The 144,179-nt window shown below is 38.2% G+C and overlaps 2 protein-coding genes across 6 annotated transcripts; one reads left to right on the top strand and one right to left on the bottom strand.

Moving 5' to 3' along the window:
• Positions 1-56,173: 56,173 nt before the first annotated feature.
• Positions 56,174-56,644, bottom strand: LOC133071882 (elongin-C-like). Its single transcript, XM_061164728.1, has 2 exons — positions 56,572-56,644; positions 56,174-56,424 (listed from the first exon to the last, which is right to left on the bottom strand). The coding sequence occupies exons 1-2, from the start codon at positions 56,597-56,599 to the stop codon at positions 56,174-56,176; spliced, it is 279 nt and encodes a 92-aa protein (XP_061020711.1). The 5' UTR covers positions 56,600-56,644.
• Positions 56,645-62,522: 5,878 nt separating this feature from the next.
• On the top strand, positions 62,523-142,678 carry SEC24B (SEC24 homolog B, COPII coat complex component). Of its 5 annotated transcripts, XM_061164228.1 has the most exons (25): positions 62,525-62,879; positions 76,877-77,152; positions 77,447-77,620; positions 89,312-89,485; positions 97,802-97,906; positions 110,939-111,019; positions 113,776-113,993; positions 120,602-120,786; positions 123,707-123,809; positions 125,472-125,598; positions 126,777-126,886; positions 127,717-127,829; positions 130,560-130,678; positions 131,050-131,105; positions 131,349-131,555; positions 133,488-133,611; positions 134,042-134,200; positions 134,697-134,870; positions 135,463-135,573; positions 136,214-136,389; positions 137,004-137,141; positions 138,099-138,203; positions 138,969-139,061; positions 141,437-141,540; positions 141,781-142,678. In XM_061164228.1, the coding sequence occupies exons 1-25, from the start codon at positions 62,753-62,755 to the stop codon at positions 141,893-141,895; spliced, it is 3,474 nt and encodes a 1,157-aa protein (XP_061020211.1). In that variant the 5' UTR covers positions 62,525-62,752; the 3' UTR covers positions 141,896-142,678. The 5 variants fall into 5 exon arrangements, with proteins under 5 accessions (XP_061020208.1, XP_061020207.1, XP_061020210.1 ...); XM_061164225.1 differs by having other exon boundaries at positions 62,523-62,879; positions 76,877-77,620; positions 120,605-120,786; XM_061164224.1 differs by having other exon boundaries at positions 62,524-62,879; positions 76,877-77,620.
• The last annotated feature ends 1,501 nt before the right edge of the window (positions 142,679-144,179 follow it).

Here is a 144,179-nt window from a genome sequence, read left to right as displayed (position 1 = left end):
TTTTTGCTGACTGTGTAGAGCTTCTCCATCTTTGGCTGCAAAGAATATAATCAATCTGATTTTGGTGTTGACCATCTGGTGATGTCCATATGTAGAGTCTTCTCTTGTGTTGTTTGAAGAGGGTGTTTGCTATGACCAGTGAATTCTCTTGGCAGAACTCTATTAGCCTTTGCCCTGCTTCATTCTGTACTCCAAGGCCAAATTTTCCTGTTACTCCAGGTGTTTCTTGACTTCCTACTTTTGCATTCCAGTTCCCTATAATGAAAAGGACATCTTTTTGGGTGTTAATTCTAAAGGGTCTTGTAGGTCTTCATAGAACCATTCAACTTCAGCTTCTTCAGCATTACTGGTCGGGGCATAGACTTGGATAACTGTGATATTGAATGCTTTGCCTTGGAAATGAACAGAGATCATTCTGTCATTTTTGAGACTGCATCCAAATACTGCATTTCGGACTCTTCTGTTGACTATGATGACTACTCCATTTCTTCTAAGGGATTCTTGCCCACAGTTGTAGATATAATGGTCATCTGAGTTAAATTCACCTATTCCAATCCATTTTAGTTTGCTGATTCCTGAAATGTCGACATTCACTCGTATCATCTCCTGTTTGATCACTTCCAATTTGCCTTGATTCATGGACCTAACATTCCAGGTTCCTACGCAATATTGCTCTTTACAGCATCGTACCTTGCTTTCATCACCAGTCACATCCACAACTGGGTGTTGTTTTTGCTTTGGCTCCGTCTCTTCATTATTTCTGGAGTTATTTCTCCACTAATCTCCAGTAGCATATTGGGCACCTCCCAACCTGGAGAGTTTCTATTTCAGTGTCCTATCTTTTTGCATTTTCATACTGTTCATGGGGTTCTCAAGGCAGGAATACTGATCACAATCTAACCAATCTAATCACTTGGACCACAGCCTTGTCTAAGTCAATGAAACGATGAGCCATGCCTGGAGGGCCGCCCTAGACGGACAGGCCATGGTGGAGAGTTCTTACAAAATGTGGTCCACTGGAGAAGTAATCTATAAGAGAGTGAAAGCAAATCACCTTAGTTCCTATAAGACCAAAATTTACTTTTAAAGTTTCCCCAATAGTAATAGCAAAATCTTACATGGTACTTACTTGACACCAGCCTCTGTTCTACAGTTTACACATAAATGAACTCACAGATACAATTAATATGTCCATTTGACAAATGAGATTACTGAAATACAACAAGGTAAGTAACTCACCTAGAATTGCTGAACAGTGGAATCGGGATTTGAACCTAGGCAGTTATGCTTCTAGGTCCGTTTTACTATGTCCTTAATCTTTATTCTAAGCTTCCAGGAAACAGAGCTACTGCAAGTGTCGGTCCATGGAATATTTGCCACTGATCCACGATGAGGTGAGGCACTCGTATAGAGTGTAAGGACTAGGTCACTAAACACCATCCAGCTCAGCTGACTTTTTTTGTTTCAGTCGGTTTCCTGGATGAAAAAAAGCAGTGCACCTAATTTATGGACTTGATCAAGCTGTTAATCTCACCTCTAACCAGTAACAAACAGTTCATGGATGAGTGAAAGTCTGGAAATTACCCTTTGAGTAGCACAATTCTAGAAGATTTCCTTCTCTGGATGCAGAAGAGAGAAGGGTAGATATTTTTGAGCAACAAAGCCATATTTAGCTTTGTCCAGTGCTTTTTGATCCCGACAACAACCCTTTGAGGTGGGCGGTGATCAACAAGCTGAAGCAGAGACTCAGGAGCTATTGAAATGTCTAAGGTCCATCTAACAACTACTAAGGGGAACAGTCAGGGTTAGAACTCAGATCTGACCAGGACCCATGCCAGGTGGGACTAAGAAAAAGGAAGAGAGCAAGTCCAAGACTCTGGAAATTTGTGAAGTAGGAAAATTTGGGGGTTGGTTCTCTAAGTTTCCCATTCTTGCTTCAGCAGCATCCTTCCACCCCTCTCTTACCCATTCACCCTCCAGAGATGTCCTCTTTTGACACGTGTAGTCAGAAATGTCTCCTTGAGTTCCTCTCAAATTAAGCTAGATGATTTGTTTCATCAAGCTCCTTCCTGCCTGAGCAATGATGAGTTTTCCTGTAAGTCTGATTAACATGTGCCTGATTACAAATAAGGGCAAAGAACCATGGGATGTGAGCTTAATCCCACTGCATTCACATTGGGAACACAATTTTACATTTAGGAAATAACAATGCTTCCTCCTATCCATCTCCAAGGCGCCTTCGGCATAGTTGTTTCTCTTTCCTGGGCTGGTGAAGCTGTCTGATGCTGTCTCACCCTGACACTGCCTTGGGTGCCTAAGGAAGCCACCAGGTAAAGGGCAGGGGAATCACAATATTCACAAGTTATAAAGGCAACCTTTTACCTGAAGAATCTTATTCCAGAGAGTTGGTCATCCAAGTCTGCATAAACTTTCATGATAAAGAAAGACTCACTTTGAACAGTAGAACATTAATTAATGTTCTGTATTAATTAATGTTCTGTGTTAATTAATGAACTGTATTAATTCAGTATAGCTCCAATGGTTACAAAGGTCTTTCTTAACATTAGGCTAAAATCTGCTTTTCTGTATTGTTTCCATTGCAAGCTTTAGTTCTGTCCTTCTACAGCAATAAAAAGATTTCACCTTTCCACCTCATCCCTTCACACACTGGAAAAAGTCAGGTCCTCAGAAATGTTCTCTTTTCTGAGGAAAATACTAGCTCCTTCAGCCTTCTGTCCAACGGCATGGTTTCTGGAATCCAGTCACTCTGCTGTAGATACACTCTGGCTCTAATGAGTGGTTAAAAATATGGATTCTGAAGTCAGTTGCTTGAGTCTGAATCCTGGTTCTACCAGCTCTTAACTGTGTGAATGGGGCAATTGGCTTAACCTTTCTATGTCCGTTTTTATTTTTCATTGACAAAACAGGCTCATACTTTATCACGCTGCTGTGAATAGGAGGTATAATCATGTATATAAAGCATATAGTAAGTGCTCCAAATTTTAACTCTTACCATTATTCCAGAGCACAATGGAACGACACATTCCCTGGGGAAAAGGGAGGAAAGGAGGAAGGAAGGGAGGGGAAAAGAGAGAAGGGGGAGGGGGAGAGACTATTTTCTACCTTGTTTGTGACCAGGAGTCCATGCTACTGTTCAGGCCAATAAGATAAAAGCAGAAGTTTTGAATCCCTGATATTTATGTATGGAAAACACGTTTCTCTTCACCACTTCTTCAGGCATGCAAATGGATGTGATGCCGGAGGCCATGAGATGGCTAATATCAGGAGGAAAGCCACATGTCAAGGAGGGTAAAGAGCAAAACTGGAGGAGCCTGGTATGTCATAGTGTGGAGCTGCGACTCCAGCCCTGAATGCCTGCCTCCAGACTTCTTGCTGCCTGAAGACCACAAGCCCTTTTTTGGGCTAAGTCACTAATGCAGACTTCCTGTTCTGTGCAGCAGAAGTTATACACAAATAGGTGGATAGAACCTGGCAAGCTGCCAGCCACCACAGCAGCCCTAGGAACCCGCTACTCTCTCTGTCTCTCCCCCTTTCCAATTGCTACATGGTCTGTTTCTCATGTTTTTTTGTTTTTTTTTTTCTGGTGAACATTTATTTATTTATATTATTTGCTCTAACTACCTGGTTCCTAATCTAAAAACTATATCTATTCTCTAAGCCAAACCTGCTACTCACTAGTCATTTCTACTCTCATAACTTCAGTTTACCTACAATCCAGCATGAACTTTCTAGCACATCTTTATATCATAAATTTCAGCTTTCAGTTTCCATGCTAATATTCTTATCCTTCATGATTCCAAGTTCTGGAAAGAAAGAGTACAATTGTCTTTTTTTGTTTAGGCCACAGGCCAAGCTACTGATTGGCCACCTGTGGGTCTGGTGTCCAACTCCAACCCAGCCAGCTATGGTTTGGAGGGTGGATCGGTTTAGGAATATGTAGGATATCGGCCCTCAAAGATGCTTCTCGGCAAGGACTATGGGAAGTCTGGGATGGCAAGCAATAGGATGAACCTTTGATCTCATTCAGAAATCTCAGTCACTTCTGCAGGCCAAATACAATTAAAGTCTCATTTTTAATTATTCAAATTTCAGAAAATACAACCTAATAAACTATGGCTGGGAAATTCCAGGGCTTGAGTCCTAATCCCAGTCTTTCTGTTAACGCACTATGTGAAAGTTTGAAGATCTCTTTGTGCCTTACTTTCTTCATCTGTAGAAATAGGGAGCTCATATCTATTATCTCTCAAGGTTGCAGAGAAGAACAATAAAATTGATTTGCAAAGTGTTTTATTGCCATAAAGTGCTATGTTGAAAATGTCCTGTATTTAAATAGCCTGATTTGTTGCAGTGGGTGATAAGGAGAGCTATTTTTAAAATACATTTTAAATAAATACATGCTTAATCTCAGTTTTCTTTCTGTTGGTTACTTTTCTGAAAGTCATTAAAATCAAGGAAGAATGGTTTGAGATGCTAATTAAAAGCTTTAATCACACTAATTTTTTTCCTAGCCAAAAGATAAAATTCCAGCCCTATAGCTTTATTTTCTTCCCTTTGGTGATTTTATTCACCAAACATGTAGGTACAGCTATGTCTTAAGTTATATACTTAAGTGTGTAGAATTAAAATTAATGGTAGACAGACAGAGAAAACAAACCTGTGGTTACCAAATGGGAAAGCAGAGAAGGGATAAATTAGGATTTGGGGATTAACATATACACACTATTATATATAAAATGGATGGCCAACAGGGGCCTGCTGTGTAGCACAAGCAACTATACTCAAAATTGTGAAATAACCTATAAGGGAAAAAAAATCTCAAAAAGAATAGATCAATAGATGTATAATTGAATCACTTTGCTGTACATCTGAAACTAACACAACATTGTATATCAACTGTGCTTCAATTTTTTAAAAAATCAGTGGGTAGAGGCAGTACTTTTGAGAGTTGACTATGCTTATCTCTTCCCGACTCCACATCTCTTCTCGGCTCCATTTTCAGAGATGTCATGTAGACACCTTGAAATTGGCCATAGTGGGAGTATTTACATGACAGAAATCAGTAAATCCTGTAATTGATGTCTTTCCTTTTCCTATTCCAGAGAGCCAGTTGTTAAACATTTCCTAGCACACCACTGGAATTGATGTACTTAGAACGAAACACACACACAGATACAAATACACATCACTGTCATCAACACCACCACCAAGATAGGCCTGATAAGCATCAAACAGGGAGATTAGTTTTTTCAAAGGCTATAGTGTTTCTTCTTTTAAAAACTTTTTCAGAGGTATCTGTAGGAACACTCTGAATACTGTCTGCAAGTGGATCCAGATGGTTTCTTAACCTACAGCAATAACTTCCAAACACTAACACGCCATCAAGATCAACCAGAGGGCTTATGAGAAATTGCTGTGTCAACTCTTAAGATTCTGATTCAGTAGCTCTGGGATGGACCCTATAATTTACATTTTTAACAAGTTCCCAAATGATGTCAATGCTATTGAGTTAAAAATATATGCAGTAGTATAAAACACAAGAATAAATAGGAAGATTAGAGAATGGCACTGGTAACTATGGGTTGGATCAGTGCAAATTTAGTAAAACATACATAATGAGGGTAATGTGTTTGGAGACTATGAAAAAAGCCAGTTCAGGATGCTGAATACCCAAGAAATGTCATTTTTTCTAGGCCTGTTCACAGTAATTGAGGTTATTAGCATTTGCTCGCGACAGACCTAAAATGTCGTGAATTTGGAGTCGGGGTTCTCTCCGTACCAGGTACCAGAAGATCACTTTGTTTCATTGGGCCTTGGTTTCCTTACCAGTTAAAACTGAGAATTTAATTCCATGTTCAAATTTCTGTGTTAATCAGCTTTAGAATGAAAAAGAATTCATCACAATTTCCTTAATGAGTGAAGAACTGTTGTAAAATCATAATCACAACAATACAACAGGAAATAAGAAAACAGGATCTTGTTCCCCAAAGATATAGACAAACAGGGCCTAGAGCAAAGCAAATCAATTGTATTTCTTGCAGCCAAAGATGGAAAAGCTCTATACATGCAGTAAAAGCAACACTGGGAGATGACTGTGGCTCAGATCATGAACTCCTTATTGACAAATTCAGACTTAAACTGAAGAAAGTAGGGAAAACCACTAGACCATTCAGGTATGATCTGAATCAAATCCCTTATGACTATACATAAGTGGAAGTGACAAATAGATTCAAGGGATTAGATCTGATAGACAGAGTGCCTGAAGAACTATGGACAGAGGTTCATGGCATTGTACAGGAGGCAGTGACCAAGACCATCCCTAAGAAAAAGAAATGCAAAAAGGCAAAATGGTTGTCTGAGAAGACCTTACAAATAGCTTAGAAAAGAAGAGAAGCTAAAGGCAAAGGAGGAAAGGAAAGATACACCCATTTGTATGCAGAGTTCCAAAGAATAGCAAGGAGAGACAAGAAAGCCTTCCTCAGTGATCAATGCAAAGAAATAGAGGAAAGCAACAGAATGGGAAAGACTAGAAATCTCTTCAAGAAAATTAGAGATACCAAGGGAAAATTTCATGCAAAGATGGGCACAATAAAGGACAGAAAGAGTATGGACCCAACAGAAACAGAAGATATTAAGAGGTGGCAAGAATACACAGAACTATACAAGAGATCTTCATGACCCAGATAACCACAACAGTGTGATCACTCACCTAGAGCCAGATATCCTGGAATGTGAAGTCAAGTGGGCCTTAGGAAGCATCACTATGAACAAAGCTAGTGGAGGTGATGGAATTCCAGCTGAGTTATTTCAAATCCTAAGAGATGATGCTGTGAAAGTGCTGCACTCAATATGCCAGCAAATTTGGAAAACACAGTAGTAGACACAGGACTGGAAAATGTCAGCTTATTTTTCATTCCAATCCCAAAGAAAGGCAATGCCAAAGAATGTTCAAACTACCACACAATTGCAGTCATCTCACATGCTAGCAGAGTAATGCTTAAAATTCTCCTGAATATTCATTGCAAGGACTGATGCTGAAGCTGAAACTCCAATACTTAGGCAATCTGATGGGAAGAATTGACTCATTGGAAAAGACCCTGATGCTGGAAAAGATTGAAGGCAGGAGGAGAAGGGGACGACAGAGGACGACATGGTTGGATGGCACCACCGACTCAATGGACATGAGTTTGAGTAAGCTCTGGGAGTTAGTGATGGACAGGGAAGGCTGGCATGTTATAGTCTATGGGATCACAAAGAGTCGGACATGACTGAGCGACTCAACTGAACAGCAAAGCCAGCTTTCAGAGACAAGTGGAATCTGGAAACTAGGTGGTCCTTTAGAATCCAATGTAGCTTTTATAAGTCAGTTACCTTGCCACCATCTCATCAGCAGGTTTCTGGTATGTCCATTCTAGAGTCCCAGCATTACCATGACTTTGCCAATCTCTGTCTCTGCTTAACTCCATCTTAACTTCGTCTTCCACTGTCACACGGGCATGACTCTCTCCCTTCTGTGGCTTTTGCATTTCTGTGTGACATACCCATTATGTACCTCCTAGCTTTGGCCACCATTTCTTCCTTGCCATCTCTATAAGCATTGCTTTCAGAGACTAGTAAAGGACTGAATTTAGATCTGCTTTGTTCACAGCTTTACACAATGCCTAGAGTAGTAGTTGGCACATTTTAGAGTCTCAATAAATATTTTTTGAAAGAATGAGTAAATGAATGAATGGCTACCTAATTTAGGCCAATTCACACACTGGCCCAGTGCTAATCTATCTATATTTGTAGCCAAGGAGGTTGCATGGTATAAAACATGACCAATTATGTGTAAAAAAGTTGAAAATCTTTTCTCAGCAGGAGTCTGTGGACTGGCCCTCAGAACATGACTCTTCATCTCTGGACATTGACCTACGGAAGTTCCTTACCCTGTCTGGCTCTAGCAAAGGAAAGAAAAATTGGATTGGTTAAGGGGTATTGGGGGATTACCAGCAGTTAATATAATTACCGTTCCCAGTTTTCTAGGATCACCTAAATGCTTCCACCAATTAATCACTCTGTAGAACTCTGTGGGCCAAATCTCAGAGTTATCCCACTGGGAGAGCAAAAAATGGGGTATTTATGCACATATTCCCATCAGTTATGATGCGATTTGGGGGTGAGGGGGAAGGAGGCATCAGTTCTCTGGCATATCCAGCCCACCAACACTACCACAGAAATCCTTCAGGCTATTAAAGTTCAGCCATCGGAGTTACTATAGTGATAAGGCAGAGAAGAAATGAGCCAGCCACTGACAGTGTCGTTACAGACTCTCTCCCACCTTACAGTCATGACTGAGAATTTCACTGCCCTCAGAATACCAGAATTCCATCAGTAAGCATAATTCTCTTTTGTTCTTTAATTCTCTAACCCTTAACAGCTATATCCAGCAACAGTTCCATAATGCACAATCCCCTTCCGCCAGAAATTATAGTAGAAGTATAGCTACCAACTATCCATACTCCACTACAAATTCCAAAAATAGAAAATAGAAGTCATTACAGTAATTGCCATACACTAATGCAATTTTCTGCTGACTTGCTCTCCACCCAAACTCCCCCGACCCTCACCCTCATGCACCATAAGCTCATTGAGAGAAAGGCCTCTTTGTTACTCATTCTTAAATCCCCTAAAAGTGTATTGGGCAGGTAGTTGGCACTCAAATGTTCCTTCAATGAATTAACTAAATTGACAAGCTTAGTTTAGATCCATGGAATCACAAAGTTTAGCCTCAGAATCCTCCACATACTATTCTTGCCCTTTAGTTCCAATACAGCATGTTCACTGCATGATTGGAACTGACTACTTTGCCCAATTCAGTCATCATTTTCTGATACTTGAGAACATTGCTACTTCTCTGTCAAAGCTGTGCTGTATACTTTATGAATTAGGAACTATGAAACTGTGGTGCTACACTTACCACTTTTTGAGGAGAGGAAAATTACTAAAAAGATTTCTATTTCCTGAACACCCACTAGTAACACTGTGAGTGCCCTTGGCACTGGGGTAGCCCCTCTGTTACTAAAGGCACCCAGTACTCTATAAGCAAGAGAGCTTCTTTCGTTTTGTCTTTTATGTTTACAGTTCTCTATTTGTTTGTGTTCTTTCTGGTTCTCATTCAATCATAAACTCCCCAAGAATTTATGACTTAAAGTGTGTCTTCTGCTTCTTTTGTAGAGTGCACATAAAGAAACATGAACAAACCTTGACTGATGGATTGAATTGCCCTGTAAGTAGGTGGAACAACCCTAAGCAAGCATTAATAGCTAGAGTTTCTTCAGACCTGAAAGTAGTCAGTGTCTAAAATAGGCTGCTCTGACCACATCAGTGCTCAGAAATGACTAAACATTTCATTCCTGCAACCACTGAGTTTGTTTGTTTGTTTTTTAAAGTCATCTCTGAAAGCCAGTACTAAACATATTGTGACTTTAATCTTTCATTTCTATGACCCACTGGTATATAATCAACACTAACCAACAGATGACATAAGAGGATTCATTCTCAAGGTAGGCATCCAGCTGGAAAATATAACTGATTTTTGTTGGCTTCTAAGTGAGGTTTCAGTGGAGACTTCTGCACTCCAGTTCCTGGAATACCACTCTCTTTGCTTCTCAGGCCTTCTTTTGGTTCCTCTGAGTAAAAGCAAAAGTGACGTGTGGAGCAGAATAAAAATTAGGAACTTCAACTATATAAGAATAACTCCTGCTCTGTGATCCCATAGGGTCAGGAGCTAGGCGGAAGGATGCAGTTTTCAGCGGCTCTGTTTGGTCCCTGCAGCCTGTCATGCGTCCCAGCTGGGCCCTGATGGGCAGGCGTCACTGTTCACTATGTGGCAGGCAGCTGTTCCCTTCCAGCTCTCCCCTCCCTCTTCCACCTAGAGCCCCAGCCCCGTGGGACAGCAGGCACTTCCAGAAACGGCTGCCCAGTGTGAGCCAGGGGTCTTTGAAAGGAAATCAATATCAGACCAGGGCTGATCATCAGAGGGTCTCCCAAGGGGCAGATTAAAAAAAAGCAGGCAGAAAACAAAATTGGCTACTCTGTAAGACTACAAGAAAGAAAGCTTACTATGAAAGTGTTAGCTGCTCAGTCATGCCCAACTCTTTGCGACCCCGCCAGGCTCCCCTGTCCATGGAATTCTCCAGGAGAGAATACTGGAGTGGCTTGCTCTTCCCTTCTCCAAAAAGCTTACTCTATGCCAACAAAACTCTACTAGTGCTTTTTTATCATATTTGATAGTCTAGTTTCAGCTGTTACAGCTGTCCCTTCACCTGCGGGGCTCTTTTTGAAATAGAGATGCCAGGAGAGGGAAGCTCGTGCAGCTCAGAGCTGCCTGCACCAGCACCAGAGTCACACCTGGGGACTGAGACGCTGTTGTGTCTGCCGCATGCCTGCCACCTGGAAAATGTCCAGTCCCCCGTATCAGGTTCAGCCTTCTCATCACCGCATTTTTATTGAATATTTTAACATTGTTTACAAAAATAAATTGAGGTGGCCTGAAATAAAGTACACAAACACACGTGTGTTCGTATGTTGTATATTCTTTAGTAGCCTGTGTATATACGTTTATGCACCATTAGAGTAAAGAATAAAAATTAATGCCAATGCAGGGGACACGGGGGTTTGACCTCTGGTCTGGGAAGATTCCATACGCCATGCCACAACTACTGAAGCCCAAGTAATGCAACTCCTGAGCCTCTGTGCCACAACCACTGAAGTCTGGAGTCTGTGCTCCACAAGAGACGCCTCTGCAATGAGAAGAACCCACACAACACAGCGGCTCCACAGCTAGAGACAGCCCACATGCAGCAGGGAAGACCCACAGCAGCCAAAAATTAATGAACCATTGTACATTTATGAAATAAAAGACTGCCTTTCTTTCTATAGATATAGATTTTCTAACAGAGTATTCTGGTTTCCTTTTATTTTTATATTCTGTGCCTGGAAGACAATGATAAAAATGAAGTGGAAAGGATTGTGAAACTAAGACTACAAAAATTTACCTCTTTCGTTAGAATGACTTATTTTATCATTTTGAATAATAAAAGGGCCTGGTTGGCCGACTGTCAGACGGTAGACGGAATGCTGGACCTGCCGTCTCCCCTGTTCCTTCCAAATTAGCTGTTTTATAATCTTCACATGCTAGGGAAATGGCTTTTAAAATGTTTTTCCAGGAAAATTGTCAGATTCAAAAGTACTGATTCATACAGATAATTGGTAATACTTGGTGTCTGTTCTGTTCAAACGGAAAGATAAGAGTGGGGAGGAGCACCTCTGTGGACTAGAAAGGATAGAAATCGATTCAGGAGGCCAGCGAGTCTGTGTCAGCTTCAAATTTGCAATACCGTTATTATACTGTTGAGTTGCCATTTCTATTATAGGTCCCATTTTCAGACCTTTGTAATTCACGCCTAACGACATTACCAACTTAAACAGGAAGGAAATATTCATACGAAAGACTGTGACATTTATTTGACCAATTTGCTTTAGAGATGAGAAAACAGAAAAACAAAAAGCACAGAAATACTTTAAAATTTCAAGAAATCTCTTTTCTGTGTCTAGTTTCTTTAACTTACTATGGACTCTTGGGTCTTTTTTTTTTTTTTTCACCGACCCTCACGATATTAGCTCCCCACCAGGGATTGAACTCTGGGTCAAGGTAGTGAAAGTGTCAAGTCTGAATCACTCTACAGTCTGAATTCCTGGGTCACCTTTTCAATTAAATAAGGAATTCATAAATACAGCAATGGTCACCCAAAGGAAACAGAAAAAGCCCTAGCATAAGGGACCCCCCTCAAAACATTTTTGTGCTGGAGAAACCTGGTGAAAATTAAAATCTGGAGTAGCTTTGAAGAATGAAAGAAGTTGTGGGGTTTTTTTTAATGGAGGAGTGTAATACTGTTGCTAACTGCTAACCCCAAACCTGGGGCAAAGCAAGTTTAAAGAATAATTGTACAGACTGTTTATGACAGTCTTAAATTATTTTTAGCACCAGCTGGTAGGATCAGCTTCCACACCCTCTAGTGATGCTCCTTAATACCTACTCAGGGCACAGCACTTGGGCAATTACCCAGCTGAAAATAATCACAATTGAGACCTTCCACCATGAGACACATTTCTGTCATCCTTAAGAGTAAGTACTTACAGCACCAGAGAGTCAGATAATCAGTATTATCTCTTCCATTACGCAGATGAGGAATGAAGCTCATACTGTACAGGCTTTGAAACTCCATTTGGCTAATTAGAGTTCATGGTCTTCCCACTAAGGGCTTCCCCCGGTGGCTCGGTGGTAAAGAATCCGCCTGCAATGCAGGAGCCGCAGGAGACTCAGGTTCAACCCTGGGGTGGGAAGATCCCCTGGAGGAGAAAATGGCAACCTACTCCAGTATTCTTGCCTGGGAAACCCCATGGACAGAGGAGCCCAGCAGGTTACAGTCCATGGGATGGCAAAGAGACAGACCCAACTGAACACACACACGCACTCTTCCCACTGCACTAGTCTGACTTTCAACCATTTCTCCCTGGTGAGGGGAAAGCTCTGCATACAATTTTTGTCACTAACAAGTAGAATGGATCTGCATTCCTCTGGAGTACTTTGTTCTTAAGTTAGAACAATTAATGGAGAAACTCTGTTTTCTTAAGACCAATAACTAAAATATAAAAGTTTACACATCAGAAATTAACGTATCAAAACAGTTGTTCATTTGGCTATGGAAACATTTCTAGTGGCAGAATGAATGTCTTGAGATACAAAATAGCTGCCAATTTTAGTAATGCTTTTTAAGTGGTAGCCCTTAAAATGAGAAATTTCCTGGTAAAGTTTCATTTGTTTAATAAAGAGATGCATACACTGAAAATTGGATTACCACCAAATCACAAATGGGATTCAAGACGACAATTACAGTGAAGCATAATTTCGATCACTTGGGGCAGAATGAAAAAGCGCACTGGGCAAGGAATCAGGATGATGTGGGATCTGATCTTGGCTTTCCACTGACTACCATAGTCAAATTTCTTAAGCTCAGCGAATCTGAAGTTCTTGTTCTATAAAACACACTAAATAATATCTAGCTCCAATGAGCTATAAATTTCTATGATATATTCAACATAACCACTTGCTATTTAGAAGTTTTGGTTAGAGACCACCTCTGAACAGTACTATTTTTTAAAAAATGATTTGAAGGGTTCATCACTGATACTTTGATTACATCCACATGTTCCAGCATTTTCCAATAATGCTGCATTGTCTGGCTTAAATTGATGGGCATTCTCTCTCACGTGTAGTCTCTCTAGAGCTACCTATAAGGTAGAATGGAAACCACTTCAGAGATAATGAGCAGACTGACAAGGCTATCTGTGAAGACCCTGTCACTGCTCTCTCTCTCCATTCCCCACATACTCACCAGTTTAATTGAAGAACATTCTATAAAACACCTGGCTTCTATTCTCCAAAAGTAACGAGACTGATGAAAAAGAAAGGTTGATGAAACTGTTGCAGATTAAAGGAGAGTAAAGAGATTTGACAATTAAATAACAGTGTATGCACCCTGATTGGATCCTAGACTAGGGAAAAAGGATACAATTGACTTAACTGCTAAAATTTGAACAGGGACTATAGATTAGATAATAATATAAAATCAATAATAAATTTTCTGAGTTTGTGACTGCAGTTTCAATTATGTAAGAGAATTCTTTGTGCTTAGCAAAACACACTCAAGTTTTTAAGGATAAAGAGGCATAATACCTCTAACACACTCTCAGATGGTTCAGAGAAAAAAATATGAATATATTTTTATACATATATAATATATAGAGTGCATATATCTATACAGACATATGTATCTATAAAGACATACATGTGTTATATGTACGTATGTATGTAGGTATAGAGATTAGTATGAAAACAAATGGAAGACTTCCTTGGTGGTCCAGAGGTTAAGAGTCCACGTGTCAATGCAGGGAACAAGGGTTTGATCCCTACTCTGGGAAGATCTCAAATGACACGGGGCAACTGATCCCCTGTGCCACAATTACTAAGCCTACACATGCAACTATTGAAGGCCTCACACTCTAGAGTCATGCTCCGCAACAAGATAAGCCACCGCGATGAGAAGCCTACACGCCACAACTAGAGAGTAAGGTGTTAGTCCTTCAGTTGGGTTCAACTCTTTGCAACCCCATGGACTGTAACCCGCCAGGCTCCTCTGTCCACGAGATTTCCAGGCAAGAATACAGGAATGGGTTGCCATTCTCTTCTCCAGGGAACATTCCCAACCCAGGGATCGAACCCTGGTCTTCTGTATTGTAGGTAGATTCTTTACTGTCTGAACCATTCAAAAAAATAAAATAATTAGCCTCACTTAAAATTTTATTGCTTTCTCTAGTTGTTGCCCTTAAGACCCAGCACAGCCAAAAACAAATAACTAAATAGTCTTTAAAATAAGATTAATTTTTAAATGGGACATATACAAATAGCAAATCATTCTGAAAACTAATACAATACTGTATATCAATTATACTTCAATTAAAAAAAAGAGAGAAAATTTTAAGGAAATGGGACAAAATATAAACCACTGGTAAATCTGAGCAATAGGCATTTGATAGTTCCTCATACTATTCTTGTAACTTTTCTGTAAGTTTGAAATTATTTTAAAACAAAGTTACCCACCCCAAAAAAATGCTCAGAACAAACGTTTTATAAAATATGCTCTTAACCACTTTATGAGTAAAGATCTATTATTTCATATACCAAACCAAGGCATCATCCAACACATATCCTGTCTTCAGTGAGTGATATCTGTCAACCCTGTCAAGGATTCCATGAGCAATTAAAATCACAAAACAAATCTGAGTTGGGGTTCTGTTACACAGCCAGAGAAGCCTGACTATTAACCTTATTATGATATTATCACCTTCATCCCTATGATAAGATACCAATACTTTTGCCCTAAAATCCTATCATGTAAATGTGATCAAAGTAGAGTAACAGAACAGTTGGGCTTCCCTGGCCATCCAATGGTTGAGACTCCATGCTTCTAATGGAGGGGGTGTAGTTTTGATTCCTGTTTGGGGAACTAGGATTCAGCATGCCGAGAGGACAAACAAAGAAATAAAATAATAAGCTGTCAAAGCAGCGAATTAATGTCCTGTAATTAAAAAAAAAAAAAAGGTAGAGTAGGGCTTCCCTGGTGGCTCAGTGGTAAAGAACCCGCCTGCCAACGCAGGAGAGACTGGTTCAATCCCTGGGCAGGGAGGATCCCGCATGCCACAAAGCAACTCAGCCCATGTGCCACAGATGCTGAGCCTGTGTGCTGCAACTGCTGAAGCCAGAATGCTCTAGAGCCTGTGCTCTGCAACCAGAGAAGGCACCACAATGAGAACCCACACACCGACAGAGTATCCAAAGCTCATTGAAGCTAGATAAAAGCCCACGCAGCAATTAAGACCCAACACAGCCAGAAATAAATAAACAAATAAAATTTTTTAATGTAGAGTAACAAATAATGTCTGTATTTCCCTCCACAGTAGGATATTGCTTTACTTATTTTTAAATTGAGGCCACTTTTTAAATTTCCTCAAGTATTTTCTTTATTTATCCACTGCAGCATTGAAAAACTAAAACTAATTGGACTTAGTAAAGCATTCTCCATCTATTTTGCGGATAATTTTATGAAAAAAGTATTCAAAGATTTCTATCTCTAGAAAGGACTTTACATTTTTTTTTAAAAGAAATGTGTTTGCTAGGTATAGATGTTACACTAACTTAAAAAAGTCTGGTTAAAAAAAAAATGAAAAGGAAGTTAAATACAATTTAGCTTGGAAAAACAACGCAAATAAGTTATTTTGGAGAGCAGGAAATAAAGACATTCATTTCTCAATCCTGAAAACTCAGCAGTGTTTTGATCCTTAAGTAAGATGGATAATTTAATGTGTAGCTAAGTTGAAAAAAATGAAAAAGAAAAAATCAATATATATAATATTGAGATATATATTATGATCAATATATAATACATTTTATAGACAAATGACTTAAAAAAAATTCCCCAGAACCCATTTTTTACATTTCTCATGAGGTTTTGGAATTTATACTGCAAAAGCATAAAGGGAATATATGTGAGTTAGGACGTCATCAAATCAATGATATAGGAATGCAGGTCATGGGGTGACTCCATCACCAGTTTTCTCAAACCCCACATTGCCTATTTAACTATGAAAACTCTCGTGCTCAGGCTCATTTTTCCTTCCTGGAGTAATATTTCAAGTCATTTATACAGGATATTTTAGTATAAGATATACCTTAAAAGGAGCTTCTCCGGTGACTCAGTGGTAATGCAGGAGACACGGAAGACACAGGTTCAATCCTTGGGTCAAGAAGTTCCTCTAGAGAAGGAAATGGCAATCCACTCCAGTATTCTTGCCTGGAAAGTTCCATGGACATAGGAACCTGGCAGACTACAGTCTATGAGGCCGCAAAGAGTTGGACATGACTGAACACACACGCATACACAACTATTTAGTTAGTCTCTCTGCACCTCCGTTTTCACATTACTAAAGCTTGAATATTAATAATACCTGATTGATAAAGTTGTAATAAGGATTAAATGCAATAAACTTAGTAAAACACTTAGAAAGTAATTGAATATAGAATGGATAAACAACAAAGTCTTACTGTAAAGCACAGAGAACTATATTCAATATCCTGCAATAAACCATAATGGAAAAGATGTGAAAAAGATTATATATATATATATATATATATGAATGAGTCACTTTGCTATATAGTAGAAATTAACAAAACATTGTAAATCAACTATACATCAATAACATTTTTTTAAAAAGACAGTAATTGAAATCACGTGTCTCACAGAGAAATTTGTACACCCATGTTCATAGCAGCACTGTTCACAATAGCCAAAAAATGTAGAAGCAATCCAAATGTCTATGGACGGAAGAATGGATAAATAAAATATGATATATACATGGAGTGGTGTATTATTCAGTCTTCACAAGGAAGGAGAGAAGAAGGACTTCCTGGTGGTTAAGACTCCGAGCTTCCACCACTGCCGAGAACACAGGTTCCATCTCTGGTTGGGGAAGTGAGATCTCAGACTGACTGCAGCATGGCAAGAAAAAAAAGGAAGGAGATTCTCACTCATGCTACAGTGAGGCAAAGAACCTTGAGGACATTCTGCCAAATGAAATCAGACACTGCCTGATTTCACTCTCTGAGGTATCAAGAGTCCACAGACTCAGAGAAACAAAGTAGAATGATCCTTGCCAGGGTTGGGGGGAGGGATTAGTGGGTGGCTATTATTTAATGGGTATAGAGTTTCAGTTTTGTAAGATGAAAAAGTTGTAGGGATCAGTTGCACGACAATGTGCGTGTGCTTAGCACTTTTGAACCGTACACTTAAAAAGTTTATGATGGTAAATTTTGTTATATGTATTTCACCACAATTCTTTGCTGGAAAAAAAGTAGAAAAGGAAAAAAGTTTTAATGTAAGATTTTATTTTATCTTAAAAAAAAAAAAACACTTGGAAAGTGCGTGGTATAGAGAGTTTCAAGAGAAAAGGACTACTATTTTCTCTTTATTTTCCTCTTTTTAAAATTTTCTGATTGAGGACCAGGCTCATTTGTATGTTCTGCAATCCCGAATTGTTATTTAGTCAATAAAGGAACAATTCTCTGGGGTCAAATGGAAACAAACAATTGACTTTCTTCTAGGGTTGTTGGGGGTGGGGGAGCCCAGGGTGGGGACAAGCTCTATGAGGAAGGAAGTGCCTGGAATCAGATATCCAAGCAGGGATCAGAAGCACAAGTGGTGAGCCCTCTGTGGAAGAGCACTAAAGGCTGGCAGCCAACCAGTTAGCTGTTTATGTAAATGAAGGAGAGCTACTTCAGCTCCTGGTCCTCGCTCCAGCAGAGGGTCACTGCAAGCTCTCTACAGGCCATAAAAGGAGACTAAGAGGTGGTCAGCTCAAGCCCAAGGAGAATAAATAATATCCATCCGACCGATGGCATTTGAACCTCCCGTCAACTGCTCTGACAGCAGGGGACCTGAGGGATGCTGAGTGATATAAAAGGACACAAAGTCGAAAGAGCACCATAAAGTAATCTAATCACCAGGGAAGGGGCTATAAATTTCCAATACCTTGGAGTAAGCTTAACAAGAAATATACTTGCCGGCATAAAGACACACACAAAATTTTACTGGGGAATATGAAAGTAGTGGTAAATGAATGGAGTAAAATGTGTTCTCAGATGAGAAAAATTAATGTTGCAAAATCTCAAATCTCCTACATTTCATTTATAAATTTAATGTAATTAGATTTAAATGTGCAAGTCCAGAACTATGCAGCAAAAGAATAAAGAATGGATATACAACTCTTAAGCAAAAATAACTAGACGATATGTTTCCAGCCTGATACTAGACAGACAGTTTAAATGAAGCAGACCCTAAATTCTGTGATATATCCAAGAATTTAGAATTAGTGAAGCACTTTGGTGCTCAGTACAGAACAAGTAGATTTTTAATGAATGGCCACTTAAAAATTGTATTAACTATGGGAAAATATAATTAGATTCTTTACCTAACACCATATACTAACCTATATTTGCATTTTTCCATACAGTTTGAATCATATATTGTGAAAATGAAATCAATGTATTACATAGATAAAAAAGCAGAAAAAGATTTTTTTAAAGAACTTAAATGATTAATATAACTTTGAAATAGTCTTCAAACTCATTGCAATTTAGAACATGAAAAATTAAAATAATGAGATACGAGTGTAACCCATAAAATTGGAATTTAGAAAATGATTGCACAAGTGCCAATGAGAGTTCAAGAAAAGGGGCCTATCCATTCACTGCAGGTGAGAATGTAAATTGGTATAATCTTTCAAAGGGCAATTTGGCAATATTCTTCCAAAGTGTTGAAAAAAAATGTTCAGGCCTTTTTCACCCAGCTTTTACCTCCAGAATACAATAAGAAATAATGAGGACATCAATATCTAGAAATATCATGAACTATGTAAACTGAAAATATGAAATAAGTTTTTACTGCAAAACACCAAGAAATGTTGGATTAAAAATGAACTTACTTTTTTAAATGTTGGAGGGGGAAATAAAATAAATATGTTTATGAGCTAAAATTTTGGCAGCCCCAGAGGGGTTTATTAATATCAACAAAAGAGGGGGTCTTGTAGTGTAGGAAATAGATTCAAATAATCCAAAGTTCAAGTCTTATAAAAGAGACATAGGGAAAAGACTTATTCCCAAACCTTTCTTCAAACCACTCCCCAGAAGCAAATCTGCACTTGTACAGACTTATGTGTATTGTGGCAAAACGTATTTGTAGACTGATTTTTAATCCATATGGCAGCACACTATAACACACTGTTCTGTACCTTTTTCTTTTCACTTCAGATAAATAAGATTTTCTCATTTCAACATATAAAGAGCTTTCTCTTTCTTTGTTTACCAATACACAGTACTCCATTCAACAGTTGAACTATAATTATGTAACCAATCTCCTATGCACAGGCATTTAGACTTTTACCAGTCTTTAACAACAAATAAAAATTTAATTAATAACATTGAAGGTAGGTCATTTTGGACTTACACAAGTGTAACTGTAGGAAAAATTCCAAGTGGAATAACTACAGGGAAGGATACAGCAGTTAAATACATATTATCAAAGTATCCTTCTTACATGTTAGAGCAGTCCATACACTTACTGTCTATGTGGAAGACTGCTTGCTTCCCCAAACTCATGTCAACATAGTGTTGTATGAAATTGGTGGCTATCCGCCCAGTTAGGAATGCAAAAACAGTGTCAGTGGTACTTTAATTTGAATTTTTCTCAGTGAGGTTGAGTATCGTCTCTGTTTAAGGTCCAATATATTATCTTTTTCATGAACTGCTCATATCATTTACTCACTTTTCAGCTGTGTTTTCTTGTTTTCTAGTTGATTTGGTGCAGATTTTATATTAAGGCAATTAGCCCTTTTTTATGATTTTTAAGTATTCTTTTAATTTTCATTTGTCTTCTGATTCTTTCAACAACTTTCTTGAGATAGAATTGACTTACAATAAACTGCTTATATTTAAAGCATACTACTTGGAACTTCCCTGGTGGTCCAATGGTTAAGACTCTGCACTTCCAATGCAAGGGGCATGGGTTTGATCCCTGGTCAGGGAATTAAGATTGCATATGCTGTGTGGCCCAAAAAATGCAAACTTAGAAAAGCAAAGTGTACAACTTGAAAAGTTTTGAAAACATTTACTGAGCTACAGTTGACATGTAATAAAGTGTACACATTAAACTGTACAGTTTAATAAAATTTTACCTATTTTCAGCAGTAAAGAATCTGCCTTTGAATGCAGGAGATGAAGGTTCTGTCTCTGGGTCTGGAAGATCTCCTGGGGAAGGAAATGGCAATCCACTGCAGTATTCTTGCCTGGAGAATCCCGTGGACAGAGGAGACGGATGGGTTATGGTCCATGGGGTCACAAAGAAAGGGACACGACTGAGCATGCACAAACCACCACCATGCACCTAGGAAATTATCACCACAATCAAGACAATGGTCTATAATCCCTCCCTCTTGTTCCTCTCAGCGTCCCATTCTATCCCTCAGACAACAACAGATCTGCTCTCTGCTCATGTGGATTGGTTTGCATTTTCCATAGTTTTATGTAAACGGTAACATCCAGTATATAGTCTTTTTCTTGCCTGCTGCTACTGCTGCTAAGTCGCTTCAGTCATGTCTGACTCTGTGCGACCCCATAGACAGCAGCCCACCAGGCTCCACTGTCCCTGGGATTCTCCAGGCAAGAACACTGGAGTGGGGTGCCATTTCCTCCTCCAATGCATGAAAGTGAAAAGTGAAAGTGAAGATGTTCAGTCATGTCCGACTCTTAGCGACCCCATAGACAGCAGCCTACCAGGCTCCTCCATCCATGGGATTCTCCCTGCAAGAGAACTGGAGTGGGTTGCCATTGTCTTCTCCATTTTCTTGCCTAGCTTCTTTCACTCTGCATGAGATTCATCTGTGTTATATGTGTCAATAGTTAATTTTTTTATTGCTGAGTAGTAGTCCACAATCATCCCCAAATCATCCCAGGTGATTTATAAATGGTTTCAGAAAAGATGCATAGAAAGAATATGAAAAAGTAAATCGAGCAAAATGTAAACAATTGATGAAACTGGGCAAAGACTAGATGGGAGTTCATTGAATCATTTTTTAAAAAGGAAAAAAAGCTTTACTGAGATCAAATTCACACACTGTATAACTTACCCTTTTAAAGTATACAATTCAACATTTTTTAGATAATTCCCTGGAGGTCCAGTGGTTAGGTCTTTGCACTTTCACAGGCTCCAAGGATTAGAACAAGGGCATATTTGGGAGGGTCATCATTTAACACAGCACAGTATCTATTCACTGCTCATTTTAAAATTGTTATTTGTCTTTTTACTATTGAGCTTTGTTCTTTATATTATATATTATAGAATTAAATGTTATAATACATTCTGAATATAAATCTCTTATCAGATACATGTGTTGCATATATTTTCTACCATTCCATTGTTCTCTTTCCACTTTCTTGGTGGTATCTTTTGAAGCACAAAAGCTTTAAATTTTAATAAAGTTCAATTTACCTACAATTTCTTTTGTTGTTTGTGTGCTGTTTAACCTAAGGCCATGAAAATTAATTCCTACGTTTTCTTCTAAAAGCTTCATCATTTTAGCTCTTACATTTCAGTATTCCATTCTTAGTTACCTTCTATTTTTATTGATGGTGAGAGACAAAAGTCCAATTTTTATTCTTTTCCATGCAGATACACCTAGTTGCACCAACAACATTTGTTGAAAATACTGTTCTTTTCCCACTGAATGGTCTTGGTAACCGTGGCAAAAATCACATGACCATAAAAGTAAGGGTTTATTTCTGGACCCTCAATTCTATTTCACTAATATATATATCTACCCTTATGTCAGTACCATACCATCTTGATTACTTTCACTTCACGGGTAAGTTTTGAAATCAGGAAATATGAGTCCTCCAACACTGTTTCTCTTTTCCAGATTGCCTTGGATATTCAGGTTTCCTTTCCACATGATTTGAAGATCAGCTTGTCAACTTTTGAAAAAAAAAAAAAAAGCTAGGAGTCTCACTGGAATTGTCATAAATCTGTATGAATTTAAGAACAATTTGGGAAATAATGCCATCTTAAAAATGTTGTCTTCCAACCCATGAACATAGGATGTGTTTCTATTTACTTAAATCTTCTTTCTTTCAACAACATTTAGCAATTTCCAGTATACATGACTTGCACTTCTTCCGTTAAAAGTATATTTAAGGATTTTATTATTTTTCATGCTATCATAATTGGAACTATTTCCTTAGTATCATTTTTCAAAATATTTATTTCTAGGATATAGAAATATAATTGATTTCTGTGGGTTGGTCTTATATCCTGAAATTATTTATTTAAGTATAGTAATTTAATTATAATTACATACTTACACTTAAAAATGTTCCTTGCCTCTTGCAATTTCCGGTAACTCTTGGCATTCCTCAACATGTAGCCACATTCTTCTGGTCTCTACCTACATCTTCACATTTCTTTTTCCTCTGTGTCTGTCTTCTCCTCTGTGGGCCTTTTATAAGGATGCATCATTTGATTTAGGTTCTACATGGCTAATTTAGAATGATCTCCTCATCACAACATCTTTAAGTCTACAAAATCTTTTTCCAAATAAAGTATCAGTCATAGATTCTGAGGATAAAAAGTAAACATATCTTTTGTGGGGCCACCTTTCAGCCCCCTACAAGTATCAAGTGATAGTGTTGAGTAAGCAGTGAGTAATATATTTGGAGTCATCATTTTATAGGTGTTTTTAAAGCCATGGAGCTGAATGGCATAACTTAAGAAGAACAAAAAATATCTAAGGACCAAAGTTTGGGGCCCTACATAATTTAAACATCAGAAAAAGGGTAAGAGCTCAACAAAGAAACAGGGAAATACATGCTCTGTGAGGACAGAAAGCTGTCTGTTTTGTTCCTTGATTATTTGCCATTATCTTAAACAGTGCCTGCCATTTGGAAAACACTTCAAAAAAACTCCAGAGACTCCAAAGTATTGCTTTCGATTGGGTGGCCAGCGAGGTAAGGAAAAAACAAAAACATGCTAATACAGTACCCCAGAATTCCAGTGAGAAATGTGGGTTTTCAGGAAGAGGTATTTCCAGCTGTGGAGCTCCTTGTGGACGCATCCTTGTCTCTGCCGGCTGCCCTGCTTCCCGAGGGTCCACTGCAGTCTGTGCAGGTCTTGGGAAGCAAGTAGGTGACCACAGCCTCAGTACAGCATGAAGAGCCAGCTGTTTGTACAACGTGAACAGTGGCCCCTGTAGCTGAGTGGGCCTCTTGCTCTGCACTATATATACATGCTTCTGGAGCCCGATCTGTTCCTGGGCAAAGAGCAGTTTCCCTGCACGGACACCTATCCCCGCGTGAAGGGTGGCCCACATTTATGCCAGGGGCTAGCCCATCTCCAAAACCCTAGTGGTGTATTACCAGAAATACATGGATGGGGCTTCAAGAAGGAAATCAAAGACATACTCATCTGGCAGGACCACATACTCTCTGCTAGTAGCTGACCCCTTCTCTGCAAACCCAAAAAGGTCAGAGGCCTCGGTACACACGGTGGCTACCAGAAGTCTTTTTATCTTTTCTTTTTTATTTTTTGGCTGTGCCACTCTGCATGCAAGATCTTATCTCCCCCACCAGGGATCATACCCATGTTCCCTGCAGTGGAAGCATGGAGTCCAAACCACTGGACCAGGAAATTCCCAGCTACCAGAAGTCTCAGGGAGAAATCAACCACGAGGAAGAGAGCTCACCTTTATATTAAACAAAGGTTGTGGGATTTTTAAGGTTTAAAGAAAACAGGGGCGGGGGCGGGGGGTGCTTTTCCAGGTGAAGGTGATGTAAATACACACATCTAACTTTCTCCCTCCCAAAAGGCCTTGAAAGTATGATAAATGAGTTTTGTTCTAAACATACACGTGTGGGGAAAGCAGCAGAGGAAAAAACAGCAACAAGATTTTGAGAGTTAGAAAGCAGATGGATGTGCGATAACTGAGTTAGCACCCCCAAGAGACTCAAATCCCAAGTTGGCTGCAAGGAAAGTTCAAAATCAACATAATTTGCACCACAGCCTCAAAAAGATCAGAAATTAGCAATGTTAAGAAAAATCTGAAATGGAGTGTGAAGAAGCATTCCTAAATAAGGAGGTGGAGGTAAAAGCTGTTTCAGAAACAGTAAAAATCTCAGGTCACTTACTACAGCCTAGGAAAATGAGCAGGGATGCCATGAGAGCAGATGGCTAGTGAATTGCTGAATGCAGACACCTCTAGTTTTCTTCCCCAACACAACTCCCAGCATGCTGGCAGCCAGACATTTACCCTCCAGAAAAGAAACTGAAACTCCTTTCCATAGACTCTGACCTAAGATCAAGACCTAAAGGCACTGACCTCAGAGTTTCCCCTATACATGACCCACTCAGATTCCTATGCAATGAAATTCACATTGAAAAGTCCTTCCCACAGGCTCAGTGTGAATCAGTTTTTAGTCTCACACTTTCTTGATTATGCCCTGGAGAAGGAAGTGGCAACCCACTCCAGTATTCTTGCCTGGAGAACTCCATGGACAGAGGAGCCTGATGAGCTACAGTCCGTGGGGTCGCAAAGAGTTGGACACGACTGAGCGACTAACACTTCTTGATTATGAGCAGAGAGCCAAGAGATGACAAGCCCAAAGAAGTGTTGCAGGAAGGGGAACCCCTTCCAGGGCCCGAAACTGGGCTCTTATCTGACACTCGGAAATGAATTGTCCAAGGAGACACATGCTGACAAAGCAAGAGATTTTATTGGGAAAGGGCACCTGGGTGGAGAGCAGGAGGGTAAGGGAACCCAGGAGAACTGCTCTGCCGCGTGGCTCACAGTCTTGGGTTTTGTGGTGATGGGATTAGTTTCCGGGTAGTCTTTGGCCAATCATTTTAATTCAGAGTCTTTCCTGGTGGCGCACGCATCGCTCAGCCAAGATGGATGCTAGCGAGAGGGATTCTGGGAAGTGGACGGACAGGCAGTGTCTCCTCCCGACCTTTCCCGAACTCTTCCGGCTGGTGGTGGCTTACTAGTTCCGTATTCCTTATCAGGATCTCCTATCATAAAACAACTCATGCAAATGGTTACTATGGTGCCTGGCCAGGGTGGGCGGTTTCAATCAGTGTGCTTCCCCTAACAGAAGAACATCTCTGCCACAGAAAATGGAAATCAACGTAAGTAAAGAGTGACTTCCCTGGTTGTCCAGTGATGAAGACTTCACCCTCCCAATGCAGGAAGCCCGAGTTCGATCCCAGGTCGGGAAAATATCCCACATGCCACAGAGCACGGTCAGAAAAAAAGTAAAGAGGGAAAAAAGGCAACTATGGAGGAGAGAAAAACTAGATCCAACATGGTCAGCTGTGAACTGATAACTGTGGGAGCAGAAAGATAGCAGGTAAGGATTTATTTGTGCTCATTGTAGATATTAACATTTTCTGTAATGTGGAGTTTTTTTTTTAAAGGAATGGTAAGGAAGATTTGGATTTCTCAGCAGTACTGGAAACAAAAAGAAATGAAGCAATGCCTTCAAAATTTCTAATAATTGAAAATTATTTCCAAACTAGAATTCCATAACTAAACAAACTATAAATCAAGTGCACAAGAAGTGCCCGAATAGATGGACTGGCCTTAATGAATCAATGGCAGTCCACTCATTCTACTAGGAAGTAAGACCGAATATTTAGGTATACACTCAGGTAGGTTGGTATATTTGATAATGGAAATAAGGGCCAGTTCTCTTCTGATTGCTTTACTTTGAGGAGTTCATAGTCTAGTGGGACATTTGGATAGATAAACAGATAGTGTTTATATGTACTAAAATAAAATAGCTAAGTTCTGTTGCACAGCTATGTAGTCTTATGGGACCCCAGCCTTTTGGCTCAGGTAAAGCTTTATGGGGTAGGTGATATCTGAGATGAGTCTTAAGGAATGAATAGTGGTTACCCAGAGAAGAAGGAAGGGAAAAGCATTCAAACTAGAAGGATTGTCATTAACAAAGGCACAAAGGAATAAAACATCATAGTGTGTATAGAATATAGTACATCAAGCACAAGAAAGTATGCAGTAAATACTTTGTGGCATTAAATCACTTGGTATTTTCATGGACTTGGCATATCTAGTGTGACTGGAGGCTAAAGATAAAACCAGAAAGTACTCTGCAACTGTCTGTTATCCAAGTGTTGGGTTTATCATTATGAAACAGCATAGTCAAGAAACAAGGTGCTGAAATCTGTATTCTGAATGAGGTGTGAAGGAGCTGGAAAATAAGAAACAACCAAGATTGTAAGTTCTTTAGCATCTTAAATTCTCCTATGGATGGATGGCAGCACTCACTTTTCAGAATATTCTGATTGATTCACGTGTCAAAAATTATTTTTGAACTAAGATTGTATTTAACCTTGGCTAATATTGCATATGTTTAATATAGCAGTGTTTATCTTTACTGATTCTTTTGCTAGTCCAATCTACAAAAATGTTTAAGAATCCACTTGTACAGACACTTTATATAAAAGAGTTCTTGGGGTGTTTGCAGCCTGGAGGGAGAGGCAGATGCTAAAGAAATTATGCACAATTAAATATACAAATGATATTTTTACATGGCACATGGCTCCTGCCATATGACACAACCAGAATGTTCAAATATTTCAATACCAATCAGGTCAGCTTCAGTCTTAAAAATATTCTTAAGTATGATAGTAATTTTTAGTGCATATTATCAAGGGCTGGGATAGGGATGAAAAAAAATTGGGTCTTTATATGTGCTCATTTTTAATGAAAATACTAACTACTATTTACCTATTCATGTGAAACTCTATATAGTTTTATTCAAGCTGAGTCCAGGCCTATTGGATAGACTTTGAATACTATTAAAATGAAAGAATATACTGCAGGGAAAGTATAAGAACATATAGACCCATTTTCTTTTAAGTTTGAAAAAAGGAGTCTTTGATTCAAATAGAGCTTCTGTTTGATGAATTAATGGGTCACCATAACCAAACAATTGTAAGTCACAATTTAACTGAAAACCAGAAGGATAAAAATAGTGGTGACTAAACATATAATATCCTTCTTTCTTCATCATTGCCTTTGGAAGGTGTGTCTTTCCTGAGCTATGAATCACTGCCCAGACCTTGCAAATTTGTTCCATGCCAGGGAAGTACCAGAGCAGCAGCAATCCTCTCATTGTGGGCGTCCCTGCCCAGGAGCGAAAAGGTGCACAGTCTGCCGCTTGGGTAACTCTCCTTCCCCATAACGTGGAAACTACTGTGAAAAGGAAAATAGTCCAAGTGGTTTCAAACTTAACCTTTCTATAACAACTGTAGTGACTATACTAACAAGAGCATGGCGGCCCACTCCAGTATTCTTGCCTGGAGAATCCCACGGACAGAGGAGCCTGGCGAGATGCAGTCAATAGTGCTGCACAGAGTCGGACATGACTGAGGCAACTAAGCATGCGTGCATACTAATATTTAGTAGAAGGAAGATCTTATTGCCTCTTAGCCTTCTTCAGCTCGTCTGGAGCATTGTCATAACGAGCCACACCACAGGACTTCCCTGCTGGTACAGTGGATAAGAATCCACGTGGCAATGCAGGGGGACACAGGTCTGATCCCTGGTCAGTGAAGATTCCTCATGCAGCGGAGCAACTAGAGAAAGCCCACAGGCCACAACTACTATGCTTGTGTGCTGCAAGCCAGAGCCCCCTAGGGCCTGTGCTCCTCAACAAGAGAAGCCCCCACAATGAGAAGCCGGGGCACCACAAGTAGCAAGGAGCCCTCACTCACCACAACTAGAGCAAAGCCCACTCAGCAGCGAAGATGCAGCACAGCCAAAAACAAGTACGCAAATTATGTGTATATAAAACGAGCCACGTCATGCAACTTCCAACAGCTAATCATAAAAGGTAAATGAAAGTGCAGGTCATTAAACGTACAGTTTACACTTGATGTTTTGGCAACTGTTACTACTCGATAGGAAATGGGATCTTCCCTGGTGGCTCAGACGGTAAAGTGTCTGCCTGCAATGCGGGAGACCTGGGTTCAATCCTTGGGTCGGGAAGATCTCCTGGAGAAGGAAATGCCAACCCACTCCAGTACTCTTGCCTGGAAAATCCCATGGACAGAGGAACCCCGTTGGCTATAGTCCATGGGGTCACAAAGACTCGGACACAACTGAGCGACTTCACTTTTCAGGGCTTCCCTGGTGGCTCAGGTGGTACAGAATCTGCCTGCAACACAGGAGACCTGGGTTTGATCCCTGGGTCGGGAAGATCCCCTGGAGAAGGGCATGGCAACCCACTCCAGTATTCTGGCCTAGAGAATCCCCATGGACAAAGGAGCCTGGTAGACTAGTCCATGGGGTCGCAAAGAGTCAGACATGATTGAGCGACTTTCACTCACTACTCTATAAGCCTAGAAATAAAATGATTACGTCTTGAGTTTTGAACCAGAACCAGAATCGAGGTTTTCTTTCTTTCCAGACTTACTTTGACTGCCACAGAATTTTGCTAGATTTTCAGATTAATAATCATTATATTAACAAAATGTTTTTCAACATTGTTAAAAGTATAGTGTTGTATATAGTCTATGCATGTTCCTTATTTATGATTCTTTGCATTCCCTATAATTTCTATCTTATAGATTCCTTTTAGTTATTTTAGTAAAAAATAAAAATTAAGGTTATTTAAATTAAGAAAATGAAGTTTTTCTTTTTTAGCTATTCTCCTAAGACATTTTACTTTCTGTATATGAAACAAATGTTTCAAATGACAATGTCTCCATAATTACATAAAAATAAGTTAGGTACCATTTATTCTCTTGTCTTCCCAACAGTACTTGCTTAAACAATCATGATAACCAACTTGTGGGTGGAATTATTATTTGTATTTCTTTAAGCTCTCCTGGTTAATTCAGTGTACAACAGCAACACCTACTGGACATTTTTGTACTTCTCAGCTAAGAAACGTCTCTACTTTTCGAAGTAAGAAATTGCTAAGGGATGCAATTGATATGGATATTACTGATGATTTTATATCTCAACATTGCTCTAGTGAGCAAATGTGTGAATGTATAGAGTTCACCTGACATAAACAATGATAATCAATCTCACAATTTTTGAGTATTTAAAGATAAGAGAGAAGTATGTAAAATGTGTGAAGGTACACATATAGTCTGTGCTTCAAATTTAATATGCCATATTAATTATTTCCTAAAACTGACTTTACAGGAGAAGCAGAGCCAATGCCTGAATTGTTGGTAGTAAAAATCTCACTCACATTCCTGTATATCTGTAGAAAGATGCTTAACAGAGCTAATTGATGCTGCTGTGATAAAACCTAGGCACAACGGAGAAAATAATGTATGCTGTCCCAGGAGTTGATATGTAAATACAGTTAACAAGGGGAAAAGCTATGTTAATACCAACATTCTCATTTTCTCTTGCCTCAGTAAAGTTGGATTTGTCAGAATTCAATTAAAATCAGCATGGAAGGGAGGATTTTACACATTCATGGAGAAACATGAATACCTGCCATCCAAATGCAATATAATAATATTGTTCTAATACCCTCACCACTTTTCTCCCCAGAATAATTGAACCTCACTAAGTGCACACAGCTCCCCTGCTATTTTGGATCACTCAGAAAGCCTAGTTGTGTGGAAGAAGCAGCACATTTCTGGCTCCACACTTTGGGGACTTCATCCAGCTTGTTCCTAGCATCAGACACTCTGGAAAGATTATGGACTTAGATTCTGGTGCAGAGTGTGAGGGCACAAAATGGAGTCCTTTGCAAGAGGCAGACAAAGAACAGTGGCATTCCTAGACCATTCATCATGTGATCACTCATTTAATTAATCAGACATTTCTCGGTTAAATTCTATATCCACAAAGCACTGATTTGGGATACTATGGGCTGGATAGAGGGGTCTGCAAGCTAAAGCCAGTGTGAAGACTGTTTTTGCACAACCTGTGAGCTAGAGATGAATTTTGCATTTTCAAAGGTTATTTGAAATAGAAAAAGAAAAATGTGTATTGGGAAAAACTCATTTTTTCCCCTCCTGTGCATCTCCTTCACTCTCATGCTTCTACCTGACTCATAGCACTTCTGACACCAGATATGGGTGTTTTCCCCCCACCACGCAATTCATTGACACCAGCCGATTGTCCTACAATTTAACTCAATTCTGACACTGCCTGCTTGGAGACAGCATCTCATTCCACAGACTAAGGACTCAGTCCCATGTAACTGCCCCTCCCATCAGATGGACCTCAAGTTACCCAGAACTTCTGTCCAAGTTGTTGATAAATCAAGGGTTCTCATAACCCTCTCCTGGAATTTTTTACTTTCCTAGAGTGGGATCACAGAACTTAGGAAACACTTTAGTTCACCAGTATTGAAGGATATGATAAAGGATACAGAGAAATATCAAGTCCTGGGCAGGATCTGGGAGGGTCCCGAGCTCAGAAGCTTTTGTTTCCTTGCAGTTGAAGTGCGTCACTGAAGTGTGTGGATGTGTTCACCAATCTGAAAGCAATTGTAACCCCATATGATTGGGATTTTGTGGCGGTTTCCTCATCTAGGCATGATCAAATATTAATTCTGTGTCTAGCCCCTCTTCTGTCTCTCTGGAGAAGAAGAAGAGGCTGTGAGCTGAAAATTCTAAGATTCTTATCATGGCTTGGTCTTTCTGGTGACCAGTCCCCATCCAAGAATCATCCAGGAATCCACCTAGAATCCTCTCTTTAGAAGGACTTCCCTAGCAGTCCAGTGGTTAAGACTGTGCTCCCAGTGCAGAGGGCACTAGTTTGATCTCTGGTTGAGGAACTAAGATTTCACATGCAGTAGGGCACAGTTAAAAAATAATTGAGCAATTAATTTTTTTAAAAGAGAAAAAATCACCTCATTAGAACAAAAGACACTTCCAACACCAGAAGATTATAAGGTTTTCAGGAGCCCTATGTGAGCAACTGGGGTCAAAGACTAAATATTAAAAGATGTTTCTAGTGTTCTTGGGAAATTGCAAGAGTTTTAGTTGCTTTATGATGAGAAGTAGTAGCAGAAACCTATATATATATATATATATATTCACTATTATTATTATTTATATATATTCACTATATTATATAAATATATAGATTCACTATTGTTTAACAATGTGTGACAGAGATATATGTTGGTTGCAAAGCCTAAAATACTGACTTTCTGAGCTTTTACAGAAAAAAATCTCTTGATGCCTTCTACATAGAGAGATTTAACTCTCATAAAGTCAGAGTCTAGAAAGGAAAAAATAACAACAATAATAAACACAATAACATAATTTTTTGATCTTTTACTATCTCTCAAGTACTGAATTAAGTGTATTACATTCATTATCTCATTTAACCTTCATCAGCAAACCTTTGAGATAGTTATGATTATTGTCAATTTACCAATGAAGAAGTCAGGACTAAAACTGTTTAATTACAAAGATCATAGAGATGACCAGACCTGGGGATTAAAATCTAGGCTGTCTGACCCACAGCAAGTAGTCACTCAGTTCAGATACACAAATAAGAATGATGAAAGGGGGGGATTTTCCTCGCAGTCCAGTGGTTAAGGCTCCTTGCTTCCACTGCAGGGGACACAGGATTGATCCCTGGTCTAGGAAGATCCCACATGCTGTAACTAAACCCTGAGTGCCACAACTACTGAAGCCTGCATGCCTAGAGCTGGTGTACCCCAACAAGAGGGGCCACCACAATGAGAAGGAAGCCTGCTGCAGCTAGAGAGCAGGCCCTGCTCGCTGCAACTAGAGAAAGCCCATACGCGGCAGCAAAGGTCCAGAGTAGCCAAAAATAAAAAAATATTTTAAAATTTAAACTTAAAAAAAAAATGACAAAAGGTAAATAGTTACCTAAATAAACAGAAAAACACAGCACACTGTGGGAAAACAGAGGTGGCAGCTAATGCTTACAGAGGGATGTTCAGGGAAGATTACGGAGACAAGGCAGTTAGGTTTTGCTCTTACCGAGACAAGGCCTTCACCTGAACTCCTTCCCAAGTCACAAAGCAATGTCAGAGGCAAGGCCAATGACCTGGCAACCACAAGCCCTGTTGACTTCCACAGGCCCCTCAGGCCAAATTTGCCTTTTCATGACATCCTCAGTCTAATTTCTGCCCAGCCTCATGCCAACACGCACACACACACACACACACACACACACACACACACACACGTTTTACTGTTTTATTGACTAAAGATCTCAGTTTTAGACTTAGAGAATAGACTTGTGGTTTTCAAGGGGGAGAGGGAGTAGGGGAAGGTTTGACTGGGAGTTTGGGATTAGCAGATCCAAACTATTATATATAGAAAGGGCTTCCCTCATAGCTCAGTTGGGAAAGAATCTGCCTGCAATGCAGGAGACCCTGGATCAATTCCTGGGTCAGGAAGATCTGCTGGAGAAGGGGTAGGCTACCCACTCCGGTATTCTTGGGCTTCCCTGTGGCTCAGCTGGTAAAGAATCTGCCTGCAATGCGAAAGACCTAGGTTCTATCCCTGGGTTGGGAAGATCCCCTGGAGAAGTGAAAGGCTACCCAATATTCTGGCCTAGAGAATTCCATGAACTGTATAATCCATGGGGTTGCAAAGAGTGGGACACGACTGAGTGACTTGCACTCACTCACTCATATATAGAATGGATAAACAACAAGGTCCTACTGTATTGCACAAGGAACTATATTTAGTATCCTGTGATAAACCATAATGGAAAACGGTATGAAAAAGAATGTATATATATGCATAACTGAGTCATTTTGCTGTACAGCAGAAATTAACACAAATTAACAAACTAACTATACTTTCATAAAATACATTTGTAAAAAACAAAATAATAATAATAAAGGTCCTGGTTTTGGTCCTCTTGATACAGTCATTACTTGATATTCATTTTAATGGAATTTCATTTGAATTAAACTTCAGTCTTTTGGAGCTGAATGGGAGGTGGAAGGAACAGTGCTCACGCAGTGTGATTTGCCAGGTCCACAGTCCACAGGAACTGTCCTCCAAATGGGTGGTGACATTTGTACACGGATCTACAGCTCACAGTTTGTGACATGCTGGCCTTGGTTTGGTAGATCTGTCAATTCAGTCACTTAAAAACTTGAGTGGCCATTCAGGAAGGAAAATAAGAGAGAAAAAAATTCAGTCTCTGCCCTACAGCCTCTTCAATAAATGGTGCTGGGAAAACTGGACAGCTACATGTAAAAGAACGAAATCAGAACACTTCCAAACACCACACAAAGATAAGCTCAAAATGGATTGAAGACCTAAATGTAAGACCAGAAATTGTAAAACTCCTAGAGGAAAACATAGGCAGAACACTCAATGACATAAATCAAAGTAAGATCCTCTATGACCCACATCCTAGAGTAATGGAAATAAAAACAAAAGTAAACAAGTGGGACCTAATTAAACTTAAAAGCTTTTGCACAACAAAGGAAACTATAAACAAGGTAAAAAGACAACCCTCAGAATGGGAGAAAATAATAGCAAATAAAACAACTGACAACAGATTAATTTCCAAAATACACAAGCAGTTCATACAACTCAATACCAGAGAAACAAACAGCCCAATCAAAAAGTGGGAAAAAGACCTAAACAGACATTTCTCCAAAGAAGACATACAGATGGCTAACAAACACATGAAAAGATGCTCAATATTGCTCATTATTAGAGAAATGCAAATCAAAACTACAATGAGATATCACCTCACACCGGCCAGAATGGCCTTCATCAAAAAGACTACAAACAATAAATGCTGGAGAGGGTGTGGAGAAAAGGGAACTCTCTTGTACTGTTGGTGGGAATGTAAATTGATACAGCCACTATGGAAGACAGTATGGAGATTTCTTAAAAAACTAGGAATAAAACCACCATATGACCCAGCAATCCCACTCCTAGGCATATGCCCTGAGGAAATCAAAATTGAAAGAGATCACATGTATCCCATTGTTCATTGCAGCACTATTTACAATAGCTAGAACATGGAAGCAACCTAGATGTCCATCGACAGATGAATGGATAAAGAAGTTGTGGTATATATACACAATGGAATATTACTCAGCCATAAAAAGGAACACATTTGAGTCAGTTTTAATGAGGTGGATGAACCTAGAACCTATTATACAGAGTGAAGTGAGTTAGAAAGATAAATACCATATTTTAACACATATATACGGAATCTAGAAAAATGGTACTGAAGAATTTATTTACAGGGCAACAGTGGAGAAACAGACATAGAGAATAGATTTATGGACATGGGGAGAGGGGAAGAGAGGGTGAGCTGTATGGAAAGAGTAACACAGAAACTTATATCACCATGTGTAAAATAGAGAGCCAATGGGAATTTGCTGTACGGCTCAGGAAACTCAAACAGGAGCTCTGTATCAACCTAGAGGGGTGGGATGGGGAGGGAGAGATGGGAGGCAGTTTCAAAAGGGAAGGGATATATGTATACCTATGGCTGATTCATGTTTAGGTTTGACAGAAAACAGTAATATTCTATAAAGCAATTATCATTCAATAAAAAATAAATTAAATTTTTAAAATTCTGTAATACAAAAAATAAAAAGAGGTAATAGAAAATTCAGTCTCAGTCCTAATGAGATGGATGAAGCTGGAGCCCCTTATACAGAGTGAAGTAAGCCAGAAAGATAAAGAACATTACAGCATACTGACACATGTATATGGAATTTAGAAAGGTGATAACGATAACCCTATATGCAGAACAGAAAAAGAGACACAGAAATACAGAACAGACTTTTGAACTTTGTGGGAGAATGTGAGGGTGGGATATTTCAAAAGAACAGCATGTATGCTATCTATGGTGAAACAGATCACCAGCCCAGGTGGGATGCACGAGACAAGTGCTCCGGCCTGGTGCACTGGGAAGACCTAGAGGAATCGGGTGGAGAGGGAGGTGGGAGGGGGGATCGGGATTGGGAATACATGTAAATCCATGGCTGATTCATATCAATGTATGACAAAACCCACTGGAAAAAAAAATAAATAAAAATAATAAAAAAAAAAAATAAAAAATAAAAAAAAAAAAACTCACAACTAAAAAAAAAAAAAAAAAAAAAAACGAAAATTCAGTCTCTGCCCCAAAGAAGCTAAGAGCTTGCTAGGTAGATGAATTATACATACCCAATAAATATGTGTGCATGCTCAGTCATGTCCAACTTTTTGTGACCCCATGGATTGCAGCCTGACAGGCTCCTCTGTCCATGAAACTTTCCAGGCAAGAATACTGGAGTGGTTCCCGTTCCCTACTTCATAGGATCTTCCCGACTGAGGAATCAAACCTTCTTCTCCTGCATCGGCAGGCAAATTCTTTACCACTGAGCAACCTGGGAAGCCCTCAATTTGAATACAGAACGTCTTAATATAAATGCATGTTAATATCATCAGTTGGGCTTCCCTGGTGGCTCAGATGGTAAAGAATCCACCTGAAGTGCAGAAGACCTGGGTTCAATCCCTGGGTCAAGAAGATCCCCTGGAGAAGGGAATGGCAACCCACTCTGGTATTCTTGCCTGGAGAATTCCATGGACAGAGGAGCCTGGCAGGCTCCAGTCCATGGGATCGCACAGAGTCGGACATGACTGGACAACTAACACACACATCATCATCAAATTCTATTTCTTTGACACAGTGGAAGAACAAATATTTTTTGAAGAGCTGAATAGTATGAACAACTGAAGAACTCACTCTCACTCTCCCTCTCCATATCTAACTCGCTTTACTACAACCATCTTGAATAGAAAACTTCTTTGTAAATATACTCCTCACTACCACCACTTCTAAGGTATATCTGGACCTGACTGGAGCACAGCTGTCTCCAAGGTCAGGATATGGTTTGGTAAATCTGGAGGATGAAGCTAAGCATAGAAGGACATTGCTACCCCAAGCTGGTCTGTGGATTCTTAAGGACAAAGGAGAAAGAAGAAAAGGCGGCTGAGAGAAAAAACAAACTTAAACATTAAGCTGAAAGCAGATGGGTGAGGACTCAAGCCCCAGGGAGGCAGCAACATGGAAATCCAAGAGGTGAGAGAAAGCCGTGTGGGCGGGGTGGAGCTGGTGAGCCAGGCCTGTGACCAGCAGTTCCTCGTACATTTGCACAGCGGAGTCTGGCCTCGGTGCCCGGGTGAGGGGAACCCCTTAAAGGTGGGGTCAGACTGGACCACCACAGTCTGCTGACCCCAAGTGCATTGGCGGCTATTACAGGACAATAGTACCAACAAAGCTGAATACATACAAACCGAAAGGATGGCAAATAGTGAAAGAGCAAATAGAATCCAATAGAGTGCATCAGGTCTGTTCTATTCAGGGCGAGTTTTGACTTAGATTTTGAAGCTCCTGTTCCAGGCCTTCTTTGCTATTGTTGACTCATCTGATCCAAATTCCAAGAGCAAGTAATGGCCTCCTCTCCTTTGCCCGATCGTGGCTTTGAATCCCAGGTCTCTGTGCCCTGGATGCATGAGCATCACTGAGCCCACATGGAAGGATTCCAGTGAAGGAAGCAAGAAGGGCTGTTAGAGGAGCGACACTGGGGCCCTGTAGCTAATCACCGGACACTGCTTATTTCACTTTGTGGGTTTACAATGTGGCAGCTGTGCTTCAGTTTCACCTGTAAAGCTAGCTGCAGAGAAATATCATGAATTAAATCAGACCAAAAAAAGACCACAGATTACTTTACCAGTTACCCTCAAGTTGACAGTCTATAGATTACGGCTGAATCTTAAAGTGTTTTGCTGGTCAACTGCATTTTTCTGTAGCTCTTTAGTGTCTTGGCAACCCACTCCAGTACTCTTGCCTGGAAGATCCCACGGACAGAGGAGCGTGGTAGGCTATAGTCCATGGAGTTGCAAAGAGTCGGACACGACTGAGCAACTTCACTTTCACTTTCACTTAAGTGTCTATGGGAAGACCTAAAGCAGGTGATGTTTTCAGTCCAGATCCAGAGTTTAAAACTTACGTCATAGAGTGTAAGCCTACCTACAGTTTTATGAGAATTTCTGTTAAGCTTTTTGGGGATTTGGGCTGTATGTTGTCATCCTTCCTTTTAAAGGAAGGCATTTTTTGATGATGGTATTTCTCATATATATCCTTCCTATTGTCAGCTGCATCCACCCTGTGTTATTTATAAACTGCTGTCAAACTTTCAAAGCGTTTCTGCCTCATAGCACCCTGAACTGATTCCTTCTCCTCTCTCTCTCACGAGGGATGGAGAAATAGATGATCACAACACTTTCAGGGGACCTTGGTAGGTCTATATGATCTAGGAGAGCTTGTGGGGAGAAAGGAGGAATTGGAGAGTAGAGAAACTGAAACCATTCTTGGCAAAACAGCTTTGCACGGGAATCAGTCCATCTGTGTGAAATCTTGGTGCCAGCCTATAAGAAGGGTGGGCAGGTGGTAGAGACACTCAGGGGGGCTCACTGGGGAAGAGTGATGGTTCCTGTAGACCGGGGCAGCAAGAGTTTATCCCGCCTTTTCGAAATGCTACCAAGAGACTTTTTTGTCAATGAATGTGCCCTTGGACCACTGAAAGGGACAAACAAATTTACACATATGCCTTCAGGTGAAAAGAATTTAAAAAAAGATTTCCTCTCCCCTGTACCTAGGAGAGATCTTCCTCCATATCTCAGTGGTAAAGAATCTGCCTGCAATGCAGGAGACTCAGGTTGGATTCCTGGGTGGGGAAGATCCCTGGAGAAGGGCATGGCAACCCACTCCAGTATTCTTTCCTGGAGAATGCCCATGGACAGAGGAGCCTGGTGGGCTACAGTCCTTAGAGTCACAAAGAGTTGAACACAACTGAAGTGACTTAGCACGCACACACACATGTACCTGGGAGATCTGGGTTCTAGTTCTCATTTTACTGACAACTAGTTGTGTGGCCCAGAATAAAATCATTTAGCATCTACAACTTCTAGCTATGTTTTGTGAATAAAGGGAAGATCTGGGTAAATAATCTCCCTCAGCCTAACATTTCCCGGGCCTACGATCCATTACGTGTCTGGTAGCCTCAACAGGAGCCAAAGTCTGGTGCAGCATTTCCTCTAATGCATCTGTTGTCTAGTCCTGTCTACAACTGGGCCAAGTCCCGTAGTTTGTGGGATTAACACGAGGCACAAAATAACTGTGTGTCATCAGAAACAAAGAGTTTGGAAAGGACATTTCACCTAACGAAATTAAATATCACTGCTTAAAAATAATAAAAGGCTATAGAAAGAAAATATCAACGCCATCACAAATCAACATCTGAGGAACAGCCCTAGAAAACATCTGGAAAATAGCATTGCGTTAACAAACCACTAGATAAAATGTTTGATTTCCTAGTCGCTGATGTTACTAACTGCAAAAGCAGTTAAAAGGCCTTATGAGGAATAATATCTTGGCAGTGGATGAAGAGCAAGAAACCCAGCTGTTTGCACTTGCTGTGTAACAAGTGCCAATGTACATAGTGTAATCCACATGGTCTGCTGAGGATCAGACAGCCAACCACACGATGTGATGGAGTCCTGAGGGGTGGAAGTGATCAGGCCGTGGGGACCAAGGACTGGGAGTTGGCCTCTTTTTACTACAACAGCCCACTTTCAGGCAACTTCCTTGTGAAATGTCATTTCTTGCTATATTTTCATTCATTTGCTTTTACTAGAAACTTATATCATGGCCTGGAAAGAACTTCTATTTTCAGAGAAGGGTCCCCTCTAAAGTATAACAGATATTGGAAACATTGTGAGACTGGTCAAAAAAGAAAAGGAGGGACTTCCCTGGTGGTTCTCTTCCTATGATGGTGGTACACTCCCTATGCAGGGGCACAGGTTCGATGCCTGGTCAAGGAACTAAGATCCCACATGCTTCATGGCCTTAAAAAAAAAAAAAAAAAAAGAAAGAAAGAAAAAGAAAAGGAGGCAAGGTGGCACAGTGGATAAGAAGCTGCCTGCCAATGCAGGGGACACAGGTTGGATCTCTGGTCTGGGAAGATTCCACATGTCACAGGGCAACTAGGCCCATGCACAACTACTGAGCCTGTGCTCTAGAGCCTACGAGCTGTAATTCCTGAAGCCTGGGCGCCCAGAGTCCATTCTCTGCAACAAGAGAAACCACCACAAAGAGAAGCCCTTGTACCTCAATGAAGAGTAGCCCCAGCTAGCCATAACTAGAGAAAAGCCCGTGCAAAGCAACTAATACCCAGTGCAACAAAAATAAATAGATAAATAATTTTTTAAAAAAGAATATTTACAAAGTGGAGGGGATATCAGCAAGTACTCTATCAGTGGAAGACAGAAAAGGAAGGGCCCTTAGGTGAGTAGATGTGAAGAGAGAGAAGCTGATAAACAGGTGAAAGCAAGATCATATGAATCCTTCAACTGCCTCCCCTCAAAGGACTAGAGGATCCTATTCATTCTGCTAATGAGATATTGAAACAGACTAATGTAAACTTGCAAGACAAAGGGAAAGGGAGGGAGCATTTCAGACACCTGGGCAATGTGTTTATTTGCAGAGCTTCTTAGGCACTCCTTGAAATCAGCAATTCTGTGGAATTTAAAGCTAAAGCCTGGTCAACTTTGCAATCAATCATTCAATGATTAGTTGTTAAGATTCTTCAGTATGTTTGAGGAAAGCTTCAAGTTGTGGGTGGAGTGAGGAAAATTCAGTTCAGTTCAGTCACTCAATAGAGTCCAACTCTGCAACCCCATGGACTGCAGCACGCCAGGCTTCCTTGTCCATCACCAACTCCTGGAGCTTGCTCAAACTCATGTCCAACGAGTCAGTGGTACCAACATATTTCAGGATATATACTCTTTAAATATTCTTTTCCATTATGGTTTATTATAGGATATTGAATATAGTTCTCTGGGCAGTACAGTAGGACTTGTTTAGTTTTTTCATTTTCTTAACAATGTATATCAGAGAAGTCCTTAACTTTAATGAAGTCAAACCATTTAATTCTTCTTTGTTGCGGCTTGTGCTACTTGCAATCATTCCCAACTCCTCTCTCAGCCTCATTCCATCACCCAAGTTCCGATCAAGAGACAAAAACTGTGTCAGTTATTTAAACAGAAAAGTTTAATATAAATGTTAGTTCAGTAGTAAAATGTAGGGATCTACTAAGGGAGACAGGCTTCTCTGGTGGCTCAGACAGCAATGCAGGAGACCCAGGTTCAATCCCTGGGCTGGGAAGATCCACTGGAGAAGGGCATGGCAACTCATTCCAGAATTCTTGCCTGGAGAATTCCATGGACAAAGGAGCCTGGTCAGCTATAATGCACGGGGTTGCAAAGAGAGCGAGCAACTAACACACACACACACACAAAATGAAGATATAAGAGGATTCTAGGGGCACAGAAATAGCAACTGCAGATAACAGCTACCACGTTTAAAGTCAATGGAAAGTGAGCAAGAAAGGAAATTTCAAAATTTAGAGGCCTCCACCCTAGGCTGAGAGGCGTTCCTCAAGGAGACATGTGGCTGCTGCAGGAATCCTGGTGGCAATGGAACTGCTAGAGGGCATGAGCCGCAGCGGCCCCACCACCAGGTGACGAGAACGTGATGGAGGGCACAGACATGAGCTGATCCGCAGCACTCACTGATCACAGCTCAGGGCTCAGCATATGGACTTGATAGTTAAAACACTCCTAGCAGGGGAGTGAGGAAAGAGAAGGGAAAGAAACTCAGGACCAAGAAGACTGAGAAGGAGCCTGACAGGTAAAAGGAAAAGATATGACAGAAGGTATTATGCTAAATGAAATAAGTCAGACAGAGAAAGACAACTACTCTATGATACCACTTATGCATGGAATCTAAAAAAATACAAACTCATGAATATAGCACCTAGGAAATAGATTCACTTCATGGATATAGAGAACAAACTAGTGGTTACCAGGGGAGATGGGGGAGAGGGAGGGGCATGATAGGGGTAGGGATTAAAAGTACAAATTATTGTTTACAAAATAAATAAACTACAAGGATATATTGTACGACACAGAGAATATAGCCAATATTTTATCGAAAAAAAACTATAAACAGAGTATAGCCTTTAATAATTGCGCATCACTATGTTGTACGCTTATAACTTGTATGATACTGTGCATCAATCATAGCTCAAAAAAAAATCACACTTAAAAAATGGAAGGTGCCAGACAGGTAAGAAGAAAAACAGAAACGTGGAAAGTAACAGAATCTGAAAGTCACTATCTAATGCTGCTGAGAGGGCTGTTTCAATACCAGCATCTGTATTTGCAAGTTTCCTCTATGAAATCTTCTAACCCATCTTCATCTAATCCTGCTTAACCTTTAAACCTTTCAGTATCAATTTAGATATCTCCTCTCTGGGTCCCTTCTCAGATCTGCCCCTTAAACACATGGTTTGGTGTTCCTTTGGCTGCCAAATACATTTACATTTATCTTTATGATAAAACTTTAAGCTCCTTAAACTATGAGATTATATTTTATTCTGCACCATATCTTCAGATGGTAACACACTTCTCAGCACGTTGTTAGCATTTCAGCATTGGTAAAATTTTAAAATCTGAATAAATTGCACTTTTCTTTGTCCCAAATCACTTTTCTTATACTTCTGTCATGGAACTGGTTACCTATTATTATTTTTCCATGTTATTTCCTCTCCCCAAGAAACTATTGTGCTTAGTCGTTCAGTCATGTCTGATTTTTTCGACCCCATGGACTGCAGCCTGCCAAGCTCCTCTGTCCATGGGGATTCTCCAGGCAAGAGTACTGTAGTGGGTTGCCATGCCCTCCTCCAGGGGATCTTCCCAATCCAGGGATCGAACCCAGGTCTCCCTCATTGCAGGCGAATTCTTTACTGAAAGAGCCACTAGGGAAACCCACTAAGAAACTATTATCTCCTACTAGTCTTTGCATTCCTAGGACTGACCAGCACTGTGCATTGCACAGAACAAGCACTTTTGAAATATTTACTGTATGAAACAACACCAAGCCCATACAAGGTGATTAAACTATAATAGTGAGACTGGGGATTGACTTTTGAACTGGTTCTGAAGACATTTCCTTTAATAATTTTATCAGGAGTCATGCAAGAACCTGGGAGGGCAGTGTCGGTTTAAACTCATTTGACCACAAGAAATAAAGTATCTTAAATGGAAGGGAGGGGAGATTATTCCTATAAGGAGCAGCGCTGCAGTGGAAACTCTGAAATGAGCTGTAATCAGGTCCTTCGTCAGCTGTCAGCAGCAGGCAGCAGTGTTCTCTGCTCCTCTCGGCGTGTCTTCTGCTTCTGTCCGCCTGCTCACAGTTGCCTTTCATTCGTCCCTTCATCCTTTTCCTCCTTCCTTTTCTTCCCTGAGAACCATGATGGAATCACAGGCAAGGGAGGAAAAGCTGTTGAAAAGCATTCCCTAAGGTTGTCAACGGCCTCCTAGAGCTCCAACATGTACAGCTCCTCCTTTCAAGAGAGGTTCCAAACTGAGACTGGATTATCTTACCCAGCCCCACCCAGAGTGAAGGAACTATGATTTAACGGGTTGGTCAAGTTGCCTACTCAAGCGGTTCACTCAACTGTAGGGTCTTGCGACACATCTACACATAGTCCACCAGATGGCGATGGAAGCCCACCATCAGTTTATGCCGTAAGCAGAAGAAAATCAAGACAAGCGGTCATGGAGAAGCTGCTTTTTAAATCTTTTTAAAAACTTAAATAGAGGAAGGCTGTTGCATTTTAGAGCCTCAAATAATGGGTTTTTTTTTTTTAAAGTTCAACTATAAAAGAGAACTTTTTGAAAGATTCGTTAGTGACAAAGTATTTTTAGTAATCTAACTAGAGGATGAGATGGCTGGATGGTATCACTGACTCAATGAATCGTGAGTTTGAGCAAACTCCTGGAGATGGTGAAGTTTAGGGAAGCCTGGCATGCTGCAGTTCATGGGGTCACAAAGAGTTGGACACGACTTAGCTACTGAACAGCAACAACAACTAGATTATGTTTTCTGGTAATTTTAAAAAATGAAACAAGATGGTACTGAACATCATCACTGCCTGGGTAAAATTTGCTAAGATATATTATTTTAAGTTCTCAGTAACCTGCTCATTGAAGTGTCTAGGCTTGGGGAGGAGTAGAAAGTGGCTTTTTTCTCTATATGCTTGTAATCTCTTATACTTTTTCTCACTCAACTAAGGCACAGAAGAGAAAATCCTCTTGATGGACATCACCAGCTACTGGAAACTGGGTCAGCTAACTTTGCACTGGAATCCTGGAGTCTTCCAGGCAACCATCCCTTCTTCCTCTATGACTGTCCTCATTTCTCATCCCACTCACTGAATTACTGGGATAATTGTGAGCTTGAGGGGAGTTTCTTGAGCATTTTGACTTTCAGAGTTCTCCTCCTTAGAATTATGTTTTAAAAGTCTGCTATTTTGTGGAAATAACATTTAATAAACCTAGAACAATGCCTGGTGCTTCGTAGGTGCTCAAGAAATAGCAACGATTATTATTTTTGCCCTCAACTTCTACTCTATTTTGAAAATGAACATGTGACTTATGAAAGTCAAGTGATTTGCATCTAGTTCTCATCACTTGTGCCTCATGATCTTGCAACAGAATTATGACTTTGTCGATAGTTTTTGTGTGCAGATAAACCATCAGAATTTACACATTTCATGTTGGCAAATAACTCAAAAATTCGTGTATTTGCAGCCATTCCAATTTTTGGTTTCTTTAGCCTGGTAGGCCAATTACAACGTAAAACACACACAGAGGGGTAGTCCTAAGATGGTGAAGGAATAGGATGGGGAGACCACTTTCTCCCCCACAAATTCATCAAAAGGTCATTTGAATGCTGAGCAACTTTCACAAAACAACTTCTGAACACTTACAGAAGACACTAGGCACCCAGAAAGGCAGCCCATTCTCTTCAAAAGAAGGTAGGACAAAATATGAAAGACAAAAAGAGAGACAAAAGAGTTAGGGATGGAGACCTGTCCCAGGGAGGAAGTTGTGAAGGAGGAAAAGTTGCCAAACACCAGGAAACCCTCTCACCTGCGGGTCTGTGGGAGTTTTGGAAGCTCAGAGGGCAACATAACTGGGAGGGGAAAAAAAAAAACAAAAAACCCACAGAATATGCGCCTAACTGCAACTCCCAAGGGAGAAGTAGCCCAGACGCTCGCGTCTGCAACCAGCAAGCAGGGGCTGAACAGGGAGGCGCGGGCTGCATTGCTTAGGGTAAGGACTGGGCCTGAATGCCCTGAGGACAATCTGAGGGAGCTAACATTGAGACAGCAACCCAAACTGTGGGATAGCCAGAGAGAGAGAAAAAAAGAGACAGAGAGAACTTTCCCACGAAAAGCTCTAACCTAAGGCACAGCCTGGCCCGCTCACAGACAAAGGATTGAGCGAATATCAAAGGAGAGCTAGCCAGCTGTGGACCTGCCCATCCCCCCACAAGAGGCAGAGAGGCAGGTGGGCTACAGCCAGAGCTGGAAGGCAAGGGACAATCTCAGCCCCAGAGATGGCATCCTCTACCAAACTGCAAGCAGGCTCCCAGTTGCTAACCAAGTCCTCCTGGGATCCTGGACGGTTGACATCTGCCAGGAGGGTCACAGCCAGAGATCAGCTCCCCAGAGGAGACACATGGCACACCTGAGATGGTGCTCTCACGGAGCACCCGGGGAATCGAGCGGCGGGGATGGCGGAGGTGATTAAGACGCACAGCCCACCTGGGACAGTGTGCCCACCAAGCACCTGGTCATCTGAGCTGCTCGGACCTGGGAAGGGCACAAAACGCATGCCCCATCAAGTCTGCACCTTTGTGGAGTACCTGAGAACCTGAACCTGAGCGGCTTAGACCTGGGAAGTGCACGAAACCCGGGGCCCGCTTTGGACAGCTCCCCTGCAGAGCAACCCGGAGCCTGAGCAGTGTAGACTGGGAAAGCATGAATGCTGTGAGCTGGGGCAAACCCAGTGTGGTCCACATGCTGCAAGCGCTCCCCACACAGGCCAGTGACATTTGTTTGCAGTGTCCGTCCCGCCCCACAGCACAACTGAACAAGTGAGCCTAAATAAGTGACCACCTCCCCCCGCCCCCCCCGTCCCCCGCCCCCCCACCTTGTGTCAGGGCGGAAATTAGACACTGAAGAGACTTGCAAACAGAGGAAGCCAAAATAAACAAAGAAGAGGGAACCGCTCTGGAAATGACAGGTGCAACAGATTAAACAGTAGTTAGCATTGACTAAGCATTGGAAGGGGCCTATAGGCCTTGAGAAGAAGTATAAACTGGAACAAGGAACTATCTGAAATTGAACTGACCCCACACTGCCCTCAACAGCTCCAGAGAAATTCCTAGATATACTTTTACTATTATCATTTTTAAATTTTTTTATGTTTAAGTTCTTTATTACTCCTTAATTTTCATTTTTATAATCTACTATTACCTTGCAAAAAAAAAAAAAGACCCTATTTTTAAAGCAAATTTCATATATATATATTTTATAATTTTTGTGATTGATTTTGTTTTGCATTTTAAATAGTGTACTTTTCAGAGTTAAACTCTACTCTAGATTTTTAATCTTTGCTTTTTGGTATTTGTTATCAATTTTGTGCCTTTAAGAATCTAATCTTCAGTACCCATTTTTGCTTAGGAGTATGATTACTGGCTTGATTGCTCTCTCCCCTTTTGACTCTCCTTTTTCTCGCCCAGGTCACTTCTATCTCCTCCCTCCCCCTCTCTTCTCTAAATTCTGTGAATCTATCTGGGTGTTCTAGGCTGTGGAGAACACTTAGGGAACTGATCACTGGCTAGATTGGTCTCTCCCCTTTTGACTCCCCCTTTTCTCCTGATCACCTCTATTTCCCTCCTCCCTCTTCTCTTCTCTATGTAACTCTGTGAACCTCTCTGGGTGTTCCAGACTGTGGAGAATCTTTTCACCATAACCTAGATGTTTTATCATCTGTGCTGTGTGGATGGAGAAGTCTTGAGGCTACTGCAAGAATAAGACTGAAAGCCAGAGGCAGGAGGCTTAAATCCAAAACTTGAGAACACCAGAAAACTTCTGACTCCAGAGAATATTAATCAACAAGAGCTCATCTAAAATCCTCCATACCTATACTGAAACCATGCTCCACCCAAGAGCCAACAAGTTCCAGAGCAAGACATACCATGCTAATTCTCCAGCAACGCAGGAACATAGCCCTGAACATTAAAATACAGGCTGCCAAAAGTCACACCAAACCCATAGACACCTCAAAACTCACTATTGGACATTTCAGTGCACTCCAGAGAGAAGAGATACAGCTCCACCCACGAGAACACCGACACAAGCTTCCTTAACCAGGAAACCTTGACAAGCCACTTGTCCAACCCCACCCACAGGGAGCAAGCTCCACAATAAAGAGAAACCACAAACTTCCAGCATACAGAAAGGCCACCCCAAACACAGCAATCTAAACAAAATGAAAAGGCAGAGAAATATTCTGCTCCTAAATATTCTGTTCCTAAAGGAACATGATAAATGCCCACCAAACCAAACAAAAGAGGAGGAGATAGGGAGTTTACCTGAAAAAGAATTCAGAATAATGATAGTAAAGATGATCCAACATCTTGAAAACAAAATGGAGTTAAAGATAAATAACCTAGAGACAAGGATTGAGAAGATGAAAGAAAATCTTAACAAGGACCTAGAAGAAATAAAAAAGAGTCAATCAATAATGAATAATGTAATAAATGAGATCAAAAGCACTCTGGAGGGAACCAACAGTAGAATAACTGAGGCAGAAGATAGGATAAGTGAGGTGGAAGATAGAATGGTGGAAATAAATGAAGCAGAGAGGAAAAAAGAAAAAAGAATTAAAAGAAATTAGGACAACCTCAGAGACCTCTGGGACAATGTTAAATGCCCCAACTTTCAAGTCATAGGAGAAGAAGAAAAATCATCCCAGAAGAAGACAGAAAGAAAGGCCATGAGAAAATACTTGAGGAGATAATAGTTGAAAACTTCCCTAAAATGGGGAAGGAAATAGCCACCCAAGTCCAAGGAACCAGAGAGTCCCAAACAGGATAAACCTCCGAGGTAAAACACCCTAAGGCAAAACACCCCAAGACACATATTAATCAAATTAACAAAGATCAAACACAAAGAGCAAATATTAAAAGCATCAAGAGAAAAGCAACAAATAACACACAAGGGGATTCCCATAAGGATAACAGCTGATCTTTCAATAGAAACTTCAGACCAGAAGGGAATGGCAGGACATACTTAAAGTGACAAAAGAGAAAAACCTACAACCCAGATAACTATACCCAGCAAGGATCTCATTCAGATATGAAGGAGAAATCAAACACTTTACAGACAAGCAAAAGCTGACAGAATTCAGCACCACCAAACCAGCTCTTCAACAAATGCTAAAGGATCTTCTCTAGACAGGAAACACAGGAAAGGTTTAAAACTCAAACCCCAAAAAACAAAGTAAATGGCAATGGGATCATTCTTATCAATAATTACCTTAAATGTAAATGGGTTGAATGACCCAACCAAAGACAAAGACTCGCTGGATGGATAGAAAAACAAGACCCCTATCTATGCTGTCTACAAGACAATGACCTCAAAACAAGGGACACATACAGACTGAAGGTGAAGGGCTGGAAAAAGAAATTTCATGCAAATGGAGACCAAAAGAAAGCAGGAGTAGCAATACTCACATCGGATAAAATAGACTTTGAAATAAAGGCCATGAAAAGACACAAAGAAGGACACTACATAATGATCAAAGGATCAATCCAAGAAGGAGATATAACAATTATAAATATATATGCACCCAGCATAGGAGCCCTGCAATATGTAAGGCAAATGCTAGCAAGTATAAATTAACAGTAACACAATAATAGTGGGAGACTAAACTCCCACACCTATGGATAGGTCAACTAAACAGAAAATTAGCAAGGAAACACAAACTTTAAATGATGCAATGGACCAGTGAGACCTAATTGATATCTATGAGACATTTCACCCCAAAACAATGAATTTCACCTTTTTCTCAGGTGCATACGGAACATTCTCCAGGATAGATCACATCCTGGGCCATAAATCTAGCCTTGGTAAATTGAAAAAAATGGAAATCATTTCAAGCATCTTTTCTGATCATAATGTGGTAAGATTAGTTGTCAACTACAGGAAAAAAAACTATTAAAAAGACAAACATATGGAGGCTAAACAACACGCTTCTGAATAACCAACAAATCACAGAAGAAATCAACATATGCATAGAAATGAACGAAAAGGAAAACACAGCAACCCAAAACCTATGGGATTCAGTAAAAGCAGTGCTTAAGGGGAAGGTTCATAGCAATACAAGCTTACCTCAAGAAACAAGAAAAAAATCAAATAAATAACCTAACTTTACACCTAAAGCAACTAGAAAAAGAAGAAATGAAGAATCCCAGGGTTAGTAGAAGGAAAGAAATCATAAAAATTAGGGCAGAAATAAAGGAAAAAGAAACAAAGAAGACTATAGCAAAAATCAACAAAACCAAAAGCTGGTTCTTTGAGAAGATAAATGAAATAGACAAACCATTAGCCAGACTCATCAAGAAAAAAAAAGGGAGAAGAATCAAATCAGCAAAATTGGAAATGAAAATGGAGAAATCACAACAGACAACACAGAAATACAAAGGCTCATAAAAGACTACTATCAGAAACTATATGCCAATAAAATGGACAACTTGGAAGAAATGGACAAATTCTTGGAAAAGTATAACCTTCCAAAAGTGAACCAGAAAGAAATAGAAAATCTTAACAGACCCATCACAAGCACAGAAATAGAAACTGTAATTAAAAAGTCTTCCAACAAACAAAACCCCAGGACCAGATGGCTTCACAGGTGAATTCTAACAAAAAATTTAGAGAAGAGCTAACACCTATCCTACTCAAACTCTTCCAGAAAATTGCAGAGGAAGGTAAACTGCCAAACTCATTCTATGAGGCCACCATCACCCTAATACCAAAACCAGACAAAGATGCCACAAAAAAAGAAAACTGCAGGCCAATATCACTGATGAATATTGATGCAGAAATCCTCAACAAAATTCTAGCAAACTGAATCCAAAAACATATTAAAAAGATCATACATCATGACCAAGTAGGCTTTATCCCAGGGATGGAAGGATTCTTCAATATTCACAAATCAATCAATGTGATACACCATATTAACAAATTGAAAGATAAAAACCATATGATTATCTCAATAGATGCAGGGAAAGCCTTTGACAAAATTCAACATCCATTTATGAGAAAAACCCTCAAGAAAGCAGGCATAGAAGGAAAATACCTCAACATAATAAAAGCCATATGTGATAAACCCATAGCAAACATTATCCTCAATGGTGAAAAATTGAAAGCATTTCCCCTAAAAGTCAGGAACAAGACAAGGGTGCCCACTCTCACCACTGCTATTCAACATAGTTTTGAAAGTTTTAGCCACAGCAATCAGAGAAGAAAAAAAGGAATAAAAGGAATCCAGAGTGGAAAAGAAGAAGGAAAACTCTCATTGTTTGCAGATGACATGATCCTCTACATAGAAAACCCTAAAGACACCACCAGAAAATTACTAGAGCTAATCAATGAATATAGTAAAGTTGCAGGACATAAAATTAACACAGAGAAATCCCTTGTATTCCTATACACTAACAATGAGAAAACAGAAAGAGAAATTAAGGAACCAATTCCATTCACCATTGCAAAGAAAAGAATAAAATACTTAGGAATATATCTACCTAAACAAACAAAAGACCTATATATAGAAAACTATAAAACACTGATGAGAAAATCAAGGATGACACAAATAGATGGAGAAATATACCATGTTCATGGATCGGAAGAATCAATGTGGTGAAAATGTGTATACTATCCAAAGCAATCTGTAGATTCAATACAATCCCTGTCAAGTTACCAATGGTATTTTTCAGAGAACTAGAACAAATAATTTCACAACTTGTGTGGAAATACAAAAAACCTCAAATAGCCAAAACAATCTTGAGAAAGAAGAACGGAACTGGAAGAAGCAACCTGCTTGACTTCAGACTATAGTACAAAGCTACAGTCATCAAGACAGTATGGTACTGGCACGAAGACAGAAATATATATCAATGGAACAAAATAGAAAGCCCAGAGATAAATCCATGCACTCATGGACACCTTATTTTTGACAAAGGAGGCAAGAATATACAATGGGGAAAAGACAATCTCTTTAACAAGTGGTGCTGAGAAAACTGGTCAACCACTTGTAAAAGAATGAAACTAGAACACTTTCTAACACCATACACAAAAATAAACTCAAAATGGATTAAAAATCTGAATGTAAGACCAGAAACTATAAAACTTCTAGAGAAAAACATAGGCAAAACACTCTCTGACATAAATCACAGCAGGATCCTGTATGACCCACCTCCCAGAATATTGGAAATAAAAGCAAAAATAAACAAATGGGACCTAATTAAATTTAAAGCTTTTGCACAATGAAGGAAACTATAAGCAAGGTGAAAAGACAGCCTTCAGAATGGGATAAAATAATAGCAAATGAAGCAACTGACAAAGAATTAATCTCAAAAATATACTGGCAGCTCATGCAGCTCAATTCCAGAAAACTAAATGACCCAATCAAAAAATGGGCCAAAGAACTAAACAGACATTTCTCCAAAGAAGACATACAGATGGCTATCAAACACATGAAGAGATGCTCAACATCACTCATTATCAGAGAAATGCAAATCAAAACCTCAATGAGGTACCATTACATGCCAGTCAGGATGGCTGCTATCCAAAAGTCTACAAGCAATAAATGCTGGAGAGGGTGTGGAGAAAGGGAACCCTCTTACATTCTTGGTGGGAATGCACACTAGTAGAGCAACTATGGAGAACAGTGTGGAGATTCCTTTAAAAACTGGAAATAGAACTGCCATGTGACCCAGCAATTCCACTGCTGGGCATACACACTGAGGAAACCAGAATTGAAAGAGACATGTGTACCCCAATTTTCATCCCAGCACTGTATGGGATGCTGGGACATCCCATAGCCAGGACATGGCAGCAACCTAGATGCCCAATAGCAGATGAATGGATAAGAAAGCTGTGGTACATATACACAATGGAGTATTACTCAGCTATTAAAAAGAATCAGTTCTAATGAGGTGGATGAAACTGGAGCCTATTATACAAAGTGAAGTAAATCAGAAAGAAAAACACCAATACAGTATATTAACACATATATGGAATTTAGAAAGATGGTAATGATGACCCTATATGAGAGATAGCAAAAGAGACACAGATGTAAAGAGCAGACTTTTGGACTCTGTGGGAGAGGGCGAGGGTGGGATGATTTGAGAGAATAGCATTGAAACGTGTATTGCCCTGTGTGAAATGGATTGCCAGTCCAGCTTCAATGCATGAGACAGGGCACTCAGGGCTGGTGCACTGGGATGACCCTGAGGGATGAAATGGAGAGGGAGGTGGGAGGGGGGTTCATGATGGTGGACATATGTACACCCATGGCTGATTCATGTCAATGTATGGCAAAAACCACTATAATATTGTAAAGTAATTAGTTTCCAATTAAAATAAATAAATTAATTTACAAAAAATAAAAATAAAACATACAGAGAGAAGAAATGTTACTTCAGCCCAGAGTGTGTCTCAAAGCACATATTTTCTAAACTTTAGTTGAGGGGGGAGAAACTAATAGACATCAGGACTGCAAATTTTCCCATTAGTAGTTATGGAGAAAGTATATGGATTAGATTATATGCTTCAGCCATGCAATTTATAGCTCCACTACAGTTTCATGGAAAACAACTTTTTTTTTTCTTTCTTGTCTTGGAAAGTAGACAGGAAAGGCCCACTTTACTCATATATCAAACCCCCACCCCCCACCCCCAGATCCAGGAAATAAGAACAATGAGGACTGGAAATTCTTTTTGGATTAAGCTTGTTCAGTCTACAACTGGGTACCATGTGATCCGGTGTTTGTGAGGTGTCTCATTCAAAGGTAATGGGACTAATTTTGTAAATAATAAAGATCATTAGTATTGTAAGTGTCCTTAAAGGAAACTTATTTACAAAATTAGTCCTATTATCTTTGAATGAGATGCCTCACAGACACCGGATCACATGGTACCCAGTTGCAGACTGAAGAAACTTAATCCAAAAAGGATTTAGACATTTCCTTAAAGAAGTATGGTGGCTTCCCTCGTAGCTCAGTCAGTAAAGAAACCACCTGCAGTGCGGGAAACCTGGATTCGATTCCTGGGTCAGGAAGATCCCTAGGAGAAGGAAATGGCAACCCACTCCAGTATTCCTGCCTGGGAAACACCATGGTCAGAGGAGCCTGGCAGGCTACAGTCCTTGGGGGTTGAGGCGGGGCGGTCACGAGAGTCCAACACGACTTAGCAACTAAACCATCACCATAGAGATGTATTAATACCGAGGCCTTTCGCTGAAAAAGCAAAAAGGAAAGCCTCCTACAACATTATCTCTTCTCTCTCTGAAGCTTCTTACAAACTCCTTACTCGTGACAGCTTAAACTTCCTCCTGCTCTTTTTTTTTTTTTTTAATGTTTATTTTTTATTCTTTTATCTGACTGTGCAGGTCTTAGATGTGGCATGTGGGATCTAATTCCCTGACTAGGGATGGAACTCAGGCCCTCTGCATTGGGACTGCAGAGTCTTAGCCACCGGACCACCAAGGAAGTCCCTCCTCCTGCTCTTTCAATCCCTGAGTCCCTCAGAGTTTTGCTTCTACTTTGTTCATTACCTTTTCCTACCTTTTCCCTACATGGTGTAAAAGTGAGAAGCCATGGGGTGAGGTGTACCTGGGCTCCATCCACACCAAGGAGATGACTGGAGGCCTTTCGCTATTCTCTTCTTGGTAAAAAGTATGTGGCATCCCTTAGAATATACAGTCTCTTTTCCTGAATGTTTGTCTACATTCCCTACTTTGTTATAGTTAAAAGGAGAAAATCTCCTGGGAGAAATTCAAAATAAACCCTTCTTAAAAATAAATAAATAAATAAATAAACCCTTCTTATACCAAGTTTCCCGTAACTTGAGCCCTATAACATCATATGTTTGCTAGAGTGTGATAAGGACTATTTTAGCCTATTACATACCAACTGTCTTTAGGAATCTCCTTGATTTCTACTTTTCATTAGTAAAGAAGAAGGCTGTTATAAGAAAAAAAAAAAAAAAGAACCTTTTTGAAAGAGATGAAGAGATGGTGAACCAAGGAAGTAAAGAAACTCTCCATCAATATAATTTAGAGAAAAGGAAGGACCCCACAGGAAGGACATTGTTTAGTCTGCTAGAGTTGCCATAACAAAATACCACAGACTGGTTGACTTAAAACAATAAAAATTTATTTTCTCATAGTCCTGGAGGCTAGCTGTCCACGGTCAGTGTTCAGCAGGGTTGACTGGCTTGCAGATGGTGCCTTCTCTCTGTGTCCTTACATTGCCCTTCCTCTTCTCATAAGGACACCAGCCATAATGGACTAGGACCCATCTGTATGACCTCATTTTGCCTTAATTACCTCTTTAAAGGCCCTACCTCCAACTACAGTCACGTTCTGAGTTATTAGGGGTTAGAACTTCAATATTTGAATTATGAAAACTGAAAGTCGCTCAATCATGTCCAACTGTTTGCAACCCCATGGACTATACCATCCATGGACTCCTCCAGGCCAGAATACTGGAGTGGGTAGCCTTTCCCTTCTCCAGGGGATCTTCCCAACCCAAGGATTGAAGCCAGGTCTCCCACATTGCAGGCGTATTCTTTACCAACTGAGGTATCAGGGAAGCCCTTTTTGAATTATGAGGGAACACAATTCAGCCCATAACAGGTTTAAATTTTTCTAGAATTATACTTGGACATGACTTTGAAGACTTTAAGGATATTAATAAAAGGTTTTTAATTACTGAAAATATCAAACTAAATGAAATCCAAATGACAAATAGAATGACAGACTATGGAATCTGGAATTGGGTGCAAGTTGCTGAACTTTGTCCCAATGTGGAGATACCTTCAACCCTGCCAATTCTTGAACATTTTTAATAAGGCAAGCTTTTTAGACATCTTGCCATCATAGTTTTTTTTTTTTTTAAGTATGTCCTCTCTAAATGAATAGAGATGAAATTTTTGAAATTTCATACCAATTTGAATTTTTTTTCATCTGGCATTTTCTGAATAGTGAATTGTCTCACACAACTGATTCTTTTTCAGCTAACTGAAGTTTATCCTTTAAAGTGATTTAAAAAATTTTAACTAATTTTCTTTAATAAAGAAACTCCTTATAGTTTAACTTAGATAGTTTCATTTTTTAAAAAAATCAGCTTTCTGGAGCAACAGTATATCAATTTTGCCTGCTTCCAGCAGATGGCACTGAAGATTGTACAAAGTAATTTTCTTCTGGGGTAGAGTTTTCCAGCTCCTTCATGTCAGAGCAGAGCTGGAAAATAAGAGTATTTCACTTGATAAGTAAACAAGGGGTTTGCAGCCAAAGGAGACTAGCAGCTGGATCACCTAAAGGTCCCTCTGCTTCTGATTTCTTGCTTCTACATTCACATGTTGAAGCCGTAACCACCACCACCCCTCATGTGACTGTTTTGGAAATAGGGCCTTTGCGGAGGTGACTAAGGTTAAATGAGGTCAGAAGTTTGAAACCCTGATCTGATAGAACTGGTGCCCTTATAAGAAGAGACACAAGAGAGATAGCTCTCCCCACACCATGGGAAAACACAGTGAGAAGGTGGAGCCCTGCAAGCTAGGAAGAGAGCTCTCACTAGAACCCTGATCTCAGACTTCCAGTTGCCAGAAGTGTGAGACAATAAATTTCTGTTGTTTAAGCTAGTCAGGCTATGGTATTTTGTTATGGCGGCCTGTGCTAATACAGTATTTTTCTAGGACAAACAATACCCAGCCAGAGGAAAAGTAATTGGCGAAATGGAAACATCGTTGAATGGGTGGCAAGATGATTAATGTCAACATCAAGCATATTAACCCATTAGGAGGTGGTTCGGTTTTGTTTGTTTTTTTTTAACATTGCAAAGGAAACTTTAGAGTCAATGAAAATACTGTACTTTGGATTGACCAAAATGCACAATGCACGTGAAACGAAAGTTATATAGTTTACTTGTTGACCATGTGGTTACTGTTCAAAAAGTCCCAGCTTCTAAAGCTGTACTTAGTAATCTTCCAAAATTTTAAATAAAGTTCTTAAATTGTAGCAATAAACAAAAAGATAAGATACACTTAAACAATACTGAGATTTATCAAAAGATGCTTAAGAAATTTCAACTCTCAAGTCTGAATTATAAAAATCAATATTTTGGTTAAATTATGAATTTGTTTATAATGCAATTATTTGCAATGATATGCAACTGTATAACCCTAATAATGCTAACAACTGCTATAAAATCAGAATAGGTTTTTTGAAAAATACTAAAAACATAAAAATATATAACCCCATTAATTACCTATAGAACATGTTCAATTTATGCCTAAATTTCAGCATTTACTGTATCACCACAGATCTAATTTAAAAAATCACATCTAACAGTAATAGAACATGTTCAATTTATGCCTAAATTTCAGCATTTACTGTATCACCACAGATCTAATTTAAAAAATCACATCTAACAGTAAGGCAAAACCACCTAAGAAGGGCATATTTGTTCATGTCTCAATTTGTGAAAATGCCCTTAATTTGTTGATGTTGATCAAACAAATTTCAACTCTGCTATGCAAAGGAACAGAAGATAATCTGTTTTGCAATGAGTTTAAAGTTCAATTGCACACAGGCAACATCCTACAGATGAAAAAATATGCTAACTGAACTATAGGTATTAAATACTGAAAAAAGTTAACAGTTTATTATAATTTATTTTAGTTAACAGTCTAGGAAGTTCCCAGCTATCAGCAGTTCCAGGGCAATTTCAGGTGTAATTGGGAACTCAGGAATCTCCATGGAATGAACCTTGTAGGTGAAATACATGCATACTTTTGGTAGCACATGTGAAGAGATCTCTCTAAAATTGACTTTATTAATTTCGTTCTCAGCAAACTGACCTGGACCACTCAACATGGCTTTAATTGTTCCTGATGTTAGCTCATGTTCTTTTTTTACAATAAATTCATGACGATCAGAATTGGAGAAGGAACTGGCAACCCACTCTAGTGTTCTTGCCTGGAGAATCTCAGGGATGGTGGAGCCTGGTGGGCTGCCATCTGTGGGGTCGCACAGAGTCGGACACGACTGAAGCGATTTAGCAGCAGCAGCAGCATGACCATCGGAAGATACTGATTTGACATACATGGCATCAGGGCCCTCACGACCACCATAGGTTTTCTCTTTGCCATCCGTTAGATTCTTACAAAATTCTACTTTGCATCCAGAAGAACGTTAGTAGTTGCTTGTCATTCCCACAGTCCACAGTCACCACACCTGGTCCCCAGATCTACATCACAGCTCCCCACCTACCCCCAACTGCCTGCCACCATGGAAGTTGGAGGAATCATTTCTGCTGGGTCACCGGTGGGTCAGTATCTTAAAAAAGTACTACAGGTGTAGAAAGCCATGGATGTGCCAGACCCATTTTAATCTATACTTCAACATGTTATTGTTGTTCAGTTGCTCAGTTGTCTCTGACTCTTTGTGACCCCATGGACTACAGCATGCCAGGCTTCCCTGTTCTTCACCATCTCCCAGAGCTTGCTCAAACTCATGTCCATTGAGTTTGTCATGCCATCCAACCGTCTTATCCTCTGTCGTCCCCTTCTCCTGCCTTCTGTCTTTCCCAGCATCAGGGTCTTTTCTAATGAGTCAGCTCTTTGCATCAGGTGGCCGAAGTATTGGAGCTTCAGCTACAGCATCAGTCTTTCCAATGAATATTCAGGACTGAGTTCCTTTAGGATTGACTAGTTTGATCTTCTTGCAGTCCAAGGGACTCTCAAGAGTCTTCTCCAACACCACAGCTCAAAAGCAGTTCAACACCACAATTCATCAATTCTTTAGTGCTCAGTCTTCTTTATAGTCCAACTCTTACACCCAAACATGACTACTGGAAAAACCATAGCTTTGACTAGATGGACCTTTGTCAGCAAAGTAATGCCTCTGTTTTTTAATATGCTGTCTAGGTTTGTCATAGCTTTTCTTCCAAAGAGCAAGCATCTTTTAATTTCATGGCTGCAGTCACCATCTGCAGTGATTTTGGAGCCCAAGAAAATAAAGTCTGACACTGTTTCCACTGTTTCCCCATCTATTTGCCATGAAGTGATGTGGCCAGCTGCTAGGATCTTTGTTTTTGAATGCTGAGTTTGAAGCCAGCTTTTTCACTCTCTTCTTTAATCCACGTGAGTAGGTGGGAATACTGCTAAAAGACTCTCTTTGGAGGGCATTCCTTTCCTCAGTGGACTTTGAAATGTAAATGAAAAGTTGCCTTTGGAACCTTGCTGCTCAAAGAATGGTCGTGGGCCACAAGCATCAGCATCTCCTGGGAGCTGGCCAGAAATTCAGAACCTCAGCCCTTCCCAAATCTACCAAATCAGAAGGTGCATTTTAACACAATCTTCAAGTGATTCATAGGCACATTGTAGTTTGAGATGCACCACTTTACATCTTGCATCAACAGAAAAGAGATGAGGAAGCTTGATTCTAAATCTTCAAAGAAACTCACTTTTCTGTGTGGTGGAAATATATTTGTGACCTAAGAGAGTTCATCCGGGATTTGTATTGGGACTTTTGAAGAAAGGAGCTTTGGGAACCTAACCTGTTCATATGTGAAAGTTTCTAAGATTCTAAAAATGGGTTGTATATCCCTGTTTTCTGAAACAGAGAATAGAACATAAATTAGATTTCTTAGTAGTTGAGATGGAGAAGGCAATGGCACCCCACTTTAGTACTCTTGCCTGGAAAATCCCATGGACGGAGAAGCCTGGTAGGCTGCGGTCCATGGGGTCGCTAAGAGTCAGACACGACTGATCGACTTCACTTTCACTTTTCACTTTCATGCATTGGAGAAGGAAATGGCAATCCACTCCCGTGTTCTTGCCTGGAGAATCTCAGGGACGGGGCAACCTGGTGGGCTGCCGTCTATGGGGTCGCACAGAGTCGGACACGACTGAAGCAACTTAGCAGCAGCAGCAGCAGTAGTTGAGAGGCAAAGTTATGAATATCTGTATATAAAAGAGTGATATTCTAAAGAGTTTTCAAGTTATATAGTAGATGCTCAGTAAATGAGAGTCTGCTCTATTCAATTCCCTTCAGAATACCAGCTTAGAAATTCTCAGATGGTAGAGACCTGTGGGCTATGTTTATCATATTCTCAGTGGAATATATAAGGTTGTTCAATTGAACTAATTGCCTCAGGCTGCTATGCATTTTCACTTATACCTTTTCCCCAATTTTCTTGTCTCTCCTGTATTTATTCCACCAACCAATGGTGTTGCTGCTGCCATTGTGCCTATATCCACAGTGTTTCCTTCCTCTGCCTCATGATTTATTCTTTCTAACCTGCTGTGGGCTGGGTGAGTGGAGAGCCACAGAAATTACCGTATAACTAAAATAACAGCCAAATATTCTAAGTGAGAACTTGAGAGGATTTTCTGTAAGTGCACTTTTTGCACACAGGCTATGTGGTCATTATTTGCCTAATAGTCCCACCCTTTTATTCATTTTTTTATATTTTAGGATCTTAGTTGTCTTAGATACTTCAGACTTCAATGCTAGTTAAATGACATCAACATAGGTGATCAACTGATATGAACAACAGTGAAATGATTTCTTCCTGCCATAAGATGAATCTTGGAACTCAACTTAGGATGCTCCAAGAAAAAGAAGAAATGAAGATATACAGGGAACATGAGAAAAAAATAAAAGTAAGTTTAAAGAAAAAGAAAAATCGAAGAAATCCATATACAAGAGTCAGTAGTGATATATGTAAAAGATATGTGTGTACACATATATATATGGGGACAGGTTACATCCTATTAATCTTTGTATCCCCAATACCTGGCTTATTAAAAATGCAATAAACGTGTAAACAGATCAGAACAAGGAGAAGAAAAAAGAAAACTGTGTCTTCATATTGGTAGAGGGACTCCTAATAGGGAATGCCACTAAAAGAGGGAAGGTGTTCTACAAAGGCCAAATGTGATTTAAAAACGAGAGGGGGTAAAAAAGCTGTGGAAGATGGAAGCCAGACACAACAGAGAAGGAACTGGATTAGCATTTTTTTGATATAAAAATAGGTGTTCAGTTGCTCAAGCCTCCCACAACTTCTGTTACAGAGAATATGAGTCCCGAATTGGGGGTGACAAATAGTGGCACATGTCAGAATTTGACATTCAGGAAAAATGTCCCTCCTGCACCTGTGGCAGAGCTCACTTTCAATAACGGCATTTTTCTTTTGGACACAGACCTGGTCTCAGCATTGCCCATCAAAACAAGCAGGATTGACACTACCATATTGGGCACTCTAGCACTGTAATCACACACCTACAAAATATCACTTTCAATAATTGGCAAAAAATTGGAGAAATGTGCTGAAGAAAAGAACTATTATCCCCCAATGTAAAAAAAGAATGGAACAGATTCAGCTTCATTTTGCTATTCAAAGCAGTGGTTCTCAAATTTTCCAGTACATCAGAATTACCGGGAGAGCTTGCTTTTGGGTCCCATCTCCAGAGTTCAGTAGGTATGGGGTGGGACCTGAGAATTTGCATTTCAAACACTTTAAGATTCACCATTCAAAAGAATACTGGAACAAATTCTAAATATGTAAAACTGAAAAATCTTTTGACAAGCAAAATAGTACGTTGTAATTAGCATAGCTTTATGAGAAAAAAATGTAAATTAACTAACTATAGCTTGTAGTGAATACAGCAAAGATTTTGATGCTAAATAGACTCTGGTTTAAGCTCTGGATCTGCTATTTACAGATTCATGATTTTTACCAAGATTACTTAAACTTTATATAAGCCTTAGTTTCCTCTGGTAAAATGGGGATAAGAAAAATATCCCATAGAGTTACTGTGAGGATTAAATGGGGAGGGGGGAATATATCTGAAGAGACTAGCACAGTGCCTGGTACATAGTAAGCATTCATTCAGTCCTTCATCCTTTTCCTCTTCTTGGCTGACAGCAGTCATGGGTCTTGAAGCAGTAGAGTTGAAATAACATATTTTTCATAAAGACTGTAGAATCTGTCATGCAAAAAGACTCATAAAAATGAGAGAAAATATTATGATGAATTAGTGGACAAGTGTAAGCCACTTAGGTGATAAAGATTGCAGGGAGGTCCAGTGGTTAAGACTCTGCTCCCAAAGCAAGGGGCATGGGTTCGATTCCTAGTTGGAGAACTGAGATTCCCCATGACTGGCCAAAAGAAGAAAAAAAAAGATTGTGGGGAAGAAGTGTTAAAACATAGCATTCTCGTCCTCCTCTTAGAAGAGTCTCCCCTAAAGAGACAAGGTTCAACTTCATCCCCTACACCTGTGATTAAAATGGGCTTCTTACACCCAAGAGGATACATTCCAGGGGCAGAAAGCCAACTGCCTAATTATTCCCTTAAGGGGCTTTTTTTCCTGAGCCACTTTTCAAAGGACTCCCAGGAAGTGTTGAAAACTGTTATTGTATAATCTTCTTGATGAAGCAAGGTGTGACCTTTTGCTCACACAGAGGCTTAGGTTTTTGTGGAAAAGCTGCTAATGCTGTGAAAAAGCACTTGCTCATTTTGTGTAGATGAAATATAATGTATTGTTGAAAATCCTAAAACTCCAAAGTACAAACTACTACAAAACACAACTGTTAATTGTATATTTGATGATATACATTATTTTTAATGATTTTAGGTATAACAGTATTGTGATTATGTTATGCATTTAAAGATACATGTTTAATGCTTACCTTTAAAATAGTATGTCTGAGATTTGTTTGAAAATAATCTCAGGAGAGTAGAGGTTGGTGCCGGTATAGATGAAACAAGATTATCCCGAATTGACAAATGTTGACTAGTTGATGAGTATATGATAGCCCATTATACTATTTTCTCTTACATTGTATTTCTTTTATTATCTACCTAAAATGTTTTCTAGGACAGGATCGTCTTATACGTGTAATTTTCTCTAAAGATTCTGAAAATTTACATTTAACAAACTCATAGGCTTTAAACCGAAGAATCTGACAATGTATCTTCCACATGCAGGAACTAGTATATTTTAGCATTTGGTACTGTTTGGGTGCTTTATTAGTGTAAATGTATAAAATGGAAAGGAAAAATTAACCAGAATTGTGGAAATAAGAATAAACATAAATTCCAAAAAGAAAACCTACAAATCCAACTACTGAAACCCTATTTGTGATTCATCTGGTGCATTAAAGCACCAAGTATCATTAATTCATGGCAACAATTAAAAGGGGAACTTTGCATTATTCTACAACTCACTTTATGGTCGGTATAATCATTCAGTAATTAGAAATATCATCTTGCTGGATTCCATTCGGAATTCGATGTTTTTGAACAATTTCATTTCTAACACGGAGTAAGTGTGGCCAGAATAAGATGGCAAAACGACTTGGGTAATGTAGTCCAGGGCTTGCTTGCCAGTTAGCCTGTTGGGACATGCCAGAGATTCAAAGATTTCCCTCACGAGGACACACGAAGCTGAGTTCTTGCTTTGGGTGCTACAGCTTCTCTTCTGAATACCAGCAGGACGAGCCAACCCTTGGCAAAAATCTCGAGGAGGTGAAGTTTGTCTTTCGGTTTCCCCTACTCCATCTTCCCCTCTGCTCTTCCCGGTATGTAAGTCAGTGCGAAAAGTTCTCCGTTCTGACTGAGATTCTGTGTTTATCATAGAGAAATGTTTCTTTTTCGTTTGCCTTGCATTATAACTGCCGAAGGGCAGGGCGCTTGGATGCCTATTTCCTTCAGAATTTAATATTAAGGGGGAAAACACCTCAAGATTAGAAAAACAAAGACAAACCCCGGGTTCCTCTTCGGAGGAAGGGTGACTGGGGTCAGTCCGGCCAGACGTATCCCTGGGTTTCGGAGCTGGGCTCCGCAAGCAGCTCTCGAACTCCCTCCCCACCGCCGCCCCGCGCCCCTTCGACCCAGGTCCACCACTCTCGCCCCGGGAGGCCGCCGCCCCGCGCCCCGCCTCCGGCCTGGGTGCGCCCGGATCCGCCTGCAGGGGGCGCTGCGACGAGCGCAGCCCGTGCCTGAGGGGAACTACCCGGGGGTGGGAGTCCCGCGGCTCCGCGCTCGGGGCGGAGGCGAGGCAGGGTCCCGGTGCCCGCGGCGGCCCAGCTGGGCTGTGCAGTGGGACGTGAGCATTCCAGCCGCGGTCCCGGGTGACTCCCTCGGTGACGCCGGCCGCGTTCTTTCCTCTTCCTCTCGCCTCTCCGGCCCCGCCTTCCCTTTTCCTCCGCCCACCCTGCCGAAGCCGAACCGCCGCCGCCAGCAGCGCCGTCATGTCGGCCCCCGCCGGGTCCCCTCATCCGGCCGCCAGCGCCCGAATCCCGCCCAAGCTTGGCGGAGCCGCCGCCTCAGGAGCCGCCGCGCCGGCAGGCCCGGGCCCGGGGCCGCACCAGCAGAACGGTGAGGAGGGCGGCCGGGGCGGAGCGCGGGGCCTAGTTGCCGGCGGGGCAGCCTGCGCGGCGCGATCCGGCCGGGAGGGCCGGCGGGCGGCGGGAGTTGGGGGCTGCCGGGCTGGGGGCGGGGGCCGCACGGCGGGAGCCTGACGGGGGGCGGGGAGAGGGGGGATGGACGCCTCGGCGCGGGGCCGACCCGGGGCATCGCGGGCTCGGGCTGCTTCTGGAGTGTGGCCCCAGGCCCTAAACCGCCGGGGCGAGTTGGGGCGTTGAAAGGGGGCAGCCCAGAGACCACGTGAATCGCGGTTATCCAGCCCCGGGCGCGGGCAAGGCGCCCCGAGCGACCCCTGTCGCGGGCAAGGCGCCCCGAGCGACCCCTGTCGCGGAGAGACCCGGGGCCGCAGAGTGCGTGGTCCGGCGAAGGCTGCTTGTAGCCATGGAGCTGAGGAGGGTTGTGCCCTTCCTGTCTCGGGGAAAATTGCTCTGATTTCTGAGGCCCGGCGAGCACGCTGCCTGGAAGGAAACTTCAGTTAGTGCTCAAGTTTGTAGACAAAGGGTGTAAATAGGCAACCCGAGTGTAACTGGAACCCTGACCCAGTTCGGCCTTCGAGATCTGTCGTTGCTGCTGCGGCCGCTACTCGAGCGCCTGGAACTGGCTGGTTGTGTTTGAAAAGGAGCAGGTGTCAAACGGATTTAAACGAATACTTTTAGATCTGGGTGTCCCCCGCCTCTCCCCCGTCCCCCAGCTTCACTTTCAGAAACAAAAACGTGCCAGAGTTGGCCCTGTTTGAGGCAAGGCCTTCATACCGGCAGCAGGCATTGCAACGTGAAGGCCGCTTTCAGACTAAGGTCGTGGGCTTTGGGGACGTAACAGTCTCCGCTGAAAAATGATGCTTGTAGAATATCCATTCCTTCAGTTAGTGGATGGGGCCCGGGAAGAGGGGCCCGCTCTGTATAAACGGTAATATTTCCGATGAGAACGCTCGAAACTAATTGACTGAATACTTTACAAGAATATGTCTGGTTCTCTGTTTGTATAAGAGAACAAAGTCTGGTGGTGCTCTTCAAATGATTGTTGGACTGACCTATTTTACCCAGTCTGCTAGTGAAAACTTACTGGACTTTATAAATCAGTTCAGCGAACATTTAATTTTTATAGCTGATGCTGTTCACGCTTGCAGTTTATCGTTTATCCTGAGAACCAGAAGTTGAGGTTTTTTTTTTTTTTTTTTTTTGTAAGTCAAACGTGATGGCTTAGTCTTCATAATCCTTTGGATCAGCCATAGTTGTCAGTGTTACATGCAGTACTTTTTCTGGTCAGTGTAGTAGGTTTTGTTCTTCTGCCCTGAACAAACATGAAGATATTATTTTTGAGCAGTTTTTCTTCCTGTAAACTTAGCATAAATTCTTGTTTTTGTTTAGTTTTTGAAATAGCTTTGTGTGTGGAAGAACTGAAAGAAGAGATCCCCAGTCTTTTATAATATTGTAAATCCATGCTTAATAGTGATCCAAGGATTGTGTCTTTTCTTGATTTTCTGATTATGCATTATTGTCCTAGTGTACAATTTTTAAGGTGACAAATATTTGCCTTAGTCTTACAAATTTTGTGAATACTCAAGGAGTGACAGGATATCAGTTGTAATCAAGATGTTAAATATGTAAAAAATCAGTTAATACATTTAGAAGCCAGATATAAATGATGCTTGCTTTCTACTGTTTATAATCATTACTTTCCTTTGATAGAATTCATTTCAGCATTTGTTGCATGCTTGCAGTTGGGGACTCGAGATTAGCCTAGTAGATAAAACAAAATCCCTGCCTTCCTCCTAAATTGACATGTATTTTGGTGACATTCAAGTTGGTTATGACCTTGAGGAATTTGACAGGTAGAGGTAGGAGGGGAGGGCTGTTGCAGGGACATGAACCAAAGTTGAAAAATTTAGGAACCAAGAAGCAAAAAGAGTGCCAGGTGAGAGGGAAAACCCAAGGGATTAAAGCTGAAAACAATACTTGAAAGGGGCCAGATTACAGAAAGGTCTTGAGTGTTAAGGAATTTGGAAATTAAGATAAAGAACTAGAGTTAATTTTTGTTTGTTTTTGTGAAAATAAGTGGCTTAAGTAGATAAATAAGATCAAATCTGTTTTTGTTTTGCTTGTTAATCTCAGAGAAAAGTAACTTTTGCTTTTGGAATCCATAGATAACGGTTAAGCAATCATTTGGGTTTGTGATTGATTCTTCAGTCCTGCATAAACTAGTTTGCCTTTTTATATCTCTGTGGAATTCCAGGCGTGATGAAAAAGAAATAGATCAGAAGTATGAGTTTGAAACATCACAGAAGACAGTTGTAAAACTGGAGTGGTACCTACCAATCACTTACTTTAGTGTTTATCAAACATTTTTAAAAACAGATTTCTTTTCCCAGAGGAATTTGTAGAGCCCTGCTACAGACATCTGAAAAAAGCAGAGCTGTTGTGGTTAAAATAGAGGTGGAGGTCCAGGTGTTTTTGGAGTACAGCCTGTAAGACACCTAGTTCGATTCCCTAATTAAACAGATAAAATCAAGATCCAGAAAGTTTTGGATGGGTGTTTTTCACCAATGCCTGTATAAGCTTCTTGAGGGTGACTGGCTGTATCCTGTTCACCGCTGTATACTCAGCATTTTCGAGGCCTAGAACAAGTTATAGTTTCATTTGTTAAATGAAGTCTAATACAGTTTTTCTAGTTTCAAGTCCAGATCTCTTTCTATTAACAGACTCTAAGAAGTCTCTTACTGGAAACTTTGACTTTGGAAAGGGTTGGGAGGCAGAAGCCCAGACTTCATTAATATTTTTCCTTGTTTTCTGTGTTTAGCTGTTAACATACTTTCCCCACTTATTCCTCCACCCCACCCCCCCCACTTATTTGAAGATACGATTTGACTTCTTTGAGTTTGTGAATTATTTCTTTTTGAACTTTATTCCTTGGAGTTACATTTCTGTACTTCAGTTTTTCACTGAGCAGCATATGGGCAGTTTAGAATCATTGTATTTTCATAGAAAGTATTAGTTGAATATTTTTCAGCTTACACTTTGCCTTTTAAGAGTCCTTCCAAAACAGAGTCCTCAAATAAGGAAAGACTGAGTGAATAATATCCTGGTAATTACGGCATAACCCCATTGTTGTTGTTTAGTTGCTAAGTCATGTCTAATTCTTTTTGGGTCTGTGGACTGTAGCCTGCCAAGCTCCTCCATCCATGGGATTTTGAAGGCAAGAATACTGGAATGGGTTGCCATTTCCTTGTCGAGGGACTCTTCCCAACCAAGGGACTGCACCCACATCTCCTGCATTGGCAGGCAGATTCTTTACTTTGAGCCACCAGGCAACCTGGCATAACTCCATAATTTCTCCCAGTTGACTTAAATTGAAAGAGGTATTTTAGAAGTGGTTTTTTGTTTGTTTGTTTGTTTTGGTGGGGGGCACTCAGATTTATCAGTAAAACTCTGCTTTCTGATTCTTCTTTTAGGAAGCAAATGGTGCTCATTTTCAAATGAAAATGTGTTTTCTTCCTACCATGTGCCTTTCCCAAGAATGATACTATCGGCAGTTTTATCATTTTATTGTCCATAATGCAAGAAAGATGAGATAGTAATGGGAATTATCAGACTTCATTACTTTATTATTAGACTTCATTACATAAACTGGAGAAGGAAATGGCACCCCACTCCAGTGTTCTTGCCTGGAGAATCCCAGGGACGGGGAGCCTGGTGGGCTGCTGTCTATGGGGTCACACAGAGTCAGACACGACTGAAGTGACTTAGCAGCAGCAGCAGCAGCAGCAGCATTACATAAACATACCTTTCACTCAGGAATACTATCTGGTGGGTTATAGGAAACAGTTCAACTTTGAGAGCACATGCAAAATTTAAAATCATACAAGTGTACATACAGATACTAGTGTATCTGAAGTACGTCCTTTTTGATCAGAGCAGTGTCTTTGTCTCAAGTTTCTAGTCTTCCTTTATAGCCAACCAGAAGCATCTGGTCCTCTCTTGAAGACAGTGCTATGGTATAATATAACTTTCTGCATACATAATTTCCTCCTAAACTGGTTAATAGATGTCTCAAGGATCTTATAAAATATATACGCAAGTGTCTGGATTGTTTTTACTTTTTGTTGTTGTGTTGTTTTAGTTATTTTATATTTTCATTCCCACCCCACACCTCCCCCTCAATTTCTGAGATAATATGTGTAATAATTTTTGTAGATCACATTCATTGCCACTGATCCCAGTATTTCAGCTAACTTCCATCTTTCTGATTGATCTGTAAACCCTGAAGTATTAGATGCTAAAGACGTTGAAATAGAAGGGATTTTGAGCCAATCTTCAATGGACTTTCCTAGAAATGAGAGCATCTTCAGAGTTAGCACTGCGTGTTAGAGCAGATCTTGTATTCAGCCCTGAGGAAGCTGCTATTATTTCCAGTAGGTTAAGCATACTCAGAATTGCCAGAAAGTGTAGGCTAGTGAAAAAAGGTGTAGGTTCTGTTACAGCCCAGGGTTTTGTGGAGAAAATTACTTAACATCTCTGGGCTTCAGAGGATAATAATACCTTCCTCTTAGGGTTGTTGAGAAGATTACATTAAATGAGGTGCTGTTTTTTAAAGTACCTGGTGTTTAGTAAAATGAGATGCTTTGCAAATGAGGGGCTCCTTCATTTCATTTCCTTCAAAACACCAGGATATAAATTCTTCAGGCAGCAGAGACCATGTGAGTTTTCCTCCTCATGTTCCCAGTGGCAGCATGCGATAGGCACTCAATGGAGTATGTGAACTTGGCTACTAATTTTCTCACACTGTCCAGCCCTCCCCACAAAGAATCTGCTCTTGGAAGGTTTCCTCCAGTAGGCCACTACCTCAGCTAGCTGGTTTGCGGGAAGAGGGGTTTTAAGTTTTCTACAATTGCGTGCCGAATGCTGCCAGGAAAAGGAATTGAGGAAAAGGGAGATAAAATAGGGAAGCAAGAGGGAGTAGTAAAATTGCCTTGCCTAGACCGTAGCCAAGTCCTAACTCGCTTGTTTTTCCTAGTGTTTCTGAGAAATAGGTATTGTGAAATGGGTTTGGAACCTTCACTGACTGGCATCTTCACTACTTCCGAACTGTGTGAAATTGTATGAATTAGTAACCTTTCACATCCTTGTTTGTTTGTAAAGTGATGATAGTGATACTTCACAGGATTTTATGAGAATTATATAAGATTATGGATAGAAAAGCATAGTACGTGGCATGTAGTATGTTTTCAACCAATATTGGTTTTCTTTTGGTCCCTTTACTCTTAGCAGTCATTATGATGGCATCCAAGAGGACAACCGATGGAGTGGCAGGAATAATCTATACTTAGTGCAGTGAGAGTTCGTCTAAATGGTTCCATAGGCTCTGTCTGCCAGGCGTGACTGGAACAGTTACCTTTGTAGCTGTTAGCCTTCCATCAGGAAGAATAATCCAGGGTAATGAGATGTCATTCAGACTCCCCATTTTTTAAATCACTAGGGTTATAATTGCAGACTTTTTAGAGCTGTATATGTCTGTATACATTTTATGCTCATTAAAAATGTATTTTAGCAATATTATTGATACTTTATATTCAAAATATTTAGTAATTAGTACTTAACGTACTGACCACTGAGTAGATCCCAGTCTTGACACTGGCGCAGAACTGTGTCAGGCTGTAATGCGCCTGGATTACTCCTTCAGTTGCTGGATCGTGAGTGGGTCTGGGGCAAGGGACCAGCATGGTGGGATGTAACAGGGAAGCAGGGTCAGGACTGTGAGTGTTCACCAACTGGCTCAGCAATGTTTTAATAAAGATGATTGTTAAACTACATATAGGCTGAATATTGAATTATTTCTTGATAGTTCAGCAATGAATGAAATAAATGTTTAGTAATGTAATTACTTTCCCAAATTAGTATGAATTGTATTTCAGTAGGACAGAGGTGCTTGTAGTTTGCTGACCTTGATGTCCTTTTGAAGATAATAAAAACTTTTTAATCTGTCTTTTTTAAAAAGTTGAAATTCTGGAATTCCTGGCAGTCCTATGGTTAGTACCCTGCACTTCCTCTGCAGGGGATGCAGGTTCGATCCCTAGTTGGGAAACTAAGATCCTGCATGTTGTGTGGCCTGACCAAAAAATAAAAAATGAAATAAATTTTTTTTTAAATGTTGAAATTTTTTAAATTTCAGGAATTTGATTCAGGAATTCAATTTCTCCTGAATTAATTCAGTCTTTTCAATTCAGGAAAGGACTAATGAAGCAAACATTTTTATATTCAAAATTTTACTTCTCTATGGAATGAGGGGAATGAGGAAACATTTAAGAGCCTATGATTTTTTTCGTATAGTGACTAGATGTTCCATAAAATACTTGCTGTGTAAATTTTGATTTTCATATCGAGTTTGCATGAAGCAGGGATAGAATCAGTTTTCCTTTGGTGAGAATCTGATCTCAGGAAGGAAATTATGTCACTGAGGCAAATCTATCCTTTGGGTAGATTTTGTGATAATTTTCTCTCAATAAGGATAGCAAGGGTGCTTATAGAAAATCAGAGGCTGTGTCTCACTTGTGTATGATAATATCAGTCAGGCTGACCATCTAAAACCTTTGCAGCTGTGATTAGAGCTGGGGAGATTATCCTGGATCTGGGAGGGCCTGATATACTTGCAACCATCCTTACTGGAAACTGGAGGAGTCAGCCTACAGAGAAAGGAACAAGACCACAGGAGCAGAGGTTAGAATGATGTACTTTGAAGATGGAGGGAAGGGGCCACAAGCCAAGGAATGCAGGTGACTGTTAGAAACTGAACAAGGTAAGAAAATGGATTCTCTCAGGCTTCAGAAAGAACCAGCTTTGCCCATGACACCTTAACATTAGCCCAATGAAACTGATTTTGGACTTCTGACTTCCAAACTGTAAAGTAATAAATTTGTACTATTTTAAGCCACTATATTTGTAGTAATTTATTACATTTGTACTGGGAAACTCATACATCTAGTAAGAAGGAAAAAAAGCGGCAATGTCAAAACACTTTAGATGCAATGAAATGCAGTAGATTTTTACTTTCCTTTTGTTTTGAGTGTTCTTATACTTGAACTACTAAAGAATAAAAAGTGTAGAATGGCAGAGAAAAAAATATTCAGACTTGTAATTTGTTCTGGTAGTAGAGTATAAATATTAAGTTTTGAATTCTTTCTCTTTAAATATCATGTGCATGCATGCATACAATCGCTCAGTCGTGTCTGACTCTTTGGGACCTCATGGACCACACCAGCCTCCTGTCCATGAGGTTTCCCAGGCAAGAATACTAGAGTGGGTTGCCATTTCCTTCTCCAGGGGACCTTCCCAACCCAGATATTGAACCTGCATCTCTTAAGTCTCCTGCATTGGCAGGCGGATTCTTTACCACTGAGCCACCAGGGAAGCCCTTAAATATCATGTAGTTGTTGATAATTGTGATGAGATAAATGCCTGATACAGAAATATTTGATGATTATTTACTGCACTTTTTTTTTTTCTTAAAAAATACAGCAGTGGACTCCATGAGCCAGTCACTGTCCTAAGCCTTAAGGATATGATAGAGCCGAGAGCAAAGTAGGCCCAGGTTTTTGACGTATAGAGTGTACACTTAGTTACAGTTCCATGTGGAAAGCACTGTCACAGAGGTCCGATATACTGTAGTACAACATTAAGCGGGCATGGACTTGTAGAATTGCAGAATGTTTTCTAGAGGAAGAGCTGAGTGCTGAAGGATGAGTAAGAGTTGGTCAGGTGAAGCGGGTAGAAGGGGACCTTGAAGGTTCCGGGTAGAAGGAAGAGCCTGTGTGAACAGTTGGAAGTGAACAAGCATGACTTGATAACTCTCTGTGCTAAGAGTAAGTATATGTGGAATAGAGATTTTCAGCTTTTTCACTCATGGCTACTTTAGTGCTGAAGTTTTTGGTGACATTCTTGAAGGAGTTAAACTTAGAACACATGTATTTTAAAACAGCAAGTTCCAGGAAAACTATATTAACATGATCCTCTTCAGAAGTCTTTATAAGGCAACTTAATATTCTGCCCTAGCAACCCCTTTGATGGCCTTTTGACACAAAGCTCTAGCCTGCAGCCGTACCTGACGTTGTGCTGTGGCTCCTTTGCTTTTCTTGTGGCAAGTTATACTTCTTTACCAGCTCGGCATTCTGTGTCACTTCATCACAACACTCGGCGTTTGTAGTTGTAGCAGAGCTGTTAATACATTTTATTGATCAAAGTGTGGCAAACTCATGTGAGGACTTGCAGTATATTAAGGTGTACCTTTAGGAAATCACTGTGAAAAGGAGGAGTGGTGAGCGGTGAGTGGTCGAGGTTTCCCCAGTGGCTCAGTGGTAAAGGATCTGCCTGCCAATGCAGGAGACACGGGTTCGATCCCTGGGTGGGGAAGAGCCCCTGGAGAAGGAAATGGCAACCCCCTCCAGTGTTCTTACTTGGGGGAGCCCACGGGCAGAGGAGCCTGGTGCGCTGCAGACCATGGGGTCACAGCCGGACACAGCGTAGCAGTGAACACAAGCACACACACAAGCCGGGCAGGGGTCAGAGCATAAAAAGTCTTTGCGTTGGTTTTATCTCTGCTGCTGTAACAGATGACCACAGACTGTGGCTTAAAACAACATCAATCCATCTTCTGCAGGTTGGAAGTCTAACTGGACTAAAATCGAGGTGTCATTAGGGCTGCGTTCCCTTCCAGAGGCTCTAGGAGAGAACCCATTTCTTTGCCTTTTCCAGCTTCCAGAGGCTGTGCCCATTCCTTGGCTCTTGGCCACTCTTTCCATCTTCAGAGCCAGCAACATTGCCTCTCTCAGAGGAGTCTTCTGTAGTCACGGCTCCTTCTGAGTCTCTTCTGCCTCCCTCTTCCCCTTTTAAGGACTCTCATGATTATGTGGCGCTTACCTGGATTATATATTCCCTCTTCGAAGGTCCACTGGCTAACAGCCCTAATGCTATCTCTAATGTTACCACCCCTCTGCCATGTAACCTAGCATTTTCACTGCTTCTAGGGATTAGGACATGGACGTGGGGTGAGGGAGGGATTATCCTGTCTCCCACTATCTTACAGACCATATTAGAGAATTTGAATTATTCTTAATGGCAAGAGAAACTATTAGAAAGCTTTAAACAAGGAACTAACAATCTGCTATTCTTCGTCAAAGCTTTTTTTTTTTTTTTGCTATTTTAGTACCTTGCCTTTCCTTAGAAATTTTAGAATCATCTTGTTGGTATCTATTTTTAAAAAAAGCCTTCCATGTGTTTTTGTTGGGATTGTATTGAATCTAAAGATCAAAATTAAGATAATTTACATCTTAATGTCAAGCCTTCCTGTCCACAAAGATGGTATATCATTCCATTTACTTAAGTCCTTGATTTCTTTCATCAGTGTTTTCTAGTTTTCTACATATAGATTCTTCACATATTTCATTAGATTTGTATTTTTAGTACTACTTTTTGTGTGTGCTGTTGAAAATAGTATTTTGGCTTTAGAATCTGAATCCTGAATTTTTAAAAATAGTAATTGCTATTCTAGTTGCTATTACTCCATAATAAATTACAACAGAATTTAGGGGTTAAACAACCATTATGCTCACAGATTGTGTTGAGCTAAGACTTTGAGCAGGGCACCGCAAAGATGGCTTTTCTCTGCTCTAGAATGCCTAGGGCCAGAGCTGGGAAGATGCAAAGGTGATTTTGATGGCTGGAGATTAGGATGATCTTGAAGGCTCATTTATTCACACATCTGGCACTTAGACTAGAATATATCAGACTTGTACTTCAAACCAGAGTGCCTAGCAGTGACCACTGTGTGTGTTTTGGCATCCTCAGACCATGGCAGCTGTGGAGTAAATGGGCTTCTTATGGAGTTGCTTAGGGATCCACATGCAAATAATCCTATCAAACAATACAGATGCTCAACTGTCTATGACTGAGTCTGGGAATTCACACAGCTTTGCTTCTGCCATTCTTTATTGGTGGAAGCTGTTATAGCCTGCTCAAATTCAGGAGTAGACAGATCCTACCCTTTAATCAGCAGTGTCAAAGAGTTTGGCGACCGTGTTTTAAAACTGCCACAGTTGCTGAGGCAATTATCGGGAATATAAGTAAATGAAAATGCTAATACTAGTAAAATTCCCATAATTTACAGAGTCTCTTTTAAAAAAAAAAGAATGGGTGCATTTGTGATCTTTCCCAGGCTCATTTCCCAGAAATATAACTTTAATATTCGTATATACCCTGGGCTTCCCTGTTGGCTCAGATGGTAAAGAATCTGCCTGCAGTGTAGGAAACCCAAGTTCAATCCCTGGGTTGGGATGATCCCCTGGAGTAGGAAATGACAGTCCCCTCTAGGATTCTTGCCTGGAGAATCCCATGGACAGAGGAACCTGGCGGGCTACAGTCAGAGTCCAGTCAAAGAGTCAGACATGACTGAGCGACTACACATTCACTATTAATATACCCCAAGAAAAAGTTAAGAATTATCTAATACATTTTAAAGTTGAAGAAAATCACACCTTGTTAGGTCACAGTAAGACAAAATTTTTAAAATTATTTTCTTGTCCTAGCATTTTCTTTCAGTTTAAACTGATCTTTAATTTTTTTTGTGCAGGTTTTTAAAAATTGATTTTAAACATTCAAAAAATTATTTTACTTTCAAAAGAGCTAATTCACATATTATTTTGGTTAAATTATACTAGAATTTTGGGGGAGGGTACTCTTGGATCATTTAGATTTTGATAAGAAATGGTATGCATCGACATATAATTAGCTATTCTTACCTTTGCACCCTCTCTACAAAGTAAGTACCTTCCTTTTCCTTGATGGATTGAAAAGTAAATAGACTTTTTTGGGTGGGTAATTTACTTCTGATAAATTTTACCAGTTCCAACATCCCTATTATTTTTAGAAGAATGGCATTTGAGTAGCTTGGACAAGATGATGGTTCTTGTCCTGTTTGCAGAGGTCATTTAGCATAGATAAGCCAAATCAAATCATAGAGTGAGTAGATATTTAAACAGATTTATCTGATCTCTTGATTAATAAATGTGTACATTGTTGGGTTTTCTGGGGCTATAATGAAGAGTGGCAAAACCATTTTTTTAGATCTAATTTAGTAAGAGGAGAACATTTTACACTTTTTTTTAAGGCATGTTAATGAAAGATTTGTATTAAGACTTGTTTCCTTTTAAGTAAATAAATTCTTTTAAGTGAACTATGATCATGTGAAATATCCTATAAGAAAAGTAAATTATATACCTAGTAAAATAGTGTTACCTGAGTTTTGGTTCCTTGTATACTTGGAATTACAGAAGTGTGGACGTTATTTTTTTTTACAGCTTGATTGTCTGAGTTATCTTTGGAGAATGTATTTAAATGACTAAATACTAAAGATGATTTAGTAGAAATTGAAAATAGAATAAGGAAATTATTCATGTATCTTTTATAAATACATATTTTCTATTTTATACATTATTATGGCAAGGAATACAGTGACACCTTTTGTGTCAGTGAACTTGGAGCAGCTTGAAATTTATATACATATATCTTATCTGTGTGTGTGTATACATATATATGTACATATATATACATGATTATCCTTTCATTTGGGCTTCCCTGGTGGCTCAGACAGTAAAAAATCCACCTACAGTGTGGGAGACCTGGTTTTGAACCCTGGGTTGGGAAGATCCCCTGAAGAAGGGAACAGCTGCCAACTCCAGTATTCTTGCCTGGAGAATCCCACGGAAAGAGGAGCCTGGCAGGCTGCAGTCCATGGGGTCTCAAAGAGTCAGATTTGACCAAGTGACTTTTACCTTCACTTTTCATTTGAGGTAAGGTACAGATACCTATTTCATTCCAAAAGACAAGCCAATTAGATTCTAGGATAATTCAAGTTTGCCCTTGGAACCAAAACTAGAATTCCATTGTTTGAGATAATTGACCTTCTGGGCTGAAGAAAGCTAGTAGGATTTTAGTGTAGCGAGGGCCAGCAGATAATTGTTTAAAAGCATGGACTTGAGCCATATTATCTAAATCAAATCCCAGCCCTATTACTTTCTAAATATGTGACTTTATTAACTTAAATTTTGTTTCATTTATCTTATTATAAAGTAGTTATAATGATACTCTTTATTTCAGGTGGTTAGGAGGAATAAAGGACTGAATATATATAAAACATTAGAACAGTGAGTGGCACAAAGTATACTGTTTAGACTATTAATAAAATTAATACTAAGTTATGGTAACTTTAATGATACTGATAAAATAAATACATTCTATAGTGATCAAAGATAAATGTAAAAATGAAAGTATTAAAAGCACTAGAGGAAAACATGGGTAGTTTTATAATATTGGAGTAGGAGAGGCTCTATGAAATATGAATTAAAATTTTGTCAAGCATGAAAGATTTTACTACATGATAGTTGAGAAACTATAGCAAGAGACAACGTGAACAAAGTTAAGTAACCTGAAGCAAATACAGGCAGCACATAATAATATTGTTAAATTGCTTAATGTATATGAACATTTATAAATTATTAAGGGACACACAATCCTGTGGGGAAAGGGTAGGTAACAAAGATACCCAAGTTGCTAAGAAACATTTGTAAGGATTCTCAGCGTCACTCAAAGTTTAGTACTGCAAGCTAAAATGTTTCTTTCTTACTAGATAGGCAGAGATTAAAATGGTACTCAGTGTTGGGAAGATGAGGCATTCTGAAGCATCATTGATGAGAGGTATAAATTGATAGACATTTTTGAAGATATTTGGCAATAATGGTCAATTTTGATTGCCCCTAAACCCTTTGAACCTCCAGTTTCAATTCTAGGAACTTACCTGCATATTCACCACAGAGGTTGACCTCATAAATTAGTTCACTCCCTGGAATAAACATTCATCATGGGGATTTGGTAAATAATGTTATGTTTCTACAATGAAATATTATTAGATTCTTTTAGAAGAATAATAAAAGATTTATATTTGCTAACACAGAAGGATATCCTTGCTGAACTGTAATATGGTCTTTGTGGTTAAATATATATATATGTTTATATGTATATTACATATATTGTACATATAGGTATCCAGTATTGTACATATAGGTATCCAAAGAATACACAAGAAACCATTAACTAAACTACATCTGGGAAGTAGGATTTCAGCTACCAGGGAAAGAAGGGGACTTGTACTTTTCACTTTATGTTCTTCATTGTTTGAATTTTTTTGATAGTAGGTATACTGTTAGTTTTATAATTAAAAAAGGGGGGGCAGTAAGAAAGGTTTGAACTTCGTCTGTGGTAGGTATATTGTTATCTGTTACTTCATGACAAAATAGCCTAAAACTTACCAGCTTAAAACAAGGAGTACTAGTCTCATACTTTTGAGGGACATGAAGCAGTCTAGCTGGGAGATTCTGGCTTAGGGTCTCAAACGTGAGATTGTATTCAGGCTGTCAGCAGGGGCTCTGGTTATTTTTAAGACTCTATTACTTGGTGTGAAGAGTCTGCTTCCAGACTCTCTGTTGAGGTTGTGGGCAGACCTCAGTTTCTCTCTGGTTGTTGGTCATGAGAATGCGATTCCTCACCGCATGGGTTTCTCCAGAGAGCTCTTCACAGCTTGGCAGCTTTGATCTTCCACACTGAGAGATCTAAGAGTGCCAGTGCCTGAGACAGGACAAGTCTTAGGAGTGATATCATTACCTCTGCTGTATGCTGCTGGTCACACAGTCCGGTCCTGGTGTATCGCGCGAGGGTATGAGTACCGGAGCGTGGAGGCGGCTGGGCGCCATCTTGGAGGCTGACTACCACGGCAGGCCTGTTAGAGTATAACCTCTGGTAACAGTTTGGGATTATGAAGAAGTAAATTAGGGCAACATTTAGATGGGAACTGTGCTTAAAAATTAGTTGCCTTCTTACTAATGCCTGTCAATACTTGCTTTTCTTTTTCAGGTCCAGCACAGAATCAAATGCAAGTTCCATCTGAGTATGGATTGCCTCCTCAAAACTATATTGTTCCCTCAGGACATTACTCTCAAGGACCTGGGAAAATGACCTCGTTGCCATTGGATAGCCAGAGTGGTGATTACTACTCTGGTCTCTATACGGTACCAACCCAGAGTGTGGCGACTCCTAACACAGCCAGCCAGCAGCCGGGAGCTCAGCAGATGTATGGCAGGGTTCCTCCCGCCCCTCATGCTGTGGGGTCCACTCCGGGATCTTTCCAAGGTGCCTCGGCCTCCGCATCGCATTTGCATACGAGTGCCTCCCAGCCGTTCTCCTCTTTTCTGAATCATTACAACAGTCCACCCATGTACTCTGCCAGTTCTTCTGTTGCTTCTCAGGGATTTCCCTCTACTTGTGGTCACTATGCTTTGTCAACTGTTTCTAATGCTGCGTATCCTAATATTTCATACCCCTCTCTACCTGCTGGTGATCCATACGGGCAACAAATGTTTACCTCACAGAATGCTCCAACTGTCAGGCCAATTAGAGATAATTCATTTTCTGGTCAAAATACAGCTGTCAGCCATCCGTCACCGCTTCCACCTCCACCATCACAACAGTACCACCACCAGCAGAGTCTTTCAGGATACAGTACTTTCTCGTGGTCGGCTCCGGGCCTTCCATCAACCCAAGACAATCTGATTCGAAACCACACCTCCCTGGCTACAGCCAGCAACCCAACAAATACCGGTAGGTTGAATGAAAAGTCCACCAAAGCATGGTTGAAAGTCAGTGCCTTTCCAGTCCGTTTTTATTGCATGAAGGTTAAAGATGATATTGCCCATTAGAAAAACCAGCAATTTGCTTACTTTTGCTATTTATTTGCTTTTATTTGCTGTAAAGTTTTGCAGTATCTCCTTGAACCCGTCCCCTTCATTTGTTCATAGTTAGCCCCCTGACCGTCTGCCTTGTATAGAGTGGTTCCTTGCCACGATTAGGATCTCAGTTGGTGTTTGCTGATAGGTTTTCTTGCCTCTGCAGTAGTTGTCTTTAATGTGAGTTTGGAATAGGGCACAGTGGAAAAGTCCATTTGAGGATATGTTTTGTTAGCTGCGGCTCAGAGGTTAAAGCGTCTGCCTGCAGTGCGGGAGACCTGGGTTTGATCCCTGGGTCGGGAAGATTCCCTGGAGAAGGAAATGGCAACCCACTCCAGTTTCTTGCCTGGAGGATCCCATGGACAGAGGAGCCTGGTAGGCTACAGTCCACGGGGTCGCAGAGAGCGACTTCACTTTGTTAGCTGCTACTTTCTTTTTTGTATTAGTTCAACTTTGGGACAGTTATTCTTCCAGCCATAGCCCCATTCTCTGTAGAAAAAATTATGGTCTGAAATACCAAACTGGTTAGGTGAACCCTTATTTGCAACTTTCACAGAAGATGTATTTCCTATACATTAAAGCTGATGTTTTCTCAGCCCCAGATAGATAAGCTGAATGAAGGACAGTGAAGATGGGGAAAGATACATGAAGAAAACCCTTGTAATTAGTTTTTCTCACCTTCCTAAACCAAGATATGATTAAATTTATTTGTTTAAAAGTTATATACACAAGCTATATATGTAGTTTATTTAGTGTGGGGTTTGCATAAAATTTACTCACTTTAATTCATCTTGTCACTTTGACCTTAACAAAATCTGCTCTTAAACCGAATGAAACAGTATGTAAAGAATGAGTATTGGAAATCTGTGATAGTTTTCTGAATGATGTCTCTAGATTGTATATCAGAGTTTAGATAGCCATATGTCAAGGATGTTGTAGAAAAGTATCCTTCCCTGGACAGTTAGATTATTTAAAGTTAGACCTTTAGAATATTAGATCTGAACTGTACATTTCAGATTGCCTATTCTTTCAGTGCTGTTATTTAGAAACACCTTGGGTTACAAGCAACTAATAGTGGTTTAAACAGAAAAGGTGTTTATTTTCCTCACATAGCAAGGAGTCAAGAAGTCTAGGCAGATGCAGATCCAGATGTCGTCATTGTCTTTTGTCTCTTTCCACTGTGCCATCCTTAATACGTTGATTTATAGAAACAAGATAACTTACATACCTGTCAAAATTAAAAGCAGAAAGAAGGGAGAGGAAAGACGATGGGTTTGTGGCACTGACAGACTTCATTTTCCATGTCATTTGCCATTGCTGTTTTAAAAGACCACGTCTAATTTAAGGGAAGGCCATGGAGCCTCCATGGTAGAGACAGGCCTGAAACGGGGCCAGCATTGACTGGGTCTTAGGTGAGTCAGCTTGAAGCATCCGTCACAGTTCCCAAATCTGGCTCTGCACCAGAATCCCTTGCAGAAAATCCCTCAAACCCAGCTGACTGAGCTAGAATAGAATAATCTCCAGGGTAGTCTTGGGAATCTGAATTTCTAACTGGCTCTCAAATGACGTCTGGTAACAGATCCAGGCTCTAGTGCTATCCCTGTGGTTTACAAACTAGGAAAGCCTGTAGTCCTGAATACTAGGAACAGTCCTGAAGCTGTTTCTTCTGACTCTTAGTCTGCCCGTCTCAGAACCAGGGCTCTCTGTCCCGTAGAAATCCTGCTTACTTTCTCCTTTCAGTAAGTCTTTTACAGATCAGCTTATCTAAGGTCCCCCTGACCTAAGGATTTTATGACTTTTGTGACAAAAAAGAAGAAAGTCAGCCAATTCCGATCTTATTTCTCAGATGGGAATAGGACCGGACAGAATGAATTTATATTAAGATGTAGGATTGGAAAATGTTGGGGCCATTTGGCTTATGAGTAGAATACCTATTGGCAAGGGCCTACAATTGAAAAAATATTGAATAAAGAGTAAGGATAATTACAAAATTACCTTCTGTTTGAATGACTAGTAATTAGTCCATTAGGCAAAGAGAAGGGAGTATATTTCCATTGTTTTAATTGTAATACTATATTATGAAAGCCATAATAAATACAATTTGGGAAATTAATGTTAAAGAAGTGGGTTTTTCCCTCCTTAGATTGGTAAATGACTTTTTAATTGTAGTTCAGAAGTTGACAAATTAAATATATCTCAGGTTAATATGGCCTATTGCTCGTCATCATTTCAAAAGAGAGAAAGAGATTACTTTTTTTTTTTTTTTTGACAAAATAATATAATAGTTTTAATAGGTATAGTTTTTTTTTTTTAATTTATTTTTATTATTATTATTTTTTTTTTCCAGTGGGTTTTGTCATACATTGATATGAATCAGCCATGGATTTACATGTATTCCCAATCCCGATCCCCCCTCCCACCTCCCTCTCCACCCGATTCCTCTGGGTCTTCCCAGTGCACCAGGCCGGAGCACTTGTCTCATGCATCCCACCTGGGCTGGTGATCTGTTTCACCATAGATAGTATACATGCTGTTCTTTTGAAATATCCCACCCTCACATTCTCCCACAAAGTTCAAAAGTCTGTTCTGTATTTCTGTGTCTCTTTTTCTGTTTTGCATATAGGGTTATCGTTATCACCTTTCTAAATTCCATATATATGTGTTAGTATGCTGTAATGTTCTTTATCTTTCTGGCTTACTTCTCTCTGTATAAGGGGCTCCAGCTTCATCCATCTCATTAGGACTGGTTCAAATGAATTCTTTTTAATGGCTGAGTAATATTCCATGGTGTATATGTACCACAGCTTCCTTATCCATTCATCTGCTGATGGGCATCTAGGTTGCTTCCATGTCCTGGCTATTATAAACAGTGCTGTGATGAACATTGGGGTGCACGTGTCTCTTTCAGATCTGGTTTCCTCAGTGTGTATACCCAGAAGTGGGATTGCTGGGTCATATGGCAGTTCTATTTCCAGTTTTTTAAGAAATCTCCACACTGTTTTCCATAGCGGCTGTACTAGTTTGCATTCCTACCAACAGTGTAAGAGGGTTCCCTTTTCTCCACACCCTCTCCAGCATTTATTGCTTGTAGACTTTTGGATAGCAGCCATCCTGACTGGTGTGTAATGGTACCTCATTGTGGTTTTGATTTGCATTTCTCTAATAATGAGTGATGTTGAGCATCTTTTCATGTGTTTGTTAGCCATCTGTATGTCTTCTTTGGAGAAATGTCTGTTTAGTTCTTTGGCCCATTTTTTGATTGGGTCATTTATTTTTCTGGAATTGAGCTGCAGGAGTTGCTTGTATATTTTTGAGATTAATCCTTTGTCTGTTTCTTCATTTGCTATTATTTTCTCCCAATCTGAGGGCTGTCTTTTCACCTTACTTATAGTTTCCTTTGTAGTGCAAAAGCTTATTACTTTTAAAACTTACTTTAAAATTCAGTATTACAGAAGTTCCTAAACTTCCTCAGTTGATGTTTCTCAATACTTTTTTCCAGTGCTCCACACTGCATTGTAGTAATAGTTCATAATGTTTTCTGACAGATGTTACTGTTTTTCTCTTGGAAAATTTAAAACATCCCTTGGAACTGTGAGTTTGTTGCAAGGGCAACTGGGGTGCCTAAGTGCAAAGTTTGGGAGCCATAGGTATGTTGCTTGTAATTTTCTAGAAAGACAAGCAGTTTAATTGCTTAGGACACTTTTAAATTATATTGTCAAAGTAAGAATCTTAAATTTTAAGCATGGTTTTGTATGAAAACCAATCTTTGAGTAATTGATAAGAATGATTGCATTTTATTACTTGATTATATTAGTTTCATTTTCAGGATTTAATATAGTTAAACTTCAGCAATTCATGAAGGGTTGAGATTCAAAAGCATAGCCCGAGTTAAGTGATTATCAAAAATACAGTGATTGATACATGCTGTTACTTTTAGGCAGTTGAGTTCATATTCAGAAATGTGGAATAAAAGAGACATTTAAACATTATCTCATTTGTCTCTTTAATTTTAGAAAAGCACATTAATATAATTTAGCACTAGAATTTCAGATTATTTTTGTTAAAAACATAGTGATGTAAGTTTTGAGTGCTATGTTTAGTTAATTTAGGGTGCAGTTTTGGCTAGTGTTTAAAAGGTATCATTAGGCCATTAAATTTTTTTTTAACTGTCGTTACAGGTAAATTTCTCAAGGTTCAGAAGCTCTTTCCTAGTTTGAGGTGAAATTGGTTGAGTAATACAAGTTCAAGAAGGATCACATCTTGCTGTCATATTGTAAAATAGTACTTACTATCTGATTAATGCTCTTTTACCAAGTACAATTTTTTTTTTTTAAAAAGACGCATTTAAAAATCTACTCATAAAAATAATAATAATAAACATTGATAAAATCCTTGTGTAAAAATCTACAACTTACAACACGATACTAAGGTATAATCACTGATGTGTTAATATATGTCTGTCATCTTGAGGTGATGATGTGCCTGAGGAAAAGCAAAATAGATACTAGGAGGTGACTACCTGGATAAAGAAATCAAGTTAGAAATAAGTTAGAAAACTACATTGGAGGCACAAATAGTACAGTTAAGAGATTATTTTCAGCTTCAGGAACTTGTGTTGAGATTGCAGAGTTGTGAGATAATAATAATTTTGCTCCCTCATACTCCTTCAGTTTTTCATAGGCACTCTTGAACCTTATCTTTTCTTACTTTCGTACCTTCCACTTGAAGATTTTCTATATTTACTCCTTTAAGCCCAGAAGATGAAATGTCCGTCTTTATGACCACTTCCTTCAAAACTTGGTTTTATTGGTTATTTTTTTTGGTGTCTTTTCTGGTGTCTCAGTTTCCCAGTTTCTGCTGGGCCGTGGCATTGGGAAGGTGAGAGGAAAGGACGAAGTGAAGGAAAAACATAAGCTTAGTTCTATCTGTAATCAGCGACCATCAGAAATTTTTAAGCACAGTGGTGACACTGTCAAATTTGTGTTTTAGATGTTTCTCTGTGAGCAGTGTGGTAGGTAAACTGGAAGAGGAAGAACTTGGAGACAAGAAGACTAACTAGGAAGGAATTAACTACAACTATCTAGATGAAGGATGATAACATAGGTTGGGATTCGTTTAGACAGAAGACAAGTGGCAAGAGATGATTTCAAGAATTGGTTGATAGGGTTTATGAAGGAAAAGGAATAATAGAAGTTGACTTAAATTTTCTAGTTTGAACAGCTTGAATGGGTAATAGTGTTATTAGTTGAGAATTTAATCTCCCTAGTTCCAACAGAGTTGTATGTACACTCACTGAGGAGCTGCTAAGAACTGACAAGGGAACTACCTTAATGCCAACAAATAAATAGATAAACAGTTTATTTCTGAATTGTGTTCTGTCTCTAAATATACCATATTTCATCTGTCACTTTCTCATTATGAAAGGGGTAGTTTTGTTGGTTTTTTTCCTGGCATTTTTTTTGGTGGTCTTTAATATTTGTGGAACTTGTCTTCATATATTTGACAGATATTTGAAAGCCAATTATGTGACAGGCATTTATTTTAGTGCTGGGAGATAAAATAGCAAATAAAAAGACTTGATGCCTTACCTCATGAAGTTGTAATCTTCTTAGGAAGGCAAACATTATCCAAATAAAGGCAAATAAATGTAAAATTGTTATTGTCATTTAAGTATCATGAGGCAGAGATTTATGGTGCTTGGTGAAGAGTATTCTAGGTACATCTGGCCTGTTAGTCATGGAACTTAGGAAAGTTTTCCTTGATATTTGATGTGTGAGCTGCAATCTGAAGAATGAATTTTCCATGTATAAAATAAATCACAGATAAAACAAGTATCTAAATGCAAAAAGGCAAAACTTCAAAACTTTTCAGAGAAAATACGGAAGAACCTTCAGGTAGGGAATAATTTCTTAAGGACACTACACACAATGTTAGCTAGCCATAAAGAATAAGCATGATGAGCTTTACTAATTTCTAATTAAGAACTTTATTTGCCATTAACTGGGAGAAAAAAATTTATAGTATTTTATCCAAAATTACACAGATAACACAGTAAGATCAATAAGGAAAAGAAAAATACACAATCAAGAAAAAAACACAAACAGGCATTTCACAAATGAAAACATACTCGGTCTCATTAATAATCAGGGAAAAGCAGCTTAGCATGGGAAAACTCCTTATACCTAGTGTCAGCATGATGAAACTTTGAAGGACTGACCATACTAGGGCATGGCAAGGATGTGGAATTAAAAAAAAAATCTTAGACACTGTTTGTCGGAGGATCTGTTGGTCCAGTATTTTAGGGAAATTGGGCATTAGGGGAATTGAATGTAACCATGCTCTAGAACATGGCTGCCCCACTTCTGTGTACTCTAGAGAAGTGTTCTTCTCATACTTTGTGCATATGAATTACCCAGGGTCCTGTTAAAATGCAGGTCTTGATTCACCATGGCTAGTGTGGCCCGGCTTAAGGATTTTATCAAGTTTCTGACTAAGGTGTTGGTACCCTATGTAGTACACTTTGAATAAGGAGGCCCTAGAACACCACTTCCTGTTTTAGATGTGTAGTGCTAGTAGGAAATGACATTTTGGGGATTCTGAACTAAAGAGACTAGTCTGTTCCCTTGGCCAAAGAGCTCACTTCGCACAGGCTACCCCTGGGGCCAAGGGCGTTCTCACTGCTTGCTGCAGCTACACATTCTGAGCCGCGGCACACGCGCTGAGGAGCTCTGCCCCGGAGAAGCTGCACATGTGCGCCAGGGAAGGTCCGTGAGCATTCCTGTAGGACTGCATGTGAAAATGAAAAAGCAGAACCCCGGTGTCCGTTTGTAATTGAAGGGATACATAATGTATATCCTTCCAGTGGACTGCTGAATAGAACTACACTCGTTAACACAAATGAGTCCTGGAAATATACCATAGGATTCATGGAAGAATATATGTGGTATGCTATTGTGATAAAGTTAAAAAATAAGCAGAAATAATGTTTAGAGATACTTATTTGTGTGGTAAACTATTTAATAACAAAAGTAAGGGGATAGTGAACACAATCAGGAGAGAGGCAAGGGAATGCCTTCTGTGAGGAGTGCACCAAGAGCGTCAGCAATATTGGAAACGCTTTCTTTTCACAGTTGGATGCCGAGTTCCTGGGTATTTCTTTTATTATGATTTTATAACTACATACACATATGTAAGGCATAGACTTATTTGTATCAATTATTTTATTAAAGAAAAAAGTCTGTTACATCTAAAGGGGATTACGTGAAATTCCGTTTAATGGAAGAGAGCACAGGAAGTTCAAGGGACTGAAAGACTGAAGCTAGAGGAGAACCATGGACCAGGAGGAGGCTGGGATCATTCTGGGCCTGGTTGACCCCCTTAAGTTTTCAGGATAACATGTTTTATCTTCACCCTTAAGGACTGGCAGAATATTGAAGGACTATAACCAGGATGATGCCATGTATCAAGCTGGAGACTGGAGAACACAGAGGGCCCTGTACACACCTGAACTGCTTATCTTCGACATGGTGCTTGGAATTTTGTTTCTGAAAAATTACTTGTGGGACCTTCTAAAGGCCTAGGGTGATGGAAGCATTCTCCAGGGAGGATTTACATTTCCTTCTGCCAGTTTCCTCTAAGAACTACCAGCTTGTGGTCACATTTATCCCAGTCTAAGGCCCTAGATGTAGTGGACTGTGTAGATGCTCTGAATCAAAGCTGCTGGCTTTTGTAAGGCTTGGTTTCCTGATTTATCCTGATCCTGAGGTTATAACCCTCCAGATACTATCTTAAAAGCGAAGGTGTGGGGTGCCGTATCAGGCGCCCTATCTTGGGTGTGCTGTGGGAGATGTCTTATTTTCCACACTCTGCAGGGCCACCAAGAACAGCAGATCTGGTTTGCAACAGATATCCACAGGGTGAAAGCAGCTCTGAGTGTTGGGCTTATTTCTCTTGAGTTTTCAGTTTCTTATAGATTTTCCCCCAGAGATTAGTTTATGTCATGTTAGATTTTTGATGATTTTAAGAAAATCTTTTTAAATATAGTGTTTAAAGTTATCTTCCTTAGAAGGTTTAGTCCTAGTTACCTAGATCGTCATTACCAGAGGCAGAAATATTTTCTATATTTTTATACAGTGTCTTTTAGTTTCTCATATGAGCAAAGGTAAAATTAGTATATTTACTGTTTTCCATACCCCTTTTCTTTTCTCTATCACTGAATTTTAGGTGATCATATCTTTCTTAATTTTTACCTTGTACTGTTAAATATACTCATCACTCTTGTTACTTTGACATTTTGAATGATTTTATCGGTTATCTAATGCTGGTTGAAAACCAGCATTATGTTTTATTTTTCACAGTCCTGTGGGTTGGTTGGGCAGTTCCTCTGCTTGTTTTCCTGGACTTCTGTGACTTCATTTAGCTTGACAGTTGGCTGGGCTGAAAGATCCTAGGGCTTCACTCACCTGTGTAGCTAGCTGTTGGTGCCCACTGTTCACTCGAGTACTTAGGTTTTTCTCCACATTGACCAGATCTGCTTCCTTACATGACGGGGTCAGGGCAGCGTTTTCAAGAGCAGAAAGGTATAAGCTTCATTGCCTCTCAAAACTTGAGGTCTTGAGCTTGTACACCATTACTTTTGCCACATTCTGCTGGTGAAAGCCAGTCAAAAGTTTAACCTCAGTTCAGGGAGTGGGAAAATAGACTCCCACTTCTTAATGAGAGGAACTGAAAAATATTGTTGACTGTGTTTTTGGTCTCTCACAGTGACATTTGTCCTTACTGAAAATTATGTGGCAGTCAGTGCATTTAGACCACAGTCCACCTTCTTTCCCCATTCCTCATATTTGTATCATTTGTACACTATTAGGAAATGTATCACATTTTGTTCTGTTACTATATATATTGTTACATTTGTTTCAGTCTTAGACCTGAGTTTGTTCATGTATATATACACATACACACATCATGCATATAATACACATATGTACCTGTCTGTATGTGTGCATATACTGTTGTGTAAGTTTAAGATGTGCCGCATAATGATATACAAATTTATTGCAAAATGACTACCATAGTAGGGTTAGTCACCTCTCATAATTGCCTTTTTTGTGTATTTGGTGAGAACATTTATGATATACTGTCGTAATAACTTTCAAATATATTATAACAGTTTTTCTAAGTATAGTCGCCGTACTGTACATTTAGGAGTCCTGTACTGTAACCTACTCCTAACTGAGAGTTTGTATCCTTTGACCAGTATCTCCCTATTTTCCTCACCTCCCTGCTTCTGGGAACCAAAACTATCTGTGTTTGGCTTTTTTAGATTCCATATGTAAATTAGACCATACACTATTTTTCTGACTTAACCTCAATTAGCATAATAACCTCAGGGTCCATTCATGTTGTCACATGGCAGCATTTCCTACATTTTTATGGTTGAATGATATTCCAGTGTATGTGTGTGTGTTTTCTTTGTTTCCACATTTTCTGTATCCATTCATGCACTGTATGTGTGTATATACACACGCACACGTATAAATGCATACACATCATACCTCCATGTATATATATCTAGATCCACCACATTCTTTTTTTTTTTTTTTGGGGGGGGTTTTGTCATACATTAATATGAATCAGCCATGGATTTACACGTCTTCCCCATCCCAATCCCCGCTCCCACCTCCCTCTCCACCCGATTCCTCTCGAAACATCCCACCCTCGCCTTGTCCCACAGAGTTCAAAAGTCTGTTCTGTATTTCTGTGTCTCTTTTTCCGTTTTGCATATAGGGTTATCGTTACCATCTTTCTAAATTCCATATATATGTGTTAGTATGCTGTAATGTTCTTTGTCTTTCTGGCTTACTTCACTCTGTATAAGGGGCTCCAGCTTCATCCATCTCATTAGGACTGGTTCAAATGAATTCTTTTTAATGGCTGAGTAATATTCCATTGTGTGTATATGTACCACAGCTTCCTTATCCATTCATCTGCTGATGGGCATCTAGGTTGCTTCCATGTCCTGGCTATTATGAACAATGCTGCAATGAACATTGGGGTGCACGTGTCTCTTTCAGATCTGGTTTCCTCAGTGTGTATGCCCAGAAGTGGGATTGCTGGGTCATATGGCAGTTCTATTTCCAGTTTTTTAAGAAATCTCCACACTGTTTTCCATAGCGGCTGTACTAGTTTGCATTCCCACCAACAGTGTAAGAGGGTTCCCTTTTCTCCACACCCTCTCCAGCATTTATTGCTTGTAGACTTTTGGATAGCAGCCATCCTGACTGGCGTGTAATGGTACCTCATTGTGGTTTTGATTTGCATTTCTCTAATAATGAGTGATGTTGAGCATCTTTTCATGTGTTTGTTAGCCATCTGTATGTCTTCTTTGGAGAAATGTCTGTTTAGTTCTTTGGCCCATTTTCTGATTGGGTCATTTATTTTTCTGGAATTGAGCTGCAGGAGTTGCTTGTATATTTTTGAGATTAATCCTTTGTCTGTTTCTTCATTTGCTATTATTTTCTCCCAATCTGAGGGCTGTCTTTTCACCTTACTTATAGTTTCCTTTGTAGTGCAAAAGCTTTTAAGTTTCATTAGGTCCCATTTGTTTAGTTTTGCTTTTATTTCCAATATTCTGGGAGGTGGGTCATAGAGGATCTTGCTGTGATTTATGTCGGAGAGTGTTTTGCCTATGTTCTCCTCTAGGAGTTTTATAGTTTCTGGTCTTACATTTAGATCTTTAATCCATTTTGAGTTTATTTTTGTGTATGGTGTTAGAAAGTGTTCTAGTTTCATTCTTTTACAAGTGGTTGACCAGTTTTCCCAGCACCACTTGTTAAAGAGGTTGTCTTTTTTCCATTGTATATCCTTGCCTCCTTTGTCGAAGATAAGGTGTCCATAGGTTCGGATCCACCACATTCTTAAAGTCCATTCATCCACCAGTGAACACCTAGGTTGTCATCGTAGGTTTTTCCATTATCTCTTGGTTGGCTGAAAATGATCTTGCAGGTAAGGCATTTTGAGCTGTCACAGAGACTGAATATGAATCACATGCACTTTGTTCTAGAAGTCCAACCTAATGTTAATCTCAGAACCTTACTTAGCTACCTGTGAGACAGGGCATCTGACTAGAGACAGCAAATGAGATGTGTTAGTTTACAAAACAAAATGGGATCTGAGCTAGTACTGGAAACATTGGTATCATTCAAAAATCACATTACTGTTGAAGCAAACTACCTCTATCATCTGAGGTACCACTGCATAGTGCAATAATTCAGATTAATAATAGTGATCTCTAGTAAAAATCACTGGGGTTCATTTTGTTTAAGAAGGTTTGGAAGCTTGTGAAATGTTTTAGGAAAATTGCTGTTAAAGGTTATTAAAACATTTAGTAAGTTTTTCGTTTTTTGGAAAATCATTTCTTTGGACCCATTATTTCCTAGATACAGACATACTAGATAAATGTGATGCTGCTGAAGTTTCTACAAGAACTTCAGATAAACTGTGTTTTGTTGGTATTTTAATGTACTTCAAGCTTATTGCTGTGTATGAAACAGTTTCTTATCTTCAGTTGCAGATTCGTTGTCCTGTTCTGTAATGCAAAATGTTCAGCCTCCTAAATCCAGCCCAGTAGTATCCACTGTTGTGTCAGGAGCCTCGACAGCTAGAATGCCTCCTGCTGCAAATCGTCCAGTGGAGCCTGTGGCCTCGGTTACACAGCCGTCAGAGCTATTACAGCAGAAAGGTATTTGAGAAATCTGTTATACTAGGTATAGTACCTACATACACATACGTACATGCTAATTCAAATAGCTGATTTTAAAAAGTCAAACTGAATAACCATAATTTATAGAAAATATGAAAAAACTAATTTATAGTTTCTATTCAGACGATTATGTTTTAATATTTTCCAGCCTCTTTTTATGATTTTATATATGTTGTAGAATTTTGTTAAATCTGTTATGTATGATTGTGATCAGTTTACATAATGTTTTGTATTCTGCTTTTACATTTATTAAATTATGCAGTTCTCCGTATATGTCTGTACAGTTTTGTAGTCATGATGACTAATTCATTGTGTCAGTATATTATAATTTACTAATCATCCCTCTATTATGGACCATTTCATTTCTTTTTTTTAAGATTATTATTATTTCTTCTAGGATGAAACACCCAAGATTTCCTTATTTAGTGAATTTACATAGCCTCTTTGATGACTTCTTTGCTTGTCATTATAATTAGTAGAAAGTAACTTTTGACCCAGTTTTGAGTATGAGAGGATGAAAATGAAATTGTAAGCCACACTCTTACCTTGTTGACAAACAATATGGTTTATTTGTCTGCTCTTTTAATGGTTTGCATGTGTTAAGTGACAGGTGTTCTTTTAACCCTGTTTCCCCACAATGCCTTTTCTTTTGGCAGTATTCTTGATTTGTTTTCTATCTGGCTAAAATTCCAAATCTGTTGAGGTTTCAGGTTACTATACTGTATTTCTCATTTGATGAGAGATAACTGTTTTTAGGGATATGTGCTTTGTGTTCCCATCATAATCATTAGTAATGTTTTAGGCACTGTATCACTATGTAATGCCAACCCCTCTCCTTGAGTCTGAAGAACCCTTTTTTGTTTGAAACTTGGAAAAAGCAACATAAATCCTTCGACTTGTCTCAGTGCTCTTATCTGCTAAGTGTTCCTGTGGTCAGCAGAGGCTTTTCTATCATTTGATTGGATTGTACATTATAGATTTGCTTACTCTTTTTTTTTTTTTTAAGAGAAACCAACTGCAGCACCAAAGGGCGTCCATTGATTCCCAATAAGCCAGTAGGTGTCTTAGGAATAGAATCTAGTTATTACAGCATTTACCTTCAAAGTGAGGGACTATTAGGAGAGTTTTACTTATCATGAGTAGAAGAGATTTAAGGGTAGGTAGGAGCCCTAACTAAATGAGTGGTGTGTTTACTAACCATTGATGGCCACCTTCCAGATATTACATATCTTGCTTGTTTTGGCCCTTTACATTGCGCCCCCCCCCCCCAATTTATTTTAATCCCCTTATCAATTCTACTAGGTAGACATCCTGGTTTTACAGATGAGAAAAGTGACATTCACAGAAGTTAGGTAACTTGCTCAGGATTATAAATTACGGAGTAGTAGAATGAAAGATCTTTACCTCTCACCTTTCTGTCTTGTGCTGTGTCTATGAGGCTGAAGTATTGTTTTTGTCAGCTGTTAAGTGCTTATCTTACCCAAGATAACACTCCTTGAATAAGTAACAGAAAAGATAATACTGGAGACATTTCAATTGCAGCTCTTATTGTTCTGTTTTCTGAAGTAGAAGATTGGGTACTGAGTGGTCTCTTTGCTTTTGGATTGATTTGGAATTTACACACCGGTCTGTGTGAGTTCTCTCACCTAGTGTGTTGTGCACATAGTCATTTGTGGGCCTGATACTTCTTGCAGTTGTGCAGGCTACAGCTGTGTACAGTATGTTGTGGGTCTGATACGACTTCTGAAATATTGATACTTGAAAGAGATTAGTCTTTTTCTCCTGTGACTGAAAAATGTTGCCAGCTATATAGCAAAGAATGGGGCAGCCACCGAGGCACTGTAGCTGCCCGCCAGCAGTCAGCCCTGAGGGAACTCAGGACAGAGGCCCTGAAGCCCTACAGCCACCCCGCAGCGGTGCGCCTGAGGGAGCTGGAGTGGGCAAGAACTGGACCTTGGCCTCCATAGCGGTGCTGCACATCACATGAGTGATTTCAGGGCGTCTTCCCACAGGTAGAAAAGTGCTGCATCCATTCACTGGTTTTCTTTAATTAACGGTGATCTTTTGACGTTCCAGCTGCCTGATCTTTGTCCCCCAAACCTCTGTATATCCTGGCTCCTCCCTTACCCCTTTGGAACAGCCCCTCAGAGCTGTCTGAGATACTGGCCTCCAGGCTTGAAGTCCTCAGAAAGTCCGCCAAATAAAACATAGTTCTCAACCTTTAGGTTGTGTTTTTCCAGTGTTTCAGAGATACCCTTTCTTAGTTATTCTCACAGCATTTTGTGCTGGTTTTTAGAGGAGAGACTTCAAATTTTTGCTTGCATACCTCCTAAAATTTTTTTTGAAGCAAACTAGAACTACTTGAACATTTTTAGATCGACATGTAAAATTTTTCACCAGAAGTTTAAATACTTGCAGTTACATAATTTTCAGTGTACTGCATATATTGACTTTTAAAACAAAGATGTTGTGTTTTTCGTTGTATCCACTGGGATGAAGTCCGTCATCCTTTAAAAAAAATAGTGAAATGAGCCCTTCTTTAACATTTAGAAAGTTTACATTTTTCCTTTTTCTTCTTAATATCATATCTCCTCTCTTGAATGTAGTAAAAATATATACTTAAGCTAGAAACTTTTTAACACTCCATCATGTTTCTCTGCTACTGTATGTGTGTGTGTGTATATATATATATATATATAAATTGAAGTTTTTAAAATTTGTGTTATTGTCTATACCCACAGGTGTCTAAGCTTTAACACTTTTTCTTCTTGGTTATTCTATCAATACAGTTATTTTGAGTTTCTAGTTGGTGAAAACAATAAACATTATGAATTTTGGTGTTTTTTAAATAGAAAGTACCTTTTCATTGGAAATACATCTTTCATTGAGGTTAATGGCTTTCCCTCCTCCCCACCATAGCTTTCTGTATCTGGGTTGCATATGGTTCATTATTAAAATAAGATAAATTTTAGAAAAATTTCATTTATAACTATTTATATACAGATAATTACTGAGAAAATTTTGTTCATGTAGGGTAGATAGGAATGGTATTGGAAGGATTTTATTAAAGCAATATTGTTCTTTTAGGTTTTTTAACCTTCTGAGTTTATTTTCCAGGTTGTAGATAGCTGGTAACATTATTATTTCATGTAGCAGTTTATGGGATCACACAGAGTCAGACACGACTGAAGTGACTTAGCAGTAGCAGCAGCAGCAGCAGCACTTTACAATTTAAAAATACCTTTAGGTTTTATTATCTCACTTGATCATCACATGAAGCAGACAAACCATATATTTCTTTTATAGAAGAGAGAAGTTGAGGTTTAGAGAGGTGTGTGTTTTACTGAGTGAGCAGTTATTCAAAATACTGTAAATTTCATTATACTATTGCCAATATAATATCACATACTTTTATCTCACAGGTAGTATCTCCACATAACCTAATTGGCAAAGGCAGTCCTCATTTTCAAACCAGTGAGACACATTTTATTCTTTGTCAAATAGTCTGATTTAATTTTTAATCCAGTGAAATGTGTTCCTAAAGTTTCAGGAGGTATCATAAACTCCACTGAGAAATAAATTTCATCTTATATCTCATAAGCTAAAATTACTAAAAGCTGTCAAGTTTAAATGTCAAAGTTATTCTTTTTTATAGTGAGTTATAAAAACTAGACAGTGAATCAATATGCTGTTTCTCATTGCCAAATTTGAAACAAAGCATTGTAATATGTACCTGATATTAGGCTATTTGTGAAGCAAGGATTGTCTTAAAAAGCATTGTATTCCTGTGGTAAAATACATGCATAGTGTAGTCTTTCCAGTCACGTCCAACTTGCGACCCCATGTACTGTAGTCTGCCAGGCTCCTCTGTCCATGGGATTCTCCAGCCAAGAATACTGCAGTAGGTTGCCATTCCCTTCTCCAGGGGATCTGCAGGCAGATTCTTTATCTTCTGAGCCACCAGGGAAGCCCCAAATATATGCATAGTGTTTATTAAACTCTGTTATTTGACTTTTTTTTTAGTATTTAAATAGGAATCATGCATAAGAATTAGAAATAATTCCATTAATTTCATCAGGCATAGTAAAAATTTGTACATATACAAATATATATACAGCATGTATATATATTTCATATACAAATATATATACAGTATATATATATTTTATTTTATATATATATATGTATATATACATATATACACACACACTACTGAGTACTAATAGGTTTATTTTTGTTGTTTAGTTGCCAAGGTGTGCACGACTCTTTTGTGACTCCATGGACTTGTAGCTCTCCAGTTTCCTCTGTCCCTGGGATTTCCGAGGGAAGAATACCGGAGTGAGTTGCCATTTCCTCCTCCAGGGGTTTTTCCCGAAGACCCAGGGATAGAACCCATGTCTCCTACATTGGTGGGCAGATTTTTTACCACTGAGCCACCTGGAAAGCCCAGCCAATAGGTTTACCTGCTACTAAATTTTTTGTTGTTGGTTTTAAAAGAAGGTAGAAAGAAGTAAATACTGTATAAAATAGAAGGAGATTTGAAGTGGTTATAAGTATTATAAATATTTTATGATAAAGTGTTGTAAAGTACTTTATTGAGTATCTCATAGACTTTGAGAGAAATCCAGTGTATCTTGAAAAAGACTGGTAGTCCTAGAAAATATTCTACTTGTTTTTAAAGGAACTGGCATTACTCAAAATATTGCTCAGGTTGGTGGAAGGTTCTTTTTCTAATGACTTGCCCTGGGGATAAGTATTAAGAATGGTTGAAAATACTTGTTTTCATTTAAATATACACAAAAACATGTTTTGAAGTTCAATAGTAATTATAGTAAATACTTGTGTAGGATTTACTGTATTTCAGGTTCCATTCTAAGATTTTAAATATATTAATTCATTTAATCCTCCCAGCAACCATTTGAGGTAGTCATTACCCCATCTTACAGATGACATAAATGAAGAACAGAGAGGTTAGTAATTTGCCCAAAGACACACAGTATCTTGTAAGTGGTATTTCCTGGAATTGAACTCAGAGACTCCATTTTATCCATAATGTCCTGCTGCTTGTCTGTTTAATATTTCTTACTGTTTTTGCTTTGTTTTTGCTGAATTCTAAAAAGCAGTGGCTTCGTTGATAGTAGTGGTTGGGGCCTGCATACATGCAGAATCATTAAATAAATCATTACTCCCACTACCCTACTTTTCAATATTTCTGAATTAATAAAGCCAACCCTGTTTCTAATATGTTTAATTTTTAAGTGAAGCATGTATGGCAAGGTAAATGAAAGTGTGTAGATTTAAGGTGCCTTGATTAATCATTTAAAGAAGGAGGAAACTTTCCTATGTTAAGATTTAGGATAAGTTAAGGGAATGTGTTTCCTTTGTAAGTTGAGAAAAAGTCTGTTCTTAACACAGGTATTTTCTTAGATGGATTAAGTATAGGAAAGAAAATACTGTGGAAAGTGATTCCCATAAAACCATTCTTTTGTGGGAACCCTTGCAAAGTCTTCTAGTGTTGTATGTACTTAGAAGACTAGATTAAGAAAGGTAACAGTCACTCAAATGCCTGAGCTCTTGAATTTAAAAAAGCTAGCCTCCCCAAAGGATTTGTTTTCTCTTCAGACTGGTTTTATTTATTCCCAGTGTAACTGTATCTAGGGAACAGTAAAGATGCCTTTTATTAAGCAACTCCAGCTCTCTGAAGAGAGTCCTTTAATGATAGGTAGTTTAAAGAGGATGTCTTTTTTAAAATATTGGTGACCTGTTAGTAACAGGCTTTTTTTTTTTTAAGTAACAGGTTCTTTATCATGTCCTTCAGTCTGTAAAATAATGTTCTGCCTCTTGGTTTTCTAGATTTATGCCTTGAAAGCTCTGGCAGAATGAAATAGGAGTGTGGCTTTGCTTCCTTGTTTGGTGGTGATGGTGATGGTGGTGGTTGAGGTGGGAGGTACCCCATGTACGTTTCTACAGTGTACCGTGTAGTCTAGAGCAGGGCATTTACATCTGGATGGTTTTTCTGGAACTCTTACCATTCTTCTGTGAATTAAGCAGAATGTTATATTCTTGTGCCATTAGTATTCCTAAACTTTTAACAAAGTTTACTTAAAGGAGCAAAGAAAGGTTAAATTCAGAGCAGATTGAGTCATAATTGGGAAAGAGCTTAAGTATTGATAACATTCATCTCTAGCACTTCTCAAAAAGATTGCATCTTTTTAGAACAGTAAAATTAAGTATGTTGTGTGACATTCAGGTAATATAGTATGTTGACAACCATTGAATGATCTAAAATGATATTATAATAAATAATATTACTCTATTACCTCTTATTTTTAGGTTTGTTCCAGTGCATTAATCCAGTGCATTGCTCTATGAAAAAGATTTTCTTTTTTGCTTCCAATTCAGCATTGGATATTTTTCCAGTAATACGTGAAATCTGTTTTTATTCAATAAATCTGGAAAAAGAGGAAAATATTTCTCTTATAACACGTATAGGTTTGCCCTATGCTTTGACTCCTCTGATTAGATATAAAATCAACAGTCTACATAGTCATGAAAAGAAAGGATTTTCTTCCAGTTTTTTGGCCTCTCTTAGCTTAGCACAGTAGATGGAAATTTCTTGTTTTCTTCTTTCTCTTGTTTCTTATTATATACATACACATACGTGTACTTTTTAAAGTGCAGTGCTAATTGGTGTTTTGAGAAAGTATTTCATTTTTAAAGAAGTCCTTGAATTGAACAGTTTTTCTATAAAATATTTTCACTGTTAACATGTCTAAATATAAACTTCTTAGTGTATTTAACCTAAAGTCTAATATTAGTCAAATTTTCATTTTAACTAGGCTTTTATTAGAGGAACTTGCCACTCTGAATTTGGTCTTTCAAGGTATCAAGTTAATTCTTTGTGTTGCCTGAACTTACTTCACACTGATTTTTACTTTTTCAGGTGAATTTGTGATAACTGCCATTTTATCTGTATTTAAAACATATTTCAGCAAAGCTAGCAGATTTGTCAATGACGTCTTTAGTCATAAGTATCAAAGCTTTACTCATATACAGTTTAACTTTTGCTCTCTTCTAAGTTCAGACTTTACTTCATTAAAATTTTTTTCTTACTATACACATGAGTTATGTTTCTCCATGCTAATTAAGAAGGTCACCTAAAAAAAAAAAAAAAAAAAAAGAGCATGAGAGGACTACCACATGATTTTTTAGTGAGGCAGGGCATCACCGCACTTCTGATACTGTGAAATGTTCTTGAAAACCCATGTTATGTTTCTGGATTCTTTTTTTTTTTTTCTTTTTCAAATTGAGCTCTAAGATTTTTCTTAGTAAGGATGTTTATTCTTATTTATGAAGAGTATGTATTTTTAAGTGTGTGTATATATATATATATATATATATATATATATATACTTTTAATTTTCCCTCTTAAAAATTTTGTGAATCTTAGTTTTTTGTCCTGATTTTCCTAGAGTAATTAAATAATAAAAATATGCAGCCAACTTTTATGTTCTAAAGGGAGGTATTCTACAGTTACCAGCTGTGCCTTTTGCACAGGCTGCCTTCTCTTGCTGTATCTCACACTGCAGACCAGTCTCCTTCCCTTAATTCAGACTCACACGTAGGCAGTAGGCTGATGCTGAGATGATTTGCCTTCTCTGAAAATTCGCTTTAATTGTCTTGTAGGGCCACAGTGAATAAGCACCCCCCTCTTTTTTTTTTTTTTTCTTTTGAGCATCTACTCTGAGCAGAGAACTGTGCTAGATACAGTTCTTTTCTTTAACTGTCATTCTCTTTCCATTATGAGAACTGAGTTACCGTCAGGGTGGCATTAGCAGAAGGAAGGTACCAAGTATTTGTATGTGTGTTGTATGCTGTACAAATTCATTTCAGTGGAAACGATCACTGTTCACCAAGAATACATGGTCTCAAAGGAAGTATACCACAAGGGCCCCAAGGTCAAAGAAGGTAAACGTGTGTAGAGCCCAGTAAAATGTTCAGAGAATATCAGTAGAGTTTCCTAAATATTATCGATGTCAGACCTGGTTCTTTTTTTTTTCTTTTTTTTTTTTTTTTACACTTAAATCAGTTCATTTTAAAGCTGCTTTTACTAAACTGCTTCGCAGAGATTTCTAACAGTTTCAGTTTTGATTATAAATTAGCTAATATTAATATGCATGCTGGGGTGTTCTTTGGAATGTCAGAGTTCTTTCTCACTTTTGATGCAATGTCAAAATTTTATTTCTCATCTTTCCTGTTGGTTTGACTCTTGTGTTTGTGCTTTCCACTTTACAGGCATGCAGTATGGTGAATATGTTAATAATCAAGCTAGCTTCGCACCAACTCCCTTGTCATCAACTTCCGATGATGAGGAAGAGGAGGAGGAGGATGAGGAAGCAGGTCTGCTTTAGCTTTACCCCAGTTCTTGAACTTTTCCTACTCAAGTTTTCTTTTTATGTCCATAGTCCTACTCGTCCTTAAACCAATGTGTCTTTGCAGATTTAGCTCAGTAGATTGATTTGGGTTACAGAAGGTGGGGGTCACTGGAGGTGTTTTGCTTGTCTGTTTTGTGTTTCCTCTTTTGGACATCGTTACCATTTTGTAAGTAACAATGCATTTTTCATGATGAATTTCTTTCAGAAGTTTATTTCCTCTCATGCCACATGCTAAAGAATGAGTCCTGACTGATGCTTTTGGCTGATGATTGCTGTAGCACCCTTTTAGGAATGTTTTATTTTCTGCTTTGCATGCCACTTTGGGATAATCAAAATGAATCATGTGGGTTTTATAAAACTGATGTAAAAATTGGAGAGCGTTTCTCTGAGGTCTTTCTTTGTGGCCCATCTTGTCATATATTTTGAAGACCCCAAAATTGTAGTTGTTTTCCTACTTCCTGAAGTAGAAGTTTACATCTTACTAGTTGAAGAAATTGTGCATGTGATGATGTGTTGCAGCCTGTTTAGTATCTTTTTCTACCTTTGATCAGTATAACTGCTGAATTTTAAGTAGTTCAGTTCCTCTGTTAATTCTAATATTTTAAGACTGAATCAGTAAGTGCTGATCTTTCAAGTTATACATGACCACGATTCTGTTATCTTTATAACTGAGTGGAAGGATTTGCTCTGTAAACAGTCTGTTTAAATAGAGCTTTCTGTTTCCTTTGCATTTTTTAAGCATTCAAATCCTTATGCATGATTTGTGGGGGCAGGGTGAAAGTAAAGGGTTCCAGAAGGATGGTATTTTTTTCTTCCCTTAAAAATCCAGATACCCATTTATCTTTGTGAATTTTTGGTAACTTTTTATTTTATATAATTTCAATCTTACAGAAGAGTGGAAGAAACAACCATATATACTTTACCAAGATAAACCGTTTTTGCCTCATCCTCTCTATGTACATTTTTTCCTGTGTCGTTTGAATGTAAGGTGGAGATACCATGAACCTTTACCTCTAAATATTTCAATGTGTATTTCCTGACTGTATTTCCTGACTTATATAGCACAAACATAATATAGTTATCAGGAAATCAGTCACTGTTACCTTAATATCTGTTACACAGTCCATAGTCAGATCTTAACAGTTGTCTCAGTAAGATCTTTTATAGCTGTTTCCATGTCCTAGGATCCAATCCAGGGTCATGTGTTGAATTTAGTTGCCATTTATTTAGACTTCTTCAACCTACAACAGTCCCTTAACCTTTCTTTACTTTTCTTGACTTTGACACTTTTGATTAAATTGAAATCACACATTTTTGGCAAGATTACCACTGAAGTAATGTGTTCTGTCAAGAGGCACATGATGTTGATTTGTTCCCATACTGATTATGTTAACTTTGATGACTTGATTAAGAGGGTGTCTGCCAGATTTCTCAACTATAAAGTTACTTCTCTTTTCCCTTGAAATCAATAAGTAGTTTATGGGGAAGTTCTTTGATACTATTATAAATATCCTGTTCTTTGTTAAACTAGCATACATTAGTTTGAACATTCTTTGAAGATTTTCTAGTTCTAACATTCCTTCTTTGTGTTCAGGTTTCACTGTGAAGAAGAGCTTTGTCTTCTCCCTTATTGATTTCTTTGGGTTTATAATGACTCATGGATTCTTGTTTTATTCAGTGGGTAATAATCCATTACTGTCATTAGTTATTCTAATAGCAATTTGTCCTCAACCTGGCCAGCGGCAGCTCCTTCAAGCTGTCTTTTAAAAATGTTCCCATGAATCTTTAAGCACTTATTTTAAGTCTGTTAAGTCCTCACTAAGATGTTCCTAGCTCATCTTGTGTTTGGGCTGCTGCAGCCTGGGATGGACCATTTGCTTCAGTCCTGTACCTGTAGTGGAGAAGGGCATTTTAGGAACCAAGATCTTACTGTATGGATGGCCCTTGCTGCTGATGGGCCACCGCTCCCAGGCCCTGGTATTCTAATTATTTAATGCCTGTGTTATTCAGATCCTACATATGTCTCAGTTTTTAATCTTATGATCCTAATTTTACACAGTTCAAAAATGTGTTACTTTGTATAATGTTGTCAGCCTAAATTTCCCCTCTTTTTGTTCTGCTGAACAATTAGGTGCATTGGTTGAAAATCCCATTTCCTTAGATGAAAAAGAAAAAAATCAGAAAATCAAAAAGGTTTAGCATTTATGGCTTTTCTTCTGTCACCTTACATTATTTAACTAAAGCTGTGGGGTTTTTTGTGTCATTTCTTCTAGATTCAAACCCTGATTTTGTCACTTACTAACTTTGTGACCTTAGACAAGTTTCTTAAACTCATTGAGTCTCAATTTACTCATCTTGTCAGTGGAGAATAATAGTAACAATTACACATAGTTGTTTTGAGGATTGAAGGTGTTATCTGTCAAGAGCTTAGAACAGTGTCTGGCAAATGCTGAAATCTCTCTAAAAATTAGTTGTCATTAACAACATTGAGCACATGTTCTTATCTCAGTTTATTCTTCCCTACATCCTGCATCCTACATTCTCTACATCCTGCAATGTAGAGATAATTGGCTCCATTTTGCGGATGAGTTGATTGAGATCTGAACAAAGCATTAGCCTCAAACTAGGTCTCTCTGTCTGCAGAGAGGTGTGAACAGTGTAGTCTTCATCTCCTCGCGAGAACATGAAGCCCTGAAGTAGAGGGGACTAAAGAGCACGTGGCAGTGGTCACCATGGTGTTACTCAAGTATTGTCTTCCTCCTCTGCCTTTTTATCATGCAGCAAAATAATAAAGGATTCCCTTGTGGCTCAGCTGGTAAAGAATCCGCCTGCCATGCAGGAGACCTGGGTTCGATCCCTGATTGGGAAGATCCCCTGGAGAAGGGAAAGGCTACCCACTCCAGTATTCGGGCCTGGAGAATTCCATGGACTCTATAATCTGTGGGGGTCGCAGAGTCAGACACGGTTGAGCGACTTTCACTATTCACACTAAAATAAAATAAGACTGTACTATGAAAATTTTTCCTAGGATCCTGGTGTTATCTCCTTATGGTTTGTAAATAAATATCCTGTTTTTGTTGGTTGCAAATTAAAGGGACATTCTGAGTGAGGGAGAAGAAAAAACAGAAAGGAAATTTAGCTTTAAAATGGTTTTTTAAAAGTCCTGGTCAGTTACAGTGTTTTTTTCATATGTAAAATGGTGAAAGAGAGTGCCTTGAATTGGTGTGGAGGTTACATATAAGTAGCTCTATGAAGTAGAGAATTTGGAGTGCTCTATTTGTTAAGCATTTCAATGGTTTTTTTTCCCCTGTAATCATTAGATTCTTGTGTGTTTAGTTCTTGTGAAGTTATGCTCCAATTTCGGAAAAATTTGTTAAGCAGTAGTAAAATATCAATTAGCAGGAAATCATAATATTAATATTATTTATGCTGTGCTGTGTGTGCTTGGTCAGTCAGTCATGTCTGACTCTTTGCGACCCCATGGACAGTAGCCCACCAGGCCCCTCTGTCCATGGAGATTCTCCAGGCAAGAATACAGGAGGGGTTGCCATGTCCTCCTCCAGGGGATCTTCCCAGCCCAGGGATCCAGCCAGGTCTCCCGCATTGGAGGCAGATTCTTTACTGTCTGAGCCATCAGGGAAGCCCATATATATTCTTTTATTTTTATTTTTATTTATTTATTTATTTATTTTAATATATTCTTCATAGTTACAGTTAAAGTGACTCTCCACTTACTTTAGCTTTTCATTTATTAACGCTTGCAGTTTGCTCGACAGTGTGTCTATCTAGGAGTCACGTACAGGGATATTTCTTTAAAGCTTTCATTTTTTTTTTTTTAAGCTTTCAGATTTAAAAGAAAATTTTGATTTCAGTTCTGATTTTACATTAAACCATCTAATTATATCTTTAAAATTACGTGCTACAAGTAGGTTTCCTTTTTCAAGTTTCCTTATTAAATGCATACTTGGAAACTGAAATAGAATTTTGTACTGGAGACAATCTTATGTTTTGTTGGAAGCTTGTGAAAGTTCAGAATTGTTAGAGAATAAACTTAAATTTAAAGAAAGCAGAGAGCAAGCTACTCATAATGGTTATATCTTAAATTCTTCACTAAGTTTATTCAGTTACAGATATTTTGTCCTTCAGTTGTTAGTGCTAGAGTGGGCCTTTCGTGGACAAATACCATCACACCTGTACTGGTAAGGAATACTAACTTGAAAATGGGAGTGAAAGGTAATCAGTGAAATAAAATTGAGAAGTGAGATAAAGTGAAAGAGGGGAGTAAAAAGCTAAAGACCAGTGCCAGCCCTAGTGCCTGGAAGACACTATTGTCTAACATTCTGTCACCTGCTCCCCACACACCCAGTTGCCTTTCCTCTAGGGAATTTTCAGGTTGGGAAGAGGCCGGAGGACAAGAGGAAGTTCTCTCCCATAATGTGACAGCATGATGCTATATTTTGTAAATAATGTTAGAAGAAAAAACTTTTTTTTTTTAAATGAGTTTTAAGGTGCTAGTCAGTTTTTACTTGACTTTCACACAGACTAATAGTAATTATTCAGTGCCAGGCACTCCCTCAGAGAAAATATGTTTTTGGTTGACTTGGTTATTTTAAAAGGTAGTGCTGTATTTTGACATAGAACAAGTTAAGTCAACTCTTATAAAGAACAGGACAGTATTGGCCTTATTTCTAACTTCCAAAGAAAATTCCTTTTTTTTTTTCAGTAGTTCAAGTGTATCATGCATTATTACTAACTATAATCATTATGTGCTATACATTAGATTCCCAGGTCCCTAGAACTTTTATAACTGGAAGATTTTCTTCTTTGATCAACATCTTCCCTTTTCCTCCACCACCCTAACACCCATTGCCAAAGAAAATCCCTAAAAGGGTTCGATCTGACTTTCTGTCTTTTTAATAATTTTATTTATTTTTGGCTGTGCTGGGTCTTCATTGCTGCACAGGCGTTTTCTCTAGTTGCAGAGGGGGGGCTACTCTCCAGTTGCAGTGCACAGGCTTATCGCGGTGGCTCCTTCTGTGGATCACAGGCTCGGTAGTGGCCACTCGTGAGCTCTAGAGCATGGGCTCAGTAGTTGTGGCACGTGGGCTTAGTTGTTCTTCAGCATGTGGGGTCTTCCCAGACCAGGGATTGAACCCATCTCTCTTGCATTGGCAGGCAGATTCTTTCACCACTGAGGGAAGCCCCAATCTATCTTGCTCTCTAACTGATGTACTACTATTTGGTTAATTTAAAAAGTAAGTATCTTCCAACTAAATTCAGTACATATTTAGTATATTTTTTAAATTTTAGAAATTGAGCACATGTACTGGGTCTGTGAAGGATGTAAAAAGATATCAGTGCCATTAAGAACAATATTAGTTTGAGGGTCTTCAGTATTCATTGAAAACAAAATATTGTCATGTGTTTGCAGGTGGCACCTGTTACCTGAGCATTGAGTTTGCAAGTATCTGTATATATGATTGCTGTCACTGGAAACTCCAACTTTCTGTACAGTGAGAGAGGGCAGAATATTAAAGCCATAACAAAAGGAGATTTGGTACCAGTGTCCAGAGTTACAATTTAAAGGGCACATTCAAGTAGAAATAGTGATAGGATGGTAATTGGATATCTAGGCTAGCCCCAAAACTAATTAACTGAAATACTAAAGATTTGCAAATGCTTATTTTTTCCAGCTTGTCATAAATATATGATATTTAATCAATAATATGGATTATGAGTTTTGTAAATGCCTATGAAATAACTGGGATAATCTGTCAGTTCAGTTGACAGTCATGTCTGACTCTTTGCGTCCCCATGGACTGCAGCATGCAAGGCTTCCCTGTCCATCACCCACTCCCGGAGCTTGCTCAAACTCAGGTCCATCGAGTTGGTGATGCCATCCAACCATGTCATCTTCTGTCATCCCTATCTACTCTTGCCTTCAGCCTTTCCCAGCATCAGGGTCTTTTCTAAGGAGTCAGATCTTCACATCAGGTGGCCAGGGTATTGGAGTTTCAGCTTCAGCATCAGTCCTTCCAGTGAATATTCTGGACTGATTTCCTTTAGGATTGACTGGTTTGATCTTCTTGCAGTCCAAGGGACTCTCAAGAGTCTTCTCTAAAACCACAGGTCAAAAGCATCAATTCTTCAGTGCTCAGTTTTCTTTATAGTCCAACTCACATCCATGCATGACTACTGGAGAAACCATAGCTTTGACTAGATGGACCTTTGTTAGCAAAGTAATGTCTGCTTTCTTAGGTTGTCTAGGTTGGTCATAGCTTTTCTTCCAAGGAGCAAGCGTCTTTTAATTTCATGTCTGCAGTCGCCATCTGCAGTGATTTCAGAGCCCAAAAAAATAAAGTCTGTCACTGTTTCCATTGTTTCCCCATCTATTTGCCATGAATTGATGGGACCAGATGCCATGATCTTAGTTTTCTGAATGTTGAGTTTTAAGCCAACTTTCTGACTCTCCTCTTTCACTTTCATTAAGAGGCTCTTTATTTCTTTGCTTTCTGTCATAAGGGTGGTGTCATCCGCATATCTGAGATTATTGATATTTCTCCCGGCAATCTTGATTCCAGCTTGTGCTTCATCCAGCCTGGCATTTCGCATAATGTACCCTGCATATAAGTTAAATAAGCAGGGTGACAATACATAGCCTTAACGGACTTCTTTCCTGATTTGGAACCAATCTGTTGTTCCATGTCCAGTTCTAATTGTTGCTTCCTGACCTGCATACAGATTTCTCAGGAGGCAGGTAAGGTGGTCTGGTATTCTCATCTCTTTAAGAATATTCCACAGTTTGTTGTCATGCACACAGTCAAAGGCTTTGGTGTAGTCAATAAAGCAGAAGTAGATGTTTTTCTGGAACTCGTTGCTTTTTTGATGATCCAATGGATGTTGGCAATTTGATCTCTGGTTCCTCTGCCTTTTCTAAATCCAGCTTGAACATCTGGAAGTTTTCAGTTCATGTACTATGGAAGCCTGGCTTGGAGAATTTTGAGTATTAACTTTGCTAGCGTGTGAAATTAGTGAAATTGTGTGGTAATTTGAACATTCTTTGGCATTGCCTTTCTTTGGGACTGGAATGAAAACTGACCTTTTCCAGTCCTGTGGCCACTGCTGAGTTTTCCAAATTTGCTGGCATATTGAGTGCAGCACTTTCACAGCATCATCTTTTAGGATTTGAAATAGCTCAACTGAAATTCAGTCACTTCCACTAGCTTTATTTATAGTGATGCTTCCCAAGGACCACTTGACTTCTCATTCTGCGATGTCTGACTCTAGGTGGGTGATCACACCGTCATGGTTATCTGGGTCATGAAGATCTTTTTGTATAGTTACTCTGTATTTTTGCCACCTCTTCTTAATATCTTCTTCTGTTAGGTTGATACCATTTCTGTCCTTCATTGTGCCCATTTTTGCATGAAATGTTCCCTTGGTGTCTCTAATTTTCTTGAGGAGATCTCTAGTCTTTCCCATTCTGTTGCTTTCCTCTATTTCTTTTCATTGATCACTGAGAAGGCTTTCTTATCTCTCCTTGCTATTCTTTGGAACTCTGCATACAAATGGGTGTATCTTTCCTTTTCTCCTTTGCCTTTAGCTTCTCTTCTTTTCTCAGCTAATTTGCAAGGCCTCACCAGACAATCATTTTGCCTTTTTGAATTTCATTTTCTTTGGGATGGTCTTGATCACTGACTCCTGTACAATGTCACAAGCCTCTGCCCAAAGTTCTTCAGGGACTCTATCAGATCTAATCTTTAGAATCTATTTGTCACTTCCACTGCATAAGGGATTTGATTTAGGTCATACCTGAATTTGGTCTAGTGGTTTTCCCTACTTTCTTCAATTTAAGTCTGAATTTGGCAATAAGGAGTTCATGATTTGAGCCCTAGTCAGCTCCTGTTCTTGTTTTTGCTGACTGTATAGAGCTTCTCCATCTTCGGCTGCAAAGAATATAGCCAAGTCTGATTTTGGTCTTGACTGAACTAGGATAATAAAAACCAGTTATTTTATTATTTCTCTGAAAAATGTTTTGAGTTCTGAACAACCAATTTGTAAACAGATTAACAACGCTCCACATGTGAGCTTGATTGAAAACCCAAGAAACTCACAGTTTGATTTGGAATATAGAATGAAATTATAGTCAGTCCTTTGTTAATTGTGGTGCTTTATAGGAATACATAGGAGAATCTAGAACCAGACGTAGGGTGGAGATGACCTGGAGGGTTCCGAAGGGCAGAAAGGGGAACCTGAACTCAATCTGAAAGAACTTGGAATTGAGCAGGTGAGGGACCTCTGGAGAGGCAGAGACACTTTTTTGAAACAAATCAAGAAGAAGCATGAGAGAGAGTGGCATATTTGGGGAACTTTAGCGAGTTTGGACCTATTGTTTGCAGAGGGCAAGTGGTAAGATTTGAATGAAGGTGAGTAGGCTAGATAAGATCTTTAAGAACCTCACATTTCCTAGTAAGGAGTTTGGGTTTATCTTTAAGGTAGTGAGAGGTCACTGAAGGAGTTTACCTCGGAAAATAACATAACCAAACTTGTATTTTAGAAATGCAAATTGATTTTGCATTAACAGAAGAAATTGATTAGCACTAGCGGCTTTTGAAATAAGGAATAAGCTAGTGAGAAATAAGACTAAGGTAGCAGAAAATTGGAGGAGGGAAGCAGAGTGTTCCTGAAAGAACAATTTTTACAAATCAAAAGAAACTTGGTTAGCAGTGATAAATGTTAAGTTTGGTCAAAGCTTGAGAATAAATGCTTGGCTTTATCAATCAGGAGGTTCTGTCTTGTTCTTTCTTTTCCTCTCTTTTGTAGCGGTTTTAGGATAGGAAGAGGGAAGAGAAAAGATGAAGAATGTTTTCTCAGTCTTTGGCTAGTAACTATTTAGTTTATATTTGTTATATCTCTTTAATCTTAACATTACCCCTGTGGAGTTATAAAATCTGTTGTTACAAATAGTAAATCACTCAGAAATGTTAGGAGTCTTGTCCATTTTCTCTTGGGCTTCACTTATAGCTCAGTTGGTAAAGAATCTGCCCACAGTTCAGGAGACCTGGGTTTGACTCCCAGGTTGGGAAGATCCCCTGGAGAAGGAAATGGCAGCCCACTACAGTATTCCTGCCTAGAGAATCCCGTGAACAGAAGAGCCTGGCAGGCTGCGGTCCATGGGGTCTCAAGAGCTGGACACAACTTAGCAACTCAGCCACCACCACCCATTTTCTCTCAACTGCTAAGTGGCAGAGATGGAATTTGGCTTACACTTTTTCCGTGTTTTATACATGTTATGAGGAAATGCAATTTCAAATTGCCTCATTAATTTCAAGTTGAAAAATATTAATAAGTGCAGTTGACTTTTTTGACCCAAGGAGAGAAAATGGCCCAAGTCTCTTTTAGAAGGCTGTAGTGTACCGTGGTTTGTTTTCCCCCAGCATCACAGATTCTGAGCTGTTTACTTGACCTTACTTCTGACTCAGCTCCCGCTCTTTTCCAGCTTCTTGTCTTCTCTCAGCGCGTGACATAGAGCCAGTAAAGGAACAAGGAAAAATGTGCCCTGAGTGTTACATCCATTTGATCTCAGAATATTTCTTATCAGTAGCTGTAGTGTAAAGTGACTGAGGCAGACTGGACCTAACGTTTAAGAGTGGCAACAAGTGCCAGAGCTTCTCATTCAGCTAAAAGTAGTTTGGATGCAGAAAGCAGTCTTTTCCTTGGTATCATGGTTGCAAATACCAACAGAGTAGCACAGCTGCCTCTGTGCGCCGTGGTGTGATGTGGTGTGATGGGGCAGTGTGCTGCGATCGCTCAGCCAGCACAGGGAGGATCATAGTAGAGCTTGGAAAGCGCAGGGATTGGTCCCAGCCCCACTTCTCCTTAGTGGCCATAAGCTTGCTTTCTGTGTCTCTGAGTCTGTTTGTATTTCATATGTAAATTCATGTGTATTATTTTTTAGATTCTCTCTATAAGTGATATCATACAGTGTTTGTCTGTCTGACTTCACCAACTACAGTTTTCTCTAGGTCCATCCATGTTGTTGGAAATGGTGATATTTTATTCTGTTTTTAATGGCTGCACAGTACTCTGTTACATATATTTATATATCACACCTCCTTAAGCCAGTTGTCTGTTCATGGGCACTTGGGTTGTTTGCATGTCTTGGCTGTTGTAAATAGTACTGCTGTGAATATTGGGGTGCAGGTATCTTTTCACATTAGAGTTTTTGTTTTTCTCTGGGTATATATCCCCAGCAGTAGGATCGCTGGAACATGTGATAGCTTTGTTAGTACTTTTTTAAGGAACCCCCATACTGGTTTCCATAGTGGTTGTACCAGTTTACATTCCCATCAACAGCGAATGAAGGTTCTCTTCTCCACACCCTTCGCAGCATTTCTTATTTGTAGAGTTTTTGATGATGGCCAGTCTGATCAGTGTGAGGTGACACCTCGTTGTAGTTTTGATTGGCATTTTTCTAATTAGTAATGTTGAGCATCTTTTCATGTGCTTATTGGCCATTTGTTTATCTTTTTTTTGTAATAAATGTCTGTTTAGATCCTTTGTTCATTTTAATTTGATTATTTGTCTTTTTATTGTTGAGTCATACAAGTTCTGTAAATATTTTGGATATTAGCGAAAGTCGCTCAGTTGTCTCACTCTGTGACACCATGGACTGTAGCCTGCCTTGTTTCTCTGTCCGTGGACTCCTCCAGGCCAGGATACTAGAGTGGTTAGCAGTTTCCTTCTCCAGGGGATCTTCCCAACCCAGGTCTCCTGTGTTGCACGGTGGATTCTTTACCATCTGAGCCACCAGGGAAACTCAAGAATACTGGAGTGGGTAGCCTATTCCTTTTCCAGGGGATCTTCCTGACCCAGGAATTGAACTGGGGTCTCCTGCTTTGCAGGAAGATTCTTTACCACCTGAGCCACCAGGGAAGCCCAAGTTTGGATATTAGACCTTTATTAATTAGATATATGATTTGATATTCTCTCATTCTGGGGTTATCTCTTAACTTTCTTGATAATATTTGTGGAACACAAGTTTTTAACTTGATGAAGTCCATTATATCTATTTTCTTTCCTTTGTTGCTTGTGCCTTTGATGTCATATCTAAAAATCTATTGCTTAATCCAAGGTCGTGAAGATTTACTCCCATATTTTAAGAGTTTTAGCAGTTAGGTCTATGATAATTAATTTTAGCATAAGGTGTAAGAAGGGGATCTAACTTCAGTCTTCATTTTTTCATATCCTCCTCCTCTCAGCCCTTGGCAACCACCAATCTACTTTCTACTTCTGTAGATTTACCTATTCTGGGTATTTCATATAAATCATACATGTGACCTTTTGTGTCTGCCTTCTTTTACTTAACATGTTTTCAAGGGTCATTCATATTGTAGCCTGTATCAGTACTTAATTCCTTCCTATTGCTGAATAATATCCCATTGTATAGATATACTACATTTAGTCCATTTTGTTTATCCATCCATCTCCTGGTGAATATTTGGGTTTTGGTATATTGTTTTTTAATCCTGTTACTTCAAGACTTTTGACCTTATATATCAGCATGCTTCTTTAGATACAAATTCACAAATACAAGGAACAAAAAGGAAGCGCCCATACTTCTCACTCTTAATTAAGAGTAATGACAAAAATATGCAACAGTTTTCTATTTATCACCAAGAAAGTACTTTGTATTAGTGTCTTTTGCCTGTTATTTATTTTATAGCCTTCATGTTTTGTAAGTTGCTTAATATCCACTGCCTCATTTAAGCATCACAAGAACATTAAAAAGCACATATAGGGCATTTAAAAAATTGTTCTTGTTTTCCAAGAGAGAGTATTATTGATGATTGTCACTTACCCAAAGTTGTGTAGCACTTAAGTTGCAGAGTCTAATGTAACTATAATCTTTTGCCTCTAAACCATGTTCTTTACTAATAACAGAATGTTCCTACACAAAGAATTGTAGCTATTATGCCCTGAGTCAGTACACTGAATTCTTGTAGTTAACCTAAATTATTCAATGAAAGATACTGTGCATACTTATTCTTTTTATATCACAATTGAAAATTAACCTAAAATATAGTTTTAACCCCAGTTATAATATTGGTATTAAGAGCTAGGAATCATCTCTGTAACTCAGAATTTTGTCTTCTGGTGAAAAAAGCCAACGCAGGAGAGGGGCCATGTGCATTTTCAGTTTTATTCAGTAGTATATACTTTAGTGCATCTACCTAGGTTAACTGTAGGCTTTCAATAAAGTATTTGTTGAGTGAATAAATGAGAGGATTTATATTGTATTCTACTATCTGTGTGATATTACTAAATTTTATCATAAATTGCCACTGAACATTCCAATTAATCTTACAAGTTTTGAAATGAACACAGTAATAAAAGTTTTTATAGTCTAACACATATTTAATAGAGTACCACTTATTTTTGTTCTTATTAAAATAGCAGATATCATTTAATCTTTATTCAACAAATGAATAAGCCAAGACATAGAAAAGCTTAGTAACATGCTAGGTGGCAACCTAAGCCAGAGATTCCTCTTATGTAGGTTTCATACAGCTATGCTGAGTTATAAAAGTCATTAAAATTTAATTATCTTAAAATAGCCTGATACTGATAAAAGATATTTAATAGCTTGTGATTTGGTAGAGCCTGTCTTTGAGGTGTGATTATATTAACATTTCTATCATTCTAAATTGATATTTGTGTTTTACTACTTCTAAATTATATCGTTAAGATGCCTTCATGTGTGTCTGATTAAATTTTATTCTACTCATATTCTTCCGTATTCTTCCCACTTTCATCCCCTGTTCTTATCAGAAATTTATATATGGCTTTTTAAATGTCATTAAACATCAGCTCTCTCATGTTTTTAGGATCAGGAATTTTCCTAGATCAGCAAAACATCTTTTTTCAAAATTGCCAAAGGCTGCTTTAAGACACATGGTCATTTTAAACTTAGCAGATATTTTGATTCTTCTTTTAGGTGTCGACAGCTCTTCTACGACAAGCAGTGCTTCTCCAGTGCCCAACAGTTACGATGCTCTGGAAGGAGGCAGCTACCCAGGTATTTGTTCTGTGCATAGTCGAAGTTTATTTGAAAAGTCACTGACCATCAATTACTTTCAAACATGAACACTTTACTATATTTTTAACAGAGACAGGAAACATTTTCCTGTTATTTTCAGCCTTAATTTCTTGGTGTAATTGTCATGTAACAACTATGGTTGCTGTCTCTGGGAGGCCTAAGGAAATTTAGTATTTGATTTTTGTTACCATGCTCTTTATCCTTTTCCTCTTTTTAGAAGACTTAATACTGAATAATTTTTCTCTTCTTTCCCGTCTTTTTTAAATTTATATTTCTGTTCTCATGCTTAGGTCCTTGAATTTCTTCCAAATAGCCTCTGAGTATAAATAGTCTTTGATACTTTACCCCCCCTATGGCTCCTGCCTGCCTCCACCAGTCAACAGATTAGCCAATTTGGGGGGAGGTTTTGGAGGCATTACTTTTAACCATATCTGGAAATAACTTTGGTCATCATGTAGGAGCAGGAGTGGTGGATAGTGTTAAAAAATCTACAAATTTGACTTCTATAATGGATAGGTGTTTCATTCTAGCATCTTATACTGTTATTTTCCTTTCTTGCCTGTCTCCTAACCCCAACAGCCTGACAACCACACCTGATCTTCTGCCTTTTCTTTTTAATTATTCCAAACTTTAGGACTAACAAAACAACTTTTTGTGCTCTTCTCTTTCTTATCACATTGGTAATTATCCAGGATGAAGCTTAATTGTTGGAATGTGCTGGGCTTCACACACTGTCTTGCTATCACTGTCGTATGAATCAGTAGAAAACTTCAATCTTCTCAGCTTAATATAGAGTTCCCTTTTAATATTTCAAGGATACTTAAATGAGCTACTCAGTCTTTTGTGGTTAAGGATTTTTTTGCCCTAGGGATCTGTGGATCTGTGTGTGTGTGTATGGGTGAGAAGTTATGGACCATTCCAAAAGCAATCCCCATTATCAGAATATTCTAGAAGAGTCACTAAAAGATGAAACTATAACTATACTATTTCATGAGCATCAGGTTAACCCGAAGTAAAACATCCAATGTAGTGGAGTTAAAACGTGGTGGCCTTGGAGTTAGACCTTGTTGTGTTTGTCTGTATTCATTTAATCACCAGATCTTACTCTTGTTATGGACTATGCCTTGACAGTAAGTGAATGACCCTGGGCAAGTTTTCTATCTATTTGTACTACACCAAAATTAAGGAAAGATGAGAATCTGTCAGAGTAAGATTAAATGAAGTAAGTCTGTATGTCAGATATTAGATAGATCTTAGGGACTGTAGAGATGTATGAAATATTGTCCCTTTCCTAAATAAGAGGAAAAGCTTTGGACCCTCATATTTAGGACTCCAGTTCTTCATTTCTTAAGCTGATGACTCTTGCTATGTTAAGACACCTTTCTATTAATACTTCTGTTCCCATCACCGTCAGGAGAGACAAGCAGGAAATCTGAGGAAATGACATGATGTTGATGCTTTTGTCCTTTTAAGAATGTCCAGGAAGGTCTCTTCAAAAATGTGAGCTAATAGAGTCAGTAGAAGGATGGGATTCCTCGATAAACTTTGAAAAAATGAATTTATTAAAGTCAGATGCTTTTAAGAATTTTTTTGCAGAATATGATTGCTAGTGAAGAATGTAATTTTTATATGAAAAATAGACTAAAATGCATATATTTTATTTTTTAAAAACCTTTTTATTTAGTTTTGGAGTATAGCTGCTTAGCAGTGTTGTGGTAGTTTCAGGTGGACAGGGAGGGGACTCAGCCATACGTATACATGTACCCATTCTCCCCCTAACTCCCGTCTTGCCCAGGCTGTCACAGAACGTCAAACAGAGTTCTATGTGCTGTTCAGGAGGTCTTTTTAAATACAGCAGTGTAAAATACACATTTATTTTAGATTTAATTTTAAAAGTAAGATTAACAGTATAACAAAATGTTAATAGTGGTTTTGTGTAGTAGAGAAATAGGCTTTCTTTTGTTGATATTATTCTTGTATGTGATAATTAAATTTTCTACAGTTATTTTCCCCCTACAGTATTCATCACGTTTTAGTTTCTGTTTTAAATGAAGGAAAAGCATTCATTCATTAAATTTTATTTGGACTCTACTGTATACCAGACATTTTTTTAGGAGCTGGACACTTTTCTAGACACTGTCTTTCATAGTTTCACAGTTTTGCCTCTGAAAATAAAGCAGATTTCTGGGGGATTGTGGAAATAGGCCACTTCTTCCATGGGCCTTTTTTTTTTTTTTTTAAATAAATGTCAAGGTCAGATAAAAAGGCAAGTTGGAGAAGAGAGTAATTGACACTGTTTTTTATTGCTTTGCTTTGTTTTCTGCTTCTTGGCCCCATTTCTGCTGAGAGAATAAAGGGGAAAAATAACTATTTTCATATACATAAATATAAACTTATATGCTATATTGTATTTATTATATACATTTAGTATGTTATCTGTTAGGAATATCAACTGCAGTATGTGTCAGTGAAATGATACAAGGTGGAGTTTTCCTGTAATATATTTGTTAAAAAAAAATAAAGATGTAGGAACATGTGAAACAAGATTAGCAAAATATTTAAAGCTAAGTAATGGATATATGGGTTTATTATTTTGTTCCGTTTTTGTATGCATTCACAATTTCTCATAAGGAAAATTTTAATAAGAGGAAAGAAAGTGCCAGAAGCTGCGGCTCACCCAGGTGTCCTTGTGGAGCGCTGCTTTTCAGTGACCACCGTGACTTTCCCTTTGTTAGATGTGCTTTCCTCATCAGCAAGTAGTCCTGCTCCTGACCCCGCTCCCGGCCCCGCTCCAGCGCCAGCCCCAGCGGCTCCTCAGCCTTCAAAACTGCCTAAGCCGTTTGGGTATGGCTATCCGACTCTTCAGCCTGGCTATCAGAACGCCACAGCACCACTTAATTCTGGAGGACCACCCAGTAGCCCAGTGTATTCTGGATTCCAGCAGTATGCTCAAGTATGTATTTAGTCATATAAAGTTATACAAAAATTGTGAAACTTAGCAATTCTGACCATTCCCTGGTGATTCAAATGTATCATAGGTGCTAATGTAGATAAGCCTAGATTAAACATGCACAGACTTTGATTCCAGTTTGTGTGTTTATGTTTATGTGTGTGTGTGCTTGTACTTTTATTTTTCAGAGTCTCTGTAATGTGCAGATATTCATTTTATGATCAGGAAATTAAATGTTATTTTAAATTTTGTGTTACTAAGCTGGCTTTCTCAAAAACTGACATGGTATAAATGTAGTTTGGGATTTTGGTTTCAGTGCTTAACTTGAAGAAGTCTCTGACATATAGCTAAAATTGGTAAAAGCCTCAACAAATGCTCATTAATACATTTGTTCATTATTTTTGACTTGACCTTTCATGGAGTTACCTCTTAAATACCATAGCAATTTATTAAAAGGACAGTAAGTATTTTGCATTTATACTTGTTGAGAAAAAGTAAAATATAAGGAAACAGTTTAAATGACAAAAGCATTCTACTTATAATAAAAAACTGCTCTTAGTAGACTAACTTTACAGAGATTTCATCTTATGGTGAACTGATAAAAATTAGAGAAGAAAAAAACACATTTCTTCCTGGAATTTAATTTTAGAATTAAAGCACAGAAGGAAGAAGGAAACTGGGGAAGGCACTGGAGAAATATGATTCGTTAGTTCAGGCTTCCCTGCCTTCCGTTTTGTTAGATTTTCTTTTGGGCTGTGTTGGTCCAAATGGAACTCCACTATTTCAGGATAAGTGAGCAATAATGACTTAAGCAGATAGCTAGGTTGTGCTTTAAATTCTTATCTGTCTATTTAAAAAACGATTATAGATTTTAATCTAATATTAACATTAACAAGCTAATTTTAACAGAAGCCATTTATTTTTCAAGTCCTAGTTAGAATAGGAATATTTTACTTTAAATAGCTTTCTGTAGTAAAATTGAAAAGTAAAAGTGAAAGTCGCTCAGTCATGTCCGACTCTTTGCGACCCCATGGTCTATACATTCCATGGAATTCTCCAGGCCAGAATACTGGAGTGGGTAGCCTTTCCCTTCTCCAGGGGATCTTCCAAACCCAGGGATCGAACCCAGGTCTCCTGCATTGCAGGCGGATTTTTTACCAGCTAAGCCACAAGGAGTAAAATTGAAATGACTCTAAATATTATAACCTAAATATTACTAACCTAAATATTATAACCTAAATATAACTCTAAATATTATATATAAATATCTAAATAATATAACCCAGTGGGAGGGCCCTGAAATCTTAAGGGTTTTCTTGGTATTCATTTATTTGAGATGACCTTTACTAAGTAGTGGGAAACCCCAGTGGTTGCCCTTTGAGGAAGGAAAAAAGCTTAAAATTAGTTTTTCAGAGTTGAAAAACAGAAAAAGTTGATGTTTTAAAAAGAAGGGAATTTCCTCAGTCCAGTGTTTAAGACTTGGTGCTTTCACTGCCTTGGGCTCATGTTTACTTTCACTGGTTGGGAAAGTATGATCCCACAAGCCATATAGTATGGCCAGAAAAAAAATCCCTAAAAATTAAAAAATAAATTAACTTTAAAGGAAAAATTAGAAAAATATTTTAGGGCTTCCCTGGTGGTTCAGTGGTTAAGAATCTGCCTTGCAATGCAAGGGACACCAGTTCAGTCCCTTGTCCAGGAAGATCCCGCATGCCAAGCAGCAGCTAAGCCCGTACGCTGCAGCTACTGAACCTGGGCACTGGGAGCCTGTGCTCCAAACAGCAGATGCCTCCGCAGCGAGAGGCTCTTGGACCACGACTGCAGAGTAGCCTGCTCATCACAGCTAGAGAAAGCCTGTGTGCAACAGCAAAGACCCACCACAGACAAAAAAATTTTTAAATCTTTAAAAAAAATATTTTAGTGAATATGTAAAAAAAACCAGATACAGAAGCTGTATGGCTTTTTTTTTTTTTTTTAATTAAAAAGCAGTGCATGATCAGTTGTAGGAAAATGTAGATGAGACGAAAAGAAGAAAATAAATATCAGCCAGTATTTCCACCATCAAGATATAAACAGTAACACTTGGAGCTTGTCCTTCCAGGTTTCTTGCTATATGCATCTACGAGAGAAAGCCAATAAAAGAGCTGGGCATCTAAATAACTTATTTACACAAACAAGTTGATAAATATGAGCATTGTTTTACATTTTTTAAAAAAATCCTTGAATAGCATGAGAGGGAACCTTTCCATATTATTTCATACCTTTCATCTAATAGCTACGTAATGTTTTATAATCTCCCAGCCTACTGCTATTGGTCATAACTAAGCATCAAAATCAACATGTACAAGTGTGCACAAAGCTTTGTGTATTTGTCTCATTATTAACTTAGATGAAATTTCTTCAGGTAAAATTAGTCAATCACAGGTGCTAATACCAGACTTTAGAATTTCTCTCTGCTTATTCATTCAGTGAAAACTGAGTTTCTACTATGTGACAGCCCTACTCTAGGCACTGAGGCTACACGAGGAAGCCAAGTGCCCAAAACAGAGTTCCCTGTCTCAAGAAACTTGGTGGGAAGGCTGGATCAATAGGACAATAAGTAAATCCATAAATTAACAAGCTGATTTCAAACAATTATAAATTGTTTGAAACAAGATGAGTTGAAGAAATTGCTGTGAAACAAGATGAGTTGAAGAAATTGCAGGGCTTAGGTATGTGGAGTAAACAGGAAAGCCCTCATTGTAGAAGTTTTGTTTAGTTAATATTTGAATGACAGGAGAAGTCAGACGAGGATAAATATGGGGGTAGAGAATTTTGGGCTGAGGAAACATACATACAGAAACGTAAGGCAGAGGCAACTTTAACGTGTTTCAGAACTGAAGTCCCTGTGTGGCTATAGCCCAGCTGGCAAAGGGAAGAGTAATAGTAATGGAATCAGAGAGTTGGGAAAGACCATAGTCAGAAACTTGAGTTTTACACCAAGTGCAAAGGAAAGACATAGGAGATTTTATGGAATGGAATGAAATCTGGTTTATGTATTTAGAGAATCACTTGGCTACTAAGTGAAGAACGGATTAGGGATGAGAGTATTTGAAAAGATAAAAATGGAAACAGGGAGACAGATGGAAGCTTTGCATCATCCCAGGAATAGATGATTATGCTTTGTTCTAAGGTGGTATTGGCAGAGGTAGTGAAAAGTGGATGGATAAGGGATATCTTTTGACTTACTGAAGAATTGGATGTGGTGGGTGAGAGAAAGGAAGCATTAAGGATAACTCTTAGGTTTTTGGCAGGACAGCTGGATAGAGGGTAGTGTATTTATTTAGATGGAAGACAGAGGAATAGTTCTGGGAATGGGAATCAAGTTGGCCATATTAATTTAAAATGCCCAATAGACATCCAGGTGGAGATGTCTAGCAGACAGTAGTTTTTGGTGCTCAGATATGAAGAAATAATGTATCAGTTTATATTCCTAGCAAAAGTTTCTATGACTGCCCACTTCTCAGTATGCCAAGAATTATTTTTTTATAAGCAAAAATGTTTTACTATTTTCATAATTATTAGTTATTTGTGTTTCTTTACTGAAATCCTTGTTCATATTCTTTTACCATTCTGTTCAGGTCCTTCTGGTTTGTAAAAGCTGTCTGTAATAAGTACATTAACCTTTTTAAATCTAATTTATATTATAGTTTCCCCCCCCCAACTTGACATTTGTTTTCAATTTTTATGTTTTTTTAATACATTAGAGAAATGTTTATATAGTCATATTATAATTTCTTTTGTTTTTGCCTTTGTATCCTTTAAAAGTCTTTTCAATCTTAAGATTAGGAAAAATTCCCTCTGTGTATTTTTTTAGTTCTTTGCTGACTTGTCTTTTGCATCTTTTAAGGTTTTATTTTAGAATATAAATATAAATCTCATTCCCTCTCCAAAATAGTTCTAATTTCACTGAAATTAAATAATCTATTCTTTCTCATTGATAAAATATTCCACCCTTACTTTATATCCTAAATTCTTAAATTTAAATTCTAAATTGTTATCCTAAACTTGGGTCTGTTTGGGGTTTTCTGTTATACACTATTATTAATTCATATAACCATTTTTCTCCCCTCCTTTACAGCTCTGCTGAAAACTCAGAGAATCCCTTTTATTATGCAGTGTTTTTTTTCCTTTTGCTTAGTTTCAGCAGCTTCAATTACTGTCAACAATTTGCTCTACTTGTTTTACCTATCCCCAACATGCACGTACACACACACACACACACATGCACGCACGCACGCACGCACGCATGCACACATACCCTTTTCTTGCTGAGGGTCTTAAAGCTAACCAGTCAGTATTCAGAGTTGCCTGGTAGTTTCCAGGTTGCTATTCTGTAGTTGGTTTGTTCAAATCAAGATTCACTAATTAAACAAGACTCACTAATTGTATTAGCGTATGTCTCTTAATTCTGTTATTAACTCTAACACAAAACTCTGCCCCTATTTTTTGTGCCTTTGATCTTTTGAAAAAAACTAGGTCTCTTGATCTATAGACTGTCCCACATTTTGAATTTGACTGATTGCTTCTTGTGGTATCATTTGACTTGTTCCTCTGTTCCATTTTCTGTGGACTAGAAATTAGATCCAATGGCTTGATTAAATTCAGTATATTACTTCATTTATGTATTTCATAAGCCAAAATATATATTTTGATTCTGTGTACCACATAATAATACCTGGTTGTCTCACTTTAGTGATGCTAAGATAGATTAGTGGGTTCATTTGGTGGACAGCCTGATCTTTTCATTATGAAGTTCCTCATTAAGCTTTCACTCATCTCTTGGTATCTGTTTATCATCTATTCCAGATGACCATTACATGTATCATTTATTCCCATATGGGTTGTACAATAGTGATTTTCCTGACTTTATCATTCTGAACTGATTAGCTGGAATTCCTCAGTATGTTCACATAATGGAATGTTTGATAACTATACAAAAGAATGTGGAGAATCTCTATATACAGATATAGTTATTGCTAGCACTCTTTTTTAAGTGAAAAGGTCACATTTAGAGCAGTGTATATATATATTAGTTTATATTGTATTATTAAGTAGAGACAATGGAAGATAAGACCAAAAGCTAATAGTTAGCTTAGGGAGAGGGATCAAGAGTGAAACAAGATATTTCTGAATTATTATAAAGTTTTGACATTAAAACTACATAAATTTTATTCAAAAAAACAGAAAATGAATAAAAGATAGAAAGCAATCCTTGAAAATTAAAATCAAACAAAAAGAAGTGAACCAGTTTATCAAGTTGAATACATGCTGATACAGAAAAAAGTATTGTTTTAACAAATCTTAAAAATCAGTATTTTGTATTTTCTGAATGGAAAATAATCTAAGGACAAAAGAACTACAAAGAAATCTTTAAATAACCTTCCACTTACAATAATATTAGTGTTGTTATATTGGAACTATCTTAGGATATTGTAGGATGAAACAAATAAGTAAGGCTGTTACCAGAGCTTCCCAGGGGGCTCAATGATAAAGAATCCACCTGTTGACACAGAAGATGGAGTTCGATCCCTGGGTTGGGAATTTCCTGTGGAGGAGGAAATGGCAACTCATTCCAGTATTCTTGTCTGGAATATTCCAGGACAGAGGAGCCTGGCAAGCTGCTGTCCATGGGGATGCAAAGAGTTGGACTTGACTGAGCACACATGCATAAGGCTGTTACCATTAGAATCCAAGATTTTCAGCAAAATAGAAGAGCGATATAGGCATAAAATCAAAAAAGTTAAAATGCCATTACCTAAATTTGAATTGGAAATGTCAGCGTGAACTCATTATTATTATTTTTTTCTTCTTCTTTGATTTCTATCTCTGTTGTAGAAGTCTGGAAGTAATAACAGCACAATAACAATGTTATCTAAATTATGGTCTCTAGATACCATCCCAGTTTAAAAGGAACCAAGAATCTTTTTTTAATAAACGGCTAATTTCAGTTCTGAAGGAGGAGTGATATGGAATGTCGTGTCAGAAAACAAGGAAACTAACAGAGACAAGGGTTCATATCAAAAGGACACTGGAATCAGCTGTAAGGGGCTGTCACTGGCAAAAGATTGGGTAGTGTGGGCATCAAAGCGAATAGTAACTGCAATTCATTAAGTCACTTTGAGTTAATAAGAGCCATGACTTCATAATAATTTAAGAATATAAAAGGAAACAAAAACTAAGCAAGCAGAACTCATAGAACATCATTGTCATTCCTATGGCAGGAACATATTCTGAAAATTGAAAAACTTTAAAAATAAGCATTTATCCTGCCTTTCCAGTATGAAAGATATTCAGAGAAACCAAATTCTTGATGTTTGAAAAGTATTGTTGAAATTTTGTTGTTAAGTCTAACCATTACATAAGGTTTAAATTTTTTCAGTGTTTTCACTTTGAGTTTTTTTAAGAGTGCTTTAAACTGAGCTGCCCTATTAGGTTTTTCTACTGTTACAGAGCTAGATTCAAACTTTATCTTCTTGCTTTCCTGTATGTTAATTTCCTATAATAGTCTAATAAATTGTATTTGTGTTTGATACATTGTTCTTTTGTTTTGTTTCAAATTGCCCTTTCAGCAGTATCCTGGTATGAACCAGCTGTCCTCCAGTCTGGGAGGATTGAGTCTTCAGAGTTCTTCACAGCCAGAAAGCCTGAGACCCGTCAACCTTACTCAGGAGAGGAATATTTTACCCACAACTCCTGTTTGGGCTCCTGTACCCAACTTGAATTTAGACCTCAAAAAATTAAACTGTAGCCCAGAGTAAGTATTTATAATCTTTAGTAAGTAAAACCTTGTCAAAAATATTGCATGACTTTGAAACATATTAAAAATACTATGGTATTAATTCCTTGATTGGAAGTTTTGTTAATGTGAATGCTTGTAATTTAGTTTGTGTAGAAATTCTGGATGTAAAATTTAGTTTAAGTCATTGGTTCCTGTCCTCTTTGTTGCTATTGAGTCTCATTCCTTGTCTCATTCCCTATTATCTAATGCTAGGAAAAGTTTTTTCTATTTTAGTGAAGGGTTTTAGAAACCCAAATCTACCTATATTTTTCTTAAATTTCTTTCTCCTCACTTTTCACCAGTAGTAACTTCTGATGCCTTTTAAATTAGGTGAAATCTTAATTTAATGCAGTTCAATCTCTGTTTGAAAAGGATACAGATTAGATAAGTAGTTTTTTTCTAAATTTTCTTTTCCCACTTAGTGTTGAATGAGAAGACCCTTGCCCCAACGTGTATTTATCCATTTATTTAGCCTGAATATTGATTTGGATTTTCTTTATTGAGCATTTCCTCACTTCACGGAGAAGTTTAGCTGGCAGCCTCCATCTGATGGCCACAAGCCACTGGTGTCTGCTGAGCTGTTACTCACCTCACAGTGCCCCCAAACCGAAAGTTCTCTGTTACTGCCTGCTGTCTGTTTTTCTGTTTCCTAAGTGTAGAATGTTTCTCTGTACCCAGACATCTTCCTGCTTCTGGAATCTCCTCATAAATTCTGATTCACAGACAATACTGTCTTCCTTGCATTAGAATTAGTGTTCTTTAGAGGCAACATATATATATGTATTTTTAAGGCAGTAGTTTTCTAGCTTAAAAAATAAAGCTAACAAGTTCCTCTCTTTTTAACCAAAGTCAGGAAACAGAAAATGGGGGTGCTTTGAGGGTTCCACCTCTTCTACCACACCCTATACTAGCCCCCAATCACTGTCTAAGGCAGTGCCAAAATCATTTCTATAAAAATGTATAATCATTGATTCCAGATTGAAAGTAGATGCCCAAACTACATGTAAGTTGCTATCGGGTCAATAAGTATGTGAATTATGGCCTTGTACTATGAATGGTTAGGCATCCCCCCAAGTAGGTAAATATAGTATATGTTTATGTGTAAGAGATCACATAGATAGGGAATAGTTCTCTGTTTCTACTCAATTATGTGTAAAATACATAAAATACCTCTTACCTAAATAGCAAAGCAGAGTAGTAGGCTTTAGAGCATAGATTTAGAGTTTCACAGACTTAGGTACTTATCGTGGTTCCACTGATAAGTAGCCGTGAAGCTGTGCCAATTACTCAATGTCTCAAATCTGTGTTGTCAACTGTAAATCAGGAATAATAATTGTGTCTGCATATTAAGATTAGTCATTCAGTATTTCAGTCAGTTCAGTTGAGTTGCTCAGTCGCGTCCGACTCTTTGAGACCCCATGGACTGCAGCATGACAGGCTTCCCTGTCCATCACCAACTCCTGGAGCTTGCTCAAACTCATGTCCACTGCGTCAGTGATGCCATCCAACCATCTCACCCTCTGTCGTTCCCTTCTCCCGACTTCAGTCTTTCACAGCATCAGGGTCTTTTCAAATGAGTCAGTTCTTTGCACCAGGTGGCCAAAGTATTGGAGTTTTAGCTTTAGCATCAGTCCTTCCAGTGTCAGGACTGATCTCCTTTAGGATGGACTGGTTGGATCTCCTTGCAGTTGTCCAAGGGACTCTCAAGAGCCTTCTCCAACACCACAGTTCAAAAGCATCAATTCTTCAGCGCTCAGCTTTCTTTGTAGTCCAACTCTCACATCCATACATGACTACTGGACTTGAATGCTTTCTGAATTAGGTGTCAGACACTGTTTCTAGTTGCTGGGAATGAAGCAGTAAACCAAACAAAGTTCTCACAGTCTCATGTAACCTGTATCCTATTAGGGAAGATGCACTGTGAGTAATCAAAGCAATGAATAACTATGAAGTAGGGAGTAGTAAGGATTGAGGTTGATTATTTTCAATTGAGGAGTCAGGATAGGTTTTCCCAAGGAGTTAACATTTGAATAGAGATCTGAATGAAATGAGAGAGCAAAATGTGACTCTAGAAAGAGGGTGCCAAGCTGCATGAACAGCAGATGCAGTGGTCCTGAAGCAGAAGCCAACCTGGTGTGTTTGGGGAGCTCACCAGTGTAGAGCCAGCCCATGTCTGGATTATCTCTGCATGGTGTCAGCCACACTCCTTAGACGTCCCGGCACCGCCTCCGGCACCTCTGCCTGTGTGTCTGGCTGCCCCTGTGTCAGTTCTGTGTCTGCCGCTCTTGGGTTGTGGGCACTTGGTCTGTGAGAGGAATAGTGCTAGGGCGACACAATGAACGAAAGGTTGCTGATGGAGAAGATGAAGTACACAACCAAAGCAGATCAGACTAACTGATGCCCTGGAAGCATACGTAGATCTCAGAGCACTGAGGAAGAAGCCTTTCCTTCTGACTTGTGATCAGGGGTGAGGGTGGTTTCACAGGAAGCTAGAACTTTGATGAGTCTCATAGAAAAAGGAGGAGTTCAGGAGTTCAGTAGCTGAAGAATGCACAGTTGACCAAGAACAGCATTCTTAAGATGGAAAGGTACCGTTTCACTCATGTTTTATGCTCCCTCCTATTCATGCCCTGATAGTCATACTAGAGTTACTGTGTTTTCCTAAGTGTGTTGTACTTTTTCACCATGAAAATGTTGAGTCCTTAATTTGGATCTTTTGACATATAAATTGCATATGTACCTGTTAAGTCATCAGGACCCTCGTAGTTATAGTTATGTAGTATGTCCAGTGATTTTCACGTATCCTCTTAAATGTCTGGCTGTCTACAACTGTCCACGTCAGTATTAATATTTTTCCTGATAGCTGACATAGTCCATGTTGTTTCTGTCTTTACAGCTCATTTCGGTGTACTTTAACAAATATTCCACAGACACAGGCGTTACTGAATAAAGCGAAGCTTCCTTTAGGATTGTTGTTACATCCCTTCAGAGACCTAACGGTAAGGTAACATATTTTAAGATATTTGTGGGTATTGACCTCTGTACTTACGTGCAAGATGTTTAGATTGTATATTTTCTTAGAACTTTTTTCATTTTGTTTTATTGAAGGTAGAATTAATTATTTCTGTCAGTTTTGATACAACAGACGTTTTCTGTTACCTGCTGACAGGAGCAAAAACGGAAAGGCAGATAATTGCAGTGCAGGATAACTAATCCCTGTAACTAATCAGAATCTATGAAGTAGTTAGGTAATGAATACAGTACTGGAAGGGGTTTCCTCTGGGTACAGTAGCAGATGTTTTCTACAAGCAATGAGATCTGAGCTGCATTTGGAAAGACTGGTAGTTTTAGCGGTACTGTCAAACGGCCACAGATGACAGATAAACATTACGAGTTCTTTTTTAAACATAAAGGAAACACCACTAATGATGCACAGTTACGGAGGAAAACCATATGATTGTTCCCAACTGTATTAATCAGATAACCTTTGTAATAATAAAGTCTAAATTCTTCAAGCCTATTGAATTAAAGCATTATTTTTTAACGTTTCCATAGTCTATTTGATTTAATACCTGCCATGCTGGATTTTTATACATATTTCTGGTATTTCATGCAAGTATATTATATTTAAACTAAAATTTCTAAACTTCAGAAAAAACATTTAATCAGATACATTTTATTTACAAGTTGTATTTCACCCTCATACTTCTTTATAACTGTGGTTTTTTTATCCTTTCATTGCTAATGAGTTTCTTTTGCTCTCATTCAACCAAAAAACATTTTTTGATTACCTGTCATGCTGAGTGCTGAGGATACAAAGGTCATTAAGCTTCCTTGTGGAGTTTTCTTTCCTCAAGTGAATAGAAAATAAAATAATTATAATAGGTGATAAGTACCTTTATTATATTCATTCAGTAAGTACTATTTGACCACCTGTAATAAAATTGCAACCTTTATCTCTAAACCACGATGGATAGCTTCCCATATACATAGGTGAAAATTTTTGTCTGAATATGCATTCCATATATGATAGCTTCCGGAAGTGTATACACTAAATTGGCAGCAGTGGCTTCTTGGGAATGTAGAATTCTGGGTAATTTTTAATTTCCTCATTTTCAGTTAAATATATTTCCTAACTTTCACAAATAACATGTAGTTACTTAGGTGTAAAGTTCCTGTCCCACACTAAGCCTTGAGAGATGCTGTCTTTAAGGCACGTTGTCCTTGGCTTCTGGGGGTCCCCGCCCGGGCTGTGTGGTTGCCTGACCAGCAGGGCCGTGGAGCCTGGCACCAGGCGCAGTCAGGCGGCAGAGACAGAGGCATCTTATGCAGTACGAGTCTCTCACCCTTGCTTCTTATCAGTTTAGCTGATAAGCTGAGGTTATTATATTATCTTAGCCAACCAGACTTTTCTTGTCTGCCAGTAACTTTCATTACATTTGACTTGGCTTTATTTTAGTGTTATTTTACAGTTTGTGACAGAAAGGGGAGAAACTTGGTAGCTACTTATGTCGATCATTGCACCACTGGAATTTATTAAAATGCTTCAGTTTCAAAACACAAATGTGTTTTCTGTTCTGTATAGGGAGCAGAGCAGTATGTGGTCCAGTTTTCCTCTGGGATGTTTTTTTCTGCTACAACATCTTTATTCTCTTTCCTAGCAATTACCAGTGATAACATCCAATACCATTGTGAGGTGCCGATCTTGTCGAACATATATCAACCCTTTTGTATCCTTCATTGATCAACGTAGATGGAAATGCAATTTGTGCTATAGAGTTAATGATGGTGAGTTTCATATTCTTTTAAAATATTTATTTCATTTATTTGTGCCAGGTCTTAGCTGAGGATGTATAGTTGTGGCATGCGGGATCTTTAGTTAACAGCAGGTGAGCTCTAGATCTCAGACTAGGGATCAAACCTGGGCCACCGGCATTGGGAGCAGAGTCTTAGCCACTGGACCACCAGCAAAGTCCCTCAGATTCTTAAAATAATGTGTCTTGTATTATTTTAGACATTTTGACATTGTTGCTATCATCTGGTCTCTCCTCACTGTTTATAAACTTTCATGACACTTTTAATGAAGAGAATACAGGCTAGGGACACTTCATTTTTGGCTGGCCAAGGGGGTAATTGATAATGTGGAGATTGACAGGGAGGAGAGAAGGTAAAAAGAATTCATAAACCAGCCCAGGTGGGATGCATGAGACAAGTGCTCGGGCCTGGTGCACTGGGAAGACCCAGAGGAATCGGGTGGAGAGGGAGGTGGGAGGGGGGATTGGGATGGGGAATACGTGTAAATCTATGGCTGATTCATATCAATGTATGACAAAACCCACTGGGAAAAAAAAATAAATAAATAAAGGAGAAATTGAAAAAAAAAAAAAGAAAAAAAAAGATTTAAAAAAAAAAACACATCTTTTCATCTAAAACTACATGAAAAAAAAAATTATTTTTGAAGAAGTGAAGTGAAGGAGTGCAGGTCAGACAGATGAGAGCATGCACACTAATCATGCTTGACCCTGACAAGTTTAGATTGTCTTCTTTTTGTACATTTGGTTCATTCAACTCAGTGTAGATCTCTGCCAGTATGTGTGGATGCATGCGTGCATATGTATCTACTGTCCCCTTTAAGGACATTTCTTAGATCCTCTTACTATGATTGCTTTCAAATCTTGTGTTTCTGATTTCTTTCCCATGTCATGTGACATAATAAATAGGACACAAGCCTAAGAAGCAAGGCTCCTTGTGTCCTGGTTTTCTCATCTGATTTCAGAAAATAAGTTTTCTTGTCCTCCTGATTTATTTTTTAAAGAAGGTTTAGGGGATTAGTTTTTACCATTAGATCTTCACAAAGCTATTATAAACTTCATAAATATTAGTAATAGAGGTGTTTATTTCTAGGCATATATATGTATTTAGAAATTGTGCTACTAAATTTGTACTGGATTCCTAATCTTATCTAGTTCCTGAAGAATTTATGTATAATCCCCTTACCCGATCCTATGGAGAGCCTCATAAACGGCCAGAAGTTCAGAATTCAACAGTGGAGTTCATTGCTTCTTCAGATTATATGGTAACTATTCAGTGTTAAAATTAGTCCTAGAGTGCAATTGTATTGGTCATTTGGTAATTTACTCTTAAGTGAATTCTTATCTAATTTTTTAAATTGTCCATAGTATGATTTCTTTGAAATAGTGCTGAAAGCTTGTACTTAACAAATAGATAACTCTTTGTATCTTTGTAAAGATTATTTGATCTCCTAGAAGAGTGCAGTTATATCCCTAAGAAACATTGGTAATGTTTCCTAATAAATAACTATCATCTACAATTTGTTGCCATTTTGATTTCATTACTTGCATGGAATGAATATAAGTATTCTTTTTACCATTTAGTATTTAAGATCCTTCAATAGACAATCTCATATTTTTGTCAAAAATTGCTTTTAAGAACTTGCTTTACACCTAGCACTTAACCCTTGGGATTCAACTGCCATCAGGTGACCCAATGGTACTAATGATTGTCAGGTTTAAAAATATAAATGTTTAAAGTAAAATATTTTTAGGAGTAGGGAAGGGGTTAAAGATTAATATATAATAATAAATATGCTTAATTTTTCTTGGAAAGATATCTCAGCCATCACTCCATCAGGAAGACATTTAACCTATCTATTTAACCATTACTGTGTAATTACTGCCTAATCATGCTTAATCCATGACCAAATTTAAAGGAAAAAAAATCAAAGGAATATCATTTTCATTACCTAAGGTCTTATAAAACATTGATTCTATTTGTGTAGATATATGTATATATATTTTACAATCAGTAAATATCCAGTACTAGTTGTGATATAAAAAGAATGACTTATACCTACTGAATATGTTACATTATTTCTATTCCTTTCAGCTCCGTCCACCTCAGCCCGCAGTTTACTTGTTTGTTTTAGATGTGTCTCATAATGCAGTAGAAGCTGGATATTTGACAATTTTATGCCAGGCACTGCTAGAAAATCTAGACAAGTAAGAATTTTTTTTACTCTGTGTGTGTGTGTGTGTGTGTGTGTGTGTAAGTGTATAAAATGTGAAGCATGTATATTAGCAATTTATGGGGTTGGGTTTTATTAAGTTTAATTTCATTTATCACTAAAAGAGTACATTGTATCTACTTTAGAATAAAGGTCTACTGTGTATATTATTTGGATTTATAACTTTATATCTGAATGTTAAAACCATAATAGTTTTAATACCTAGGAATTTAGATTTTATCTAACTATCCCCCTTGACTTAGCAAGTCTGAGCACTTAGATCCAGAAAACGCAACCTAGCCAGGGTATCAAGGATCTGGATGAGAGAAATCGAGCTGTAATTTATGCCTGAGCAAGCAGTTTTTCATAAGATAGTTTCAGATGTGCTAATGAGAAAATGAGCCAGATAAAGGGAGAGGGAATTGATACTGTGCTGAACATTTCAAGAAGCCAGAAACTGAACTGGCACATTAGTAGGAAGCTTTATGGTGAACGTGGAAACAGAGTATAGGATAAGGTGATTATACTTGGCTCTGATTCCTGCCTGTCTGTCTACCAGTATTAGTCATGAAGGAGACCCTTGACTAAACTTAAAAAGTGGATGTTCCAGATCTCTAGGAAACAAAGTTGTTTGTACGTTTCTTCTTCTACTCCAACACCCATAAGAAATATGGCTTAAGGTTGTTAGTAAGAGTAGCTTCCTACTGCCAGTGGGTTCTTGATTTGTGTAGAGGTGAATATATATATTGAATATATTGAATATATTCAGTTGAATTGAATTCAATATATATATATATTCAATATATATTGAATATATTTCAATATTGAAAATACATGAATATTTTGTCCGAAATACTCAGTGATTCCAAAAGGTTCTTCTCTTCCATCTTCCATTTGAGTTTGAGAATCCTTATTCTGTTGAGTGCTAGCTCTAGACGCTATAATTGTGTATCACTGATTTTGGCCTGTGAATAAACTGATAACATTGAGACATTCAGGATTAAAAACATCCAGAGATATTAAATGATTTGCCTGAAGTTTCTGTTAGTAACTTAGTGATTTCATATTTTTGTTCTTGATTGAAGCATTTGCCCTTTCTAAGTCACAAGTGCTTAGTTCAGACATGACTTTAGCAGTGAGTAGCAAAGGAAGACACTCTGCAAACAAATAGCTGTTAAGACTGAAGAGTTAGCTTGCTGGAAAGGTATTTGATGATATAGCACTAGAAATAGGAGCCAGTGCAATGCAAGAGACCAGGGTTCAATCCCCAGGTCGGGAAGATCCCCTGGAGAAGGCAGTGGCAGCCCACTCCAATATTCTTGCCTGGAGAATTCTATGGAAAGAGGAGCCTGGTGAACTATAGTCCATGGGGTTGCAAAGAGTCAGACACGACTGAGACAAACACATTCACTTTTCACTTTCAACAGAGATGAGTGACTATTTGCAAATTAAATGGTCTATGGAAAGCCAAAAAGATAATATTGGGAATGAAAAATAGTTTCTAAAAACGTATATGTTTGATTAAAGTGGAAATTAAAAGTATCAGGAAAGTAAAAATGTAAAGGTGATAGGATAGCAATAAGATATTACCATGCTTTTGGAAAGGGCTGTGTATATAACTTTGAGAAAGGAAATTCGATGCTGGAGCAGTTCTAGCTCAGCTTTGTATTTTGGCCTAGAGTTACGTAGTGTCCTTTGCGATTGATAACAAATGACTCTAATAAGCAGTGACCTTAGAAATCTCAAAGAAGTGAAGAAATTAGTCTGTAGAAACAAGGTAAATCTTGACCAGTATTGCTAAGCTAAACACCTGCATAACTTGTTTTCTGTTCTCTGAAATGCCTTTTTTAAAAATTGGAATATAATTGCTTTACAGTGTTGTGCTGGTTTCTGCTTTACAACGTCATGAATCAGCCTCTAAGTAGCCTGATTGATCCTTCATAGTAATAATAGTGCTTCTTGCTTTGGTGCACACTGTTTTGGCATCCTGTAATATTAAAAAATATCTTTAAAGACATTGCTAAAACAATAAATTATGTAAAAAATTATAATAAATTACATTTAAAAATTATAGCAGTTAACATGATGGTACTTAGAAATATACTGATACTTTTGTAAGGCAGGGCATCTATCTTATTATTAATAAGGATAGCTTGACAGGCTTTTTTTTGACAGGCTTTTAAATGGTTATTTATTCTTTGCTGTATTATTGACTTGAATACTGACAGAAAATTTGAATACTTGAATACTCACAGAAAAATTTTAAAACAATGATAATAGATTAAATGTCTTGATGTTTCTGAATGTGGTTTTTATTTAAAATTTTACATGTTAAAATCTTTTCTTGAAAAGTACTCATTTTGTCCTTAAAATACTTAAACAATATACATGATTTTTATAATACTAAAACTGAAAATATGAGCGATTTTTACTTAAAGGAGTTTGTTTCAGAGGAAAGTTAGCAAAAAAGTCTTTGTTTTTTAAGCATATCATTTTAAGTTTTGATTTATTATTTGAAGATAGTTCTGTTATCAGAGGCATGAACTCTATAAACATGTCTGGTTTCATCTGAAAATGAAATGTTTTATACTTACTCTTTTCTGATATGCATTGGTTCAGATAGCGGTAGCTATCCTCTATAAAAAAAAATAAACAATTAGTATTTTTTGAAAATAGGATATGTCACTTAGCAGTTTGAATTTAAAATTATTATTTTTATCTTTAGGCTCCCTGGAGATTCACGAACAAGAATAGGATTCGTGACCTTTGATAGCACTATTCATTTCTACAATTTACAAGAAGGATTATCACAGCCTCAAATGTTGATTGTATCTGATATAGATGGTAAGCAGTGAATAAAACAAACCTCTATTAATAAAACAGAATTTTGGAATTAAGGTTACTTTATTTTACAATACAACTTGTCATAATGCTTGTCATAATGCTGCACAGATAATTTAGCTCATTAGATATTTGTTTTAAAATAATTGCTTTCCTGGAAAGTACTTGAGTCAAAGTTTTTCCACACCTGTGTATGTGTACTTACACATGCTCACACACACACACACGTATGATATGTACAGAGGATATATATTAAATAAAGCAATATTGTGCATACCCTTTACATGTATGGACTTAAAAAACTAAGATTTTTTAAATTCGAAATTCTTTTGAGTTTATTTATATTTTGGTTAAAATATATGTTTTCCCTATAGATGTTTTTCTACCTACTCCGGATAGCTTACTTGTGAATCTGTATGAAAGTAAAGAGGTGAGATTGACTTTTTTTTTTAAGTACTAAAGTATTTCTGTTACTTCAACTGATTGTAATATTGAACATGTGTTTACTTGGTATATATTAACATTTCAGTAAACATTGTAGGTAGCGTATCTGTTGACTGCTCACTTTGCATTCCTCCAAAATGTAGTGGCATATACTGTACTCTGGAATATTTTAAAGAAGAATATTGCCCTTCCTTCTCAGTAATTCCACTTTTAATCTTTGTTTTCCCAGCTTATAAAAGACTTATTGAATGCATTACCAAATATGTTCACCAATACAAGAGAAACACACAGTGCCCTGGGTCCTGCTCTCCAGGCTGCCTTTAAATTAATGTCTCCAACAGGTGGCCGTGTGTCTGTATTTCAGACACAGTTACCTTCCTTGGGGGCAGGACTTCTGCAGTCCAGAGAAGATCCTAATCAGAGATCAAGCACAAAGGTATATTAGTTCCTCTCTCATATTCAAGATCATGGTTTCTACCTCTATTGACTTGTTTAATTATTTGATAGTCTATTTTTCTAATTCTTTGACAGTAAAAAAAAAAAAATACAAACTGGTAAGAGTGTTTAATTTAAATTACCATTTTGTTGTTGTGTTGCAGTGTGTTCTTTTTAATACTTTGTTTTATGAGTCATAGAAATTTAGAAATTGTCTACTCTAACCCTTTTTTTACAGATGAGGAAACAGATTAAACAGTCTTGCCAAAAGTTAAATTAAGATTTAATGGTAAAGATGTGACTTAGATTTTCTGACTTCAGTGCTCTTTTCTATTTCACAATTGATAAAACTTACTAAATCTGAGATATAATTTAATCTGCACATATTAATAAACTTTTAATGAAGGTAATACAAATCATTGTATAAAACTTGGAACATAGAAACATATAGATGATCAGTTATCTCATTGTCAAGATAATAGTAGTTAAATAAATACAAATAAGCGTAATTGGGCATCATACATGTATACTATATTTTTTCATTGACTTTTTTCACTGAAGTGAGCATTCACTCATAGTGAGCATTTTCGGAAGTCCCTAAAAATTCTACTTAAAAAAGGTTTTTTTAGTAAATATGAAAACATGATTTCGTTAATTGCCTTCTTGCTGTTTAAGAGTGAAATGAGGCTGAATGTTCCTAGGGTTTTACAGTGAAGATTTGATCAGGGTATTTTAACCCCAATTTCAAATACTCGTTTTTGTTCTGTAAATAAGTTTTGTCTGACCTCAACTTATATATATGAAAATGCCATTGCATCTAGTTATGAGTATGAATTAAACAGTTTTAATAGTGTTGTAAATCTTTAGCCACATATTCAGTTTTTCCCTAAGATAAATTTCTAGAAGTGAAATTATTGGATCAATGAGTATAAACTGTATTTAAAATTATTATTTTATTTTACTTATTGGGATTTCTAATCAACCTGTACTCTTAAGGACTCTGATTACTTTTTTATTCTTTACCAATTTGCTAAAGAATTGCACTGTGTTTTACTTTTTATGAAATTGTGCTTTTAAATTGCTTTTGAGAAAGAAGCTAATTTCAAAATAAACTGGGGACAAGTATATTTTTATATTTATATTTTTTATTATATTATTTATATTTATATTTTTTAACTCATCAACAAGTACAGCTAACATTATCCAGCGCATTGATCCATCGTAATCCATTATGCAAAGTGTTTACTGATTTCTTTGATACAGTTTTGAGTTTTTTTGTTCTCATTTAACTTTTAGAAGTATTGTCTATCTATAGCCTGAGACTCAAGAATTTAAGTGTCTGTTCTAAGCTCACATAATAATCATACACTATAATTGAAACATTTTGTTGTGCAATGTAGTGAAATAATTAAGAACTTGGAGCCTGGCTCTTGCATTCTTAACTCTTCTCTATTGCCATCTCCTCAGCTCAAGTGTCCTGGTACCAACAGGAAAGACTTTGCTCACTCTGTTAGTCTCTCGTGTTATTGTGTAACAGTATACGTGTAATAATTGGTAACAGCACTCATTCTGGAGCCAGACTGCTTGGATACTCCAGCATCTACCACTCAATAACTATGTAATTAGTTGAGTTACATAGTCATTTGTTTGCCTCAGTTCCCTCATCTGTAAAATGTTGGTAACTCTGTGAAATATATATTATTATGAGGATTAAATAATTTAATTATATAAGACATCTATGCTGCCGTATATGTGCTTTTATAAATGTTAGTGATTATTCTCATAGGAAATCTATGCCAACCACCTAGACATAAAAAAAAAAATCCTTAGTTTGATAGGGGGACAGAGGATATTCTCTTCCTTATTGTAACAGATAGAAATATATGCATAATTCAAGGTTTTCTAGCTCTTACTTTATGACCTATTGACTTAGGTTGTACACCATCTTGGCCCTGCAACTGATTTTTATAAGAAACTCGCTTTAGATTGCTCAGGGCAGCAGACTGCAGTGGATCTGTTCCTTTTAAGTTCACAGTATTCTGATCTTGCTTCTCTAGGTAAGGAGATACCATTGTATTTATCTGTTTTTACATAAACATTTTTAGCATATAATTAAATGTAAATTCTTTACTAAGAGTTCTCAGTTGTTTGGGGAGAAAGACATGTGAATTAGATAATGTCTATGAAATTACCACTAAACTTTAAAAAAAAAACAACCCTATCCTATACAAATATAAAATGCTAATCTGGGTTGTTGTTTTTGTTTAAATACAATTCTTTTACCATTCTGCTCAACAGTAAACTTAATATATGTTATGTTTTATAAATATTTCTTTCTCAGACTTATATATTATCCCCATTTTTGACCACTGTAGGTTTTTTTTCATTATAACTTAGATTTCTTCATAATACAGAATCTGCACTGCTATTAGACAAGTAAAATGTTATCATTTCAGTAGCTAATACTTTTCCTTTTTCTCTCTAAAGCTTGCATGTCCAAGTATTCTGCAGGGTGCATCTATTATTATCCATCTTTCCACTATACTCACAATCCTTCGCAAGCAGAAAAGTTACAAAAAGATCTAAAACGGTATCTCACAAGAAAAATTGGATTTGAAGCTGTTATGAGAATAAGGTGTACTAAAGGTATGAAATTATAAAAGTTATGCTTTATATTATATACTTTTTTCAAAACTAATAAGCATTCATGTATTGACAACCTGTGACCACCTTTCATTATCATAAAAAAGATTTTCTACTTGATCCAACTAGCTGTACTGTTTTAAATATTATTATTAAATAATCATTGTTCAGTTTTTTAAGTAATTTGAATAAGTGGGCAGAGTTAATGCTTTGCCTTATTAGGAGGAAGTCAAGAGAAAGCCCATATTGGAGGTGATTTCAGATGAATTTGAGGAATAGGGAGGATCTTAAGTGAAAATTGTCCTATTAATGATCTTTGCCTTCCTCATCATTCAAACAGTCTTCAGTTTCAGTTATCTCTGTTTTATGTGAAAAGTACTGCTCCCAGTTATCCTTTTGATTCAAAATCAGAGATATTTTTTATTTAAAAAGTAGCTTTAACCTGAGGTAAAGAGACTAGTGCTACTTCATCTTTTATAACAAGTTTTCTCTTCCCTAGGTCTTTCCATGCACACTTTTCATGGAAATTTCTTTGTCCGTTCCACTGATTTGTTATCCCTCGCCAACATCAATCCCGATGCTGGGTTTGCAGTACAACTCTCAATTGAAGAAAGTTTGACAGATACTTCCTTAGTGTGCTTTCAAACAGCCCTATTATATACATCTAGCAAAGGTAATGTTAACAGAAGTGAAATGTAACCTGCCCCGTAATTCTCACCTCTTTTCATCTACCGGGAGATTGGGAGAGTGAACACCAATGGGAAGTAATGGAATTGGTGTTCATCAAATATACGTTCCGTTCACTCATTTTGAATCTTCAAAGAGTGCCTTTTTTGACTTATGGAAGACTTGTACCCCCAGAATCATATTAGCATAATAACTCAAAACTAAATCTGTCTGGGTTATCCTGAGCGTTATTTCTTTATCCATAACATGAGAAATTCTCCATGGCACTTAAGGTCTATCTGGTCTGTTTTCTGACATTATACTATGTAACATATAATTTAGAATGAGTACTGCTAAGATGAAAAACCAGAACCTAGTGTTCAGAATATAGTGTATGTTCATAGTTTTTGTTCAGGTTTAGAGAATGTTTAATTTTCTTTAAAACATGTTCATTGTAAAACTTTGTTTTTGCCATTTCAAAATCCTGTTGGTAATTTAATACCATCAAATAATAACTTGAATAATATTTTGACCTATTTGCTTTCTTTATTTCTTGGCCTGATGTATTTTGCAATGACATGGATTCATCCTTTCATTAGGTGAGCGGAGAATTAGAGTGCACACTCTTTGCTTGCCAGTGGTCAGTTCACTAGCAGATGTGTATGCAGGAGTGGATGTACAAGCTGCCATCTGCCTCCTGGCAAACATGGGTAAGTAAAAAAGTGAAGCAACAGGTGAAATATATTTTTCTATACTAAAAACTGAAGCCTGGGCATTGTTTTACCCTAGAAATTCCTCATTTAAAAAGTATTTATATTTTACATTTTCATTTACAACAGTGTGAATTGAGCTGTTCTCATTCTTATGAATTCTTTAGTTTAAAAATCATGTGTGGGATTCATAATCATTAATAACTGGTAGCATCTCAAGTGTTTTCCAAATGGTGACTGCATGAACAAACTGGTACATCCATATGATGGAATACAACTCGGCAATGAAAAGGAATGAACTGTTGATATGTGAACAGACGTGGATGACTCAAAGGCATTATGCTAAGTGAAAGAAGCAAAACTCAAAAGGGTACATACAAATGATTCATTCATTCAACATTCTGGAAAAGTGAAAATTATAAGAATGAAGAATAGTTCACTGATTATCAGGGTTGATGGAAGGAGGAGGATTTTTACTACAAAGGGGCAGCCACACTCAAGGGAACAACTGAAATGTATTTTTCTAACCTAAAAATGAAATTTCTGTTTGTTTCTTAAGTATTGCATGTAAATTTTATCTCTTAACAATATTCACTGGCATCTAATGGTTAAAAACTTTTTCATTTTCGTTGCTTTATAGCTGTGGATCGATCAATTTCCTCAAGTCTATCGGATGCAAGAGATGCCTTAGTGAACGCTGTGGTGGATTCATTATCTGCATACGGCTCAACTGTCTCAAATTTACAGCACTCGGGGTTGATAGCACCCAGCTCCCTCAAGTTGTTTCCTCTCTATGTTTTGGCCCTTCTCAAACAGGTAGCTGTCTGTACACTGTTAGATTTTATAAAGTCTTATGAAATTTTCAATGTATAGGTTTCCAAACCTAGTTTTTCTGGTGGGTGGTAGGGAATTAAATACTTGATTAGACAGTTGCAGCTTAGCATTGGAGGAGTTTTAAACAGGAAGAGGTGAATGGAAAATGAAGGTATACAAATACATGATGACTGTCATGAAACTATGCTCTCACTCTGACATGTGGGAGCAGCATGAATAATGGTGTGTGTGTAGCACACTCTTAGTATGTGCTCCTGGAAAGAGACTCTAAGGACAGGGCCTGCTGTTCATTGGACATCTTCCCAAGTCTCCGGCACCATAATACGTGTTGTATATACATCATCGCATTTAATCCTTACTGCTTCCTAGAGGTATTCTTTTCTCCTTTTTTCTTATGATGTCAGTCAGTATACCTTTGAGAAGCTAAGTAACTTGCTCACATATCTACCAATTAAATTGTTAGTGTTGAAAACTGAATCCAGGCCTATCTGGTGTGAAGGCTGTGCTTTTCCCATGGCTGATGGTATATATCTGTTTTAATATTTGTCCACCATATATATGTTTTACTGAAAAATGTGTATTGTTTCTTCATGTAGAAAGCATTTAGAACTGGCACAAGCACACGCCTGGATGATCGTGTATATGCCATGTGTCAGATAAAGTGTCAGCCACTTGTTCATCTAATGAAAATGATTCATCCCAACCTGTACAGGATAGACAGATTGACAGATGAGGTATGATTTTTTTTTCATTGTGTTTGAAATTTTTTAATTTAAATTTATTTGGGTGTCTTGATTCTGCATCTAAGATAGTATTGTATTGTTAACAATTTCTTCCATCTGTTTTTCCCCCTGTGACAATAATACATTAAATACAGACATTAACTATGGATTTGATTAGACAACAGGACTATTAGATAGTATCATGGTTATGGCATTTTCAAAAATAGTTTCATATGGGAAGTGATTCACTTTGTGGATTTGATTACATTTACTGCAAAGCGGCATTATAGAAGGACATTTCCCTTTGTATTTTGAAGATATTGACAGTTTGTGATGTGATCAGAGTGCAACTTTGACTATATTATTGTAAAACTAATCTGGTATCCAACAGTATTTTTAATATGCCAATATGTAATGTCTTTTTTTCTACTCTTTGGAATCAAAAAGTCCTTTGTAGCAGATATTGTAGTCGTACTTTTAGTATATCCTGAACCCAGAAGGGAAGGAAATGGGCAGATCTTTTTACCTAGTCAAGTTTTTATGTTTTAAATTTGAATACCTTTGAGCATCTTTTAATTTAGATACATTTGAGAGTCTTGATTCTACAGCCAAGGTGGTATATATTATCAATACAGTCCATCCTTGAGCAGCACGAGGGTCATGAGCACCACCCCTGTGCAACTGAAAGGCCATGTGTGACTTCATGGTCAGTCCTCTGTATCCTCGATTCGGTGCCCACGGATTCAACCAACTGCAGATCATGTAGTTCTGCAGTATGTATTGAGAAAAACTGCATATCGGTGGACCTACGTAGTTCACACTCATGTTGTTCAAAGGTCACCGGTAGTTTTTACATATTACAGAATTATCAAGTATCATTTTTCAGTATCAGAGCTAGTGGCCGTTAGCTTCCAGCCTGGGATAGTAGTTATGTAAGGTCATTCACATTCTATCTTTTTTTCTTTTCAGGGTGCAATACACGTTAATGACAGGGTTGTACCTCAGCCACCTCTTCAAAAATTGTCTGCAGAGAAACTGACACGAGAAGGTGCTTTCCTTATGGACTGTGGCTCTGTAAGTACTCTTTCGTGACAAAGCTTAACAACTGCAGCTGGCAAAAGGAGAAACACTTACAGGATCCAGCTCTGTTACCACAGATCAGGCAATGAAAGGTGGTTTGGGAATTCAGGGGCAATAAATTGGAACTGGCACAGGAGATCAGTTTGTTTAAGAGGAGTAAAGAGATAAATACCTTACTTCAAGGAATTTTTTGTCTAGAATCATAAAATTCTAAGGGACCTCAAGAATTTTTGTAGTCCAATTAATCTATTGTCTGAAATGCCATTAATAATTAGGATTTCAGGAGATGTCATTGGACAGGGTGGTGGTGAAGGGTGTCAGAATAGGCAGGGTGGCTTCGTTAATGATACCTTGTGAGCAGGAAGAGAATTCCAATAGGCACAATACAGGGTGGGGAGTGGTAGGGCGCAGGGGACATTGGTTAAAGTACAGAGGCAGTGATTGAAATAATGGAAATAGCGGGTAGGAAATGTAGTAAGTCATATATCTTGGTTGAAGCTTTGGGGGAAAAGTAAGGAAAATGGTAAAATGTATTTTATGAGAAGCTTGAAATCTCAGCAGAGAAGATATGAGCCACTCTGGATTCCTGAATGCAAATTCCAAATACGCAGGTTACAGGCTTCCTTTTTCACCTTCGTGTTTATTCCTGCTTGATTCGAGCTAGTGTACTTTGTCTCTTTTATGCTTGATGATTTTGAGAAAATGAGCCGTAATGGGTTTCCAATTAGGGAGTTTTACTGTGATTTGTTTTGTTTTTAGATTTTTTACATTTGGATCGGAAAGAGCTGTGACAATAACTTTATAGAGGATGTGCTTGGGTATCCTGATTTTGCATCAATACCACAGAAAATGGTCAGTGGATTTATATAGGTTTAACTTTTTGTGTACTTACTTGTTTAATTTTATTTTTTGAGATATAATGTACATAAGAGTCACCATTTTAATAATTTTAAAATGTACAATGCATTTGTTTTTAGTATATTCAGTGTTTACAACCATTTCCAGTATATAATTTCAGAGCATTTACATCACCTCAAAAAGAAACCTGTATCTCCCAATTCTTCCTTTCTGTTTTCCCTGGGCCACCACTAACCTACTTTCTATCTGTGTGAATTTGCCTGTTTTAGACAATTCATATATATGGAATCACACAATGCAAGGCCTTTTGAGTTTGACAACTTCTCACCATGATTTCAACATCCATATTGTAGTGTGTATCAGTACTTCATCCTTTTTTATGACTAAATAACAGTCCATTGTATGAATAGATCACATTTTGTGTATCCAGTCATTTCTTCTTGGACATTTAGGTTATCTCTACTCTGGTGCTATTGTGAAAAGTGCTTCCGTGAACAGTTTGTGTACAAATGTTTGTGTGAACACGTTTTCAGGTTCTCTTGAATCTGTAACTGGAAGTAGAATTGCTGGGTCATACGGTTAACTTTTTGAGCAACTCCAGACTATTTTCCAACAACTTTAACTTCTCTAAATTATTTTGCTGATATTAAGCATAATTTTTTCAGTAAGCCTGTACTGTATGTATGTTGATACCAAAGAAATATGATTCTGAAAGCAGTTCTCTATGCTACTTAATAGAAAAGGCCTACCTTATTCTTACATATTGTAAATATGCCCTTTCTCCTAAAATTAATATAAGTCAACGTAATTCTTAACCATGTTCGCTATTTGATTTATTTTTTAAAATTTGCCACATTAATCCAGAGTTTATTTCTAAGACTCAACAAAGAAGAAAAATGAGAAAATGATTTGAACAGGTAATTCATAGGTGGAAAATATAGTAGTGGCCATATGAATCAATGTTCAGCTTCATTTATAATTAAGAAAGCAAAATAAACTATTAATAACAGTATAGTATTTCTTTCATTTATCAGATTTTGCCCCCTGGTAAAAAATTTTTTTAATTTGATAATAGGCAATAATGCAGAGGGAATAGGTCAGCAGGCCTATTAATTGGACTGTATACATTTACATAGTCTTTAGAGGACCATTTGACAATACCTGTTGAAATTAAAAATGCACAGCGTATGACATAGTAAATTATTTACTCCTAAGAATGTATCCTATAGATACACTCATAGAAGTATTCATATGTACACATATGCTTAAGAGGATATCGTGCTTGTATGCTAAGTCACTTCAGTCGTGTACAGCTCTTGGCGACCTTTGGACTGTAGCCCAAGCTTCTCTGTCCATGGGATTATCCAGGCAAGAATACAGGAGTGCATTGCCATGCCCTTCTCCGGGGGGATCTTCCTGACCCAGGGACTGAACTCACATCTCCTGAGGCTCTTACATTGCTGGTGGATTCTTTATCACTGAGCCACCAGGGAAGCCCAAGTAAAATCTATGAATCTATTAAAAAGAATACAATCTGAAAAAGAAAACAATGTGCATAATATCCATTTGTATTTTCAAAAATGTGTTTCTATATATAATAGTGACTATATTATATATATTTAGAAAATATATGAAAGAAATGTACATAAAAATATGTTTTTCTTGTACTTTTAAAATATTGATATAAATTTAAATATAATTAACCCAAACTTTTCTGTTTAAATTTTTGTATACTATTTACTTTGGAAAAAACTCATTGTACACATAGAAGAATATATTTTTCTGCATTGCAGGTGGATTCTTTACAGTCTGAGCCACCAGGGAAGCCCTCAGATATACATACACACACATATATATAAAAGAATAGACTCTTTAGGTCTTTTAAAAAATAGTCTTGCATATGGCTTTTAAAACATTCACACTATTCTTTTAAAATTTCTTGCCCTTAAATATTAAGGACAAAGGAAACATAAAATTCTGTAAGAATGTCTGTTATTAGAATAATGTATAATTGTTTATAAGTGAAACTGAAGCTTAATGATAGCCCCCCAATTTGAATATTTCCTTTGGAAGAAACAAAAAGTATAACACAATATGAGTAACATACTAATTGTGTATGTTTTATTGACTTTTCTGGAAAAACTATAATATTCAGGTAAAATATCAGTGGCATACTTATCACTAAATATGTCTTATTAGTCGGAAAAACAGATTTATCAACAGTGTAATAAATTTCTTGCGTTTGGTTGCTGCTGTTGGGGCTGGGATCGAGTGCTGGCGTTTGGTGGTGGTCGTGATTATGATTGAGTTCTAATACTGCCTAAGTCTATGAGAAAGAAAATGACTTCCTCATTGCATTTTTTTACCAGACACATCTTCCAGAGCTAGACACACTTTCATCAGAGAGAGCCAGATCCTTTATAACTTGGCTTAGAGACAGCAGACCATTAAGCCCAATTCTTCACGTGGTAAAGTAAGTACTTCTGTAACTTAATTATGAAATTGTCTTATCCTGTCCAGTCCATGTGAAATTGTTTGTCTTCAAATCAAATTTTAAATAATAATATCAAAATACATTGTAGTAGTAGAAGGCTGTTACTTGATTAACATCCCCTATCCTTTTTTGTAAAAGTCCCCATGTATTTTTTCTAATGTATAAGTATTCTTTTTAATAATATGAATTTTTAGATAAATATCCCTTTTTCTTTTTCAGAGATGAGAGTCCTGCCAAAACAGAATTTTTTCAACATTTGATTGAAGACCGGACAGAAGCTGCCTTCTCTTACTATGAATTTTTGCTTCATGTTCAGCAGCAGATTTGTAAGTGAAGTGAAATAAAATTGAATAAGAAGAGAGAGATCTATAACCTAGGTAAAGCATTAATCTGTCAGAGAAGCACATAAGAAATTTGAAATGAAGGCACTTGTTACAAGAGGCAGTGCGTAGCTAGCACCTTGTCTGAGGCTTTGGCAGAAGGTAAAGAGGAAGAAGGAACTTCACAGATTTTCTTCACTCTGAGTTTGATGCTGATAGCGCTGTTTCACCAAGTGTATTTTGAATTGGTTTCCACACATTTCCAGAGTGCAGCAGTACAGTTCTCTGTTCATTGCAAGCTGGCAAACTTCCGTAGCTATGTGGGATGATATGTCAGTGAAAAGTTAGATAAATTCCTTTTTCTTATAATTAATATAACACTTCTGGACTTGAACTCTGACAGGAGATGCCAAAAGGCAGTCGTACCGTGTTATTTGTTTATATGAATTACTTTTTAACAAGGAATGATTCATATTCATTAAATGAATTCAATATTTTCCCTGTAAAAACAATAGAGTTTCAGTACATGAACTATAGAAAAAAATATATATATAATGTACATAAATGTTACATTTGTAAAGAAAATGTAAAAATGTAACTACAGAATATGAATTGCTTAAATTGTGTTGCATTGTTGGATGACAACTCTTTTTGTCGCAGTTAGAGAATGAGGTTGACTAATGCATATTATGAATTGAGTCCACAAAAGAAACACAAAACTCTTTGTAATTCTGTTAAATCTTTTATGTGGATTTATTTATGATCAGCCTACTAATTAAAAATATTTTGCTTGACAATATGGCTTGGTGTTTTGTGTGTTTATGGTTGGGGAGAATTGGTGGTATTCTTATATCTAGGATGTGTTGGATTTACTGCTCAAGGAAATGCAGTGATACTGTATTTCAACCAGTAATATATGTGAATATGTTTTCATTAATTTGTGGACATTACAAAGTACTTATTCTGTTTATATTCAGAAAACAAACCCTACTTTCAAAATATATATGACTGTTGACTAATCATAAGCTTAATTTGTCTTTCTTGGTTAAATTAGGCATTTTTTTTTTCTTACACATTCATAGCAAAATTTTTATAACATGTGACTATCCTATTTAATTGACTTTTAAGATTACCATCTGGAACTTTGAGAGCGATCTTAATTCTGATTTTTAAATATCTTTCATTTATTAACATTTATTTACTATAAAAACTGTTAATGATCCATTAGGTTGTAGAATAAACTTTTATTATAAACACTATAAAAGTCCTACTGATGAACTTTGGAAGGGAAAAGGCTCTTGATGTGTGTGATGAGTGGTTTTGCACTTGTTGGATCTCTTTTCTTTGGATAAAAATAAAAGTAGTCTCTTAGATTCCCTGCTGGAAATGAGAGGTTAAATGACTCACCCTAAATGACATTACTAATTAGTGACAGAGCTGATGGTAGAAGGCAAATGTTCTACCCACCCACCACCTACTCCCAGCCCAGCCCACCCCAGCACTGTATGTGTCCCTGTGCCCTGCGGCCTGCAGCAGGAGAGAATCTTACTGAATTAGGAGGAGCTGCAGTGTTCCCAGGGCAGCTATATACTGTAGTTATATAATACGAAGTATCACGTTTCTAAATATTTTTGTCTTTGGATAGTTTGTTCCTCATTTAATAGGTATTTATTAGCACTTAATACTTGCTAGATATTGGTCTAGCTCAAAACACAGAAAATCCCGATTTCACAGTGCTTACACTCCTGAGTGAGTGTATGGAGGCTGGGGAAAAGACAGCATGTTTGTATGTCAGGTGTGGGAAATGCAAGGGAGAAAAATAAGGCAGAAAAAGTATCAAGAATGCTGGTTTTAACAGTAACTAGGGAAGGCCCTTCTGAAAAGGTGACCATTGAAGAGAGCCATGTGGCTGTCTGGAAGGAGAGGCATCCAGGGGGTGAATCTTTACAGTAGGTAAATGTGGAAGTTAGCCTTTGGTCACTCTGGTTTTCCCTATTAAATAATAGAAGCACTTAGAGTTACCAGTTGAGAAAGGGTAAAGAGTGTTGGAATCCCAAGAAATAGTCGCCTAGGAAGAGTAAGAGATGGATTGACCAGTGGCTTGAAGTAGGGTTGTCAGGCAGCATGAACGTAAACCAGTTAGCATGCCCCTTCCTTCTAGCCGGATTTCCTGCTTGGTGGAAAATTGGATTTAAGTTAGAGCAGAAGAGCAGGGGAACTGTGGGTGTATACAAGGAAGCTACTCTGTCATTCCAGTGGAAGGGATGCACACCGAGCGATAGATTGAGAAGAGCTTAG

The sequence above is a fragment of the Dama dama genome, chromosome 17, assembly GCF_033118175.1.
Source record: "Dama dama isolate Ldn47 chromosome 17, ASM3311817v1, whole genome shotgun sequence".
Taxonomy (NCBI): domain Eukaryota; kingdom Metazoa; phylum Chordata; class Mammalia; order Artiodactyla; family Cervidae; genus Dama; species Dama dama.
The sequence above is the reverse complement of the archived record's forward strand: the minus strand, read 5'-3'. Positions and strand labels throughout refer to the sequence as shown.

Bases quoted from the DNA above. Each gene is read 5' to 3' on its own strand.
- LOC133071882 (XM_061164728.1), bottom strand. From the start codon at position 56,599: ATGTATGTCAAATCAGTATCTTCCGATG. The intron at 56,425-56,571 runs GTCATGCTGCTG...CCAATTCTGATC, and splicing joins CAAATCAGTATCTTCCGATG to GTCATGAATTTATTGTAAAA.
- SEC24B (XM_061164224.1), top strand. From the start codon at position 62,753: ATGTCGGCCCCCGCCGGGTCCCCTCATCCGGCCGCCAGCGCCCGAATC. The intron at 120,787-123,706 runs GTAAGTATTTAT...CTGTCTTTACAG, and splicing joins AAATTAAACTGTAGCCCAGA to CTCATTTCGGTGTACTTTAA. The intron at 125,599-126,776 runs GTGAGTTTCATA...AATCTTATCTAG, and splicing joins GTGCTATAGAGTTAATGATG to TTCCTGAAGAATTTATGTAT.